Source organism: Lagopus muta, chromosome 3, assembly GCF_023343835.1.
Source record: "Lagopus muta isolate bLagMut1 chromosome 3, bLagMut1 primary, whole genome shotgun sequence".
Lineage (NCBI taxonomy): Eukaryota > Metazoa > Chordata > Aves > Galliformes > Phasianidae > Lagopus > Lagopus muta.
Genome location: NC_064435.1, coordinates 42,619,319 through 42,727,259, shown reverse-complemented (window position 1 = coordinate 42,727,259; position 107,941 = coordinate 42,619,319). Strand labels below are relative to the sequence as shown.

The following is a 107,941-nucleotide window of genomic DNA, read 5'->3' as shown; positions in this document are numbered from 1 at the left end:
GGCAGCACTTTATGGAGCTGGCAGTGAGTCCCAATGAGTTCTTGACCCCATCAGCCGCTGCTGCAGGTTTCCTGTCCCAGCAGCTGGGTGCCAGCCTGACCCAGTGTGGCACAACCAAGTACTGCATGAAGCAAGGATGGCTCCTCCCTGCCACCTCTGAACTTGGCACATTCTGTGTCCTGTCCTTCCTCCCTGTTTCCCTTTTCTTTTATTCTTCTTCCTTCCCCTCTTGCACTCCCTCTGAGGAATGGTTTTCATTTAATTCAAGTGTGTTTGGCAACAGATTTCTTTTGTCCCGCCCAGGAGTCAAGGGCATGTTGAGGTCTTGTTGAGCAATACATCAAGATTTGAAGCTTATTTCTGTTGATCTGATGTAGTGCCCTGACTGCCCAGCTTGAGCTTTCCACCTTTGGCATTTCATGGCAGGAATGAAGAGGAGACACCCCTCTGTTAAAGCCACTTCACTCCGATGAGTGGAAATGGGCTGCAGTGCTTTGTCCTGCTTCCAGGCAACCAAATAAAAATATAAATAGTTAAAAAAACAAAACCAAACAACAAAAAAACTCAACTTGCTTTGTTTGAGCATGACAACCACAGGCCAGGGATAAACAAGAAAGAAATGTATATGCAGAATACAGTTACCTTTGATTTTTTTTTTTCGGCAATCATTAGAGTTGGCATTCCAATGCCCACCATATGGGCAGAGTTAGCAAAGGACCCCAGGGCTCCCCTAAAAACGGGGGAAGCATTGGAATCCCCATCCCTGGAGGTGGTTAAGAGACATGTTGGCATGGCCCTAAGGGATTTGGCTGAGTGGCGGGTCTCAGTAGGTCAGCTTGATGGTTGAACTTCATGATCTTGAAGGTCTTTTCCAGCCCACATGGTTCAATGATTCTGTGATCTGCTCAGGCACGGAGCAAGCAGAGCAGAGCTTCACCCAGGTTGATAGATTTTGGTGGCATGGAGGAAGCAGTTGAGCACAATATATGCACCTGCCAATACCCAGCATACCTGTACCAGGGCAGCAGAGCACAACAAGTGTGCCTCAGGCTGCTGGTGACCTGGGTTGGCACAGCTGCAGCCAGCGCTCTGATAGTGAGTCATTGCATCTGTAGAACAGCTCAAGCCTGAATGCTGCAGCTACTGACCCCATGGAGGGAGCCCCAGTGAGGCAGAACAGGTATGTGCACACTTGGAAGATCCAGAGGAGGCTCAATTAGTGAGCTACGCAAGGAGGGCAGCATGAGGACAAGCAATGAGCTTGCACTTCTCAAAAAGAAGGGAGCTGCATTTTCAGGCTGCTCCTTTGCTGTAATCCTCATCCATATTTACATGTAGCCACAGTGACTACAGGCAGATGGGAGATGTGTTAGGTCTGAACCTAACACACATACATCAGAAGTGCCTTCTTAGCACAGCACTTTCCTGCTGGGGAGGCAGAGGCATTCTGCAGTGGGCAGAGTCTCTCCTTCCCCTTCATGCATTGAACACTTCCCATCAGAACCTTTCACCCAGCCTGGAGCAAACCAACTGCAACATTAAATAAATGGAATAATTTCCTTTCCTTTCTTCAAGGTGTCCTAGACCACTTTGCTGCTGAGCAGTGGGGTTTTTCTTGTCTTCCCACCCCAAGTGTCCCGCTGCTCACCTGCCCCAGATGGGAAAGCTGGAGGAAACCCCATCCACCTCACATCCAGTGGTACCTGCTGTGAGAAATTCCAACCCACTTAGTTTCTCACAAACACAGTCCCAACAGAAACCCTTCCACAACTCCCGCTGTGCTGGAGAGAACTTCCTTCTGGCCCAGCATCAGCGAGCAGAGCTTGTGCTGAAGGAGGCTTTGGCACAACAGCATCTTGTCTGCATGACACGTGGATGGTTGTAAAAGTGACTTTTTCCCCTATTGCTGACACTGGAGGAAACTTAGGCAGGCAGCCTCGCTGAGAAAATTGCTCCCTCTCATTTTCTGCCCTCTTCAGAGACTTCTTGTCAATCAGAAATACTTACGCGTGGTCTCGTGCTTAAAAATACACCCAAATGACCATTGAATGCATTTCTCTAAAATGGAGATAAGAGGCTGAGGGCTCAGGAAAATACTGTTTCTTTTTTTTCCTGCTGGAATCAGGAAAGCTGTCCGGCAACAAATCCTTTTGGGAACGTACAGCTCTTGCTAAGGGGCACCGGGTGAAATTGCAGGATGGAGAAATCCAGCGCTGTGTGGTGAGAGGTCAAAGGTAGAAGCCTGATGGCTCTTCTCATCTCTCCTCTTTTGGAGGTGGTTATTTCTGACTTACACTGAGATGAGCACGGGGTTAAGTCAATGAAATTACTGAATGAAAAGCCACAATTTTACAGAGCATGTGCAACCCAACCACTCTGGTACAACAAATCCCATAGACGCTGGAAGTATCATGAAAATAGTGTCTTTAATATACAGTTTATATACTTACAATACGCAGTTTAGATTTGTTCATATACATTAAAAGGAAATTTATTTGCACCTGGTTTAAATAACAATCCGCCTTCAGCCTTGTACACAAACGCCCAGAAGAGCACAGAGTTTCCACAAAACCATGCTTCGTTTCGTAACGGAAATGCATTAAGCTGAAGTTTGAGAGTTCTTTTTTCTTCTTCTTTTTTCTTTTCCCCAAATGTTACTTCTTTTGACCTACCCAAAGTGAATCTAAAGAGCTAAGAACTAACATTACTTTTAACATACTTCAGGAGATTGTCCAAGTCAAGAGAATCACTCTGTAGATTTTCGCTCTGAAAATTTGGTTATTATGCACAGAAATGGTAAAATCTGAGCAACTCCTGGATGAACAGGAGTTTAAGACATAACAAACAAAGAATCATTTATTGCTAGGTCTCAACAAGGAGCCTGAATTTCCATACTGCCCCGATGCCCCTAACAATGCGACTAAAAGCATCGCTTGGATTACCTTTTCATTCCTACCTTTCATTCTGCACACGGTTGCACTGCAGATTTTGGACATCGAGGAGACGAGGCAGGGGAGTGTGCTCAGCCCTCACCCTGACCTGGTTTGAGGCAGTCTGGCCCCTGGCCCCTGCACACAACTGCTTGGTGCCAGCACGCTTTATGGAGCAGGGAGGCAACTCCAGGAGTCAGTTCAAGAAGAAAACAGGAGAAAACACTTCAAGTATTTACAGACAGATTGGAAGTATGCTGTTTTTGAAACTGTATTGCTATTTACACTGTTTTTTTTCTTGAAGCTGTTGTGGAATGAAGTCAGCTAAAGTGGCAAATAAAACTGTTGTATTGGGAAAAAAAAAAAAAGCATGATGCAGATTTACTTCAAACCCATGCTTCTAGCGGCAAGAACACTTCAAAACACATTTTCCTTGTAAATTTGGACGGACCAAATGCTTTCTGTCTCCAAATTTCTAGCTGTGGGCAATTTTTACAATACAACAAGAAGGCAAATATGCATTTTCAGTTGATTTCAATACAACTTTGGTTAGCCAGCCAGGCAGCAATACAAAGCTGCAAAGAAGCCCTGTGGGGAAGGTCTCAGCCCTGCAGAGGGCTTGGGCATCCTGGTGGATGAAAAGCTGGACATGAGCTAGCAGTGAGCTCTTGCAGCCAAGAACAACGGTATCCTGGGCTCCATCAAAAGAGGGGTGGCAGCAGGGAGAGGAGGGGATTGTCTCCCTCTGTCTGCCCTTGTGAGGCCCCACCTGAAGTAGTATGTCCAGGCCCAGAGCCTCCAGCACAAGAAGAATGCAAAACTGTTGCAGTGGGTCCAGAGTATTGCCACAAGATGATCAGAGGGCTGAAGCAACTCTCCTATGAACAAAGGTTGAGAGAGTTGGGCTTGTTCAGCTTGGAGAAGAGAAGGCTCCAGGGAGACCTCATTGCAGCCTTCCAGTACCTGACAGGTGCTTACAAGCAGGAGGGGAACAAATTTTTACACGGTCTGACAGTGACAGGACAAAAGATAATGGCTTTAAACTAGAAGACAGGAGATTTAGGCTAGTTGATGGGAAGAATTCTTTACTCAGAGGGACACTGGAACATGTTGCCCATTGAAGTTGCAGATGCTCCATCCCTTGAGATGCTCAAGGCCAGGTTGGAAGGAGGACCCGGGCAGCTGAGCTGATGGGTGGCAGCCCTGCCCATGGCAGCGGGGTTGGAACTAGGTGATCTTTAAGGTTTCACTCCAACCTAATCCATTATATGATTCTACGATGAAGAATCTCAATCCTAGGCACAATGAGTGTTTAAAGGAAAACAGCATTTCCTCTCAAGCTTTCTCCAATCCCTCCTCTTGCCAATTCTGTTTCCATTCTGGAGAAGCACCTGTGCTAGACTGAAATTTTCACAGCTGAAGGCAGCATCAATGCTTTGCCACATGAATACTGCATAGAAAGGATGAATTTCCCAGTGCAGAGTCAAGAGACAATTCCCTACATAATGAGAAGCCAGAAGTTTTGCTGCCAAAATCCCTAGACGAACAAGATCCCCAATGGTAGCACAGTACTGCAGACTCCACTAGCTAAATAAGCATCAGAGGCCTTGAATTTAAATAACAGGAGAAAGGAAACCCAAAGTTAGAACTGGCCAATATTAGCAAAGCATCTCCAAAAAGTTTTACTTTAGGCCCCCTCTGACATGACATGCATTCTCTGCATTCAGTAGCTCCCTTGCTATTAGCAGATAGAATGGACCAGAACTCAATCTTGGATCCCAGCACACCTCACATCAGCCTGGTCACAGTCCAGACCAAGAGACCAACTCTGCTGCCCCCCAGATGATGGCTCGACTTCACCCACCTTGCTTCCTGGGAACAGTCACTGCTTCCTCAGAGCTAGGCCTGCACCAGAGCCATACATGTGCCCAGGCCAAGAGCACAGCTCAAGGGGCCCAGATTCCAGCACTGCTCAGGTTCCCAGTACAGATGTAAGCAAATGCACAGTTAGACCTTGGGGCCAGTTACAAAGCAGTGAGTGGTGAGGCAAGGAGCTAGTACCTCTTGCCAATGACAAACTGGAGTCTTTAATACCATCATGAAACTCAGTGGTATTCAACAAATCTGGCTAACACTAGTCTGCATCCTATTTAAGCTCAAAAACACATCAGCAACATGCACATGTGCATGAGTCATTAAATGTCTCCTAAATCATACCACACCTTTAAACACACAAAGCATACCTGCTACAAACAACACAAGGCGACCAACCAGCACAGGAGGAAATGAGATTCTGTGGGCATCAGCACTGCCCTATGCTGGCTGCTACATCTAAGTCCAAGCAAGTCATGACACCCCAGCTGTACAATTTGCAATTTGCTCTCCTGATTTCACCAGCACAGACGCTTCTACTCTGCTTGGGCATGCACACAGTGGCTCGATCCTGCAGTCCTCTTATTTACACAAAGGTTAGCAATGCATGAATCGCTATAAAAGGTTTGGAAAGTGAAGGTGATGGGCTGCTCTGGGCTACAGTAAAGGTCAAATGCTAACATATTATGCATAAAAATAAGTAAGCAGCGCTAAGCTAGAATAAGACAACTGGCAGGACATCAGTAGCAAGTTTGCAGTTAAGAGGTTTTAGCTGTACTTTTGTACATAAGATCTGCTTCTGAAATCACTGCACATTTCTGCACCTTTCTACAGGCCAGTTCTATTCTGGTCTATGCATACGTGATGTTAATGCAGCAAACTTATGAATGCAGACTCCATCACACTCATTTTGTAAGGAAAAAAAAAAAACCAAAAAACATTCCAAGCAGGTAAGCACGGAAACATGGTATATATATCCATCTGTAGTCAAAGAACACTATTTTCTCAGGGATGGCAACTTGCAGAAATATTTAACCTCAAGATTGCAGTTCCAGGGAGAGAGAGACCACGCACTTTTTCATCCACAATTAACAAGCCAAGCAATAACAAAGAGAGGTACTGGATATTTAAAATTTGCCCCTTTAACAAATGAATGTTCTTTTGAAATAATGAGGGTCAAAAACAGCTGATCTGAATTTGCTTGTGCCTACCAACAAGCACACGTATCTGACCTTTACTCTAATTTAATCCAGTCTTAACTGCAGTTAAAATATTTTAGGACACTAATTAAAATGCATTCAGAAGTTACCGATCTGTTCTAAAAGTCAATACATTAACACAGAAGAGTAAGATCACGAATTCTTGGGTTCTTCTATAGGGATATGTTTTGGCTCACTGCCTTCTGGTACCCACATTTAATTGGGCCTTACTCTCTGGTTAGAAACTGATGGTTTCTATTATTGCAGGACAAACAATGCGTCTTGGCTTCAGTATGGAAACATGACATAAAATTTGCCCAGGCAACAGAAAGCTTCCATTGCAAATATGTTTGTTTTAATGAGTCTGTTTTGTTGAGGAAAAAAAGGCAAAATGAGCCTCCCATTTTTGCTCTCAAGACGTGCCTTGAAAGATGCTCTTTGTCCTTCAGAAAGGACAGAGAGGCAGTTGTCAACCCTTTCAACTGCAGGACAAGGGGAAATTTTAAGGTTTTAAGAGGGAAGATTTAGGTTGGATGTCAGGGGGAAATTCTTTACAGAGAGAGTGGTGAGGTGCTGGAACAGGCTGCCCAGAGAGGTTGTGGATACCCCATCCTAGAGGTGTTCAAGGCCAGATTGGATGGGGCCCTGGGCAGCCTGGTCTGCTATTACATGGGGAGGTTGGTGGCCCTGCATGTGGCAGGGGGTTGGAGATTCATGATCCTTGAGGTCCCTTCCAACCCTGGCCATTCTGTGACAGTCACTTCAGGCAGCGCTCTGCTCTGTGGCTGGTGAAGCTGCTCCAGCATCTCTGGCTCTGACTGCCAGAAGGTACTGGACACGCAGCACTGGGGATGGGCTCTACAGGCTTTCCTGAGGACAAATCCTTCCTTCATGACTATGAAGGCAGGGGACCTCAGGACCTTGGAGTTATTTAGACATTTTTTAGAGCTCTGCCAATGACAAGAACTCAGCAATGGACTACCAATAATGAATCCTACTTCTGACTTCCCACACTTCAATTCAAAAGGTGCCCAGGGGCAGTCTTATGCCTCCTTCCCATCTCTGAGCTCACTTTTGGCTGCTACTTTTGCCTGGCATCTATTGCCACAAGCTTTTGTAACCAGGCAGTTGAGTTTGCACATCTCAATGAAGTTACTGTCCCTTCCACTTCGACATTCACATTTTCCTAGCCCACTGCAAATGAAACAGGTGAACTTAAGCATTGCAAGCATTTCCTGAGGCATGGCCCAAACTCTCACTGGGCCCCTTCTTATCTGCGTGGCAGGCACTGCTCCTGGTTCTTTGCACCTCACCAATGTTTTATTTCAAAGGCATCCTGCAGTACTATCACCTTCCCACACAGATCTGACTCCAAGAATAGCACAGCACATTTTCAGATGATGGTAACAACAACAGAGGAAATGTAATGGGTTTCCTCAGGGCAGAGCAAGGCAAATGGAAGGGCTGAGCTACCAGGCTGCTCAGACTGTCCTTGTGGCTGTGAGGGGCTGGAGCCACTGAGGACAGGGTTTGTGTAGGGAGCTGCATTTCACATAGGAAAGCTGCATGACCTGAAGTCGTGCCACTGACTGCAGCTATCTGACTACAAAAGCAACTTCTGAAATCTACAGGTCATAAACTTTTAGTTGGCCAGGTCAGAGTGGCTCAGTAGGAAAATCCCCCTTCTCCCTTCCCTTTGGGCACTAAGCTAAGCAAGCTCTTTTTTCTGAAAGTGAGGTGGAAAACATACCCACAATTATAGGTAGTCATGAAGACACTGTTAATAAAAACAAGCTGCAAGAGTAGTGTATTAGTGGCACTTCACAGCAATTCTTAACATTTTCAGATGTAGTGTCAAAACCATGTTTTTCTATTTCTGACCATGCTTACTGTTAGCAGAAAAGGAAAAAAAAATCACAGCATGTTGTCAAATATTATTTGAAGAAATACTCCCATAAGAAATACATTTTTTTGCAGTTAACTCAAAACTGTAAACTGGATTGGTGTGTGTGTGTGTCTTTCAGCATCAAATTGTTCAGTAATAAATATGACTAAGTCTTAATAGAGTACAGAGTGAAAGTTCCCTTAGTGTCCAGTTTTTAGCAGCTGTTGAACATTCAGGGATGCACAAGGCACACCTCTGCAGATTCTCTACCATTATTATTGACATACAAAAAAACACCCCACCGTTCACCACTCAAAAACTTCTATCTGCATAGTTAAGAATTTTTCTATTACTATTTACAGGAAGGGCTCTTAGTGCAAAAAACAGGAAGTGATGTATTAGCTGAAGTGCCTCTAGCACACCTCATACAGTTCCACTGAAAACTAGTCAGCATCACATCTTGGGCCGCCAGCCATTAATGAACTGTAGTATTTTCTTAACCTGCAATTTGCTTAGCTTAAAGTCTTCTGACAGGATTTCTTCCGTTAGCTGAACCAGTAAATTGCCATCAATCTTCTCTGTAACAAAAAATGAGATGACATCTTCAGACAGACCAATAAACCTCAGCGATTTAGACACTTCCTCTATCGAGAGTCCAGAAAGGTCTGTGGGTGGCTGCCAGGGAGAGCCATCCCCACAAGACCTTGGCGCTAACTGGAGGTGGAGGGGAGATGAGAAGGGATAAGACACAGAGAATGTATCCTGCATGCCCTTTTTAACCAGATATTGATCTTCCAGGAGGTCTGGAGAATCAGTTTTTGATTCTTCCTCGGCACCATCTATTTTTAGTGGCAAAGTACACATGTCTGTAACTTGTTTCTCTTCGCTTGACTTTGGTGCCCGAGGAGGTAAGGCAGGACATGAATGACTCTGCTTTGCATTGCTGTCTCCCAGAGTTTTCTCATCAGTGCTGCCTAGAGAGTAACTTGCTGACTTTGGGCAGCTGGAGATGTTGAACTCTGCTGGGGACAGCTGGGAGTACCCCACAGGGAGCTCGCACCCATCGAAGTCAAAAGTCAAAGGTGCTGGGCAGTTCCTCTTTGGCGTGCCTGGAGTCTTCTGTCTGGGATAACTGTAGCTCCTGCTTGGATCGAGCAGGAAATCACTCCTATTCTGGCCTTCCATAGCTCCTGAAAAATGGTTCGGCCAAGATAATCTGGAAGGCAGAGCTTCAATTGAGGGGCTTCCAAAAGGCATTGTGTTCTCAGGCTCTTTGGATTCGGTTTTCATCATGGTGCAAGGGTAGCATGAAACAGGTGTGCTGCTCTCAGCTGGGTTCGTGCTGTCACTCTCTGTGACGTTGCTTAAGGAACAAAGCAGAAAGGATTTGGTTAGCACCAAAGTAAAACGTGAATAAATACATAAATCATCATACAAAATCAGAAAGTTGTTGTCATAAGGAAACAATCTTTTTTTCTGCTGTCAGAATGTTTCAGATTTCAATTAACAGTACAAACGTTGATGGTTCTTTTCTACAAGCCAGATGAGATGCTGATATACCCCAAAGCCTCACAAGATAGATTCATGTTTTGCTTCTTTAAGCTCAGAAAAAAAAAAAAACAACAACAAACAGATGTCTCAATTCTGTTTTGTGTCATCTCCCAAATATTCAGATTTTCACTGTTAAATTCCTGAGGAACATCATCATGGTAAACGAATAGCTTCATGCATACTAGAGGATTTTCTAATCCTGTCTTTTATTTTTAAACACCACAGATGCGTTACAGTATGTAAAAACTTGTAACAGAGGCAGGTCACCATTGCAGTAGTTACAAGCTTGGTAGACATAAGAGATGATCAAAAGCCCTTTTGGGGCCAGTATTTTCATTTGCTATGGCACTGCACCAGCGTACAGTACAATAACACAGAACAAATTATTGCTTACTGCCAAAGGAAGATTTTTACCTGGAAGGGTAAGTAGAGAGAGCTGTATTCATTGAAATACCAGATTTTAAACTTAAGCCACAGTAAACTGCTTATTCATATCTTTAAAAAGTTCTGACATAAAGCCCTTGCTTTTCAAAGGCACCTAAAGAAAAGTTATCCTGACCTACTTCCAGGCAGTAAATCAAACTCAGCCTGTCCAAGGAAACTGACTGTTTATATCCAGGCCTTTCCAAAAGACTGAGATGCTAACAAATACATACAATCTGTTACCAGAAGTGAATGTTCTCTGCTTTTATGCCACTTTCTAAAAGAGAGTCTGAAGGATTTGGCTGATGTTCGGAATTCTGGCCAATTAAGCTAGAACACTGCAAAAACAATTAGCAGACTTATAAAATCCTTACCTAATACAGCAGAGGGAAACCAACAGTTGAAATAATTGTTTTAATTACTCACCTCTCTCTTAGAAACTAATTACTCAAGAAAGAAAATAGGCAGTAATTCTGTGGCAGCTCAATGAAAACTGTTTGAGGAGAGAGACAGCTTCTGAATAGGCCACAGTTTTGAATAGATTGCCACAAAAAAATTACTTCCCATGTACGTACAGCGAGTTAAAAAGGAAGCCAACCTAGACTTGCTTAGAAAAAAGTAGATGCATAAATGCAGTTCTAATCTACATCACTGAAAAATCACAGTTCCCTCAGTTTCCCTCTCTGACAACTTGCTCTCCCACTCAGCGATCTCCAAATATTTGCTTGTTTTTTTTTCCTGCACAAAGCTGCCAGTAAAAACAGTTGGATTATAACAATGCCACAATTAAAAAAAACAAAACAACAACAAAAACAAAAAATACCACTCTCATCAAGGATATGCCCTCAACTGGTCAATTTACTCAAAAACATTTTTCCAAAAATCAAGACACTGGGCTGTCTAATTCAGAGTAGACAGTCAACAAGCTGTTATGAACAACTGACCATACAGAGGAATTACACTGACTGATCCTGCTTCTGTTCTCTAATCCAATGTTAGAAATAGGACCATTTAAAAGATTAACATTTTAGAAGTTCAAAAGATAAACAGAATTAACAAAAACTGATAAAATATTCACAAACCATTTCCTTACTCATACTGCACTAAAATTAAACTGCTGAGGCTCAGAGCCAGAGGATGCGAGAAAAACCTCCAAATTACAGGGTTTAATAGGCCAAAAAGGAGAAATCATATTGTTCTTTTTTGTTGAAAAACTAGTTGCAACCCTTTATGATCCAGAAAATAAGATCAAAATGTCAAAACTTGAAAAGTAACTTCACCAGAAATCTGGTTACTCCACATGATGTCTACTTTCCACCTGCTTCCTCAGCAGCTCCAGATCAATGACACCAAATTGGAGATACCCGGTATGGACCCAAGATGTACATTAATTTCATGTGAATTTCCAGGCGAAAAAGTCACCTGCATGAGAAACTACTCATTGTTTTCTTGCTTTCTTGGGAGACAGATGCGTTGTTAGCTATCAAGAAAGAAAACAGCATTTGATGGGCCCCAAATTCTGGGAGGTATTGTGCTTAATTTCCTACAGAGTAGACTTTTACAGATCTATCCAATAGGCTTCCAGAAAAATAAATGACAAGCCTTGATCTAGAGCGATCATTGCCAGGTACACAACACTTAGTTGAAAATGTGCAGTATGGCTTAGAAAGGCAACTCCAGGAATTATTATACCACTGCACCTAGACAGAACCAATTTCAGCAGCATTTCTGATCAATCCATAATACTCAGGCAGTACCTTGGAACTTTCTTAGCAACAAAGCTGAAGAGGTACAAAAGAATCATGACATCCAAGTAAAAAAGGAGGTAAAATTTCAAATGACATACACAGTTTCTAAAGCCAAAGGAAGAAAATTGCATTGCAAAGAAAAGGTATGCAGCCAGGAAGTTCAAAATCCAATGTCAACTTCTGACTAGCCTAAACAGATTTTCCAGTCTGTGGTTTAAGTTTGTGCTGAAGTGGGTTTGATCCACAAGCTGCCTGGATCCATTTTGCCTTTTCCTCACTTCGTGCTCAGTGGTGTCTTCCAGCTTCACTGCTTTCCATCATACTCACCTGTAGGTTCACATTTGGTTGGCACAGAACATTTCCAGATTACCACACCCCTCTATGCCCCCAGTTATCAAGAGCAGGTAGCACTACATGCATGTGAGACTGAAATTCCACTTGAAAACTAGCTTTGAGATTATCTGGTTTGAAGATTCAAGCCATTAAAGAATTATACAGAACTGCACAGGATTTTCCAGTCAAACAGTCTCTGCCATCTTATGGTGAGATTACCTATAGCAGTAGGTATTTAATACAAATTGTTATGTCCTATATAATAACATACATGTTGTGCAGTCCTGAAGAATAGTAGGACAGAGTAGGGCTAGGAGAGCGCGTCTGCTGTCGTGCAGGTTTGACTGTGCGAGGAGGGATGGAAGGACTAGTGGAAGATGGTTTTGAACTCCGTGGTGGGACAGGGGGAGCGTTCAGGAGCCTGCATTCCTCTTTTACCTGTTAAAAAAAGGACATATAAGTAAGCAGCCAGAAAACTTGGGCAACAGTGCTCTCCAACAGATGAAACACATCTGCTTCAGGCTTATTCTGTGAAAGGAAATAATTAAAAAGGGAGGGGAAGAGAGAAATGATGCTAAGTATATACATTTGTAACAGTATGTGGCTGTCATAAGAAAGACAAAAGAATGCTTTACTACCAGTAGAGCTACTACCAATCTTTTAGGGGTGCTTTGCAGTAGTTTGAGATCCACTCATTTATAAGAAGGAACAATGAAACCATATAAAAGAACCTTCCTAACGAAAACAAAACCGGACAGACTGTTCCAGATATTTTATATTCTGTAAGAAGCAATTCATTAGAATCAAACTCCATTAGTGTTGTTTATTTAGATGTAATAAACCAAGCTTATGTAATGAAAAGATCTCAGCAGATCTCGATGTTTCCTGACTTACTTCACCAGTGATACTCACCATCCAGTTCCAGGATAATTCCCTGCTTCCTCCCTCAAGGAACAGTATACATGTTGTAGATTTACCAGATGCACCCAGGACACATCTATCTGCAGGAAAGCACTAAACAGAAATGACACTGGTGGCCACCGCTCCGTCTTTTCCTGTGTGCTACCCAGCAGAGGCCACAGCACCACTGGCCATGCTCCTTCTCCTCAGTATATTTCATGTATATACTTCTAATGCCAGACTTGATAAGGCAGATATGCGGAGTGTTTTTCAATAGATAAATTATAAACAAAAAATCCCCTTCCCTCCTTTTTTTCTCTCCATCCTGTGTGTATAAACTATGAATGGACCACAACCTGGGTTCAGACTGGGAGACTGGAATGCGCAAGCTATCTGAATGCTGGAATTAAAATATGGAGCTTCAGTCCTTATGTCAAAGTAGTCCAGGGTATGGTTAACTACAAAATGTATAAGGGAGAAAGTGCAGAGCAGAAAAAGCTGTTAAAATAATGCATCCATGTAAATGCCAAGCAGACCTCTTGTTACCAGCCACACAAATCTTGTTTCTAGGATCAGAGTAGCAGCAGAAAGGTAACGCAAATGAAATGGGTGGGGGACTACAAGGATAGATCTGGGCATAAAGCAAAAACCATTTATGAGTTGCGTTACAAAAATATAGCATGTCTTCTTTAGCCTACGTTTCCTCAGAGCTGACTTTGATATTAAACACTAACAACAAAGCCAACAGGTCTACTCACTGCAGTCAGCTAACTTTGCAGCTTAAAACACATGACTGTAGCACTGTTTACATTAATTTAGCTTGGTCCTGCCTAGGGAGGAACAAAGTACCAAGATAAAGCTCCATCAGAAAAATGATGGACTAAGACCTTAATCTCATCAAGACATACAAGGGAGAGCAACTTGGTGGGACTAGAGATGTGTGAGGCTGCTGAGAACAAGGCTGCCAGGCAAGCCTTTTGAGGACTCACCACTTCCCCAAGGCAGCAGCAGATCTCCATGTTGTCCTCATTTGAAATCATCTCAGATGCACCAGAATAGGAAAATTCTCTTTGTGTTTGAAACTTAGTTTATTTTTAAATTTACCAACACTGCAGAACTAAAAGTTATCTTAGCAGTTTTGCAACACATAATTAGCAATTAAAGTGATTTAATTTATTTAAAAACAAAATAAATGTGGAACCTTTTGCAATCCACTTCAGTGCATTCAGAATGCAACAACCCATTTAGTACTAAAGTAAAATGGAAAACTGGGGACTGGGACATTGTAGTACATTTTTCCCTAATTCAGAACAAGACAAAATTACAGGAAATGCCTGACAGCATAAAATACTGAAATAAATCTTGCTCTAAGGGTTCTTATTTGCTCTTTCAGAAAAAAAAAGGAATCAATTTTATTCATGTTTGTTATTGAATTCAGGCATAAAACTCTTCAACCATTTTAGTGCTGTGCCCCAAGGATGCATAAGGACTTCATTTTTTTTTTTTCCCCAAGTCAGAATAGGCAAAGTTAATACTGCATGCCATGGAACACACACCCATGGGGGTCAGAGACCATTCAGGGGAGCTCTTAGGGCACAGCAGACAGTCATGAGGTTAAAGAAATTCTTTCCTGGGAAGAATAACAGCATTCAAAGGTACTAGCAGAGCTAACTACACCCAGCTCCTCTGCTGACCTAGATTGCAGATCAGAAGTGGGCTGTAAATAATACCAGTTTGCAATCCCAGTTGGTCCCTGTCACAAGACTGCGATTACAGCTGCCAGGCACAGCTCTCGGGAAACACAGCAGAGGAACAAAAAGGAGATTTTGCACATTAAACTGACAGCAGCATGGGGAAACTTCACAGGAGATCTGTGCTTGTGGGGAGAACAGCAATGAAACAGTGTGGGAGAGGAGGGGAAGAGTGGCGGTGTGACACAGCGTCTGCCTTGGTGACTTGCTGCTGTTACACAGAAACACTTTTTCACCCAGCAGCGCTAGATGCCACATGCCTGCCAGGGAGAGATAAAGTGCACTTGCAATGAGAGCCCCGGGACATCTCCTCCCACGCTCAAACACTCCTTCCCATGGTAAGCCTGGTAACGGTGACCCCTTCCTTGCATGAGGCGCTGCAAGGATTTTAGGATGCGCTGCAACTCATCTCTCCTGGCGTGATACCACCCATGCAAGCACCCCTGGCCCTGGTGCCAACCCAACCCCCCTGCTACCAGCACTGCCACCAGTGTAACGCAGCCTGCAGGAGCACCAGCCTCCGGCACGCTCCATCTGGGCATGCTGTAAATCAATCAGGAAAACAGCCCCTGATATTATGCAAATTAGTGTTCTGGGACCAAAGCAATTTCTGTTTTACAGGCCTTAATTCAGAGGTCATTTTCTTTCTCTTTTCCCTTCATGCTACTTTGATTTTCTGAAAGGTATTTAGAAAATACACACTGCATCAGAACATTTTGCCCAGTGGGTGAGAAGAAAGACAGAAGAGCTTCTGAAACACCTGAACGTCCTTTTCTCCTACAACCAGCTCCTACACACACACTTTAAATTTAGTGCATGCAAAAACACAATTGCCTGCCAACCTTTATACAGAAACACTATGGAATATCATTCCAGGGGATGTGATGACTAAACCTCATGTTCACCAGCAGCTACTGAGATCCACTTATTCTATAAATACCCTACATGGAAAGCATGCAAGCATCTCGGCCAGCCCCAGCCCACTGATGAGCTCGGCCGGTCACTGAGACTCATTCCAAAGCTGTTCCAGGAAGCCACAAAACTGATTCTAAATCATTATCCCATCTACAGAGAGGCAATTTTTTATTTTTATTTTTCACGAGGTTACACCCTGCCCAACTCGAAATGCAATCTAATAGCTTTAGCAGAAATTAGTTCTCCTGCATGGTTAGGAAGCCACGCTGAAAATGCTGACAGCACATGGGTGCATTACCTCAGCCCTGCTATGACGGACATGACAAAAATGCACGCTTCTCAAGCTGATAATAAAAGGCAAAACACACATAGGTCCCCCAGAGGCCATGCTGCTGTCCCCAGAAGGGACTCTACTCCACGAAGGTCCTCGAGGCATGAGACAGTGGGCAGGTGTGCCCGTTCCTCTCAGCACCCAGGCCGAGTGGGCCTCAAGGACATGGCATTCCCTTCCCCCTTGGCCCACTGTGACAGCAGTCTTCCTCCTCGCCCTCCCCCTGCCTCGGCTCCAGCTCTGTGCTGAAGCGGTCTGGCTCACAGAAATCAGCAGGAAACTAATCGTTTTCCACATCCAGACCTGGCTCCCTGCCCAGGCACAGGAGTGCCAGAGCCAGCATAAAAGGAAAGCCAAGCCCACGTGGCTGGGAGAGGAGAAGGGTGGGAGCAGCCCCATGCCGGTTTACATTTGTGCAGCTCATCCCGATACAGTGCAGTGGGCACTTCTCCAACACACTTTGGACAAAGCGTCGGTGCAAACCTGACCCTGACAGCAAGGAAGTGCTCATGGGTTCCAGCACTCAGACATAACACGTAAACACTCCTTTTGCTAAGACGACGTAATGTCTTGACTTTCCTGTCTTTGCTGAAGCTGCTGTGGCTGCTTTTTGGGAAAGTTTTGAAGGGCTGCAGTTGTGCTTCTCACACCTGTGCCGGCTTACGCCTTCTCTCTCTCCTCACAGCACCTCCCTAGTGGCTGCATAGCAGCACATCAATCTACTGAAAGCTGACCCAGCTCAAAGAAATCAATCATAGTTGTCAACCAGGCTGTGATCTGATTCATGATGAAAAGGCTCCTGAAACACTGCTGAGACAGGAAGATGGCAATGGCAGAGAGATCACCACCATGTGCTGCAGTTTGGTCTCGGATGAGCCCCAGCTTGCTGTGCAGCCATGGTTTTGAAAACATTGCTCAATTTGCAAGGACGTTTTCCTTAATTAAACTTCATTTTAAAAAAACAGCAAAAATGATTAACTGATTTGTTAAATAATAACATAATCAACTACCTATCACTTAATCTTGCTAAAGTTCCCTAGCCACTCTTCCTTGGGCAAGTTTTCTTTTTTCCTGTTTTCAAAATAAGGTGTAGGACTACCTCAAGAGACCATGCAATGGGTGGACTTTCCATCCAACCCACATAAGCTCCTGTAGGAAAAATATGTTTGTAATTTTGTCGCTGAAGTCAATTCAAACAGTTCAGGTTTGGAAAAGTGATTTCTCCCAAGAGTTTTTAACCCTCAGACAGAATTCACTCTATTTAAAACCGAGTCTTCTAAAAGGCTCATTTCTAAACTCTGCTGCAGAGTATATATTTAAGCATAAATTCTTTCAATAAGCACTACCAAAACAGAGCTAAATAATCACTCCGTGAAGTCTGGTTGAAGGTGATGAACCTAATAATCTCCACTCTCACTGAAAATATGAGAAAACAGACCACACGTGGAGAGATGATGTCACCTGAAGTATCAGGATTAAGCTACTAGATCAGCTACATTAAATATACTTTGATGAATTTTAGGATGTGACTTACAGTTGCTATGAGGTTAGCTGAAGTTGCACACCTCTTCTCCCTATTTCCCTGCATGTGCTCTACCCCCTCCAAAGTCTTCCCCATAAAGAATTCCCAAGCAAACTTTTCATCTGCTGAAAAAGAAACAAACCAACAAAAGCAACCCTGACTTACTGCTTCTGATTTGGGAGGCACTGGAGGTGGAGGTAGGGAAACATCCGCAGACTTTGTTGCTGCATCGACTGTCCCAGGCACAGGAAGAGATGTACTACCACACTTTGATCGGAAGGATCCTCTGTAATTGTCACATTTGTTCTTCTCACTTAGCGAGCGAGTGAGAGGCTGCTCACCCGGCTTTCCAGACCCTTGGTCCAACCACAGCTCTTCGTAAGGAAGTTCTGGTTTCGTAGGCAGAAACATGGACTCTTCACCAACCTCTGGAAAAAGGTAATCACTGCTACTGTCACCAGAATCCTGGTACTGAAGCGCATCGTGAGAAAACAGTGCCCACTCGTTACACAGGTCCCTGCAGCCGTGGAGGTTCACTTCGCTATTGCCATGCAAATTGTTGCCATAAACACACACCGACAGCCGGTGGAAGGACTGCGTGAGTTCGTCCCGTGCATAGCTGAGGGAGTTGGGCACGTGAGTGTGCCCGCTGCACCGGCTCTTCTTTGGGCTCTTGCAGTCTTCATTCCAGTCTGTTTTCACATCGCGCACGGCCCGGGAATACTCATCTATGTCAAACTGTTCCTGGCATATATTAAACCAATGCTGGATGAGGGATTCGTGCCACAGCTCCCCCTTCACAAGACTGTCAGGTAGAGTAAATTTTGGAAGTGTCAAGTGCAAGGGAAAATGCATGGGAATAATTTTGTTGCCACGAAGCACGCAACAAACCACCACAGTTTTGGTCTGAATGTTGACAAACTTGTATCTGTGCCCTTCACGGATAAAATGCAGGTCGTAGGGGTTTCTCGGCGTAGGGCTTGGCACAGTCACATTAACAGGCAGCCGGGTTTTTTCTACTATATTACGAATTGTGTGCTCACCTTCTTGCATCTGCACCTCCAACGGGCTGCGGGTGCTAAACTTGCCCTTACACTGGAATGGGAGACTGATGCTTTCATTGGTCCTGTGGTTCATGCAGATGAGGCAGGGCATTTTGCCTCTGCCAAGTTTGCTAATTGAATTAAGTTTACCAATTTTTTTGAAGATGGTGTTGAGTCGTGACTTCTCCTTAGAAGATTTTGCATAAAGGATTTCTGCTTGTCCCATTAAAGTGAGTTCATCCCCAGTACTAAGGGTAATGTTGTAAACCTCAGTGTCTTCATTGCATTCACCTGAAGCTACCTGCAAAACAGTAATGAAATAAATTGTTTTTACCTCGCTGAAAACAACATCACAAATCATATCAAACCTAATGAGATTGGACTTGAAGGTGGTACTTTGGGAGAAAAACACTACTTTTATTTGAACAGCTGAGTAGTCAGACACACGTGAGGTTTAATGTAAAGCTCAGTCAAGTAATCTTCTTTTACTGTTCTGTGTATTGTCTCATCTTATTAGAGGGGAAGAGGCCACTTGGGAATGACAAAGAAGACACGAGAACAAATAAAACAAGCTTTAAAATAAAGGACAACTCCCAGCAATTCAAACAGCCAGCTGTGTCACACAGCTATGACAGAGTCTGTCTGGATTTGCTTGGATATCTTCTCTTCACTCCTTGTTTTTGCTGTAACTTATTTGTCAGGCTCTTAAAGGAAGCAAACATTCTTCTTCCAGCTTCATCTCCCTGAGGAGCTGAAAAGGTGATCTCATCACTATGAATGAAACATATCCCTTTGATATAACCTCTTCACAGCTAGGGTGAATGACAGATGACATCTATTCCCTGGAGGACAAGTCAAGAATATTGGTCTATCCCACATGCCCAACTCCCTCTCTGCCTTCAGACTTCCTTCCTCATTTTTTGATCATAATTGCAATTTAAGATATTAAACAACATATGCAAAGCCATGTGTGTGCTTTTCTACTATAGAAATTGTACTGGAATTTAAAAAAAAAAAAAAAAAAAAAAGAGAAAAAAAAAAGAAAAACAGATGTCCAAGGCTCATTTATTCCTGAAGTTATTTCCTTAAGACTGGAATAACTCTTTACGCACAAGACTGCTCTGCTTTCTATTTGAATGGCTTAATGTGAAAGGCCTTTTTCAGGGACCAACCAGAACTTAATGAGCTCTTCTTCGCAGTAGCAGATACTTATTCTTAAAGGAAGGTGCCTCAGCTAACCACGGCAGGCCTGCTACAGACCACTTTGTTCAGGAATACTGAACATATTAAAAAAAAAAAAAACCTGCTAAAAATAAGCAAGAATAATATATCCCTGCCCCATCTACATGACTCCTAAAGATTCCACCCAGCTATGTGAAGTTCACATTCCAGCCTTCAGACTTCGTCACAGGACAGCCACTGCATGAAATCAGAGCTGTAATTCCAATTAGTCAGTAATTGAGAAGTGCTGTAAATAATGCTTCCTCTTGTAAGATGTGATCTGCAATTCACTTGTGTTTGTAAAGTCATTATTATCTTCTGGAAACCTCTCTCAGCAAATGGCCAGGCAGCTCAGAAGAGGTGTGCCTTCGGAGTGTTTCAGCTCAGCACTTCCTGACAGGAAGCCATTCAAGCCCTGAATTATCCAAACAAACCCTAATTGGCCTAATCCAGGAAACCACTGGGATTTTATTGTACACAGTAGTCACAGTTTATGCTGCTGGCCAGACAATATAATGAAAAGCTGCAACATGAAAAGAAAGCACTCAGATTTTTCTGCCGATAACACCAAAATGATGCTTATTGCTATTTTCTCTTCAGAACCAATAAATGCTACGTTTGCATTGCTGCTGGTGAGGCCCTGACCTTAGAGGAGCTAAGGGGGCTGAAGACACAGGACTCTGTGCATGTCCCATGCAGTCCACCGCATCTCTTCTCGAAAGGGCACGTCCTATAAGAACGTGGGTTTCTAGTAAATGCAAATCCCCATAAAGGACTTCTTTGGGCAACACTGTCAGACATTTAAATGTGTGACAGCATTATTACAGCTTCTTCTTACCTCCTGCACAATGGGGACAGAAGCGAGGGAGCTGTTGTAATCCATGACTGCAGGAGCTGCTGCTTTGACAACCTGCAGCTTCTGAGCGATTTGTGAAAAGCCCATTCTGAAGGACAACATGGCCACTCAGACGTGCAACCACAGGAGGTACTGAGCAAGAACAGTGACACAGTGAGCCATGGTTATGAAAGCAGTTGCTGATTAGTGGCATCGAATTCAACCAATAGCACAAGGATTGTGACATCAGATAGTCATGTTTAAAGACAAAATTACTTTAAATTAAAAAAAATAAAATTGGAAAATGTTATTTTCTTTTCTTGGAATACAGTAGCAGTGTAATAATAGACAAAACATGGCTGAATCAAAAGAAAATCTATGCTACTATTCTATTTTGAAACTGAGAAAAATGATGTGTGTGCCTCCTTCTGAACAAATATCTGTAAGGTACCAGTTGCTGTCTAAAATGGTAACGAATTGAAATGGTGAAACCAAAAGTCTTAGGCTGCACAACTGATTTCATTTCTACTCACAAAATCTTACTCTGGGGACATTAAGGCTGCAGGTACACCTCAGCAGGTCAAGTATATTTTAAATTTTAAGTTCTTAAAATTCAGGTAGCTGACTCCTCTCTTGTATGAGATTAATTCTGTTATTTATTTACCTACTACTTAACATTCACAACAAGTGCATGGCAGGTAAATATTTGGGTGCAGAACATCAGCAACAAACACATACCTTGACCCACTGCCTCTACTCTTGCTACTACAGCCCCACATGCTGCTGTCTGCCCTTTCCACACCTCCAAGTCTTCCTGCCAGGTCTTTTCTGCAAGCTGTTTCCTGGACAGTCTGCCTGCTGCAGGGCTAATCCCACGGCAGGAACAGGGCTCTGTGCTCACTAATGAACCTCAGGGGGCTCCCACCAGTCTGGGAATCACAGAATATCCTGAGCTGGAAGAGACTGACAATGATCATCAAATCCAACTCCTGGCTCCACACAGGACTGCCCAAATTCAAACATTATGTCCGAGTGTGCTGTCCAAATGCTTCTTGAGCTGTGGCACTTGGGGCTGTGACCACAGCCACGGGCAGCCTGTTCCATGCCCACCACCCTCTGCTGAAGAGCCTTTTTGTAACATCTAATCTGATCCTCCTCCTCCTGAAGCAGCTCTATGCCGTTCCCTTGGGTTCTGTTGCTGTCACCAGAGAGCAGAGCTCAGTGCCATGAGGCCTCCCTCAGCCTCCTCTGCTCTGCAAGTGAAGCAGTCAGACACAGATGCCCGCTGGTTAAAAGTTCCTAGGAACAGATTTGATTCACGACAAAAAAGATGCTTAAAGACAAAATGATCTAAGAGAAATCACAAATTATTTCCAAAAGTATATCACAAATTATTTCCAAATGAAATGATGACAGTGACAGGGATAAGACCATGCCCTCTATCTTCCAAGCTTCCAGCACCAGCCCAACAGGATCCATACCTTCAAGCACCACGCCATGTCTTTACACTACCACAAGAAGCATGTAACATACACTGCCTGCTGTGAAATCACTGCAGGGATGTAACAGAACCCTGGACTATTTCAGACACTTTGCACATTTCACAACATACAATTCCTGTACAAGAGGGACAACAGTGCCCTATCTCAGAGTGGCAGTTAAGGTAGCCCAGACTATAGATGGATGCAGATAGATATATGGTCTGTTTTCCTGGCAAACTGCTGGAATCTCTTCATAACTCTGGAAAATATGTAGAGTTACAAAAGGCACCAAAAAGCCTTCATTCAGCTGTATAACACACCAGGAGGGCTGACAGATCCCAGTGTGACTCCAGCCTGCCCTGCGCTTTCCGCTCGTCTTCCCGTCCTGCTCTGCCCATATTGGAACCATGCTCTTCTCATCTCCTCAATGGCTTTACCAGGCCTGCTTTGAATCTTCAGCTATAAAAACAGGCAGTCTTGCAGCAGGACCGGAGAGCAGCTGAAGGAATGGGGAGAGGAGGAGGGAAGGAGGGAAGGTGAACACATTTTCTTCAAACCTTTCCTCACTGGGACAGTGCACTTGTTTTAATTATTTTGTGTATGCTCTCTCTTTACATCTTCAGTTTAAAACACAGGTTCCACACTGGGCAATTTTAGTGCAACAGCCTGCAGCAGTAACTGCCACACATCTCAATGCCATGATAAACACAAAGTCTTATCTAATTATTAGCCTTGGGAGCATCCTGAAGTAACTCCTTCCCCAAACACATTTCTCTTCTTGTTTGCTCTCTCTTAAAGTGCTGCTTTACACATTAAAACAATCAACTCTGTAGATTTATTCCACCCTCATCCTTTTGTCACTTTCTCATAATAGGTGAGAATAACCAGTGCTTCTAGCTCTGTGAAAGAAGCAGTGTTTGCCACACCATTCTGCAAAAAAAAAAAAACCTCACTAGATGTTCAAACTGAACATCTCCCAGTATGAGAGAAGATCCACACCACACAACCAGAAGCAGTCTGCTTCACACTTCACACATCTACTCCCCAACTTTACACATACCGATCCATACTAACAGCTCAGTACCGATGCCAGACTGCTGACCAGAAAGGCTGCTGGTTTGCAGACATCTTGTCAAACATGGGGGGGTTAAGGCATTCTCGTGTTTTCAGCTTGCAATTCAATAACCATTCAGAAGCCAGTTATATCTTCTGCAGAAGACAGGCATCAGGAAAGTGATGAATGATGATTTAGGCAACATGTTCTTTTGGGAAAATTCAAGCATATTGCAGCATATTGTTTCTTTTGCTTAAGGAAAGGCTAACTCAGAAAAATAGATTCTGATAACACCTGAGTCAATATCCTGTCTCGAGCTCCGATTGTTCTAATTTGTTACAGTTAAGAGGCAGAAGTCCTTAGTCACTTGGGCATGTAGGAACTCCTTATAGAAGTGATTTGTGGCTTCATACAACTTGTTATACCTGCTAGATCTTATTAGAGCAATGCAAGCATTGCATTGCCAGTACAAATTCATAGTTAGAACCTTTTTGAATTTTTTTTTTTAAACAGTGAGGCCTCTGATGCATAGTTACTGCATACAGATTCTATTATTAAAGCCAACAGACCAACCAGAACATATATATTTTTTTTCCACAAGGTATAGAAAGTGGATAAAGAGTTTTATTTAATATAAAATAGGGTATCCAGAAGAGTTGTAAGAAGAAAAAATCATGATTTTTTTTCAAGGAACTTAACTATTTTTTCTTTTAGCTTCCTTGTTTACATAGACTTCTACCTGTGTGGAACCTCAGCACCCAACTGCAGAAACCTATTGCTGCTTCAGCAAAAGCTAGGGCCCTGGAGCAGCAAAACTTTCTTAAGATTTTTCTTCTAAGCATAGAGAGCTAAGCTTATTCTCATCATTGCAATGTAATGCTGTTATATAAACAAAATTATCTGTCACTGTGCATTGAATAGTAACATGGAAAAGGCTGTAAGATATCTGTTCATTGAAGAATAGACAGAATGCCCACAATTTTCTGCTAGGAATAGATTAGATTTTGACTGTAGGCAATCAGCTTATCCTCAGATCACTCAGACTTACTGTGTCTGTAGATACTGCTGGCTACCAGGTACCGAGGCGACCAACAAGGAATACAAGCACAGATACATGCACAAATCAGAAGAAATTAACATAAGTAGTTCTAATCATTACAAAAATTTGGTTTAACCTCAAATTCCTGCTTGCTGTTCTGTGAAAAGTTCTCAGGACTCTACCTTCTAGTCCCAGCTCTGCTTTTGATGGCATGCCTTACAACACTCCTTCAAATACAGCACAGGCCCTAAATGTTCTGCCTCAGCACACTTCCCAGAAAAGCCACCTAACTGGGAAACAGTAAGGAGGGAAGGGAGATGTCTCCGTGGCCTACCTTAGGGTAAAATTTTACTAACAAGTGAAAGCACACAAAGTAAAATAAAACCTCCCTCTTAGAAAAGATGTCATGGCACTTCATTATGAGAAAGCAGCCGTTCTCTAAACTTCTCTAAGCTGCAAAATACTGCCTAAGCAGCAAAGGAATTAGTTGGAGGACAAGGTTTGCATGGAGTCAACCTCAGCAGTGGCACACAGCATGCTCAGACAGATCTCAACACAGACAAAATCATACAGGAACAGTCCAGTGAAATTCTGTAACGCTACCAGCTTTCTTCAAAACTTATCCACAGCAGTGGATTTTTTAGAGTAAGAAAAAAACCCAGACATCACAATTCCTCCTCATCTTAAGTGCTTTATTAGATATTTTAGACATGTCTTCTTTTTGTATCAGATTAACTAACTTCTGATAATCTTAATTTAAGCGAACACACTGCTTTGGATAGAAATCAACTGCATTCTTCCCTTTGCTCGAATCACTTCGACACCATCTCTCTTATAGAATCGTAGCATACGTCATTCCATTGTGTATAGTCATTAAACACTTTTAAAAGTCCTGCTAATTCATTTTTCAGAAGATGACAACTTTGGAATAGTCTTCTATGAAACTTGAGAAACAGCCAAGAGAAATACTGCCAAGATATGTTTAACTAGGTTAAACCTGGATTATTACTACTGTTATTTACATTAAAGAGTATGACTAAAATATCTTTTAAAATGTATCTGATATATATAATAGTAGGCTATGCTTAATTCTGAGTTTGCTAAATATGACAAAGAGATTGAGAATACTGGTGCTAAACTCAAGACATAATGTTCTATATTTTGAAAAGCCTTCTTCTTCCAAAAATTATAACTGCATGTTTCACTGTGCCATGCTCTTCATTTGGAGCACTGAGAAATAATGGCACAGCAGTTCTAAGATAATAATGATCTTCTTGGGTAGAAATGGAATTTTCTTGCTTCCTTCATTTGGCTAAATATATCCTAAAAATTCAAGCGTTTCATTTTTCTCTTGTAGTTATCATTCCTGAAAGGCTCTGTTGCATGGTTTCAGATTAATTAATTAATAGCACAAAAGCTAAAAAAACAAAACAAAAACAAAAACAAAAAAACAACTTACTGTCCTGAAAGGCAAAAGTCTGTGTATCTAAATGACTTAACTAATGAGCACTTATAGTAGTCTTCAGCAATCTTGTTTCATACCTATAAAAACTGAGTCTAGCTGATGTCTCCCAACTCTAGCAGTGCAAGAAAGAGAAGAAGCCATTAAAAGATACATGGGTTATAAAAAAAACCCCACACTATTACACCTGGGAATGTACTATACTGGTTTTGCACTAGCAGCATCAGCCAGTCTTTTCTGTACACAATGCAAATATACACCATTGCATCCCATCTCCAGGATGCTGCTGTGCTCATTCACCAGAACTGACCTATCATGCATAGGTGTCCTGCTATGGAAAGAAAGGAAATACAGGTAAGACAAGGGAAATGAACATGCTCTATTACCATTGCTTCATACCATAGAACTGCAGTTTGGTGATGCAAAGCCCTCTTTTGGCATTGTTGTCCCAAAGATGAGCCCAAGGTGTGTGTGCATAAATACACACACACAGAACAAGGCCATATTTTCTATTTTTGTCTTTTATTCACAATGACATTTTCTGTAGTAATTTTGAGAGAAGCAACACCATCATTTCACTCTGCACACTCTCTGAGAGTAAGGCTTTCTGGACAGGGATTTGAGCAGCTGCTGCTTACCAGAAAATAAAATTCAAACTGCTGGAAGTGGGAGGACAAAGGGGGCAACAAACAACATTTGTTTAAAGTCTGGCAGCAACATCCCAATTAAATGAATTATGGGATGCATCATCAGTACTGCTCCCTGAAGTGCCATAGGTTAGGACAGCCCTTCTAGGACGTGTTGATTTAGCACTGCAAAAACGATCCTGAAGAGCACCACCACAGAAGGCAGAACTAAAGACCCGTTTGTCTCAAAAATCACACTTCCCACACAGCACTGTTGCTCGCTTGCCATGTATATAAAGGTTGTAACAGTTAATCACTGAGACAGAGATAAATATTTATTCAGGGACTACCTTAACGTTGAATGTTATTTCCTCCATGACGTAAACTCGTTCAGGAAATGCTTTAGCCACCTCCTCCACACTGTTAAAATACTGCACTGGCTCCTTAATATCTCGGTCTTGTTCCAGCAGCTTAAACTGCCCTGAAAACAGATGATAAACAGAAGAGTTGTAAGATATTTACATTGGACAACTGTCACTGTGGCAACTGCTGGCTCAACTTCTTCACTGTTTTCCTCGGTCAATTTTTCCGGTTATTTAGCAGCCAAAATACAAAATGAAAGACTGCAAAGAGCCTTCTGAACCTGCCATGAAGGACACCCAGTTTCACTAGGGCAGAACAAAAAGAATGTGCAGGAGCTGCAAATTTTAAAAGATCCTTTTATCACATGCTGTCTGGAAACAGTAAATAACTACTGAGGCTTCTGTGTTTATGTACTTCACTTACTGTAATAGTATCTGCACAGATAACATGTTTGGCCCCTAATAATAGAAGTGTTACAGACAGAAAACACACCCAGTACTATAAAACCCCAAACAGTAAACACGTTTGTTTTTTTGAAGTATATATTTCAGCGTCATCAAAAGGCTATGCAAGTATGTGAGGCTACAATCCTTTTCCCCCAGGCTTTCCTAACAGCGGAACAGTGTGGAACAGCATCTAGTGCTTAATTACAAGCTAAGCCCTCTGAGAACTTCAACACTGCAAGAAACAAAACCATACACATATAAAATCCTTTTGAAGGTGGTCAGCCTCAGACAAGCATTAGGAAGAATCATCTGTTGCTTTCTCCCATGTTTTCAGTGTTGTGGGAAGCAAGGGCCAACACCAAGGAGCAATTGCTCTTGTGCGTAACAAACACCAAGTTTAGCAGTTTGTTGTATAAATGCAGGCATAATGAAAACTCAGTCAGATATGTTGCTGTTTGTGTGACAAATCAGCAGAGCAATCTCCCCAAATTTAGCAATGTTAACAACTAACATTAACTACTACCAGGCTAAAGGATGATCTCAGTGAGAGAACAGCATAGCAAGCCTCCTTGTAAGGAGCAACTCAAGAAAACGAGTAGAAATCCAATTAAAATCTGAGATTTGTGCATCTTCTGTAAAACATATTTTAAAATTAGCAATCCACTCAGGCACTGGCTTATTGCTCACAGCGCTCAACTTCATGAAAATTCATCCAGTACATGTCAGCCACCTACAGAAATATTCCCAGTCCTTCAGCATTTTTGTGCACCACACACAGTTTCTCCTACATACCCCCATCAGACAGTTCAGAAGATTCACCTGTACGGAATAGCTAAAGATGCTGTCATCTCCCACGTGCTGTTTTGCGACTGTTTAATAAATTACTGCACTTCAAAATTCAGTTCTCAGTGTTTTTCTAACTCTGTGTCTGCTTCAGGACACACCATCATTTGAAGTCCAGCCAAGTCAGCTCAAGTATTTCAAGATCAATGCTACTGTTCCTGTTGCAGGAATAGGCAAACCTTTGGTCTGACCTGGTGATGCTGTCCCTGTAGTGAATCACACTGCTGTCATAGACTGCAAGAGTGGTTTCACCACATCAGACCAAAGCTCTGCCTCAGAACCTGAGGCTCAAGGACGCCCAGAGCGGAGAAAAGGTTTTAGCTTACTAGCTCTAAATTTCTACCCTATAAATTTGTTTCCTCAAGGTATCTTAAAGTTTTAACATAAACAGACACCCAACCTGAAAAAATGTTGGCATTCTTCTTCCACAGGCTTTATAGTGCTTTCAACATTAAGAGGAGAAATTTCAGGAGTGACAAAGCTATGCCTGCCACTACAGGTAGCCATAAGAAATCTACAGCAGATGAGCATTTGAAAAGAACACCTTACATACGTAGTAGAAACATATCAGCACTGTGCAGCCCATTTTGACGCAAAGCAATCAAGGAGGAAGCATGCAACTCCATAAAACTTGCTCTGGCTAGAGAAGCTGGAAGTTGTGTTGTTGATAACGGACAGAGAGCGAGAGATGAAGGAAAAACAACTAGGCTTTTTAATCCCCCAGTTGCTACACACAGACAGTGTAGTTCTGGTTGTGAGACTTCCCTGTCAGCCACTTTCTAACTTGGAGAAAGATGCTCTTCCCAGATCCGCAGGTCCTCCTCCCTCCAGACACACAGATCTCCTATGAAGGAATTTCAGGAGTGCACGAACCAAGTGAAGGCAGACCTTTACCTATGTGTGCCAAGACATCATACAGCAGCAGAGGTTATGCACGGCACCAGGGAGTGATAGCCTGATAGCACAGAGAAACAACCACTCTGGAGCACAGAACCAATGACAGTATTCGACAGTATTCTGCATATAGTCACTGGAGATTAGATGTTTTTACATATGACAGAAGTTGTCACAGTGTTCCCCATGCGTTAACTACTGGATGTAGCTCACTCCTGCTTGCTTTGGAGTTGCTCTACAGGGAGCACAGTTGCCCCTCTTCAGCTAATGGCACAGCCACCTGGATGCAACCCTACTTGATTGCCCAATTTGGGATCTAGGGGTTTGATCTGTAAGATTCCCAGCTGCAGTCACCATTTGAGGCAAACTGTGATTACAATTTATAATAGCATTTCACACTTTAAGTCCCCAGAGGAATAAACAAACAAGATTACTGCAAGTTCTAGAAACCTCAGACAGATGTGCTAAACTTAGTGGGGTTTAACACCCTTACCTACAGAATGAAGCTGAATACAATATTGCGCAGAAGCTACATAATAGTTGAAAACGGTGATATATTGCGGAGATAACATTTTGCTAGTTCAGAAATAAATAGGGAAATCTTGCTCAAGAGTGGGAATTGAGTTAAGCACAATGACAGGGTATGAATTCATATGAATAACAGAGAAGAACATCATCTTCAACAATAACATTATCTAAACAAGACTCACCCAGCACTCTGAGTGAGGTCTTTAATTCTAGGTCCTTTAGTTACTCTGTCTGGAAGTGTACTAGTATTATTTTACTATGACTGTGATGTATTTAAAATATGTAGGTCTGGTGGCAACAAAAAGTCAGTCAATCCATTACAACTCAAATGTCTACAAAATAGTCCAAAATTCCTCACCACAGAATAAAAGCTTTAGGCTGTCAGCAACCAGAAGGATCTGCTAGCTACTGCCAGCTTGCACAAGTTCTTGTAAAAAAACCAAAAGCATCAGCTGGAGTATTGCTTCGGTACAAAGAGATGCTCAGAACCATCTATGTAGCTGTCTGTGTCATCCTCCCTTCAGCTAAGCTGCACAAACACAAAGCTGTCTGTGCCTTCACTGCTAATGTTCAGCAGTTCATGAGGAGGCTGACTACAGAGGAGTACATACAGATCCAAAAGCACATAATAGAAGGGCAGCATTAATCTTCTCCTGTTACGAAATCAAGTATTCTGTGCATGGAAGCTGTCAGGACTGTATGTTAAAATGCTTTTCCTTTGGAATATTCTCTGGATTTTCTATAGACTTTTTTGGAATTTATTTCTTCATTGAGAAAGGCAGACTTTTCTATTGGAAGGAGAGAAAAAGGGCAGAAGAGGGGCCTGCAAGACACTTACAAGCCAGATGTCAAGTAACTAACAGAGAGGAAGCAGACAATTACTTATTATGTTCCTCCCCAGTCTCTCAAATTGCCATAAAAAAAAGAGCATAGCTGAAACACAAGTCAAATGGACATAAGTCTTGACTACAAGCTGAAATGGAATTTATTATCATTCACAATAGACAAGATTCCATCAAGAGACTTTACAAAACTGACAGCAAGCTTCAATACATTACCGTACAATTTAACTGTGCTAATCAGAAATGTGACAAAAGAAATGAAGAAAACCTAAAGCTACGCCTTTATAGAACTATCCCCCTTTCTTGTGCTGCTACAGAAAGAATAATGAAATATTCCTCTAGTAAATCATGTTCAGAAAGATCAGAGATTCGTTATATTTGCATGGTCCACTGAGCAAGTGTGGTTACTCCTTTGCAGCCAAATGCAAGGGAGTAATGAACGACTACTGCAAGCCTTATATCTCTTTATCTCTCAGTCTGGCCTCTGGCAGACAGAGTATTGAAACAATTTCATTCTAGTATATATTATCTACACAGATTATGAAGCCTTATTTCCGTGTGAAAGTACTTACAGCAAAGACTGTAAATTCACTACTAAAGGAAATGAATCTGGAAAGATAAAATGCAGGGAAAGAATTAAACCAGGGCTTATCCCCCCAGTTTATGGAGGCATTTATTAAAAATGAGTAGAAAGATCAGTCCATTCTGCCTCTTGCAAGAAGCCAAACACTTATGAGCAGGATCTGCCCTAGGTCATTAACCAGACCTTTCTGTTCCAGCCTTTTGGCTGCTTCTGCCACTTCCACTGCTCAGGCTCTTGCAAGTTTATGGATGTACAGAACTGCAATGCATCTCATTAAAGTATTTCTGCAATGTAAGGTCTGCTGGTCTTAGCTGCAATCTCCCCTTCACACCCAAACACCTCAGCTGTTATAAATGTTCTGACTTATCTCCAAAACAACAACAACAAAAAAATCGGACTATTCTGTAAATAACAAGAGAAAAGTAGCTGTATGTCATCAATAGAAAACATGGAAGATCACCAAAACATCTGCTCAATTGCGTTCACTGCTAGACGTTTCCCTAAGGAGGCAGGAGTTGCATTGTCTTTCAGCAGCTTTGATTACTTAGCAAGTCTCACAAGGCAAAGTCTTGTGCTTCTTCAGAATATGCAGACAGCACAGCGGGGCAGCCAAAGTACTGCAGAGGTTTATGTTTCTTATTATTTGTTGACTGCTGACTGCACTTCAGTATTTCAAAGAATAACAGACTAGAATCAAAGAGAAAAGACTCACTGCTTCCAGATCACCACAACTTAGGAAAAAGACTATTTCTGTCTATGGTTTTCTATGCATCAAGATGATAGGAAACAACTTTGTCTTCCACTCCAAAAGGGTGATCCTTGATGTAACTGAGCAGAGTTGAGTAACAGAAACCTAAAGAGTAAATAAGAAACAGTAAAGAGGGCAAACACAGGTAGCTTGCTAGATGCTAGGGAGAATGTCAGTTTATTTCCTCACTTTTCAACTCCATCAACTACATCATATGCAAGAGTTGTTCTTCCCTTCCTAATTTTCAGATAATAAAGCCAGTCAAGAACAATCAGTTTTTAATCTGAATTGACATTGCCAAAATGTCACTGCATAGAGCCCACATGTGGCATTTTAGTGTTCCAAAGAGCGCTGGTGTGACACTGGTTGAAGATGCCTAGACCTGAAAGAACGGAGAAAGACCAAAGAACACTTTGAACATGAGAATGTATCACTAAATCAATAACAAATGGTTTGGCAGACATGCAGAAGTAACAGAGAGCAGAAAATTAATGTCTTCCTTTGCTTCTGTCATTTTCCAGCTTGCAGAAATCCAAAGCTTGTTCCCAGCTCTCTACAAGCTAGATGTTTACCCTGGAATTTAGGTGTTTAGTAGCAGAAGTGCTCCTGGGTCTCCACTATAGATAGGACAGTTGAGGCAGAAAAGACTTATAGAGGAAAATGGCAAATACAAATGGTACGCTGTTTTTAAGAACACTATTTTCAACAACTAAGGGAGACAGCAGAACTCAAGTCAACTTGTACAGACAAAAGAAAGGACAGGAAAGCCAGTTCCTTGCTCCATCTAGAAGGATTCCTCATCAAATAAGTTACTGGCTTCATCCTGGACTGGAACCTGCCAGTGAAATGACATGGGTATGATTCTTTGGAAAGTTAATCCCCTCATCAAATAAAGAGTAAGGAAAACCTTCCTGGTACAGATTCAACCTTATCTGTCACATCAACAGCTTCTGAGAGCTATATAAAAAAGGCAGAGAGGTAGGGTGCAAAGATGGAAGTTTTTCTGAGTTATTTGTAAGACTTTATTATGTATTGTACCCTGTTAAAAGCTACAGGAGGTTATAAAAGGGCAGAGAATACAGCAGGAAAATACAAGAGTCTCAGCTTCCAAAGGGTAAAGACTGCCCACAAAACTAGAAAAGCTACAATTGAATCTTACACTGTAATCACCATGAAATAGCTTTGAAATACTGTCTCTGTTTTTTAAGAGTCGCCTGTCTATACTTCTTCCTTGAGGGGAAAGGGATAGAAGAGTACTTCCCGTGTCCCCATCTGTCCCCAGTCATTTGGAAATGTTGGGAATGAATTAAAAAAAAAACAACAGATGAAAGATGAACTAGGGACATATCTAAGTAAACATAATACAATTAGAATTCATCAAGTGTACTGGAGCTAAACTTATGGCCCTGTGAAGCAGAGGGCAAGGCACAAAGGCACATTCAGTCAGAGATTGTGCAATGTTTCATGGGGAAGGAGCCCTTCAGATGAATAGCTTTACTTCTCAGAAGTATTATCTAGATTTTGAAGCCTTAAATGCCTTTATTTCTCTCCGTGTTATGTCTGCTATACAATACCCGTTCAACCACAGCAGAATGAGTCAAGCATCAGAACCCAGTGAGACATGTTGGAGCAGAGCATCAGCAGGCTGACGCATCACCTGCTCATATGCATACTGGTGGAGAGATCAAGGGAGGGAATGCAACCAAGTTTCCCCACGCAGCAACACAGTGATTGTGCTTCTCATCTAAACCTCTAATCCCGAGCTGCTAAAGCAATGGAGATGATACAGTCTAGCATTCTATTTTCCAAATCTTACTGTTATGACTCTTAAACAGAGTAAAAATGTATCTGATTCTACTGGCGGCATTAGGCAGACAAATCAGTTCAAATGGTGACTGATGATAGTTTGAAGCAGATTTAAGTAACCGATTATGTATGAGAGGGAAATTTAGGTTACTGATTATGTAAAATGACGGACAGGAAACAAGTCTAACCTCTACCCTTTGTTGCATAAGTTATTATCATCACAAATGCTAGATTACCACAATGAAAGGTTTCATTTCATGGGGTCACGTTGGAGTGTCTGGACTAGTAAGAAGTTGACCAGAGTCAACTTAGTCACTGGGTTAACATTCAATCTAACTCATAATTAACATCATTTCATTCCTTTCCCACATGCTACCAGCAGACACCATGAATGCTCCATATGCAGTTTTCTGTCAGCATTCAAGTTCATACACTTAAGAGGCCATGCAGAGCAGACTGGTGACTACTGCAGTCTGACTTTCCTAATTACTACCAAGAAAAGCCATTGCTGGTTTCCTGTTGAACAGTTAGATCATTAACACACATGAAGATGGCACGCTCTCCTAGTGAACAGCAGAGCTAATTCAGACTGCAGCACAAGGCAGCAAGAGCAAGAGTAAAGTTACAGTGAGCCCAGCTAAAACAATCCAGAACTTGCATGATAGTGTTGAGATGACTTTGTTTACAAGCAGATGTCAGATAAAAAGCTTTCCTTACACGCTTGCTATTCTTTTCAAGCTGCAGTGGAGTGCCACTTACCTCTCAGTTAACAAAATGCTAAGCCACTAAGAGCTAACAACTCTCATTACTGCAGTGGAAACCAGCATCCTTATGAGAACCCTCTGCTGGAAATGCTTGTCACCACTGATGATTTGAAATGAAGGTAAAGCCAATGTGTCCTCCGCCTAACAAATGCCTCCTCCAGAAACTGTCCTCCCTATGAAAGGCTAAAAAAAATATATAGAACCAAATGTGAAAAAGTATATGACTACAGTCCTTATTGTATTTAAAATCATTTGTCTTTCTGAGTAAATACATCACTTTCACTTATACTTCATACATCAAAGCTGAGTTAGAACTAAAAATCAGACCTGAAGAGTAGTGACTCAGTTTAGATATATGAAATCAAGTTCAGGATGAAACTTTGCCTTGAATGGCATTCAAGCCCCTTACCTTACTTAGCCCAGGAAATTGAATGTTGATTTCTAGTATTAATACTTATCAATAAGTGTATGCTTTTTGAAATTAAAATTCTAATTTAGTAATAAGTAAATTCTATTTTTTGGGAATTGTTCTAACCCAAGCAGATTTTCCTATTTTATCAAAAGGCATTAAATACATTGAAAGTTAAGAAGCAGTACAGGCTTAGTCGGTCTGTAAACTTATTCTTATCTACGTGATCTCCTCTCAGATCATCAGTATACATCAGTTTCAAGTCATTACAAGAACAGGGCTGTCTACAATAGATTAACATTTAATTAAGGCACAGAAGAAAGTTATGATGAGAGTAACAGAATAAACCCCTCGTTAACATCTGAAATTAATACTACTAGGTACAAGCAGGTTCAAACAGGCCATATTAGAATACCTGTTACAGATTAACTAGACAGCCTGGAGATTTTTTATCACAGCTGCATCAAAAAATTCTGCCTTCATCATGGATTTACTCATTAACATCTATTCAGGCTGATGTTGCCATCAGCAATGGTGCAGTTGTAGCTCATAACATGTGACTCCAAGTTCCAAACTCAGCCTAGTCCCTCACTCAAGAAGACACCTTCTCATGGGAAATCCACATAGGAAGAAGCATTTCTTCCTTTTCACTCTTGGTTGGTATAGCAGAGTTAAGTTTCTTGTGCAACTGAAGTATCAATGAAAAACTGAAGTGTTTTTTACGAGCAGCAGTATTCCACATTCCGAGCTCAGTTTGATTAGTCATCTTCCACTTTTGGTGTCTCACTATGTTCGAAAAGGTAAAGAGGGACTGTATACTGACAGTGAGTTAAAGTATATTAAACACAGATTGTACTTACAAACAGTAGTTCAATATACATCCTTATTACTAATGGCCACAAGAAAATGAGGATGTTTATTTGAGGTTAAATAAAAACCAAATGGCATTCAAGAAGAATTCTGTCTACCGATGGCGATGGAGAAATCTTATACAGACAGACAGAAGAGACATCATTCCTAGAAGAATAACTGAATGTGGAAAGAAGGTAATCACTTTAGCGGACCAAAAGTTTACTGCATTGAAGAAAGCAAACTTTTGCAATTTAGAAACCACCAGGTCCCAGTCTCAGTGCCAGGCCTGCTCTGAACCATATCACTTCATTTTGATTTGCAGAGAAGTGCCTCTACGGGAAGAAAATGAAGGTGTGCAGAAATGGAGAAGCACGTTTTTGGATTTCAGAGACTCTAAACAAGCAACTTCTGAATTTGTATCTTACACAAGTTGCTGGATTTGGAACCCATCTTTCAGAACAATCGTTTGATAGAACCGAAGTGACTTTTCTAAATGACATCATGCACATTCTTTTACATCTTGTTAAGCCAAAGCTTTTGCTAAAGTAACAGCAATGGCTGCTAAGCTTAATCATTAACTTTGTCTAACTCAGCAGCAGCTTTTACTTATTTCATAAACACATAATGCTCACCAAAACTCAAGCTATGAGTGTTCCTGCCCCACCGTAAAGACAGGCCTGCACTCAAAAACCCACCACCTCTTTCTGCACTTTTGCTGACAGAACCTTTTCATCTGACTACTCCCACACTAAAATCTCCATTTCTACAGCCTGACTTTAACTGCATTCATTGCTGTCATGCTGCTTGAGTAGCCTTTTGTGCCCTTCAGGTTCTGACCCTGCTCCCCGTTACGCAGGCCGTGGTACGAGTGTAGGCCGGTGTGCGGTAGAACAGCCCAGCTGACAAGGACTGCCATGCATGCAGCACTGCTGCTGGCAGGCACGTTTGGTGCAATAAACAAAGCTAAAGAAAAAAAGCATTCACAGAGCAGAAATCTTTAAAATGTATGCAGTCCAATACTGTATATAAAGTGCTTTTGTTTCATGCTCAGGAACAGGTTTTATAATTAACTGAAAGGGAAGAGTTTTAAAAACCAGGAACAATGACTGAGTCAGCAGTTCCAGCTTTTGGTAACTCACAGGGCTTTACATGAGGCAGAATGAAATGCATGTTTCATTCAGTTAGACATTTTTATCAATGCGGAGAGAGACTTCAGAGCCTGGGCTTGGTAGCCTGAAAGAATGTCTGTGCATTATATACTGTCTCATTGTTCCATAGCTTGTATCTCATTCACTCACTGAATACACATGGTTCACAGTCCCTAGTGCTGTATTTCCCCACCCTGCCTCTCAACTTAAATCTATTGAAATATTTCATGCAAATTATTAGAAGTCCTGCTGCTCTAATAGCTCCCAATACTTGCGTATCGACAATATAATGGAAAGGCTGTTGGTTTTTTTAAGCAACTGAGAAGTATTTTGTTAGGAAAAGCTCTTATTTTTTCCTCTCCCTCATTCCCCCTTCTCTCCCCCCCAAAAGCCTGGCACAGGCTGTATCTTAGCCTACGTATTTATAAAATGTTCAAATTGGGTGTGAATGCAATTTATTATAGCTCTGACCACCAGCAATTATGAGCAAATTCTGGAAAAAAAGTTCACTTTACTTCTGGAACAAATTAGACAACGTATTTCAAACTGAAATGAAGCCAATTTCCAAAAAAACTCCTTATTTACACAGTAGATCCAGCTTTGGCAAGAGACCTTAGCTGAATAAGTGTTAAATCTACTTAAGCTACAACTAAAACTATGTTATCAAAAACTCAAACAATTGTAATTGTTTAAGATAATTAAGTTAAATGATAGACAATCTGAAAAGTCACAAATTAAATACATGTAATAAGTTATGCCCTCAAACTTTTGTTGTCCATAATGCTGGAATATCCAATAAGTCCACAAAGTTATTTGCAGCAAACATTTCTAGCATTTATTTACAGCCAACAGTCATGTTTACATCATCACCTCAGCTGAGAAGGTGTTTTGTGACCTGTATTCTGCATGCAGTAAGCCATCTTTTCAATCACTGTGTATAAAGCCGTAAAGTCTGTCAGAATCATTTATCTGGTTTCAAGTACAACCCAACGCTGATTCAAGGTTGTGCAATTTATCTACTTAGTCAAGAAAGCTCTCAATAACAGTACAAAATGAATGAAAGCAGCTTTTAAGAATGAACAATTTGGCATACATTCACAGCATATGTGAAAGTGTCACAAAAAAAAAAAAAAAATCAGATGAGCTGAAAGATGAGTGAATAGAGTTAGTGGATAAGAGCATACTGCTTCAGCATCATCGCCTCATTTAATTTTCATTTCTCCTTAAAAAACCAACAAAGACAATAAATCTAAAATTCAGATCTAAGCAAGATAACATCTTCCTTAGCATTCAGTCACACACATTGTTTCATGATCCTGTTCAACAAAGTACCTTAAATAAGTTGGTTATCATCTAAAGCCCTCTTTGGCAGTTCAGATGGTTATAGTTGAATCCAAATGGTGAAAAGAAACAGAATACCCAGCCAATTTTTCCTGTTAAGTCTGTCAGCTTACCGAGAGTAAATGAAACCCATTAATAGAGTCTGCCTGGCCTAAAACTGCCTGACAGAAAGTAAACAATACAGACTACACATTTTGTGCTTTAATTTTTGTGTTTCTAGAAGACCACTCAGGTGATTTTGTTTTCTCCGTGTAAGTGATAATGAAAAGTTATACTGTGCATTGCTAATGCTTCCTGAAATTATAGTGAATACCTTAGTTGTGTTTATAGTGAAATCTTTTCTCTAAAACTGGCTTGGGGCATCTCCGGCTAAAAGCCATTTTTGTACCATTTTGCAGCCTTTCATGGAAAGGGCTGTGAAGTGGTAATTATCAAAGTGTCTGGTCTCCTATTCATCTTTGAATGCACGCATGTTTTCACAGATGCTAGACTCGATATGTTATTACACACTAATTTGTAAGTACAGAAGCTAACACTATCAGCGGCAAATGCTCTACAGAAATTCTCTGAAAGACATTCCCATGGAAAAACTTTTCCTCTAAAACAAAGCCATATCAATGCTACCTCTAAGCCTAAAATAATACTAACATCTCTGGATCAAAAAGAAAAGTTATTCATAGAATAATGAAACTAAATCAATACTAGGCAGTTTGTGTGAGCACAAAGATTTAAGGAGGTGAAGAAGCCATGGATGGGATGGGGAGGGACATCAACAAAAAAGACAGCATTTGAAACACTTAGAATTGGTGTACTAGAGAAGTTGTGTGAGAGAGAGACCAGATTATGCTTAGACACCAGAAAGACTGGTAAATCAAGCTGGAAGCAACTCAAAATACAGAATTGTCAAAAGATCAGTCTCTGGTAATGTTACTACGAAGTACTGCAATAGTTTCCTTACCAGCCTAATGTTACCTATCAGGAAAACAGCTATTTCAGTTGAGTTTTTTGAACACAGGGAGCAGAGCTGCAAAGCTGCAAAAAAGATACAACTTTCAGATGACACAAATTGCACTTCTTGAATCAGTAATTTCATAAAAAATGTCCTCTTCTTCCTTGTTCAACTACACTACTGCATACCCAGCAAGAGCAAAGCTCATCAGCATAAGTGGCCTCCCCCCAAATACGGAGCCTTCTCCACAGGTACAGGAAAGCATACTACCATGCTGCAGAACACTTGGAGAAGGGTCACTTGCTGGAAATACCCCAGCACTTTCCTCACACTTTCATGGAATCTCAGAATGGTCTGGGTGGGAAGGAATCTTTAATGGTCATCTAGTCCAACCCACCGCCCAGGGATGGGACACTTCTCACTGGGTTAGACTGCCCAAAGCTCCGTCCAACCTCACCTTGAACGCTTCCAAGAATGGGGCAGCCCCAGCTTTTCTGGCCAACGTATTCTCGTGCCTCATCACTCCCACAGTGAAGAACTTGTTCCTTAATCTAAACCTACCTCTTTTAGTTCAAACCTGTCACCCCTTGTCCTATTGCTACATGCTCTTGTAAAAGTCTCTCTGTCTTTCTTAACAGTCCCCTTTAAGTACTGAAAGGCTGCAATAAACTACCCCCCAAAGCCTTCTCTTCCCCAGGCTGAACAACTCCAACTCTCTCAGCCTGTCTTCATTGGACAAATACTACAATTCCCAGATTGCACTTGCAGCTGTCGTCTAGACCCAATCTATCAGGTCTGTGTATGTCATGTGCTGAGGGCCTCAGAACTGGACGCAGTCTACCACACTGTGTTGCCCTGAGGGGATCAGACCCTGCCACTGAAAGAGTCTCCCAGTAGAAAACTTGGTCAATGATACTTGTGTTCACACAAAGTAGTCATAGGCACAGCTTTCACAGCCTGGACACATGGAGCTACAGCTAATAGGCTTATCAACATACAGTTTCACTGGTCATTTAACTAAACTGATATACAACACATTTAGTTCAGTCCCTGAAAGATAGTGATCAGCTCAGCTAAGTCAGATACAGTCAGATCCCCATGTCACATTATCAGCAGGAGGCTCTCTGATGGATGTCAAAATCTTTAATTTCAGAGTCCTCACCTTTCTTCCTTGCAATTGTTTGTTCTCTGACACAAGCTTTCCCAACGACTCTCAATCCTGAATTATTCAAGTTGCTGAATACCTGAATGGTTATTCAGGAACTTGGGTTATTCTTCATCACACTCAAGGTGTGGTACTCCTGCTTGGCACTTCATGGCTGATCACACAGCTCAGCTGCCGGCTCCAAGAAGATGCAGCTGAGCCAACTTTCAAAAAACTGTATGCCAGCTGACCCAAGATTTTTCTTGGACAGGAGTCAGGAAACCACACTACACTTTCCATCCGATTCACATTAAATGAGCCTTACAATATCCCAACACCACAAAGCGACTAACATCTGCAATACGATAGGAAGGTGGCTACTTTCCACAGAAGAGAAGATGACTGGTGTATCCAAACAGATTGAAGGCGTACAAGCGTCACATACATTATCGCAGACATCTGCCTCCTTCAACCAACAAGCCTGACAGCAGCCATGCAGATAGAGCAGCACAGGGTTTAATCCTCAGCACTGCACTCTGCCTTACAGAGACTCCAGGCAGGCAAACCTTGGTTGCTGCCACACACTGAGCCACTGCTGCTTCCCTGTTATTGTCACAGCAAGTCAGTGCATGCTGTGAGCTTAAACATTCACAGTGCTGTGTGGGCAGACCTGAAGAGTCTCACTTTCAGGGCTTACCAGAGCGAAGTCTAAAGCCTATCAGAGAGCTGATGTGTGAAACCTACTCTCCTCTTTTCTCAGAGCTGAAGGTTTAGCGTTGCCCTTTATATTATTTCCGATGCACCAATACTACTGCTCACCCCCTCCCTCACAAAGAATTATATTACTCTGAAGAAAATGAAAAGCAACCAAACCAATGTGTTGAAAATACCACCTGTGACTCTCTAGAAATAGCACACCCGGAAATCAGTCTGACCAACATTTCCTAGTAGAGTATAAAATGCACAGGGAAGAAATCTATGCCACCAGAAATGATTTTTTTTTCTTCTAGCATTAAAAAAGCTTTATAAAAATTAACAGGCATTATACTGAGAGTAATAATAATAGAGGATAACTTTGTGACATAGTGCACACTTTGTGCACATAGCTCCATAATGATCAACAAAAGTAAACTGAACCAGACACTACCTTCAAAAACAGAAAAACTCTGTAATTAGCAGCTTACACATAACAGAAATAACAAGCCCGCACAATTAACGTCTCCACACAAGATTATAGCAGAAAGCATGAGGGCTAATCCAGGAAATCCAAATAATGTAATGACGCTTTCTACTGAAAAATTAAAGCATACATAGAGCTCACAATATCAAGCTTTCTAACATGTTTCCGCTTTACCCAAACTCTGTTTGAAAATGAAATCTTCACCTCCCTTTTGAAATCCGATTCCTCCTCCACAGCTGAACTCAAGCAGTGTTGATGGAAATTACATGAGGGAAACTAAGCAAGTACTGGGTTGCCTGATCCATCTTTACCTGAGAGTTCAATCTCTGCATAGTAGCAGCTTGTTAGAATGACAGCTCTTTCCATACAGATGAAGGGACTAGGGTGATAATCACAGAATCACAGAATCACCCGGGTTGGAAGGGACCCCAAGGATCACGTAGTTCCAACCCCCCTGCCTAGCAGGGCCACCAAACATACACATTCAGATCAGGTTGCCCAGGACCCCGTCCAGCCTGGCCTTAAACACGTCCAAGGACGGGGCATCCACAACCTCCCTGGGCAGCCCGTTCCAGGGCCTAACCACTCTCCTAGTAAAGAACTTCCCCCTAACATCCAACCTAAATCTTCCCTCCTTCAACTTAAAACCATTTCCCCTAGTCCATAATAATCCATTTCTTTTTACCCCCATTATTGTACTTCTTCAGCTTCTTCTTTAAGGTCCACAGTTGGGATCTCATTGCTCATTGAGCAATTCCTCCAAACCTATAGTATGAGCTCACCAGTTTTGGCTGTCTCCTTGAGAAAAACTTGTAGAAGTACTGCACAGATGCAACTTAAAGACATAGAACAGATGGTATTTCTGCTGGATCAGCTCACCCATCATCCTCAGGAGCTGCCCATCAGGAAGTTCTGGGCAAAGCACAGCACTCTAGCTGCCATCAGCTGAACAACAGCTACACTAAGGAGAACAACATGAGTAGGAATTTGATTAAAAAAAAATCCTTTTTTTTTCTTTTTTTTTTTTTTTACACACAAATTTCACCAACAGATTAATTTTCTGAAGAAGAACACAAGCCTGCACACTTCATCTGCTTTTCACTTTATGCTGGCAACTTTCTTGTCAGGTTTTTCTTTTTTTCAGCAGTCCCCTTCCAAAGGATCTTAAACTTCCTATGAAATCTATTTTGCTGAGTGCACAAACTAGTTCTGTGTTCAGCAATTTGATTAAACTTTTCTGCCCCTTGTGTAGATCTGAAGTGTGGGAGTTACTTCTTTTCTGCAGCAGAACTATTCTGACACCTTCCCAGTGATTTCTGCCCACCAAAAAGATGCATGGATACAGACCCAGGTCTGGATAAACTCACAAACTGGTAAGCAACTTGCATTCATACTACACATCTCTTTCATTCGATTCATTTTAGCTGATGATTTAAATCCAGTCTCTCCCAGCTACAGAATCAATCTTTTTGCCCCAGTCAAAATCATATGCACATAAAGAAAGAATTGCTCCAAGCAATCCTTGTAGCAGAGCAACTGATTGCACAATGTTATGGCCAGGGAACCATGAAGATGGGAAGCAAGATGGAAGTCCAAACTTCAAATCCAGCAGGGCAAGAGATACATGCTTGCAGTCACCATTTATTGGGTGGTACCATTTTCCATTTTTACTGTGGATTTGAGAAGTCTTTCAATTAAAAAAAAAAACAAAAAAAAACACACACACAAAAAAAAACCAACAAAAACAAATTAACCAAAAAATATCAACACCAAAAACCAACCAACCAAAAGCAAACCAAGAAAACTCTTCAAACTGAATTCTGTCAATGTAACACAGAAAAATTAACCTGCATCCCTCTGGTTAAAGAAATGTTTCATCAATACAAGTCAGGCAGCAGGATCTGGAGCTATGCATACGTTCTTTTAATGACTTCCAAGTAGTGTTTGCTCATTACAATAATTAAAATAATAGCTCAATTCTTTCAGGGTCGATAATTTTCTAAAAATTAAACTACTTTATTTCAGCATTCACCATGCAGAGTAGGAAATCATTCTTATACCAGAAGGGGGTTCCTTCTCACCAGGCAATTTAAAGGATAAGCCTTGATTTTGCAGTTATGGAGAAGGCAGCCAGCACAAGGGGGGGTATTGTTAGAACCCCCTGCCTTGCATGGGCATGCTGCCTGCCCCTAGGGCAAGGTTCAAAGCCTTACACAAAGCTGTGGAAGGGGCAAGCCACAATTCATTGTCTGCCCTGGTTTTCTCCTTGCCCTGGGTGCCAGAGCTGATGCCTTGGAGACAGGTCTCAAGGAGCTCGGTCTTGGCTTACTGGCTTTCTTGACAAAATCTCTGGTGAGATTTTGTCAAGGCTGGTGAGAGCTATGCTGCAACTTACCCCTGCAGGAGCAGAGACATGGTTATGCTGTTTATGTGCATGGGAGTTCTGTTTCATTTGGCATCAGGACTGATAAGAAGAATCAAACAGAGGATCGGAGTAAAAGATTTATTTGTATATCAAAAGCAAAAGCCAGAAGCCACTGAAATAGCTTAAAGAGGGCTGGAAGAGTAGTACGAAGATCAAGCATTACACTGACAGATATGCAGATGGCATTTGTAGGCAAACCTCAACAATTTTACCCCAGCTAAATTTCAGTAACATTTAGGTACCTCTTCATAATTTTACTTCAAATATTTAAGTACCACTAAATTAAGGAAGTTTTAGGGAAATGTGCATCACTGTGACTGACTGCCCCACTCCCTCCACATCAGCAATGTTTTACAAGAATTACATTGATTTACCACATTTTATTCTTTAAATGGTGAGGAAAAAAAAATGTTTGGGGAGCAAACCTACTGCAGTCACAACTGCAGGGGAAAAAACAGCAACTCAGGAATACAGACAGAGAGGAACAGAGTAGAAGGAAGACCTAAAGGATGCTGATGTGAATTCTTAAAGCTTCTGTGTTACATGGGGTCACTGCAGTTTCTCACTCTCAGGAACAGGTTATGTGAAATTCTGGAAAAGGCCAAGTGCAGACATAGCAGGGGAAAGCAAATCCATCCATGAAGACCACTGCCTTTTATACAGTCATTCAATTCTTCCCACATAAACTCACCCTTGCAATTTCCCTTGTCATTTGAGAGCCTCATGCCTAGAAGAATGACGACAAATGAGAGCAAAGCATGTAATCTTACCAGGTGCGAGAGCAAATCAGAAGGATGAGTAAAAGATTTTCAATAGTCTGTGGGCTCTCTCCTCAGTGGAAATCACAGCACAGCTATACAAACCTAAGACAAACAGCCATGCAAGCTTGAAATATCCATTCAGAATTTGTACAAATTAAGAGTTTACCAGGCAAACTCTTTCCACAGCCTCATTTTGTGGTTTTCTTCACTTCTGTACCACTGCATTACACACTACAACACTGGAAGGTTTTCTTAGGCACTAGGTATGGATAGCATACAAATACTTTTACATTTTTCCTATCCTTATTTATAGACACTTATTCATTTGCACTTGTCTAAGATCTATATACCAGATATGTTTGATGCTGTCATTTCTCCATAAATAAACAAATAAAAACAACAAAAATCACTGCAAAATGTTGAGGGGGTGACAGGGAGAAGAACAGGATGTTTTTTAGTCCAACTTTTTGGCTTTGAGTGTATTCCACATGTATTCCACAGACCTGAATCCCAGCAGGACAGTCTGCACATCCAAGAGTACCAGTGTGCATGTTAGCAGCAGCTTGAGACATCAAAGAAGGCTGCTGCCAATATGTGCATTAGAGCACTCAAACACCCCCTGCCAAAGCATGCAGAGCTGCAAACTGAATCTTCCTAGGCAAGAGGTAGGAAAGGATCAAGCAGCAGCACTGAATCCTTTGCTTTTGTGTAATGGCACTAAAGCTAAAAATAGATTTATACAACATTCATAATCCTTAATCTCCCTTCAAATCAAAATGATTGCTAGATTTATTAGTGATTACAGACCCCAAGAGATTTATTTGTAAATGGCTGGCTCAGACTGCTAAATCCTTCTTGCTTTTGTTTAGCCAGTTTGCTGACCTGGTAACTGTGCAAAGCATAAATTTTAATGAGAAAAATATCCAACCACCTCCTGCACATTAAACCTTTGTAAAGAAAACCAACCAAACAAAAAAACATCATGAAGAGGAAAAAAAAGGTGTGGGGTCACAAACAGTGGTGGGGGAAGGGAGACCTTTTCATAAGTAGATGAATGCAATGTTCAAATAAGGTCCAAATCTTCCATATAGACAACGTATTTAGTGGTTCCCTGCACAACTAATCTGTTGTTACTCATTCTTTTTTGCTCAGTATAGATGGACCCTGTGTAGCAGGGAACAGGCTTTGGAGAACAGCCCTCATTTTGTTCAGCACAATACAGCCTTCTAAAGCCTCTGCCGCCACTTGAACTATCAAGTTGTATACAGGCAATAGAAGGACAATTTTGAAATGAATAAAGCAAATAACTGGTTTTAGTCCCACTAGGATATAACACTGCATCCCTGCTAAGTGCCAGTGCAACTTTGTACGTGGTATTTTCCACTCTTGGGATATTTCTTAGCTTTTCAGGAGAGAGACAGTTAATAGCACAGGGAGCATACCTGCAGTTGGATGTTGGGTGAAGGTTGACGATAAAGGCACAAAGTAGGCTGCTCATCAGCACCCACAGCAGCTTAAGGGCCAGTTGCATTCATATCATCACAAGGTTTTAAGGTGCAGAGACATTTCAGATCACAGCCAATGAAAGCTTGCTGATCTGCCATGACTCACCCAGATTTATATTCCCCCTTACAAATTTGGTAATACAGAAAGAAATATAAAACACCTATGGTATTCCAGAAAAAAATTCCCACCAAAAACCATTTTTGTTGGACGACGGTATTTTCATATCACAACACCCAAGACTCCAATTCACATACTAAATGTATTCCACTAAAAGTTTTAACATACTTGTATTCATCAGGGCCAAGAGAAATGCAAGCACAATTCCCAGATGATGAAGGAATTCTCATTCTCAGAGTTAGAAGTGAAAGGAGTGGGCTGAAAAGGGAAGTGTCCATAGATACAATTGCCAAGGAGTCTCCAAGAATGAAAATGCGCTGCCTGACCTGAACCTATTCCAGTTTCAGATAGTTTGAGAACAGAACATTTGTTTTCAGGAGAAAAAAAAAAAAAAAAGAAAAAAAAAAAGTGTTTCCATGGCTTTTCTGGGTATTTGAATTTGTTTTCAGGGAATTTTTAGTAAAATGGTTCAGATAATATTAAATAGTTCAGAGTACTTCTATAGGTGGTGAATGATAAAGCTGTAAGATTTTTGGCTCACTAAAATAACACTTTTATTGTACAACAAATAGAAAAAAATCCCCTCTTAATTTCAATCAATCAATGACCATCATCAGCACGAGTTTTCCGACGATTAAACAGAATGGAGCTTATTGATCAGTTAAAAAAAATTCACAGTGTTGCATTTTTGCCACTTCTTACATTCCATGTAAGAAGTTTGCCTTCTCGAAGTGGTACTTGGGAGCTTCAGGCTGCAGAGTCCAAATGTGCCAGAGTACAGACTTGGCACTCCACAAACTCCTCCGAGGAGAACGTATGAGTGATCCCTCCCACAAGAACACCTGTGCTGAGCTATGGGACAGGGGTCAGGACTCCTGCAGAAAATTCTGCACTAACAGAGATTATTTTTAACATTTTTTTGGCAACTGTTATTACCAGCGCTATAACAAAAATTGCAGAAAGTAAAAAAGGGGAAAAAAAAAAAATCAAGATCAATCATATTGTTATATGTATCAAGGACTTAAATTCACAAACTACAATCCTTACTGTGAAGCTTAGAGATAGTAGTCCTTTAGCTAGAAAAAAGGCAAGTCTACACCACAGCAGCAGTGCATCCATCATATCCCAAGAAACAGGGCTAAAAGAGAGGTGAGGATTCAGAGGAAGCCATTTGGCATCTCTCCCAGACAGTCACTAAGTCTTCTCATTCCACTTCTGCCTGAAGCCCCAGTCCACCAACTTGCACGGGAGGGCTCCCGAAGAACTAAATTATGACCTGGCTTAAGGGAAATACAGAAGAGAACATACCGCAAAGGAAACGAGTAGCTCAAACTCAGAATTACTGCATCAGACCACAGGAATGATTGAAGGCACGGATATTTGGGGGGAGATATGAAAAATCTGCAAAAAATCTGTGATAATTCGTACAAAGTCTTAGACTACAGAGCTTAGTTTTTCCTTTTACCTCTTGAAAAACTGAGTGGATACTTGACTAAATTAAGAGGCAACCAGCAGGCAGGTGGCAAAAATTTCCTGTATGGGAGAAAACAAGAGGTTGAACGAGGAAGAAATTATGCACACCAGAACAACCACTCAGATGTGTGCGATTACTTCCAACTTGGGCGCCTGAGGACTTGAACCAGCAGGATCCAGTTTTCACAAGTTAACAGCCATGAGCACTGAGACCTTTGAGAGAAAAGGGAAAAGAGGGGGAGGAGAACAGGCAAGTTAGCCAAGGAAGGCCATCTGGTAAGTGAACTTAGGCTATGAACTCAAGACCTGCCCATACTAGGCTCAAACATCAATAGGATGCCCCGGAAACACCAACAGCTAATGGAGAAAAATTCCTTTACTTCATCAAAACTGACTAAAAATTGAAGTGTCTAATTTAAAATAATTTCACTATGTGCAATAGCCAATTAGTCACAAATTACATACAAAATAAACCTCACAACAAACTGCAAAATGAGAACATTCTTAGTATTTTTGAAAGCATATTCTCATCAGTTAGGAATAAGTGAACAGTAAAATCACATGGAAATGCCAAATTATCTTCTGGCAGCATTTGTAAACTTCAGAAAGCAAGGATGCAAGGAAGAAGAGGGAGGGGGAGAAAAAACTCCCACACAAATTCCCAGCTCCTAGCATAAATGGAGAACAAAACGAATTTGACAACAAGCCATGGCCCTGGAGACATTCAAGGCCAAACTGGACCAGGCTCTGAGCAACCTGATCTAGCAGTGGAGGTCCGTGTTCACTGCAGGGGAGTTGGACTAGATGACCTTTAAAGGCCTGTTCCATCTCCAAGGATTCTATGACTCTCATTCTATAATTCAGAAGGTAGGGAAACAGAAACATGAGAAACCTAATGACTTCTATCCTTAACATGACACCTTGAAGTATCTCATACAGCTTCCTTTTCAAGGAAAAGTAAAACAAAATAAAACTTCACCAGTGTATGGTAGACAATAAGAGAAGGTTCATTCCTTTTCTCATCTTGCTGTTTAATTCCTAATAGCTTCTTACAAAATAACTCTCACAAGAATTGGAATAAAACTTTCAATTTTAAAACTAAGGTTTCAGTAGTACAGGATCAGCTTTTAATCATAAGCAGAAGAGGAATTCTAACACTAAGAAGAAATTTTTCCATAGTCCTTAAAGAACTGTACAATTGGATTTGGAAGGGAGCTCTGGAAGTCATGATGTCTGAACTTTTGTTCAAAGCAGGACTAACCTCAAAGGTGGATTCCGCTACCTTGTTCCATCAATGTTTGAATGTGTCCAAGGATGGAGAACCCACTGTGTCTCTAGAAAAATCTGTCTCAGGGTTTAACCACCATCACGGCGATGCAGTTTTTCCTTACACCCAAGTAGAGTTTTCCCCATCAGATACTGCATGCTTTCCTTTCTGACTTGTCTTCCAGAGCCTGAGCTGCCTTTCCTATTACTCCATCTGGTTGGTGGAGGATCACTCCCCACCTTTTCCTTCTCCAGGCTGAATTTCCTCCAGCTTCCCTCATACATCATCAACTAAAGCCCCATAACCATTTCACCGACCTCTTGCTGGACTCAGGGGATCACCAATTACAGACATACTAAAATTTGCAGAGAACTTCAGGATCAAAGTTTATGAACAAAATCATCTTGAAGTCACTCTTTCATCACCACCTAGTTCCCTTTATGCAGTATATTGTTGCCACTTCACTCAATATCTAAGTATTAATAATTTCATGGTTTTCCCTATAAAGGGTTAACAAATACTGGAAATAAAAGCCAAGCCTCCCCTACTCCCAAAATAAGTCACAATATATGTAACATGAGAAATATCCATACCACCAATTGCTTGGTTCCAGTTTTTCTTCCTTAGTTCTTTTTTATTACTATTATTATTAAAGCTTTCAGGATGCATTCAAATAGTATCTTCTCACTTTTCTTTAATAAGAATGAAATAAAGTTGAATTGGCTCCAGAAACTGTAGTGTTAGGCAAAGTAATTAATTAAACAATTATCCAAACAAAATAATAATAGTAAGAGTTGATAGAAATTCCTGATGGTAACTTGCTACCCCCTCCTTGCTCCAAGAACAAAAGAGCTAAAAGATGTTCCTCTGACATCACAATCAATAATAAGATTAATTACCTTAAAGAACAGGCAGAAAGACCAAAACAGACACTTTCAAAGAGATATTACAAAATGCCAGTCATGGGAAAACCCTTATTTCACTCCCATGAGAGCTGCTAATCTCTCATTTAACTTCCCCAACATTTTGCAACATAAATCATGAAACCAGAAGGAGCCAACATAATCATCTAAGCCTAATCTCTTTGATAGTAGAAGCCATAAGACTGCAATGAACTATTTCTTTTGAGTTATGTTGCATTGCCTACTACAGAGTTAATGCTTATGGATTTGTGCTTTTTCCAAAAGGGAGAAAAATTTCCAACTTCAATCTTGATTGAAATATTCCCAGGGAAGAAAGTTCAACCCACAAATTCACTTTTTTTTTTTTCTCATATTCACTGCTAACTTTTTGTTTGCTTTCATTGCTGGCTCTGTCATGACCAGGTCTAGCAGGCATGCTCAGTTCACAGAATCACAGAATCACAGAATTGTAGGGGTTGGAAGGGACCTCCAGAGATCATCGAGTCCAACCCCCCTGCCAAAGCAGGTTCCCTACACCAGGTCGCACAGGTAGGCATCCAGGCAGGTCTTGAACATCTCCAGAGAAGGAGACTCCACCACCTCCCTGGGCAGCCTGTTCCAGTGCTCCGTCACCTCACTGTAAAGAAGTTCTTGTGCATGTTTGTGCGGAACTTCCTATGCTGCAGTTTCCAGCCGTTATTACGGCTAGTAAGTAGTAGTTAGCAGTTCTTACATTACATAGCTTAATTCCACAATTTTGATAAGGTAAAGCTCTTGGAGACCACAGATGAATAAAACTTCCCTCCCAAACCCCTGGAGTTTGCGAGCAACGCATTATTTTTGAGCCCATCATTTTTATGCTTATTCTAGAAACTCTGCTTTACCACCAACTGCTTTACTGAAAACCAACCATAAATTGTATGGTTGCTGTCGCATCAGTCACAAAGAGAAAAAGATTTGTACATGCTTCTGTTTTATACATCCATTGATTGCATTAGGACCACTTACCACAGAAATCAGACAATCTCACAGCGGGTAATCCAGACATTTTCAGAGCTAGTGTTTCTTAAAATAGCATTCTACTATAAGCATAACTTGTATTTCTCCGTTCCTGGACATGCAGTTTTTATTTTGGTCTGCTTTGAAGTAAATATCATTTTACAGCAGATCAATTTGTAGCCTGGTTTCATTTACTTCTCATGTTCTGTTTGCCAGACGTTTAATTCATTCATAAAAATACTAAAAACACAAAGATGAAAAAGAAGAGATATAAACTCATTTTATACAGCTTCAGTTCTTAAACAATAGAAACCAGATGTCCAGAGATCCTCTTTAAATCCCTTCTCTTCCCCCCCTTTTCTCACTTCCAGTAAAGAACTTACTGTCTTTGCACCAATTTTGGCAAATGTTGGACCTCCTCTAAAAAACATCCAAACCATCTGCCTAGGCAATTTTTGCCAGTACGTCACATCCTCATATTTGGTAAAGTTTCTGGAATAGTTGGAATAACTTGTTTCCATATGCCTTGCTAGAATTTAAGTCCTCTGTTTTGTCACAGCAGACTGAGGGGATAATTCATTTGTCACACTTGATGCCTCTGAACTACTTCTCCTTTTCTAGAAGGTGCAAACCAATGTTTCCTTCAAGTGTTGCATTACCTATGCTGTGATTATTTCTGCTGCTTTGATCTGGACGTTAAGACTCCATGCGGACAATGAAGATTCTACTGAGCTGACTGATGCCTTACGAAGTGCAAAGAGAGCAGAATGATATCATCCTACAAACCAAAAGCTTTCTCAGACACTTCACCCCTCCCCTTTCCTTGAGGCAACATCGTGACACTAATGACTCATGTTCAGATTTATAAACAGAAGTAAACTATTAGAGAACTTGTTTTCCATACTTAAATTTTCAGCTTAAAATAAGGTCTTTGATGTCTGTTGCCAGCAATGTGCTTGAAGCCTCCCTTTCAACCTTTTTTCACACTCTGGTTTTAAAGTGGATTCGCTTTCAGCTGTCAACAATTTTCCAACTGTAACCATCAGTGACTGGGATGGCTGATTTTCAGACATATCAGAAGGTCATTTTCTAAATAAATACAGACATAACATAGTGGTAGATATAGACCATAAATACTACTTGCATGAATGCCAATTCTCTGTGCGGGTGTAAGGAAAGGCTTTCATTTTGGTTATTGCCAACTACCTTCCAACATAGCAGTTCAGCATGGACAATGTCTCTGCTGTATTTTCAGGAAAATATACCATAAAAAAAACAATAACCAACAAAGACGGTATGAAAAAAGTGAATTTTTTTTTTCATAGATAAACTATGAAACTCTAGAACAAAAACAAAAAACACCGAAAGAAAACGTGCAACAGAAAAAGAAGCATGTTCTTTATTTACCCTGTTCTTTGAAGTTACAACGAGGTAGAACATCTTAGATAACTGGACCATAACTAGGAAAGAATCACTTGCAATAATCACTCAGTTAAAGAACCAGAAGGCTCAGTTTTACGCATTGATTTCTTTCTCTGTAGCAATACAAAAATAGTCTGGGAAAATCCCAGCAAGGAAACACTCAGACTGCAACTCTAAAACATCCCTGAGTTTAGACAGCTTCTTTATGTATAAAAACAACTGCCTTCATCTTCTCTGTTTTAAATGGTTACAAAATTTACTTCTGAACTGTGCTCAGTTTAGAGCATTTGATGGAATAGATGACATCCTTGATGAATACTGCTACAGTAGTTTTCCAAATGGACTGCTGAAATACAAATCAGCAAGGACAGTGCAAAATGTGCAGTGAGCTGAAGGGGAGTCAAAGTAAGAGGAGAGGGTAGAGAGGAGCCTCAGGAAGTCAGAGTCCTGAAACTGTGGAGGAGTAACCACAAGCTTCAGTACAAGTTAGGCACCGATCTGCTGAAAAGGAGCTCTGAGGAGAAGCACCTGGGTGTCCTGGTGGACAGCAGGTTGACCATGAGGCAGCAGTGTGCCCTTGTGACCAAGAAGGCCAATGGGGTACTGGGATGCACTAACAAGAGCGTGGCCAGCAGGTCGAAGGAGGTGATCTTCCCCTTTCTACACTGCTCTGGTGAGGCCACATTTAAACTACTGTGACCAGTTCTGGTCTCCTAAGTTCAAGAAAGGCAGGGAACCTCTAGAGAGAGTCCAGTGGAGGATCCCAAAGATAACGAGGGGTCTGGTCCCTTATGAAAAAAGGCTGAGGGAGCTGGGACAGTTCAGACTGGAGAAAGACAAAGGAGATCTTACTGATACTTAGAAATATCTAGAGGGTGCGTGTCACAAGGGTGTGACCAACCTCTTCTTGGTGGTACCCAGTGACAGGACAAGGGGCAATAGGTACAAACCGAAACACAGCCAATTCCATATGAACGTGATAAAAATGTCTTCACTGTGAGGATGACAGAGCACTGGAATAGGCTGCTCAGAGAGATTATGGATTCTCCTTCCCTGGGGGTATTCAAAACCCACCTGGATGCTTTCCTGTGTAACCTAGTGTAAGGAACCTAGATCGGATGGTCTCCAGAAATTCCTTCCAACCTTATAATTCTATGAGAAGTGTTTTAAATATGCAAAGCAATAGCCAGGAGAGATATTATGCACACTTAAATGGGAGAGTCTTAACTTTCTAATTTTTTTTTAATGCAATTGGACAGATGGCCAGGTAGTGAGTGACAATCTGCTGCTTGAGGATTTTACTCGCCCTTACTTTACTTCTACTAGTTATCTCCTAAGACAGCTTAAAGTTCTGATTCAGGCCTTGAATTCCTTAAGCTTAATTAATAGAAGAAACTAAGAAAACAAAGAAGCTTCTTTTAATATCCTCCTTCTGAAAGTTGTCAGGAAAACATGCTTTCCCATTCCTCCTAAGGAAGTCACAAGAAGCATTAATAATACATAAAAGTTTATAGAAATAAACACTGAAGTAATACTGTAAAAGGGAGATAAAACCTAGAAAATTAAGAACTACAAAACAGGACATCTCAGTGATAACTCCCAAACAACAGTTAGTATTTTCCCTTCCTTATTTATCTTACAAGTTCTGGAAGTTGCTCTATGCCAGGCCTTCTTTCTGGAAAGAAACAAAATCCTTGGCTTTCTCTTTTAAAAGCAGCAAGACACAGTAGCAGGAAGGAATTCAAGTAAGTTAATGTACTTTGTACGCTGAGTGCAGAGGCCATCCTTAGAACAGTTTGCATCTTGAAAGCTGCTTTCAAGTATTAGCAATCATAAAGAACTAGTTTCCTGGCCATAGAAAGGTAGATCACTTTAAGAAACAGCTTGGCTTGGATGAGGAAATTAGCCATTTCCTCAATGGCTAATTAGGACAAACTTTACTGAGTATCTCCAAGCAGAGTATTTCACAAGACATTTAAATCTAGCAGGGCAGAGAATTACTTTTAAAAGTAATGGTAATAAATACCACTAAAACCTTGCTCATTCATAATGAAAGATGCTACTGGCTTTCATGAGAGCAACAGACATGAGTTGTACTTTCTGTCAATGAACATTGCTTAGCCTTTCCTTCAGGTTTAGTTTCCCACATTCACCAAACAGAGTTTTCTACTTCAAACATCATTTTCCAATTTGCCTTTTGCGCTCCCATGCTCAGCTGGAGTAAAGAAATGACCTGGCCTTATTTAAGATTTCAGAGTCCTTCACAGAAGCAATGTTATTTTACTAAGTGTACCAAGAGAAACACTGAACCAATTTCAACAGCAAGCCTTGTCTGGCAACAAGGTATTTCTAAATCAAAGTATGTTATTATTTATAATGACAGCCAGTATTCTTGTAAATTAAGCAATTAGACCCCCTGTTCCCAACTTCTTTTGCCCCGAAATCCATCAACACCAAACATCTTTAGGAAGCTTTTGGCTCATCTGATGTTTCAGGATGCTGTCTAAAATTCAGTACAACTAAACCTACTACTTCCAGTGAAGATTAATGAAAGAAATCTAGAAAGGTCAAATACTTGCTTTACTGAAACAGACGCACTGCTGTGCTTTTCACTACATGGTTATTAAGCAGCTCTATATGCCTGCATGGCATCTATACACAATCCAACATACCATATTTGATTTTATTCTCTCCCAGCTGATGGTTATTGTGACTAGTGTTCAGCATCTGAATTAAACCAGAAGGAAAGCAGCAGTAAAGCATTATTTAGAGAGTTAAAATTTTCTTATAGTAGATTTGAGTTCAGATCTATTAGAAGACGCCCACAGGACTTTCAACATGGTTAAACTGCCTAAATTAAACTGTGGTCTGTAATTCAGATTAATCAACAAATGATTAACGTATGCAGTATAAGATCATGAGTTTGCTCTCTGAACCCTTCTTTTAGTGGCAGCTAGTAAGTGAATATTTTTGAGAAGTCCTTGCAGAACATAAGTCATCTTTCAGCCATTCTCAGTCAGAAAGTGCAAAACAACATTGAAAACAACCATCCTCAATCTTCTACAGGACAAGCTGAGATTAGTTTAATAAAGTACATCCAGTTTGATAGGCACAGATTGCAGTACAGAGATGCACTATTTCCTTCCCCACTGACCCCCCCCCCCAAAAAAAAACCACCCCACCACTGTTAGAATTAGTATTTCAAAAACACCTCTAACTGCAAAAAAGAATGTGGTTATTTCTAAGAAATCATTGCATTTTGCTGCCACAGCCACTGGTTCCAGACTGTACAACATCCTTCATTTTCTGCTGTACATCAAACTACGTTCTGACCTCTTACTTCACTACACACATCTTCCCATTTCTTCCTTTCATCAAGGACTCTGTGTGCCTCATCCCACCCATGTAGTGCAAAAATAGCTGCTCCTCCCTAATTACTGTAAGTCCAAAAGTCTGCCTGCCTTTTCCAACTATATCTGAAATTCCAACTGGTCTAACAAAAATATTATGCCTCACTATGTAAATTGTTGCAGAGAAACAACATGCATACAAACACTACAGCTACCAGCCCGCTGAACTTGAATTTTTCCTTATTTCTCACTTTTTCCATGGAGAAAGAAAAAATAAGTCATTCCCGGTTATCTACATTTTAAATTTATCACAGCTTTGGCTGCTATGCAAAGAGCTGTCAGTTATCTGACTTAGAGAGAAAGCACCCAAACTGCTGAGAGCACTACCCAAAGGCCTTGTACCTGCCGATACCTCAGGCACCCCCTGGCATTTGGCATCAGCTAGATGCAGCACCCGCAGAAATATAGGGCTCATAGGGCCACCTGAGCCATTAAGTTCAGATCACTGAAAGACCGCCAAGAGCAGTGCAGCATCAGCTCTGCAGTCCATTGTGATTTCCAAGATCTCCAGCCCGCACTGGTTTTCTCATTTTGAGCACAAGCACTGGAAGATACATCTCTCAGATGGCCTCAGTTGGGAAGTGGCTCAGGTTTCAGAAGTGTGTGCCCCAATGTTCTCCCAAGCACTGCCTTTGCTTTATAGAGAGGAACAGCATCCTCCCTGACTTCACAGCCTGCACAATGGACACCGATTTCTACAACACAAAAACCGTGTGACCCTTCAGAAGAGGGAGCTGGCCAGGTTTGAACACCCAATGCTCACAACAAAATGTTAATGTGCAATTGGCACTGCCTGGGCAGAAACTGGGACACAGGGAAGGTGCAGAGCAGTGCCAACTGAAGGTATTCTATGCATTTTAATACATTAGCTAAACACAGTCCTGCAAACAGAAAAATATTCCATTTGGATAAAGGAATTCGAGAATAGGTTTCAATATTTCAAAAAAAAAATATCATCCTTTCTTTTGGTTTGTGACTTCATTTTCAGCTGACATAAATAAAAACTGTGAAATTTCAAATGGAATGTACAGAGTTACAATCAGACACTCAACTCAAAAGTCTGACCATGTCTCTTTACCAGACTTCAATAAGCTCTCTCTTAGCAGAGAGAAACATCCCTTGCTTCACAACCAAGCCTTGTTCGTGACACTGTTTTTTGGCAAGTACGTACATTTGCAAACAATTGCTTTCAAGGATGAAGTACAGGAAGATTAAAAACACTTTGAGAACTCACTAAGAACTGCAGCCACTGCCACCAAACCAGAGCGATGTGTTTCACACAAGCTGAGCCATATACCCCACCTGTTTTACATTTGGTTGTTCTCTTCTTTTTATGCTTTAGTAGGGAAATATATGTTAAAGAAATAGTTCTGATTCATACATTTACTACATCATATATTTTGTATGTGTCCTGAGACAATTCCTCTTCACTCAATACAGCCCAGGCAAGCCAAAAGGTTGAACACCCATGAACTAGGTCAATTAACAGAAATCTGTCACCAACTGGAAGTAACAGTCCTACAAGTAAAGCCAGAGTCTCTCCTGTGATCACACAAGGCCACCTCATCTCTTCCAATGTGGTACTGGCACCCATTGAAAGCCAGTTTTCCTTTGAACAATATACCCTGTGGGCCATATTTCTTGATTTGGCTCACCTGGATGGGATTTCCAGCCTAAGTGCATGAACTGCTGCTTCACATGTAAGCCATGAGCTGCTCATTTCAGTTCAGACTGAGGACAATCTGTGAATTTTAGCTTATCTCAGATGCTCTAACAATGATACTAACATTTATGCACCCATGCAAAATTGTCAGGCATCTTTCTTAGTTGCGGCAAAACAATTGTAATTACCTCTAACCCTTAGGTCCTTAAAGAGAATTTAATTAAGCATGTTTATAAAATGATTTACAAGACTACAGACACCATCTGAATCTCCAGGAAAGCTCTTAGCAAGTATTTAGTGAAGTAAGAGAACTCAAAAACAAAATCACAACTGGAAAAAAAACAAACCAGAAAACAGTATTTTCACTGGCTTCCAACAATTATTTTCATTTCAACCAAGATTTACCACAGACTGCCTTTGAAGGTGATAAGGCCAATCCAGGAGTCAGAAGTAAAACTGAAATGAAGGTGAGATAGGAAATGTGCCTTTCTCCATTCTTGTTAAGCAAACACTAATACATGCTACAAAAAAAAAAAAAAAAATTATGCTGCAGAGCACTGATGACAAAAATCAAGCCCTTGGTAGTTAAAGGTATTCTCGATGACTGTGGAAGTAATACACAAATACTTAAATATGGTATAATGTCATCTCAATCAGCGAGCATAACTGAGTCAATATGCAATCAGGAACACTCATAAACAAAAGTTTCACGATCTGAGTCTAGTGTGCTCCTTTTCCTGATGTAAGCACATTTCAGTCTGCATAGTAGCTACAGTTTTTACATATGAAGCAACCTGAAAAAGAGTGAACTCTCTACATACTACTCATGCTGGAGAAGAATGAGACTAGGGAACTTGACAGCAAACAACATATTTAGTGACTGAAGCCTGGTTCCTTTCTCCTACTCTGCCAGGTTTTATATTTTGACGTGACAGACATCAGTATTTACTACTGTCAAGCATGCTCCATCTCCATCACTATTTCAACTTGATTTTCATTTGATTTCTTACTTCAGTATAACACCTTAGTAAAAATATAATCAACAGATGCATCTGGGGAAGATTTTCAGGCTGTCTAATGCTAAGCAGCTTACACATACAACAGGAAGAGAAGTACCCCATCCATGTCTTTTAACTAGCTGCCAGACAAATTGATCAGTACCACACCACTTAAAGTACTTGGTTCACGTAGACTTAATCGCTGCAGTGGTGACCCTTAATTTTTGCTTTGTATTTAATTTTCTACCAACTGCATTACATTTTCCTACAGAGGCTTAGAGAAGATACACCTGATGGGAGTTACGAACAGTTCAGTACACAAGCAAGTTCTAAAGGAAAGGGAAGATTTCCAAGTTTGCTCCATATGCAATCAAGGCTTTCAATAGTCCATGATTACATTTAAATTTTGAAGAACAGGTTTTTTGTGTGTCATTAGGGCCTATACTGGCCACAGAAATAGGAGGATCTTCACTGGAAAAAAAATATATCAGATGGGTCAACAAACATCAACCAACACGAATATGCTGTAGCCAGACAGCCTGCTGGGTAGCAGCAATAGGTGTGACGAAGGATGCCTTTCCTTAGCAGGGAAGAAAGGCCATCCAAAAAGGCATTACCACCAACAGGAATAAAATTATATACAAAAAAAACTCAAACAAATGATTAGCTAGATTGGGGAACAGTGTAAAAAGGTCTTAAAATAGTAAAACAGGCAATGCCACAGAACAGACAATTGCTGAATGAAGAAAATTACCACAGAATATTTTCATATCACTACTACATACGTAGGTCACTCCAAAAGTAATGCCTCCTATTTATTTCCACAGAAGCTACAACAGATGCAAAGAGCACAATAACACTACTTGATAGAGCAAATCCTCAGCTACAGAACACATTTTTCAACACAGGCACCGCTGTTAGTGCAGCGCAACTGCACCAGCCATGAACAAGAGTGTGCATGCTGTGATCATAAAAATCTGCATTACCATCTGAAATGTGGCTTGTTCTATACACTGCTGTTGCCACTGCTGAAACACATCACCCACCACCTCACTGTGCTCATGTCACAGCAACATGTAACAGAATACTAGCAGGAAGGTTCAATCTCTACTGCCATGCTGCCAATATGTGCCTCTGACATTGTGAGCCAATATAACAGGAAGCATTACTTTTGTGGTAGCCCCTGCAGAACACAGCAAGCACAGCTGCTACTTACAAGCAATGAGGTAACAGCTTTTACTTTTACTGTGGGAATGAGGAGTAGCACAGTGTCACTATGCTGATGGTTATACACAGACCAACAAGGGGTCCCATAGGCTGTAACTTAAAAGCTTTCTGCTTTGGAACTGATACCTCCCAGAGCCAGTTAACTTGGCAAGGTTTGTCAAGCGTAGCAATGAATCAGTGAAGTCTAAGACACCTAGTTCTCCACATAAGCATAATTAATGTGTCCAACTATCATGCTTACGACTGACGTTGTCTTGGAAAATCTCCAAGGGTCACAGGCATGGTACAGGAAAGGAAGCTACAGAAGGAGCTACTGTATTTCCCTAATAAATCTACTGCACAGACTGCTGTCAGTGGATTTTGTTCCAAGAAACTGTACAAACAAAACAGCCTTTACAGACAGAGGAGAAAGAAGGGGGTGGGAGAGAGGCAAGAAGGATCTGATCTCGTGATCTCTAACAAAGATGAACAGCTGAACCATTCACAGACAATGTCTGTGGAACTCATGAGTTTTCTGAATTACTGTGACAAACTTCAAGTTTATAATTTAGAGATGAAGGCAAAGCTAAGTTTTATCTCAACTTTTTTTCTCTTTAAAGAAGCCAAAGAAGTGCCACAGTTTGCCATATACAGTGTGAGACTGCCAATGAAGATATCACTTGTCTTTTATTAAGTCATTACATTCTTTGGTAACTTTTCCATCTTTCTTGGAGTTGGAAGACATTCACATACTGACCATCCATATTAGATTTTCTAATAAAAAAAAACAAATCACATTTTACACAGTCACCTTTTCACCAGAGAACCTCAAATATAAATTAACATTTGAGTTTTCACATAAATTTCTCAAATCAGCTTAATTTAACTAGTAGGCTTAAACTATGTCCTCTCTGCAAAGACAAGTAAATGCCAAGCATAAAAAAAGGTGTAACTTCATAACAAGTTTGCCTTAATTTAAAGCCACGCTTACCAGAAATGTAACGGTAACTACAGATTACAAGTAGTATTTTGTCATTCAACTGTAGGAATGGAAGAAGTGTTAAAGGGTAATCAGCTCAGCCATGCTGCCCTTCAGTTAGGTTTAGCTAGTACACCCAAAAGCTGCTACTTCCATATCAGACTGGAAAGTCTGCAGTCTCTGAAAGAGAACCTGAAACAGAGCCTTTAGCTAATTATGTACAAATAGGATAAGCACTAATAACTCTCCCAAAGTTGTTCTGTTTTAGATATAAGAATATTATAGACATACTCAGAAGTTCCAGCAGATGGAAGAATACTGTATACTGCCAATTATTAAATGAAGCTTACTTTAAGAAATAATCTTATATATGTGTCTTTTGTAACTTGCGACTTGCAACTAGGCTTTAGTGTGTTATTCTGGCAGTGAGTGCCTCCCAAACAAGTTTAATTCTGCAGAAATACTTCTTTCCTTCACTTGTTATTATCAAGAAAGCTTAGTACTGTAACACTTATTTTACAGCTCTCTGTAACAAAAATTTGGTCCTCAGTGGAAGCATCACACAACTTGCAACTGCTAAGAGTCACTAAAAGATGGCAGTTACTAGTAAACATAGTCGCAAATATAAAAATGCACAAACTTTTATATGTGTATATATATAAAATATAGAAATACGTATTTGCATGTTTAAGGAAAAAACAAAAACACAGACCTCACCTTTCAACCAAAAATCTCACTTCAAAAACTCCTTAATAGAAATCCCCCCGTTTTCCCATATCCACACCCACGGCAATACACTTAAAGCATGCCTAGATGTCAGAACAGCATATCCCTCCCTCCTTCAACACATATCCCTGACCCACTTCGCAGCAGAAAGCTAGTGAGACAGGCTCCAAGTATTTCGCTCTGCAGCTGGTCGTTAAGCCCTAATAACCGAGGGAGGTTGAAGTCACTCCCTAATCTCCTAATGTGTAAGAATCAACAGAGCTCCCCTTTGAGCACCCAGCCTACGCTGGAGCACAGAACAGATTGTGTCAAATGACAGCTGCTTTCTGGCAGAACACATGATTCCCTACCAAGAAAGGGAGGCAGGAAGCATCACTCAGTTGTTGAAAAGGTTGCCAGCTTAAAAAAAAAAAATCAAATCATATAGCCATTCAAATAAGATCTGTGCAGCATCCAGAGTATGTACTAAATTTAAACATTTGCTGCCATCTCCTCTCCCTCTCGCCTACCACGTGCCTGTGGGAGGGTAGAAGTTTCCCACCTCCAGGGCTGTTTGCCTCTGTATCAGAGTGGTGCTTTAGATAAGGGTCCTCTATAAGGATTATTTGCCTATGTAACCAAATGGCCCTTAAGATGCTAGAGCTGCCCAACAAAGCTACCCAATTTCAACAACTTAAACACAGTTTGAGATCAAGTATTTCATACAGGTGATCACTTTCTGTTAGAAAGGAGAGCTGATAGAATAGTGATCTGCAGCCTGCCAACTGATCACAGACAGCACTGAATGCAAGCGCACTACCATGTGTGAGCATATCTTGTAAACCTAGTAGGTCGTGTGTAACCTAGACTCTACCCATTGCAACAGAGGGCATACAAACAATTAAAAATGGTTTCATAGCTCTATCTCCTCCCCCACTTGTGCAAGTATTATTTTAATTCGGAAGTTGCCACTTAATACTTTAATTAAACTGCAACCGGTCTTAAGCCATAGGTGAGAAGTTTCTGAAGTTAGATAACCATTTTTTCCCCCAGGTGTTCTGAATCACCTTTAGCACAAGGCTAGAGTTTTTCATACACTGTTTCTGAAAACCAGTGTCTGGAATTGTTTTTTTAAAAAACTTCTGAGCATACTAGCTTGTAAGTTGAAAGGAATAAAATCTGGACCAACCACCCTTCCTGTTAAAGAAACCTTCTATTTTCTGTTGAAGAAAAAGAAGTAAAAAGCTCGCCAACAAAAACTTCCTAGCAAATCCACAACTGACTTTTTAAAAGGATCATTAAGATCATTAATCTTTTTATTTATTATATTTAAAAAAGGATAATTTTCAGGTGGCCAAGAAGGCCAATGACATTCTGGCTTGTATCAGGAATGGTGTAGTGAGCAGGACTAGGGAGGAAATCCTGCCCTTGTACTCAGCGCTGGTGAGGCCTCACCTTGAATACCGTGTTCAGTTTTGGGCACCTCAGTACAGAAAGGACATCGAGGTGCTGGAGCAGGTTCAAAGAAGGGCAACAAGGCTTGTGAAGGGCTTGAAAATGTGCCCTATGAGGAGTGACTGAAGGAACCGGGACTGTTTAGTCTGGGGAAGAGGCTGAGAGGAAACCTTATTGCTCTCTTCAAACACCTGAAAGGTATTTACAGAGAGAGCAAGGTTTTTCTCTTCTCACTGGTGACAGGATGAGGGGAAATGGCCTCAAGTTGCGCCAGGGTAAGTTTAGGTTGGATATCAGGAAACACTTCTTTACAGAAAGGGTTGTTAAGCACTGGAATAGGCTGCCCAGGGAGGTGGTTGAGTCACCATCCCTGGATGTGTTTAAAAACTGCTTGGATGCGGTGCTCATAGACATGATTTAGCAGAGGGTTGTTAGAGTTAGGGTGCTATCATCAGGTTGCGGTTCAACTTGATGATCTTTAAGGTCTTTTCCAACCTGAGAAATTCTATGATTCTAAGAAATTATGACTACAACTTAATAGACTTTGCTTTCATAAACTTCAGCTGTATTATTTAAGCTCTCATTAGCTAGATTTTAGTACTGCTTAAAATACCTTTGTCAATATGTTTGGCGTAAGACATGGCGTAACAAACTCCTATGTGAAATCTACATTTTGTGTAAGCAATAATATACAGATCAAAGGCTTCTCACTGGCCAGCCCCAGCAGAATGAAGAAAAGGGAAGGGTACAGAATTCAGTATTTTTAGAGGAAACTGATAATCCAGATGAAAGAAAAATGTCATAAACCAGACTCAAAGCAATTCTGATACAATACTGTCAGCAGACAATGTTAAAATGCAGACTGCAATCCTCCAAGAACTCAAAAAATGGCAAATGGGTGTAACTTAAACACACCAGACATTAACAGTTTAATTTGTGGATGAAAGAAAAGTTCCAGCCCTTACGAGTAAACACATCCACAAACAGATGCCGTAATAGGAACAGTTTTGCAACACAAGATAATACTAATAAAACAGGAAACACGGTTACAACATCCCCTCTTGTAAGCGTCTCGATTACATCATGAAGTTAGGATTATAAATTATTGCTTTTACTACTTCCTGCAGTGATTTACGTTCCGTTTACTGAACAGAAACGGCACATGAGGGCTCTGTGACAGGTGTCCTCCGCCCTCGCCCTCTGGCAGCTGTGTCCCTGTGCCAGCAGAAGGGCAGTGCCTTGCACCAGCTGCTCCAGCCCAGGATGGCTGTGCAGATGAAGCACAGCTGGGGCACAGGGCTGGAGCTCATATCCAGTGCTTCCAAAAGCCATGGCTACTTGCGAGATGACAGTGGCTGGACAATGTTTTCCACTGCAGCTACATGATGGTTTTGCATCTACATCCACTAACACTCTGCAACTCAGCACCAAATCTCACAAATATCGCCCTCTACCCAGATCACAGAATCATAGAAGCGCCTGCGTTGAAAAGGACCACAATGATCATTGAGTTTCAACCTCCTGCTATGTGCAGGGTCGCCAACTACCAGACCAGGCTGCCCAGAGCCACATCCAGCCTGGCCTTGAATGCCTCCAGGGATGGGGCATCCACAGCCTCTTTGGGTTAACCTGTTACAGCGTGCCACCACTCTCTGTGTGAAAGACTTCCTCCTAATATTTGATCTAAACCTCCCCTGTCTCAGCTTAATACCATTCCCCCTTGTTCTGTCACTATCCATCCTCATAAACAGTTGTTCCCCCTCCTGTTTATATGCTCCTTTCAATAATGGAAGGCCACACAATGAGGTCTCCCTGGAGCCTTCTCTTCTCCAAGCTAAACAAGACCAGTTCCCCCAACCTTTCTTCACACGAGAGGTGCTCCAGCCCTCTGATCATCTTAGTGGCCCTCCCCTGGACCTGTTCCAAGAGCTCTGCAACAAGAACAACACTCTGCCTTACCTTCACATGGCTGCAGCTACATATAGCACACATATAGCTTCTTCCTGGAAAGCTCCGCAGAGCTAACAAATCATAGGAAACCTGCCGACACTCTGGACATGAGCAGGCTTCATTCTAACTCAAAGCAGCCTTCAACGCTGTATCCCTGTAATTTTTTAGGGAAGTACTAATGACCTTAGCCTAAATAACATACAAGTCTTCTTAATTGTACAATGAAAGAGGGAAGCGTTGAAGCATTCAAAGTGGCCAAAAAAATATTCAGATTTAGCAGCTATTCAAAAAATCATTAAAAATTCTGCTAATTCAGAAAAGCATGAAGATATTTTTTTAAACTATTACTTTTCACAGTTTTCTTAAAAGGTAAACATTACAGTATTGAACTTGCAGGACAATCTGAGTAATTTCAAAACAAACAGGAGAGAACAATTTAAAAGTGACTTTGCTATATTTAGGAATAGCACAATCAATACAATACAGACATCAACTCCAAAAATATAACTCAGGTCAGTCGCCAATGCCTGAAGCAAAAACATACAGGAAAAAAAAAAAAAGAATTAAATCCGAAAGTATAAGTTGCAAAGCTTTTTTATTGTAATTTTTCCAAATGTTAAGTTCTTTCAGGGGATTTTACCCAATTTCTACACAACCATAGCAATCTCTTAGCAATTTTTCATGTGTTTGCTTTAGTTTTGTGTTAGATAACATGAGGCTGTTGTGCAGCTAAAACATTCAGGTGATACCACATGTGCTCACAATGACAGGAAAAAAATGAGTCTTCTGAGAACATAATCCTGACTCTGCAGCTCTAAGTGAGATGTTACATCACAACCCAGATGCAGTCAGATTTCTGATAGGTTTGTAAATCACTGTTGGTTGTTTACAATACTTAAAAGAATACTGGTATTGACACAGACATTTGGTTTCCACGTCACATCTGCAACTGTTTGCAGACAAAATTTTGTTATCTGTATTAGTTGGGCATTCTGGAATAGTCAAGTACCGTATTTGTTAAGTATCCTCAAGCTGCAATTCTGAAAAATAACTCCAATGTAGAAAAGTTCGTGAATGAAACAAAAAAATACCAAAATCTCCATGGAAAGATCTACCACCAGACTGAAAGAAGTCTACTGAAGCCCTTCAGTGAGACTTCACATTTACTGTCTCAAGGACTTACATATCAAATACATTCCAGTCATGATGAAAAATTCTATGAATTTACATGGCCATCAAAGCAAACTACCTATGTAAAGCAAAAATTCAGGTGTAGTTTTGTGGGTTTTTTTCCCTGAAGTAAAAAGATATACAGAATTCATCTTTACCAACTAGCTTTTATATCTGCAATTGCATCCACTGGAATGGAAGAATAGAGAAACAACAGGCGAGTGCATCTGTTTCTAAATATTTGATTGGATATGGTTTACTCTGCAGCCCAATCCTTACAAGATGAAGTACTACTAGTAAATAATAGAAGTCATTTGTACTTGCTGTTGCACCTCTTCTTTTTAGTAGAAAACACATTTATATTGTTCTTTACTCCTATGTTTCCTAAACATGGGAGCTGTGAGTAAGGAATCTAGATGCAGTGCTCCCATGGCTGTGGGTGGTGGGGAACAAGTAATTTGGTATATTTTAAATGCCCTGAGTTTGTAGGTAGGCATTTTTTATTGTGTTGCCATTCTATTCTAACTATATTTACCATGAAATCAGCTGAACAAACGCATGCATACTTTCTTACCTGCATTAACTACATGCTCCCTTATGTACTAGATTGATTTACATGACATCTATATGACATTTACTTCTGCATGGATAGATATTCTTTTGTAGCCTTCAGATCAGTTTTAGTTGCACAGTTCAAGGCAGTACCTTCTTAACTCTTACTGAGAAAGATTCACACTTCAGTAACTTCTACCTGCTCTCATGGCAACAAGCCTCTAGGTCCATGGCAGTTCAAATAGCTACAAGGCATCCATTCTCATCACTTACCTACATTTCTCAGGTTTTGAGCCACAGTAGTAGCAGCAGAATGGCAGAGAATACAAGTATCTTTAAATAATTAAAAGTAAACTCTTCTGAAGAGCCCTTAACAGTAATCTAACTCTGCTCCCAGGGAGTTCAGTAGTACTTCTATCACACTTACGAAAAAATCCATGGCTGAGCTCAGGAAACATTACATACTTCTGCGAAACTACTTATGAGAGAGAGAGAAGAGAGAGAGCTTTCTTCTAACCCAAAATGCCAGTTAAAAGCTTGGTCTAATCACTCCCTGATGCTGCTTGTTTCCTCACTTACTTCAATATTACCCAGAAGTTCTGACGTGAAGGATGAGGCGTAACCGTTCTCCTACGGAAGGAAAAGAATCTCTTCCAGTGAGGAATTACCAAGATGAAAGACTAATGAGCTTTTGACACGAAAACTATGGTTGGTGAAGGACTCCCCAGTGAGAGCTAGAAAGTCCTGAAACTACAAAAGTGATTATTCAAGACAAATTTCTGAATTGCAGCATTTGTTAACCATAAGCAAAATTCATTTGTGAGACTTGTCTGGCCTAGAAGCTGTGACATGGTACAGCATGTGCAATCATGCAGTGCAGGGCTGTAGCTACATACAGGGAACAGACCTCAAATATAAGAAATTGCCACACAAGGTTATTTATATCAATTTCAGAAAGAAAATGTTTGAAGATGTAAGTACACGTTTATATTCTTTTAATGATTCCTCACATAAAAGGAAACATCTTTACAAACATTTTTGTTTATTTAGTACAAAGAATTCCTGGATGGGAGACCAACATTTATAGCAACACTAGTCAAAGTGTTCTTAGTTCCCAAGATCAACCCTCCAACCAAGGAGAACAACAAACAAAACACTCATCTGCCAAAACCAGCCAAAGTCATTTCTATTGTTGATTTCTTTTGAAGTCAATGATACTGCAGCCTAGGGCAAACATTAGCCAATCAGATTCCACCCTGTAGTTTTCCAAATAGCTATCCATGCGCAATTTTGAGCTTTTTAGCCATCTAAATCAGCCTTTAAAAAGAGTTTGCTTTTAACTGATCCAACTGAGCTATGAGTGTGATCGAGTGTTACTCAAGGGCTGCCTTTCCAAATGCAGCAGTTGAAACTTTGAATTCAGATTTTGAAGAGCCAGAATTACAGCTGTTCAAGATAAGACTGCAATCAATAACCTCTCCATTCTCCTCCGCATTATTTTATAAATGTGACTAAAGATTGCTGTGACCGGACCATTAAATTGAAGTATTAAAAAAATAAAAATAAAAATCAGTGCTACCCATCAATATACACAACACTGACCATGGGTTTCTATGATGCCAACCTCCCAAAAACATAGCTGTTAACTTATTTCTAAGAACTTAGAATAAAAAACTTAGAATATTTTGCTATTAATGCATTTCAGGATTGCATTGAACTCCAAAAGTCCAAAGAACTGTAGTTGGTTTTTTTTTGAAAGCTGCATATAAAAGAACCTTCTTTTGTCTGAGTAACCACAGACACCAAAAATTTAAAAGCCTGTTTTTACGTTGCGTTACATTTATCCTACCCTTTTACGGATGAATTTAGAACAGTGCAAATAAACTAGATTCCTGAATAGCTTATTCCCAGAAAGAAAAGTATCAGTCACTATTTTTACTTTCTACTGCTTGATATACAGCCAATAGGATGCATCAACTGCTTATTCAACTTACCTTTCTATCAAAGTGTGCCTTCCCTTTACAGTGGAATAACAAACTTTTTTTTTTAATAATAATTAAAAAAAAATAGTAATCCCTGCACACATCCCAGCAAAGAGCACTGCTCAGCTCAGCTACACTGGCAAAATCAGTATTGCTTTTTCAGTTACTTGTCCATGAAGGAAGAGTGAAACTTCCTTAAGAACAGATTTACCTATGTTTCCCTCTCCCCTCTCCCCAAAATATATATAGTGGCTATTACTCACACCTTACTACAGTAACATGACTTGGCAAACAGAGTGCCAAATGCCATCTCTCCCCTCACCCCATGCTGCAGGGCTATAATTGGGCACCAGCCATTGAAACAAAAAGGGCTGCGTGCATACACACAGCTGGCCCATGCCCAGGCCAGGTTGGGGAGGGAGAGCTGGGCAGCATGCAATAGTCACGGCGCTGAGAAGGCCTGCAGGGCTGCAGATTAACAGCTCCAGAAAGAACAAAAACAAAAAACAACATTCAAACATTGCTGGCCAGCTGAAATCTTGTACTCAGATTTCAGCCTGGTCTGCCAGCCACCAGACCTGGCAGCATCCAAGCAGAGCTGTGCCACTCCTCTTCCACTCCTCTTCCACTCTGCTTAGATAAGAATGGGCTCAAAGAGGTTATTTTAAGCTGCAATAGCTAGTTCATATCTTATCAGAAGGGCATGATGTGCACAATCGTTGCTGTTAATTGCTTCCCATCCTCTTCTGAAAGAGCAAAAAGAATTTTATTCATGGCACCAGGAGATAGAGCAAACAGCACCGAGGTAAAGCACTATATGTGCTCTGTTGCTGCACTGTGACAGTGAACTCCAGCACTTCTCATTCCTCTTGCAAGAAGTCCTGCTGAGATATGTCTGATGGTTTGAACCATGCTTCTCTTTTTCTTGCAGAAACGTTTAACCTGGCCCTTGCTTATTGTGACACAGGGCTCAGCTGCGCTCAGTGTGGCAGCACTGCTTAAAGCCGCAGCCTGCAGAAGCAGCAGTCTCTCTGCAGCTATGAGTTGGGTATTTGCACACAGGAGGTAGCGAAGCACTTCACTTTCTGAACACAGACCCTAAACAGCAGGAAGAAATCCTAGGAACCACAGCAGGAAAAAAATGGCACAGCTGTACCTGGGATGAGCAGCACAGTGGCAGAGGGTACTTCTCACTTGCTACATACAAATTGCACTTTGAGAACAAACCTCAGATCCAGTACCAAATGCGATTGCCACAGCACTGAGTAATCCTCACTGGGCAAGGTTAAGCGTTGAAGGACAGCCTGACCTTGCCACAAGTTCATCTAAGAAGGAAGTTGGGCATAAATAACTGGATATGTTGTCATTCACATGACTCCTTGTGCAGCTACACCTTGGCACTGGACTGTTCTTGGATCAGTCAGACAGCTGTCACCAGCAGCACAGACTGGTCACAGTAAATCTCATGCTCCCAGACTAGTGGTACCTACGGCTTAGGAACAATGCTCCCCCCCTCAATCCTCCACACCCACTACTGTCCACTGAAAACAGTATTTTCCATTGAATGTGCCATGAATTAATTTTAACATGATTTTATACACCAGCTCCAATCACACTCTGGCCTTTGGACTGATGTGACATTCAGAAGTCAGACATTATGTCACTTATTTATCATTAGAAAACTCTGGATGCTGTGAAAAGGCACACATGGTAACAATCACCAGCAAGAGGTAAAAGAACAGGTGCATTCCCGCTCCCTAAACTACATTCTGGAACATTTCCTTATAGTTTGGGTAAGAAAGTGTGGAGAAAGGTAATGCAAAGCTTTGTTTTCCTGCAACACTTCATTATGACCTGTCCCCCCATTTCTCCAAAGAAAACCTACCAAAAGGTTGCAGGATTTTTTTTTTCCTGGCAGTAAGATGTTGCTCTAACACTGTGCCACACACAAACTGGATGAGCAGCCAACTGCTGAGTGGGAGGCTCATTAAAAAGGGCCATTTGCTTGCCATATGTCTCTTTCTTCTGGACGAGACTAATTCTAGTCATTAGACTTTCAACCAGAAATACAAATCAGCAAAGCCACTCCTTTGCTAAAATGGTACCAAGAAAGAACCCTCAGACCCATCACCTCCTCCTGTTCTCCCCACCCAGAATGCTGCTGTTGCCTCCTGCCTCACCCTGCATCATCACCTCCTTTTCATCCTTCTCCCTCCCCAGCACCACCATAGCATTTCTCCTGCTCGTTCCCACAATCAGTGCAACGACTGCAGGAGGGCAAGCTGACTGAGATGCCTGCTTGCTACTCCAGCCTGAGAAAGCAACACAAACATGTCTGCTCCTGACCCTACACCCAGGGCAGCCCTGTTGACCTCCAGCCCCACAACAGCATCTTCAGCAGTATAGACACCACATCAATAGAGAAACACAGGTAACATACAGGCAGCCACAGGGCCCGTGGCCAGAATGGACACACAACCACCACCATCAAAAAACGCATCTTAGGATTTCAGGTGCAGCTCTAAGCCTCTTTTTTGGAATAAGGTAGTTTTTCAGATAGGAACATACGCACACAAGATCTTATTATAAATGTCAGCCTCTTCTATTTACAACCTGTTTTAAGACAGTGACAGTCTAAAGTCAAATTCAGGTTCTCCATCAGTTCTTAGTTGGCAAGTTTGTCTCAATTCATGCTGTTTCTATAGCAACAGTCCTCCTGAAGATCTGAAAGCGTTTCACAGAAAGACTGGATACCACCACCAGTCACAAGAAATGGCCATCTCACCCACCTACCACATCAGTGCTTGAGAGGGGGTGTGAGAGCAATAGGATAATAAATCAAACTCAAGAGTTTCTCATTGCACAGCAGTCACACCACAGTCCTTGCCCTCTGCTGTGTTTGAAACACACCCCTCACAGCAGCTGGTTCTGGGTTTCCAAGTCACCCTCATGAGAATCAATCAACTCAGACACTCAGGTCAAACACAGCACTACTTTATTTTGGTCAATGCCATGTGTATAGCAAGTGTCATAATATCTCCCCTTTAAGCCCTAGTAATCAACAGGAACGTAGCAATTACAAAACTGGATTACACAAGCCATCCTTTGCACCATCTTGCCATTTTCCCTATCAACTTCAAAGGAGTCCCCCTTGCCCTACACAGCCCTTATTTACACTGCAGAGGCCCATGACGTATTTTATCAGATGGCTTTTCCCAGTTGCTACTTCCTCCTGCACTCCCTTTTCTCTATAGATACACATCTCACACTTGTGTTTTACAAGTTTATTAATGAAAAAAAAACAAAAAAAAAAGATCCACCACAAACAACAAACAAACAAAACCACCAACTATTATTTTTCTTCTGGCAGAAGATGACAAATGCGGTTTCCATCATTTTGATGAAGACCTTCAAAAACCTTCAGGTGTGATCATGCATCCTAACTGCTCATTCTCTTCTTCCTTTCTCCTGCACACATGCAGTCACTGTGACAAAAATGGGACCTTGCACATGAAGAACTGGTCCCCAGACACACTAGGAGAGGGATCAGGTGAGCACCAAAGCTACAACGAATGGACACAGCCAGTGTGAGCTGTTCCAGATACCCATACACAGCCACCCCAGCTAACTATTCTTAGTCTAGCACAACATGGAATCTGTGTGAGGTGAACCAGAATTAGTTGAACCAGCAACAAATATTTAAAGAGTGCTGTGAAGGTAACTCCTCTGAAAAACCTTCTTAGCAGCTAGATTTAAAAGGTCTTGCTCTACATAGGGCATGGCAGCTCACCAGGCAGCCATTCCTCATTTGGGGACACTCATGAGCACTATGAGCGTATTCACATATGCTCTGTATCTTTGTCCCAGCTTTGTCTGTCTTCAGGAATAACCCAGGCACTCTGCTTCACAGGGAAAGCTGGGTCTCAGCTGCAGCATAGAGAATGGATAGGAGAAACAGAACTTCATGGCTGCACCTGATGCAAATAAGGCACAGGCTTCTGTTTCCATCTATTCTAATTCTGAAGGACCTAAAGCAAAATACCCAAGTTTCTTCTAGCCAGGTAAAAGTAGCCACATTACCATTAAATAGCTTCCACTCCTTCTCACACACACTGAAATGAATTAAACCCTTCCACCTGAGAATGGAGTCTCTGCACAGTCATTCAGAAAAAAAAAAAAGCCATTTCTTCCACTCTGAAGTTTCAAAGCCCACAGAAGTACCATCCCCAGACTGACACAGCAAAATTATCATATTGGATCACAGGCTAAATTAAATGCACAAATTACATTCCCTATATAAACAGACTTATGCATGGCTTAAATAGCAGGGTTTTATTTTCCTGTTGGCACCAATGGGTACAGTAGCTCAGCTGAAGCTTAAGATGTCTGTGATGTCAGTCGCTTTAATAGGCAGCACTGACGTGACTGGCTTTCGTTCCCAGACGTGAAGTGTGCTGGTTTCCATGGGGAGGATGCTGCCTGAAGAAATTCCTACCACACTTCCCATCAGTTGCTTTGCGCACCAAATACCAGCTCCAGGGAAAAAATGTCTGCTCGGGCATCCGAAAACTCACAATATGACATCATCCCATGCAGCACACTTCCTCACGGCTATCCCCACAGAGAAACACAACCTATATGGAACCCTGCTGCAGACTCCTGTCAGCTGGGCTTGTGTATTTAGGGAAGTGAAAGACACTGGAAATTTCTGCCTTACTTGTTTGCCACTAAGCTAATACAACAGACACCCTTCCAACTCTGAGGAGCAAAAGGACACTCAGTCTGAGAGATTTCTGAGACTAATCAAAAAGCCTCATAGCAATTTCTTCCCCTCCCAAATTCCCATGCAGATTTAGAGGCGGCTGAATAAAGTTGGTTTGTTGTTTTTTTTTTTTTTTTTTTTTTTTTAAGGGTATGCAGTAAGCCGTATCAAAATCCCCTAAACACTAAGAGCTGCAACTTTTCTCTGAAAATCTTCATCTGCTATTAGCACACGCTACAATCCATGTAAGATCACGAGTCACGAGACAGTCAAAGTGGGGACTACACCATTCTTTGCAAGAGTTTTATAGCAGTCACTTGTGCTCCCTTTTTTCATTCTGCATCTATTACTGTTCATACAAAAACACAAGACCCTACTTCACACACCAGAGTTCAGGCTAGCAAAGAAAATCATTACCATTATCAACTATCAACTTGAAACACACCAGTTTCCAGCCAGAGCAGTCTTATAAAAGTTCAAGTTTTGCAGAGAAGAGAAGGCATATAAGTTTTGCCGTGCCCTTCCAACTGACTTCTCTTCATTCTCTTCTCCCATCAAGAGTCAACTCTGAGGCCAAATGGATCATAGAATGAATCACAGAATGGCCTGGGTTGAAAAGAACCACAATGATCATTGAGTTTCAACCCCTCTGCTATGTGCAGGGTTGCCAGCCACCAGACCAGGCTACCTAGAGCCACATTCAGCCTGGCTTTGAATGCATCCAGAGGCATCCAACAGCCTCCTTGGGCAACCTGTTCCAGTGTGTCACCACCCTCTGAGTGGAAAACTTCCTCCTATCATCTAACCTAAACCTCCCCTGTCTCAGCTTAAAACCATTTCCCCCTTTTCCTATCAAATGATTATATTAGACCTGTTACAATTAGGTGAGTATATATATATGCGCATGCACACACACCCTTATAAAAACAGATAAAGAGTTCCAGTCTTGCAATTACAGACTACAGGCTAATAGATCCTCTCTGAGCTCCTAATTACCCATCAAGCTTTTTAACAGTATTGTTTTCTACCTCCTTACAAATCTACTTTAGGGCATGAAAAGATGAAGCAGCTTTACAATTAATTCATACCTTATTCCACGACAATGCCTGAAACCAGACTGTTCTTCCACCTATCCCACTTCCAGGATACAGAAGGGAGGTACTCAAGCAAAAAACATAAGGTCCTGCTTTACAGGTGTGTCTTCATCTCCAGTTGTCCTGTCTAGAAGCTTCTGCAAGTACAGAAGTGCCCATTCCTGCCCTAGCTTCACTGGCACAAGCTTTCAGTGCCGTACCGTTCAGGTACATCCTCCCTTATAATGCCTTAGGTTGCATCTCATGGAAGAAGAGAATATCATCCTCTTGGAAACACAGGAGCCATATTCCCCACTTCCTCATAGATAGGACATTCTCAAGTGGTCAGAAACGTGGGAGCAGACCGGAACCTCAAAAGAAGCCCTAAATAGACGTGCAGCTCCCAGGGTGACTCAGACTTATCCCTAGAGCTTCCTAGCAGTTATGTCAGGCAGCTTTTAAGAGCCTTCTCCCAAGCACTTCACCCCAGTGCTCCATCATACCAGCCAAGAGCTAAGGCAAAACAATTCAAGCAACAGTGAGCAAATCCTGCATAATTTAGCCCATCTCTTCTGAGAAAGCGTTTTCTGGCTGCTATTCAACCTTCCTTCAATTACAATCTTTTTGAAAGTCTTCCTCATCAGTTAATTTCTTTTGTATGAGCCTCTAGAGCTTATCTTAATTGATGCAACTGCTATCAGCTTCTTTGCAAACAGAAAAAAAACCACCTTACAGTGAATGCATATAAGGTCACAGCTGAATTTCAGCAGGCTGCGTATTTGCAGACTTGGTGTAAGAGCCAAGAACCATGGAAGTCTGAGAAGAACGTGATACTTCAAATCAGCAGCTATAAAACTGCTAATTTTCCTCTCTCCTACTTGCTGTCCTTTCTCACCAATAAAACAAAGTTCTGTGCTGAAGCAAATCTTAAGTTTTTTAACAAGGGTAAGGTTGCAGTGACGTGGAAGTCAAAACAGAGAAAAGTAACTGTGTCTAAAGTCATACATTTTTCTGCCAAGTACATCACTGAGATAGCACTGAAAGATACCAGGCAGCAAGACTGAATGCAGAGGGGAGCTTGAATGGTTGAATGGAGCATCACCAGAACACTGAATACAAAATCTGATACCTCCACCGGCCTCTGAAAGTTGAGCAAAATCTGCAAATTCCATAGATAGGAGACCCCCAAAAATCTCTCCTAGACTTAAGGCCATAAAATACACAAATGAAGAAGTCTGTTTTTCAGTTTGCTGATTTTCCTTTATGAGGATGATAACTTTAAGAAAACTGGACACCACAAAAACAGGCTGACTCAAGAGCTGTGAAGCTGTAAATACTTGAGAAGACCCTCAGAGGCTCAACTTGATAAGAGCTGCACATTTATTTTTTGCCAGAATCTAGCTAGACTTCAGCCACCTCCCCATACAGAAAGGTATTCCTGATCCATAGTCTGCATCCTAGGAAGCTACTGGCAGACAATCCTAGAAAGTAAGTCCTATACATACTCAGAACAAACCCCCTGAGCTCAGAACATACTACTGGTGCTAGGAGAAAATCTGGTCAGCAAGCAAGCAACAATAATTGGAACACATGCACATACTCCGTAATAGGTTAAAAAATAGTACAAGAGATTCTCCAATACAGATGAATTTACAAAAGGGGAATATTTAATAGAACTTATGTAAAATGCTGCTACATCATCTGACTCAGCAATGGTGGGCAGGGGAAAAATGAAGGAACAGGAAGAATATGATCCCGAAGGTGCAAGAGAAATAAGCAATTTTTGCCAGCATTTCCAGTGCCTGCATTTTTATCTTATGATTTGATATTGAGCTGTAGGCCAGCAGAGATGCATCTGCCAAAGTTTAAACAGACACGGGAACTGAAATAACAGATAGGGCCATGGGGAATCATGGGAAGTCTGACATCAGCTAATCTTGGTGGTAAGTTTATGGAAGGAAAAAGCACCACACAAATTAAGAATACAGAGATTTGTTCATGTATGGAAGAGTAGTCCATCCACTGTTTTCAGGTTTTAAAAATCCAGGAATATGAAGACAGTTGCCAGACAAAGCCTTGATTCCTGCAAACAGAAAAACAGCTGGTGGTAGCAGATGAAAAAAAGGAGTATCACAGAATAGCTTGGGTTAGATGAGACCTTAAAGCACACTCAGTTCCAACTCCCCTGCTGTAAGCAGGGTTGCAAAGCACCGAATCAGCTGCTCTGTGCCTCAATCAACATGGCCTTGAATGTCTCTAAGGATGAGACATCACCAACTTCCCCGGGGAGCCTGTGCCAGTGCCCCACTGCCCCCTGAGAGAATTTCTTCCTAACATCTATTTTAGATCTCCCCTCTTTTAGTTTTAAACCATTCCCCTTTGTTCTCCTACTATGATACCATGTAAAAATTAGTCTCTCTCTTGCTTATTAGCTCCCTTAAAGTACTGGAAGGCTGCAAAGAGGTTGTCCCAGAGCCTCCTCTTCTCTATGCTGAACAAGCCCAGCTCCCTCAACCTTTCTTCATAGGAGAGGTGCTTCAGCCCTTTGATCATCTTCATGATCCTCCTCCTTTCACCAGCAATCACCTCCCTCTCCCTGCTGGCTACTTCTCTTTTCATGCAGTCCAGGATATAGCTGGAGTTAACAAAACATGAGTAGATAAATAGAGATTAAGATGTGGTCACGTCCCCAACAGAGAAAGCAGGGAATGACAATCCATGGACAATTAAAACTGGTTCGGACATTACTATTCTTAAGATTTCTGAACTATGGAGGGAACCTGTAACACCCAGGCACTGTTCCATGACAACACCTCTAAACTGATACTGAAGATACATTTTTTAATGGGGAGAAAAGTCTTGCAATTCTCAGGAAACTTGACAGAATCAAGTGTTCAGTGTTATAAACGTAGTACTACATGAAAACTATGAAGGCCATATGCTAGTGGCAGCGCTCTTATTAGCAGTACACATGAGGTAAAGCTTTCACTCCTCTGACTGCTTTTAAGATTAAAAAAAAACCTTTTAAAGAAAGCACAACAAAAACAAAATTAAGAGTACCAGGGGCTAAATATGGGGGCTGTTTTCTGTCTTGGGTTTCTTTTGAGGAGATATATTCATTAATCATTTACCAGCCCCTACACATGACAGCCCGCAGTCTTTCAGAAACACTGAATTCAGGCTGTTTTGTGCAGTCATACAGCACAAAAGCCCTAGGAGAACTATGTGATAGTTGGGTGCCAGGTAAAGTTAAAAGCAAAACACAAATTAAAATGCAAAACACATTTCATATCAGGGAGTGGTGTACCTGTTTGCTCGAGAGGACTCACCTAAATAAGCTCTCTGCTCCAAAGCAGCGTCCCTCCCTGCTTCAGATCTCACCCACTTCTTTGAACTTTAAAGTTCCTCCACCAGAGCTGTGCTCCTTCACATACACAAAAGAGCAAACTTAGCTCTTCACAAAACCATAGTTAATTTGTAGTGAGGTAAAACTCAGCAAAAGGGCTCTTCATCTACCTCTACCCTCCCTAACTAGCAGACGGTACTGAGCTATCCCCACAGAAATGAAAATACTAAGCTGAACAGAAGAAAGTAAAGTACCCCATCTCCAAAGTAATATAAGTTGGCAACAGCTACTATAAAGTCACCGAGAACGAGCATTTGTTTGCCCATATAACGTCTGCTCCTCTCTCCAAGGCCACAAGGTAAGCATACTCTGAAAAAAGCTAACATACTGCTAAACATCTAACAGTGTTCTGCACTGCCACTCTCCTACACATCTCGGATGGAAGAGATACAAGGGTGATCAACAGCTGCTGTTGCCAACATCTGAAGACAGATGGGAGATGCCATACTCGCACCATACTTCAGCACCCTCCTCCGTGTGTCCAACTTGTGAGTAACCCCAGAGCAGGCAACAGTGGGACTGCTAGCACTGCATAGTTGTATTAGAGACAGGAGATGGAAACTGCTGCTGCTGCATGCTATTAATGCCTCCTGCTCCTCAGCTGCACAGGCAAGTTCTCTCTTGAGAAGACCCGTAGAGTGTCTTCCTCCTTGTTAACAGGATGCAGCGAGGAACAGGCCTATCAGGCACTGCTCTGTGATTAACAAATCCAACTAGTAGAAACAGGTTTCAGTAGGATGTTCATTTACTGGTTCTAAAAAGCAGAGACAAGATTTCTGACTCATTCTCACCAGCTGCCCCACCTGGGGAGGGCTCACATGACAAGGTCTTATATTTCTTCATTTTAAAGACATTAAGAAAGCTATTGGTATACTTAGGTAAGCAACCAGACAGGGCACAAGTGATTGCTCTGTATTAGTAATCAAACACCTTCACTTTGTGGCTGGGAGGCATGAGGTCACAGGAAGAGTATTTCCAACACCCCGGATATGTTACAACAGGGTACACCCTGCAATAGGGTGTTACTTTCTAGTGTCTTAATAGAAGTATTTTCTTTACTAGTTGATTTTCTTTACTAGTTGCTTCACATAAACATACCAACAGTAGCACTGATGCAAGAGCTGTTTCCCTCCAAACCCTGGACAAAGCTGATTAGAAAAAAAAAAAGTAGAGAGAGTGTCAATTTTATTTAGACAATACTAACAAGCAACAATACTAATAACAATCATTTAGAGGGAACAGCTTTGCTCTTAGGAGGGAAAAAGCCTCCAACAGACACCACAAGAGTGGAAATAAACTATGAGTCGCAAAACAGAGATGAAGTGCTAAAAGCAATAGTAAGATCCTGTTGGGAAGCGATTAAAAACTGGAGCAAATATCTGGGGCAAAGGAACTCCAATGCTGCCAACTCATCCCAAAGCATTTTTTCTGTCACTGCATCTGCTCTGCTCACAAACAACAGTACAGCCTTTGGAAGAAAACGCTGTGCTACACAGGCAACATTGAAAGCACACTGGCTTGCTGCACAGCCCTTTGAGCTGCTTTTCCTGTACTGCAAGTTTCAGAAACCACAGCCAGCTCCATCCCACTGCAAAGCATTGATCTGCCCCCAGAACAAGCTGCAGTCAGTCACATAGCGCAAGCATACACAACTGCCAGAACTCAGCCTCTTCGGTCAGAGCAGAAGATCTCTGTGGCTTGTGCTGATAAAACCTCCCAAACACTTTTCTCAGTTTCAAACTCTGTAACTCTGGAATGTAACACAAGGGTTAGACAACACCTGAGGGGCATGGTGTTCAAGCCCTGTGCTGAAGGCAGCTTCAATCACTTTCAGTTATGGTAGCATACATGTGAAAAGCGGTCACGAATGCCTGCATCTTTCCACACAGCTACAGAAGAACATGAGACATCACCTCCACAAGAAGCAGCACAGTGAAGCTTAATTCTGCAAGATATCAAATTCAGATCATACCATATTTTCCAGAGGTTACTGAAGGAGACACTCATCAAGATATTGTTCACAGTATGGCCTAAATCAAAACCAATGGCAGCATTTGAAGAGTGTAGATGATGCTCACTCTTTTCTAGAACAGAAATTTGGTACTAGGAATATAGTACCAGAAACACAAAGCTAGCTCAAACTGAGAGCAGGTAAGATGTATTTGTTAGATGTATCAAATGTCAATAAATAGGCCTTGACAAAAGGAAAGGACACTTGAGCCTGTAAGCAGCAATGGTTTGCTTGGGAGGCCTTTGACATCTGCGTTCTTATCACAGAATCATTAAGGTTGGAAAAGACCTCTAAGATCATCTAATCTCTTACACCAAGACAGGACTCTATCAGGACAATAACTTTGATCTACTCTTCATCCTAAGTACAAGATGACCTCTTCTGCTGTAGGAACCAGAAATACATTAACCACTTGTTTTTAATTACATGAAAATTTAACTCAATGCTACATTAACTTTAGCTAAAGAGAAACAGACTGGAAAGAATATTCAAGAGAGAATACTCTAAGACTAACAGCTGTCATATATGAGTGTTGTCTGACAGGAATAGCAAAAATTAACCATGTCAGACATTGCACTGAACAGCAACAAACAGGGTAGTAGCTTCCTGCTAGCAGTACTACAGAACAGAGGTTGCAGTAATGAGATTTCACATAAATGTAAAATACAGCCTTTTCCTTCTTTAACTAGGCTTTATTGCATTTAGGCTTAATAAGTGTATCAAAATCTGATTTTATTAAGTAGCAAAATCAGATTTATGCTATTCTAGTATTCATATATGTGAGTGATGACTTTGCAGTATGTAAACACAAACCTCAGAAGAATAAAATCAGTTTCAAATTCCCTTTCTATTCAACATGAGCAATCAAAATCATGCTGAAATCTGCTACTTTAAAACTTCACTGTGGGGGGAAAAGAAAAAATTTATTTCATTAAAACTGAAAAAATCATTTTCATGTTCAAACTCCACAGACCTTTCTGGATGGCAGTATAAGAAGCAATGCCAATTACATGTTCACAAAATTGTCTTACTTGACCGAAGTTTAAAGTTACTACCTGGAAAAGAAGCAGCAGCAATACAATCCAAAACTTGTCAGTAAATAAGTAAATATGTCCTCAGACAGCAATGAAGTTTACAAATAAAATCCTACCTGTAAAACCAAAAACTTAGGGCTGACCTCCATAAATACAGTCTGTCAGTTGTTCTACTTGTGTGTTCTACAAAGATGGAAAGTTCTTGGATGCAAATGGAGAGCTGTGCCAGCAAGTTCCTAGGGCCCTGGCCAGCTGAACAGCCTACCTTTTGGCAGCAGCACATCCTCCTCTGAGAAGCTAATGATTCTGGAGTGCTCCCATCGCCCAGACTTCTGAACTGCTTACAGCACAGCAGATGCCCAAGGTAGTTCCTGAGCAGGAAGTATAACTGCATCAGGGAGTACAAGTCTAACACTGAAGACTGTCACCTTCACGTGGGGTTCTGAGTTACAAAAGCATGCCATGAGGCACAATGCAGCGCTGCGCCGCCTCACACAGCTGTATCAGGCATCATGTCAGCATAAATTTGTTTTTTGGTACACAGAAGATCTCCCAAAATGCTTTTAGATGTTAGCATCCAAGCACTAGTTTGAAGTACTTTTCTAGCTAAGCCTTCACATCCTTATGTAAGTCTCTCCTTTCTCACAGCTAACCTATTTCACGAGCTCTGACACTGCAAGTTAGCACCCATCAGGCTTGTGAAGTTCCCTTGGCAGCAGAGTCCATCAGATATTTACTAAGTATCTTCACTAAACAGCAATTTGTGAACTTGCCTGTATTTTCATCTCATTAGTGAGGTGTTTAACGCCACAGAACCTTCTAGAGATGATTGTTTGACAGCAAAATGTGTTCTGTCAACTAAATACACACCCTCGTCCTGTGTTAACAAAAGTCAAGAAGAAAAGTACATCAAGGCACTTGCAGTATCGTAGGGGACAGGTTTTGAATTCATATAGATATCTTTAAAAATTAATAACAAAGCTTAAGAAACCTTTTAAGAGTCCAATCTTCCTCCATGCCAACAACCAGGTTATTTGCTGCTCTCCTTCCACAGGCCAATGAGGATTTTATAAAGCACCATTCAGTCTGAAGGAAGTGAAGTGTTTATCTGGCCATGGCACTGAAGTTTATGGAGTCAGGAGATGTAAAAAATGCTGTTACTACGAACAAGCTCTAGAAACTACTTATACTGAAGAAGTTAAATGTTAATGTCACTGGTCTGAAATTTTCAGACATCTTAGAATTAAGCTTCCAGAAGTCAGCTCAAAAAAGGAACAACGTTAAGTTCCATCACTGCAATATGGTGCTGTTGTAGCAGCACTGTGATTAAAACATCTCAGTCAACTCTTGTACAATTCAGCCCAACCTCTTTACAGCAAGATTTAAAATGAGACAGTAACAGAGCTATGTAGATTACTCAACTGACAAGTGGCTATTCAGAAGACAAAGTGAAAGCAGAGTACTAAGCCCACATATTTCCTTTATAGCCAGCTCTTTTACTTACAAAAATTTTAAAAGCTCAAGTGTGCATTGTAACTGCAGCAGGGTAGGTACTTCCCATTCATTTAGTACTGTTCTATTTTTTTAAGTCACAAAATAAACACTGATGAGCTATATATCTGCCATATATCTAACCATACCTGCCTACTTTGAACAACAGTACTACTGCATCATCCAAAAAGGCAGACAGCAACAAAGAACTACTGAAAAGCACCAATGTAATACTGCAGTGTTGTTCTGAAAGCTCTTGGGCTTTCAACACAGAAACATTAAAACCTCCCTCCAGCTTGAGTATGTAATTAAGTGCAAACTTCATTCCATCTCTGATTGATCATTTCAAAGCATTTTCAAACTTCCCCTACCATGTTCACAGATGACAAAGGCTAGCAATTTGTTATACTCAAAACTGAGATTCTTCTACATTGCTGTGCATTCTGTCAACATGCTGCCCAATGAAACATCTGTTTAATAGCCCTGGGTGTATATCACTATCCCGAGCTCTGCAGTGTTACTAAAAAGATAATTCACAGTCACTGATACTGAAGATTTAGTTTCACTCTACCCACTAAAGTGATTAACTTAAGTGGTAGGCAATTCATTCTCTTGAAATTTGTTTTTCAGGTTAACAGCAGCTTTACCTGCATAATGTACAGGGATTTCTATCTTTGGCCCTATGACGTAGTGGCCCTCCTCCAGACTGTGAGCTGTAATTGTTGTCCACTGCCGACACGAATGAATCAGGAGGTAATCACTCTCTCGAAGGCCTTCTACAGTTTCTCCTGAAAAACAGACATATGATTTTAAAATTACACTTATTGTCTACAGAATTAGGAAGACTTCACAATAAGCATTGTGTTCTTACTACTATTTACTTTTCAGAAATCCGGTTTAAATAAGTTAAGAAATCCAGTTAACTAAGTTGCAATTCTAAACAGTATTCATTTTGCAAGGTAAGCACTTCTTTATCTTAAAGAACACAAACATAAACCAACCCAGTGTCTGAATACAAAGTACCAGAGATGTGCTGTTGATCATTCAGCAGTGGCTTTCAACTTGCTTTTTCAGATTTCTGCTTAAACAGATTTTTCACATTCCTGTTTATGTCTGCCTATCTTACTTAATACACATACTTGAGAGCTCTTAATCTTTAAATAAAGGAAATCCACACAAACCAGTTATTAGACTTTGGAGGTATCAGGAGAAAAGCACATTTCCATACATTAAAGGACCAGCACTTCACTAACCTAAAGCCACCTAAGGCCAAATTCTGCTTGTCACTATTAAGCACCTGAGTACTTCACCTGCAAATAGAGATTTCAGCTCTTTTTATCCCTTTGCAAGCTACTAGGTAAATAGCTATTCCTGTACAAATAAACTTAATCCTATTGCTTGTGAAGAAAAAAGAAAAGTTAATACACTACAATCATCACTCACAGCAGGCTGCTCTTACATTCATACAGTCCTGTTTGTACACACAGAGAAAACAGCCTTCCTCAAGGTGTCTTGAAAGCAGTCAAATGAACTATCAGCAACACCTAGCAGACATCAAACACAAGTCAGAATGACCAGAGAGGTTGTGGAGTCTCCTCTGAAGATATTTAAAACCTACCTGTACACTTTCCTATGTCACCTACAGCAGGGAACCTGCTTTAGCAAGGGGTTGGGCTTGATTATCTCCAGAGGTCCCTTCCAACCCCCTGTGATGAACCCAAGAGATGGACCTCACGTGGTCTACTGCCCCATGAGCTGTTAAATCCATTTTAGAAAAAGTATTTTGACAGCAAGCAGGCACACTTTCAAGTAGGCACAGCATTTCAAGAACTGGTTTCCAAGTCCCAAGGCAGTCCAGCCAGGCAGGCAGTCTGCTAAGCACCAGCTCCTACTCACTGACTTTAAGCATCTTCTGTTCTCTGCTCAAAAGGCAACTCACAATAGGCACAAAAATTCTCTTCAGCTTACTCCAGTGAACAGTTATAATTCTGGAGGGAAACATAATGATAATATATGGTCTATTTGAAACTCAAGTTTCAGTTCAGAGTCTTAAACTCATGCTTTCTATAGCCCACGGCAACAAGCAATTATTCCATCCCACAGCAAAATAAAAACAATGACACCTAAGGGAAGAACTAGTATTTTACTAGTTTCATTGACAATAGCAAACAGATTTTGAAGAAAAGCCAAAGCACCGCTGATATGTTCTACTGTGCCTTACAATTTGTAGTTATAATTTCAGACCATTACCTAAAGAAAGCCCGAATTCTACATCCAGGATTTGCAGGGAAATAATTACAGTATAGATCGTTCTTGAGGAGTCTGAGAAAGATGTTCTCAGTAAAAATAAATAACATACACACGTAACAAAAAGGAGCTTCCAGTCATGGCTCACAAGCCACGATCTGTTAAACAGGTTACTCCTAAAACTGGGTGGGACAGGTGAGTGTAAAAAGGTATTATGAAGGCAGGCCCAATAGTGACTACCTAATTAACTCTGCAGCTGGAAGTAGTAATTTTTAAGCAGAGTCTTGGAAACCACAACTCTTGTTACAACAACCATTCCCTGGAAGAGATTAAATTGGAAACAAATTCCGTATTTCTCTCTGGAAGCTGGAGCAGAGCAGAAAGGTGGACGTACACAACAGGCAGGCCTGGCACCTGCACGTCCTTTGCTTCTGTAGCCTAGGGTGAATAGAGTTCCTGGGGTTGCTTTAGACGAAGCTGCTCCTTGTAGGGATTAATGGATTAGCAAAAAACCTGGCTAACAACAGCCTCCACACTATGGGGAAATACCAGGAAGCATCAAATATGAATGAGAACAGCACGTGGTGATACACGTTCTTTCTAATTCCTTCCACTGACTTGTCCAGTGCCTTTAGACCAGCCTCCTCTCTTCAGGCTGGGGACACGTTCAAACCAGGCTATGCTTCTCAGGATCTGGCCCAAGCACACCCAGATGTAGCCCTTCATACTTTTCCCAGCAACCCATACCTTGCAACACAGCCACATGCATCCAATCTGATTTTCCCCCATCTCAGTAACACAGGTTATGCAAGCCTTTCATTAATCACATTTTAGCTATGTGGGAGAGAAGTCAGCAGCCTTCACATCCACAAACTATGCATCTTGGCTCTCACCTATTCAACATACTCCTACACTACTGCTTACATAAAATCAAACTCCATGAGAAAACAGAATACAGGTCACTCGTCTTTACTAACAATTTTGTCTCTTGTGATCAAATATGGATTAGCTGTATCTCGCCCTCTCCTCCCCACCCCAAATGCCTGCAATGTAATTATACCACTACAAAGAATCTACAGGTAAATACTTGAGTTCATTCTTTCCCCTAAATAAAAGTCAGAAGCAAGGAATTATCACGTTTCCTCACACCTCCCTAAGTCCATTACACTTTTCCAAAGCATGAGTCAACTTTATTCATAATAATGCCCAAGACTAAGAAGCCCATGCTTTGCTAACAGCACGTAAATCCTAATAAAGCACTGACACCCCTCCTTACCTTACAATAAAAGCCTCACACCTCTAAACGGTGAAGAAAGCCGGCGTATTCCTAAGCAAGCTGTCATCCTGTGAGCACTGTGACCAAGACACAGGCTACTTCACCACCCATCACTGAAGCAGTGCTTTAACAGCTACTCATGTGTTCTTTCTCAATCAGATATCATCATTTTTCAGTTACATGATTGGCAAAACTTCATATCCATGCAACTCTTAAGAACTACAAACAAAATCCCGCTGTTGTTCAAAAGCAATTGCAGAGAGAATGATGACAACGAAAGGAAAATTCTTCAAATGTTGGTAGTTAAAAAACAAGAAAAAGATAATTGCCTAATCAAGATTCTTATGCTTATTAAATGCCACCTACATTAAATGCCGATACTCCTTTCACAATTCTTTCTAGTCCTAGAACTTGTAATCCAATCTTGGCTCAGTCACTGTGCACATTCCAATTTCAGATGAACAGTTAAAAACTGCAGCAAGGCCAGGAGCAGCATACCTCAATTTACAAGCTCAGAGATGAATTTCTGTTCTCACTTGCTGTGTTCCAGAACCAGATGAGAAAATAGTGGCTGGCTATGCGCCAGGACAGAGCTTATCCATGGCAAAGCCATGGCACACAGGCACACTTCTCTTGAAGCAAGGACTGACATCCCCATGAGCTGTCACTACCACTTCCTGAGAAAGTGTACTTGCATTTCTCAATTCTCAAACATCGAAGGTAAAGACCCCATTATAACTATAGACCTTCCAGTTCTGAAGGCACTGAGCTCTCCCATCTCCTGTTCACCTCCTAGATCAACAATTAAAGCTTGGCCCATTCATTCCCATACAAGAGAATTCAAGATGGTTCCACATATTCTCATTTGCCAAAGATAGAAGTGACTTTTCAACACCAACCGCTAAAGAAAAATAATGAAACAAATGGAAAAAAAAACAAACAAGACAAACTTTCAGGATTCTCATTCTAGTTTTGAGAAGCTGATGTTCAAGTTACTGCAAAACATGTAGACCAACATGACTCATTCACTCACAGAAACTACACTGCTAAAAATAAGCAGCCATCTACAGGAATATAAACATTTTAAAATGCCACACACTTTGTCATCCTGGTTAAGAGTTTGTATCACTCCCTTAAAGCCTAAGCTTTGTGTCTAGGGAGATAAGAATAGAAAGAGGAAGTCCACACAAGGTTCCAGCAACGTAACAGATACCATTCGCACATTCTAGATGAACTGGATACCATCTCCTCCTGCCAGGAGGATGGTTAGGGAGACATTCCTCTTATCCCATTCATTACAGAAGACTGTAAAGAGAACTAAATGCTGTCCCTTGCACGTTAGATCAAGCAAGCAGAATTTGTTCTTCCTGGAACAAAAAGAAAATACAGAAAACTAAACTCATGTCAAAAGTAAGATTGCTGCTGTGAAATAGCTGGTGAAGAAGATGTCTGCTGAACCCCAGAGACAATTCATCAAGAGTTCATACCATGTGTTTTCATCAAGTCTGAACTGTCTGCAGCCAGGTAACAGCTGCAGTACAATTAAGTGCATCACCCAGGCTTCCTTGATGAGTTAAGCAGGTGGTGGGCTTTAATTATCCCACCTAATGTTCTAAGTCACATAACAAATCATTACAGAGGAAAACCTCAGCAACATGAGAAATCCTTTCAGTGGACGCTCAGACAGGTAATTACAAAAGCCCCACACAAATGAGTAACTTCAACTTTCCTCCCACTCAAGCTTGTACTAATGCTTGCTAAGAATGAAGGGTTAATTCGAGGAGCAGCAGAGGCAGCTGCCCAGGCAGGTGAGCTCTGTGGAAGGAGCAGGAAGACCTGTCAACACGTGGCTGGTCTCAAAAGGGAAGACAAGGGAAGACTAGCAGACAAGGTTTGCTTTGCAATGACCAGAAGCTAACAGAAAGCAGAGTGATGAGAAAAACTGGAGAAGAGAGAATTGAGGTTCTCATTTATTCAACATGATATCACAGCACTGGGGAGCCTTCCTTACTTATGTGGTATCTGCTGCACAAGCAGCAGATTCTTTTCCCGGCTGAGGGCCAAACAAGCCATGAATTAAGACACACCTCAACATCATCCTACAGTAAGCACAGCTCCAGCCAGGATGAAATGAAATTATAATCCATTCTTAATAAAGACAGTATTATGTGTTATGGCCTTCATGGCTCTGTGCAGGGAGACATTTCAGGTCAGAGGGAGGTCACACTGCTAACACAAATAAATGCCAACACTGCTCTTCCACATTAAAAGAAAGAATCTGTAACACTGTACACTAGTCAATTAGTAAGAGTTGTCTTGTTTTTGAGAAAGTCAACTTATGTCTCTACAAACATTTGCTAGTCATAGTTCCTATAGGGGTAGCATCCTAGGATGAAGTACTTTTTTAACTTGCTGGAAGATTCACATTAGGTATAAGCTGGAGCTCCTCTTGTAACACAAGCACAAAGGTTCATGTATAAAAATGGGAAGTAGAGGGGCCCAGCATGGATGAGACAGCACACCTGAAGAGACAAGGGCAGGTCAGAAACACCCAACTGTCCCCAGCACACCCATTAACTTTGGCACTATGCACACAGACTTCAGCTTGCCTGGCAAAGAGGACCTGTGAGCATCACAGGTGGCTGCAGCCTTCCCAATGCAGCCTCTGAAGTATCAGCAGCTCTTAGGGCCAGGTGATGAGCACAGCATCCTTTTGCCTTTAAGACGACAATCATTAAACTATGAAACTCCAGGTAGTTTATTTTCTAGTACCTCCAATGCTTAGCACCTGGAGTCTAAACTGGAGTTTAAATTAAGAGCAGTATGAATTACTTCACTCAGGAAACAAGGCTGCACTCCTAAACAATCTTCCCTGGTTTTAATATGTGCAATGGAGGAGAAGCAAAGGAAGTGAGTATGTGACAACTCAAACTCAATTACATTCTACTAGTTAATCAAATACCTGCAGTGCTTTTACACATGACCGTCCAAAGACAGTTGTCATCAAGGCCAGGAAGGGAGCACATGGGCAATTTTTTTTTTCCATCAGAAGTATCAGCTTCACCTAAAATCACCTCATGGTTACTCTGTTTCAGACAGACTGAAGCTGCACCAGCGCATAGGACAGGTGCACCAGAACCACGACCTGCCCCAATGCTAACACCATCTGGTCTTTCATCTCCAACTTGCAGTTGTGTTACCCTAGCAGAACAGCTGCCTCTTCTCCCACAGGTTAAAGCTTTCTTCTAACACTGAGTCTGGAATTTACATTTCAGGAAATAAAACACAAATTTCTTGTTAACTCTGAATACGAACTTTATTTTTTATTTTTATATATCAGATCATGCAAGCCAGCCCAAAGTCCTCCTCATGGCAAGTAACTTGCATATGAACTCTGAAGGAGGGTAAAGGAAGAAATTAAACCTTTTTCTTTTCCCCTGCATGCTACATCATACTCCAGAGTATCTGTTGGGTACACACCTACAGAGATATCTCAGCAAATGTCAAAAACTAAGTGTTGCTAGGGTCATTTGCTTGCTTATCCTTTTGTGGTGTGTTTGGTTACTGAGTCAAATCTCAATGAGCTGTTCAGCCTGCTAGTGCTATTGCTTCAGCAAAAATAAGAATTGCCCTGGTCTAAATGTAGGTCAGAGAGAAGTTCAACAGGATGAGAACAACATCCAAATTTTCCATTGTGAAGCTGCAAAGGTTTTGTATGAAAAAAAGATCACTGTAATTTTTCTTAACCAATGAATGAAAGAAAACCTCGCAAGTAATTTGACATGTGAAGTATCCCACTTACAGTAACAAAACAGATATACAATAATTGAAAATGTTGGTCTTTTGTCACTAAGACTGAACAGATGTTTGGAAGAGTTACTGTTGCATAAAATGTGCAATGGAAGAGAAGTAAAAAGAGCACTGAATTGTAGAAAATACTGCTGCTGCCAGAAAAGCACACAAAAGCCCTTCCTTGAAGGTATCCCCACGTTATCAGTCTCACTATGTCATTCCATACAGACATTAAAAAATAGCATAAGAATTATCTAGCTGATCAGAAACATTTCTTTGATTAAAGAAAAGCAAAACAATTTGCACAGGGGTGGATCACACGAAACCTAAATGCAGGCAGCCAGTGACTTAGAAGGGTCAATACTGTAATCTCTAGGAGCAATGTGGGGGAAAAAAAAAGCATTAACATTTAATCATCTCTGGGCTATACAGAACAGTATACTAAATTTTTAATTTAAAGTGAGCCCACTCATTCTGAAAGCCTAACGGTGGTCTTATCTGTATCTGAGCACAGCGGATGGAAGTAGAAGACTTTGTCCACAGCTACACAACTTTATGGATAGACACAAAGATTGGGAATAAAAATCACAGTTACAGTTGAGACTACTGATAACACATCTCACTTTCTAGTTTTACTTCTCCATTTGCTGAGTAGTTTTAAATATGTTTCTAACTGTTTAATTCCAGCAGCACATTCATTGGTGCTGGTTCCCATCACCCGGGTGAGCCAGTATTTGGCATGAGTGAAACTCCCCAATGATCCTTTTTTGGAAGAAATACAATGTGACATTGATTTGAAGCACCATCAATGGAATAGACTCCACATCTTCCAGTAGATGAAAGGCTTACCAGACAGTACAAAAGTTTTGATTTTTAAAACAAATTCATTTCTTTGCCAAAATTAAGGTAAAAATAGCAACTCAAGCAGGGGAAAGCAGATAAAATTAGTACAAGTGTGCTGTCTCCAAGCTAAGATTCAGCCTGTTGTCCTCCAGAGGCCATGGGCAATGGGATCAGCCCAGCTCACAACGTTGGGTCACCAGTCCTGCCCTTCTACAGCACAGCCCTTACCAGCTCCCTCAAAGTTTTCTCCAGATGAAACAACTGTTGCTGTCTAAAATGACCACACTGGAACAGTTTTCAGTGGTGACTGAATAGCAGGACTTCCATTTTGCTTAACTGACCACATCTGCAAACAAGGGGCAACGACAGCCTTACCCACAGACTAGAATCACTACTTGCAGTGCTTTCTTCATCTCTGCAATCCTTCAGCCTCACAGCACTGTGATCAAACACCGCTTTGGGTGACCACTAAATATTTCACAATCAGGAGAAAGTAGACAAGCCTTTGCTTCTGCAATTTCAATCCTTCTGCAAAAGCCAGATACAATCAAATTGCTTCAATACATCTGATGCTGAACTCCAGCTACCATCCACTAATGCCCAGCAAGAGAAACAACTCCCATCCCCCTATTCTTTCTACGCTTGCCAGGAAGAAGACAGATTTATTTCTTTAGGATTAAGATTTTGCCATTGGAACAACTGGATATACCAGTACTGTTGCAACAAATCAGCATAAACCCTAATCTTGTTATAAGGCTATGGGACAGATTAATCCACTGAAAAATCCGGTTTGTTCCAATACAAGCTTTTTTCTAGCTGCCAATGCACAGACATCACCTCAGCAGTCTCAGAAAACCTGTTCAACCCACTGCAGGAAGGAGGAGCACAAATATTTTACGTCAGTGTCGAATGGTGCCACTGCCTTCAATGGGGAATGCTCCACTGACTTCAGCAACTTTGGCATCTTGATGCGTGTTCATATGAAAGTTGGTGGGGAAAAAAAGAATAAGGCTAACAACTCAGATTTCACTGAGCTTTGTTTGCGTTCATTTCAGGCCTTCAAAACAAACAACCCAGAACGAGAAACCTTACTTTTTATGATCTCAAGCCAAGCAAGTCAAAGCACATCTTTCAACACAGCCTGCTCTCCACTCCTACACAGAGGAAAAACACAACAGTACCTTCACATTTGCATCCCAAAACACAGCGATTTTCTGTCACTGTTATAGTTATTCTTATTAATGCTGAACATTATCAGATGTAACTACAGATTTATCCACTTTATAGATTTAGCTGTAAGATTAGTCCAACAAGACAATCCATTAACCCAGTTACTTACAAACCACTGCAGAAAGACCCAACAATTCTTTAAACTACTCCAGTACCCTACAGCATGTGAACCAGTGCCCATTATCATTTTTCATTTATCATGGCATCTTAAAGGAGAAAAAAGGATACTTGATCAGAAAATCATAATTAAAAAAAAAAAAAAAAAACAAAAAAAAAACAACTGAGATTCTCATGGAAAAGAAATCCATTCTGAAGTGACCTAAGAACACAGATCTGAAGCTCTAAGAATCTCACATTAATGACACTTAGAATGATTACAAATCCGGAGTACCACGAATGAGAAAGCTTAACTTTTCACTGCAGGCAACACAGGTTCCAATCTACTTTAGTGCTACTGTAGAGAGACAGGAAATAATGCGTAGATTCAGTTTGTTTTCCATTTTGAATTCTCATTGCCAAAGTCATGGAAAAGAAGGTTCAAGCATTTATTTGTCCTTGGCAACCAGAGCACCAAGCCTAGAAATTAAGACCAATAACTGCTTGGTAGTGATAAAGGGAATAACAGAACTACTTGACCAAAAGAAAACCATAGCATTAATGGGGTTTCTGAGCAGCATGCTGCCATCCAAATCAGCTCCTTTATATACCTCAGTAAGAGAGCTGAGGCTTTCCCATACCAGAGGCAAGCATTCCTTATGCTAGAAAGCTCCTTCTCAGAAGCATCTGTAAATACTATGAGGGCCACCAGAGGATACATTTCCAAGAACCTGTTTAACATCAGCTGCCTAGCTGGACAAGCTTAATACTTAAAAGGTAGGAAGTCAGCAGTTAGCATTGCACTGTGCGCTTCTATTGGCCTCCTGTTTATTTCCAAGCACAGCAGCAAAATGGTTGCTTTAACTGACAAGCCAAATTTTAGCTGCACCAAGGAGCCCCTCTTCCAAGGTGCGTCGTTTGGAGTCTGGTCAGGAAGGTCTGGCTGCTGCTCCCTAGATTCAAGATGCCCACAGAAAAACCTTTGACCCTGCCAACCCCATAGCTGTGAGATCCAGAACGTGATTCTAGATTGCCCTGGCAGACAGAAAAGCAGCCTATTCATTCAGACTTTTCCTGGGCACAGCATGAGAGCTGGGGAGCTGTCTATTGTCAATGATTTATAATTAGATGATTTTTTTAAACAGTAGCCAAGCAAGCATGCTCAGCCTTCTCATTATACTGCCCAAGTCCTAAAGAGACACTGTACTCCTTTGTGCTGCATGGCAGTGATCCCTGTCTGAACTTAGGGCATCCTGGACAAACTCCCAATTAAAAATAAAGTAGCCAAAAATGCAGGAGCTCCTCAAGGATAGTTTTCTTTGGCTTTGCAAGAGCTCATCATTGCACTTTAATTTGCCTGCGATTTCTGCAGCATGGTAGGGACGTAATAAAAACAGCTGGGAGCAAGCAGAAGTTCAGCTCTGCTCTCCAGCCAGGATGCCCGCTGGCTGCTCTCCGAGCTGCCTGGCTCGGCTCCCCACGCTGTCAGATGCAGAGCAGGCGCTAATTGATGCGCACTAATTGATGCTGGGGGGCTGCTCTCTGGATGGCAGCTCCAGCAGTGCCACCTCTCCAGTTCCACCTTGTAAAATCCAAGCGCCACTAATGACAGGGTAAGGCCTCTTCAAACACAGGCTGACCACATACACGCACAGAAATTGTAGGTGTTCAAGGGTAATTAGGCACATGCTTGATTTGGTTACGTTCTGTACAGCAAGAGAATCTGAGCAGTATGGGAATATCAACATGAGAAATGCAAGCAGGACTGCACCTTGTTTCTTCCTGACCAAGAACAATCCTAATCCTGAGTGCAATTAATTCTCATTGTTTCAGGGAAATCTGCACAAACTGAAAGGTACAAAAAGAACACCTTTGTTTTAAAAGAAAAAACAACACATAAGGGATAAGAGGGTAATGTCCCTTTGATAATAGCTTTTATCGTCTTAGGAATGCACGAAAAGAAGAAAGCACCTCCCGCAAAGAGGGAAAGCTGCTTTCAGTGAGCAGCATACAGAAATGACAGTGAAGGAAAACCCATCATGCTTCACTTTCCCCTTGAGGAACAATTTATCTTTGCCCACAGGCTATTCAGTCTCAAGATATTTTGTTCCATATTGACAGGAACACAAATGATATTTGACAATACAACCCATAAAGCGCACAACAGGGATGATCCGATCTCTGGACTGCCCTACATTCAGTTACAATGGTATATCAGCTTTGCTACTCATCTCCAGCCACATCCTGGGTTCAGCGATTGCAATAACATACATGTACAAAGTCACATTTTGTTTATTCATATAGAACCCTAATATCTCCCTGATTCACATGCACACCAATGCTTTCTATATTCTTCTCCTATGAATATAATGTAGAGTCATATCTGGAGACCAGGGTAGAAAAAAAGCTTGCCATAACAAAATGATAAATATCTCAGACATGATCACATAAATTAGCCAATACACATTTTTATAGCTTCCTTTAGAGAGAAAAAGGGGTATTTTGACTTCTTACTAAATAGAAGCCTGAACAGGACTGTTAAGATAGAAAAAGAAATAATCTAATGTTCTAGTAACTAATCTCTCAGCTAAGACAGAAATCAGTTTACACACACTGAATTCTTCTCCCAGCTAGTCACATCCCATAACAAGTGGGATGCCTTTGGGACAACCTCCCAAACAAGGATTACTACCAGCTCACTCACCCTCTGTAAGTCAAGCAAGAATCTGGCGCCAGTTAAGAGGAAGCATTAGAGGAAAAACCTACCAAATCATGTTCAAGTCCTGCCAGCAAAACCCACTTCAACAAAGCTAAACCAACAGCATGTCAACATAAGAAAAAGAGTACAGGATGAGAGAGATCCCATGCTACCTGCATGGATACATGCCTCCTCTCTGCATCAGGGTCCAAAAACACCTGCTTACATTGCACAGCAACTAGCTGTGTGTTGAATTTCTGGTCTCAGTGTCCAACACGGCTGTCCCTGCCTGCTTCCTCACCTTTGGTGGCAAATTCAGCTATCACTCCTGGTACGCATACTGCCAAAGACCACATGCTGTCCGGTCTAAGAAACAAGTTCTTGATTCCCATCCCCAATTTCCTCATAGCCAGAGGTTCTTTTCACTTAGAGCAGAAAGAAGAATCATTCGTCTGGGAGCAACAGGACAGAAACAACAGCAGTGCACCAGAAACACTGGAAGAGGCAGAAGGGAGGACTGTACTATTTCCAAACAAGGGAGGATAAAAGAAAACCTGGAGATAGCACCATCTGCTATTGCTAGGCGGTCCTGGGTGTTTTACCTTCGAACACCCCTGGAAATACCTCCAGATAACCAGTGTTCTGTTCAGGTCCAACAGCACAATGGAAGGCTCAACAGCTGAGCAAAGGGCACAGACTCCCAGTAAGGCCAGCAGGAACAGCTTGGAAGTGACTGCCTAAGATACACACAGCTACCTTTCTCTGCTTGTACTTTCAGGTCAATCTTGGACATGCAGTCTCTTTTCAGGAAAGAGGCAATAAAGTTCTAAAGCAAACATTTTTAAAAGGCAAATTCATGTTGCGAGAAGATTCTCTGAGTCTGAGAAGCTGATCATTTCTTCAGTCTCTTTCTAGTGAGCTCTGGAGAAATCATCCTGTAAAAAGGCCAGCAGCACGCAACACTACAGCACCTCCACAAACACCTGACCCAAGACCGCAATAGCGCACAACATGAATAGTTTAATTTACTGCTCTTATAATCCAGAGGAGCTATTCACTCTCCACCTGCAAGAGTTGAGAATATGTTCTTGAACTGCCCTTGAGAATGAGAGCTATTACACAGTTATGGGTCACTCCTTGTGGTTAATAGTACTTGCCCAGAAGATAGCAGGCAACTCTTTCAACCACTCTGGTTGATGACCCTTCAAATATCCTGTCCCTGAGAGGCACCTATTATGCACTGCTCAAACAGCAACCGAAAACCCAAGAAAAGAAACAAAAACAAGAGTGAGAGAACACATTATTTTATCTTCTCTGGATTCTCAAGGCCTCACAACAAATCCCTACGCTATCCTTCAGAAGAAAATCGCTTATTCCTTTTTTTTTTTTCCCATATCAGCAGTGCAAAAAACATCTTGTGAATAAACAGGGTAGGGCCATTGCTCCCTAGGCTCTCCAGTCAGTTACATACTCCTTCAACTGCCCCAGGTGCTCTAGGATACAGAGAGGAGCCAAGGCCTCGCACAACATGCCCTTCCACAGCACCACACATGGGCCACTGCTGCTCATGCCACAGACTCAGGTCATCTTTGTTAAAACTGCTGCCCAGCAAGTTACCTTCTCTCCCACAACACACGGGAGTTTTGTCATGATCACAAAGACACAAAGCAGAGCAGAGCATGATGCATACAGCCCTGTCAGAGGGGCTTTTCAGTCCCTCGCTTCACCAAAAGCCACTCAATGCCCTGCTCTAGGCAGGGACATCTCCCACCAGCTCAGGCTGCCCAGAGCCAATCCAACCTGGCCATGGACACCTCCAGGGATGGAGCATCCACAGATTCTCCGGGTAGCCTGTGCCAGTTTGGGAGCAGGGGATGAAAACAGGGAGACAATGCCAGAAGGGGAATTGACTCACATCCTCCCATACTACAAAGCCTGGAGAGCAGAAAGCACAGGTCTTTGCTTACTCTTGTCTACAGCAAAACTCCTGACAGCGATTTGTGCACCATCTCACCTGCCACAATGAGGCTTGCTGTTTTTCACAGGCAAGTCACCACGGGTTCCTTTGCTGAGATCTCCCAAACCCACAACCCCAGCAGGTCCCAGGGCTCAGTGCAGGCCTGTGCCGTGGCTCAAACCAGGGGCTGCTTGCATTTCACAAGGCTCAGACTCACTGCTCTCCACACGAGGGACCTGGTCTGGGAACCAGATGTCAGCCTTCTCATTCCTCCTTCAAACAAACCAAACACCAAGGCAGAGCACAGGAGATGGCAGGCCTCCACACTCAGCCCTCCCCAGCAGGGGCCCTCAGCCCCAGTCCCAATGGGGCCATGCCGGAGGCACTGGGGCAGGGCAGCTCTGCTGGCTGGTGCTAGGGCTGAGCCTCCTATGCCAGTGCACCAGCAAGGCCACAGTGTTAGGAATTTTACGTTGATGTACACCAACACGAAGACCCCAAGGCAGACATGGTCCCGTTCTCAGCAGATGCACTCTTTAATGTGCTCACACAGAACAGAAATATAAAGTTGAGCTACGTCTTTAAGTTATGGTGTCAGTTGCTCAAATCAGCAGATGTGCCTCACAGATGAAGGCACGGTGAAGTGAGCTCCACAGACTTCTCATTCTACAAATGACATGAAGAAAACTGACCGCAAACGTTACATGAAATTCATTCCAAAGGAGAAAACCACTCAGAGCACAAATTTCAGATTCAAAGTATTGACTCACTGAGTTTTAGGCAGGTTGCTCTTTGAGTCATACGCAATGCACACTAATATGATGCATACTTTCCTATAGGGGAGGAACTTAAGCTTCCCTAAACCAGCCGACTTGTTACTCCTAATGCCAAGAGGAAACACAGCAACACCCATGCCCTGTGCTGCTGACAAACCACTGCAGGAACGATGGGAACAAACTGCTCACGACATGCACAGAATCCTGGGGCATCACACCACGTTGTCCAACTCCTCCTGCGCTGCTTCCTGGCAAGCTCCCTTGGGTTGCCTTCACAGTGCTGTTACAGAGAGCATCAACCCATGCAGTCATTGCAGCAGGAACACCTAGTCCCAGAACAGCACCTACAAAACTTAAGAAACAAAGCCCTTCTTTCTTACACATGTATCACTCATTCCTCAATACCACATTTTGCAACAAGAGCATGTGATTCACTGCACCTCTCTTCTAAGATCAAGAGTTTCATTGTTTAGGACACCTTAATTCTTTGGATTTTTATCTACATCTTGTGCCATATCTAAAAGCTACACATAATTGAAGCTTAAAAAGCCAAGACACTAAGATTCCCTTAGGATTCTGCCTCTGTGGTTAAAATTGCAGCTCTTGAATTCCAGTTATAAAAAGACAGATGTTGTTTCATCACCTAATACCTGAACTACAGAACTGCACAGGAAGTTTGCTCTGCTACATACATAGAAGCTTTGCCTAACAGAGTCAGAAATTTAGAAGCAGGAACCACAATCTAGAATTTCTACATCATGCACAGTAGCAAGAAATCTGAACATTTATTAAGCGTGCAATAAATGAGGGGATGGTAATTACCTGCATATACCTGCCCTATAGCAGCACTACCACGGCTCTAGTGTAGTGCAAACAGCACACAGGTCACAGAACACACAATATACACAAAACCACTGCAAAATATGAAAGTAGCTAAAAAAACCCAAAAAATTGGATTTTAGGTGTAAAGCAGGTACGCTGCTGAACTGGTATTTGTCTCATTTGAAGCCAGTGGTACTCCTGGGAGCAGGTGTTGCCAAGCTACTGGACTACATCTCCAGCAGGGCACTGTAATCTTCACAGACACCGTTTGGTAGCTGCAGATTTTAAATGAATTAAAAGCTTTTTCACTAAAACGTTCCTGGAACACACCTCTGCCAACAGGGGAAAAAGAAAAACAATGACAAAAGACAACAACCAGTACCAGTGGTTAGCAACCTGTCAATTGTATCTTCATTTGATTATCTTGGTGGAAATACAGCAGACCATAAGGCAAAGGAGGAAACAAGAGAAAGCAAGATGCTTCTGATATTTTACTACGGTGGCAGAACATACAGAACAAGCAACTGGAATTTCAAAGTTGCTCAGCACCTAAGGAAGAAATCAAGCCATGTGGCTATAACATATTTCAGGATAGATAGGTTATAAAAAAAAAAAAAATTTAGTCTACTTGCACAGCGCACAACAACTGTAACCTACCAACACAGCACACAGCAGCCAGCCATACCATGAGTGGGAGGTCAGATCACAGCATCTGCTCAAAGCCTCAGCACATCTGAAGTCCCTTTTCTGGTCTACTTGAAAGCCACGTCCCACCCCCACATGATTCACACCCCCTCACACCAACAGCAGGCTACCAAGGAGCTCTGCAGCAGTTTCTTGAGAGGAAGAGGTCATTCAGGACAATCAAAGCAGGGGCAGCAGCACCCAGAATAAAAAGAACAAGATTCTTTGTAGTTTCCAAGCATTGTCTGGCCACACAGACAACCCGCATTTGTGGACTGACGCAATATGGAATTGTCATTATGTACATGGCCAAGATGTTCTCTCCAGTATGATCGTCTTTGATAAGCTGCAAGGGCGCTCGGTTTCAACTTATTTACAACTGGAATAAGCCCCACAATAACGTGCTGCAGGAAACAACAGGCCACCGAGACTGCTGGAGCAGAAGGATGTCAAAGGGAAAGGCTGTAAAAAGGAGAGAGAAAAAGAGTACCTGAATACTTACAATAAATAAAATCTTTGTCCCCAGGAGCAGTAGCAGCACAAACTCACTGTTCACCCCACCACTGCTCTTCACTAGAGTTCTGCCAGGACTAAGGAATCACTTTTATAAAAAGATTGCTGCCTATTACATAGATCTTTCCTTCTTTCTGGCCACTATTTCTGTCATTTCACTTTAAAGTAACCACACATTTACAGAAAAGAATACCCTTCTGAGTCTTAATGGCTTGTAATGATCCTCCAGAAAAAGATCACTGTTGTTTTTACATAGCACACAGCAGGGAATCACTTCTCCACCAGCTGAGGGCTTCCCCCAACCCAGCCAAGTGCCACATCTGATCTCTACAGCATATTTCCCTAAAACATTATTAGAGCACGCACAAATGTGCTCATTCCTTGTGGAAAAAAAAAAAAGAAGTTGCACCAGAGGATCACATGCCCTCTTAATCCCAGAAACTTCAGTCTTCATACACGAGGCCTGGATTTCTGTGAACTCTTTGCAGCCAAACTGTGGGTCACAGCTCTCTGCTGGCAGCCTGCTTCTTGGCTGCACAGCAGTAGCAGCAGGGTGAAAGGGAGTCCCACCAAGCACAAGAGCAAGCAGTGAGCTTACACAGGAATGCTCAGCCTGAAGGTCAGCTCTATGCAAAACAGCATTTTCCAGATCTTAACCTGGATAGCACTTCTCTTTTACCCTCCAAAGTTATCCTAGAAAAACAATCACCAGGAAAGCAAAGTGTCGAAATAATCACACTCAGCATCACTGCATCTGAACAAATTAGGAGAAAACAGTCATGTTTTCACGGAGCACTGGAACAGGCTGCCTAGGGAGGTGGTGGAGTCTCCTTCTCTGGAGATGTTCAAGACCTGCCTGGATGCCAACCTCTGCGACCTGCTGTAGGGAACCTGCTTTGGCAGGGGGGTTGGACTCGATGATCTCTGGAGGTCCCTTCCAACCCCTACAATTCTGTGATTCTGTGATTCAGTTTTTGCCTTCACTACTCTTTATCCAAAAACAGCCACCCCGAGCCTCCTTGTGCATCCGCCTGCATGTTCTCAGTCCAACTATGCACACCTCTAGCCATAAGGCTACAGCCAGGCTCAGACATGAGCCCTTTCTGCTGCAGGTTCCCAGTGCTAAGTACTCTTTCAGTAGCTTTGTATTTGAGTTGCCCTCTGGAAACATTTAGGCTGGAAAAGCATTCCTCTCGGAGCAACACCATTTGCTCTACTTGTTCAGTCAACGTTAACAATATTCACCAGGAAAATATTAAAACACAAAGCTGACTAAAGCAAACACACAGGCATTAGCCATCTTCAAAATGGCCATCTCAAAAACTTAACTTGGCATACAAAAGGATAACTGGAACCCAACCAAACAGTCCTAGAATTTCACCTGAGAACTAGATACTAACAAAGTTATCATTTAAGGATAGATAAGGTAGGCACTGCTGCTTAACTGTTCCACCTTGATGCAGCGAGAGACTACCTCCTTCCAACCCTCCTTTATCCCATGCCATCCAGAAAAATCCTCCCTTCTTGCAGAGGACCGAATTTAGTGCACATCAATATTTCATAACTTCATCCTGTCAAGAAATCAAACAGAAATACTTAAGGGCACTCTTCCAGGAGATGCACATCTTAACTCCAAGCATGAAACCACATTCATCATAGCCCTTCTCCCCCTTCCAAATGCAAGGCCTGAAGGTGAGGCAGCAGTGAAAAACATGAGATCTTGTATGCATATAATGTAAGAGCATTACCCATGGTGCACTACCTCCATTAAAAAAATGCAGAAACAATGCAGCAAAGCTGGTCTCCTGCGAAGAAAATATACCTCCAGCATTTCAGCCCCCCTTTACCTCCCGGTGCTACACAAGAAATGAACTCCATCCCAGCACCTCACGATGATCAGATACCCAGCCTGAAAAACAATCAGCTGCTAGGACAGAGCAGCCAGCCATGAAGACACAGGATCACTGAATGCCTTGGTTTGGAAGAGACCTCAAAGATCATACTGGTCTAACCCCCTTTGCTATAGGCAGGGCTGTCCCCCACCAGCTCAAGCTGCCCATGGCCCCATCCAATCTGACCCGAACAACTCCAAGGATGGGGCATGCACAGTTTCTCTGGACATCCAGTGCCAGTACCTCACCCACTTCTGAGAAAAGAATTTCCTCCTAACATCTAATCTAACTCTCCCCTCTTTTAGTTCAAAACTGCCTCCTCTTTTCCTATCAAAGTCAGAAGGTGCCTGAAGACAGATGTCCAGTGCATGCAGCTCCCACCAACCTCAACAGGAGCTCAGCTCTTCAGGAACAGAACAGGCCACTTCCACACCATTACTGCTTCAATGTGCTGGTGACTACCTGCAAGCTGTACCTTCAGAGACGTGGAGATGAGAGCTCTACCCTAACCTGCCTTAGGCAGTGGCATAGGATTACACACATTTGGAACATTTTGCACTTCCTTCAGAACCACATCAAGAAATTCTGACAGAGCTCTACTTGGCAGCTTTGCAGGACAAAGACAGGCACACAAGGCAAGCTCCCAGGACAAGAGTTGCTCAAGTTACCTGTCAACACACTGCATGTTCCCTGCTTATCTCCTCAGGACACCATGCACTGATTCATGACTCTTGTTCCTCTTGATGCAAGACAGCTTCCCTTGAAGATAGGAAAAGCATCCTCTTCGTACCACTGAGACCGGCGTCTGAGTTCTTTATAAAATATTGATCTGTCTGCCATCTGCAGTCCCTTAAGTTAAAAGGTACATCTGCACGATGAGGGAAGGCAGGCCTGAGAGCCTTTGTCTGCTCCCTGCACAGCTGCCTCTGTCTGGGCATCCCAGGACATGGTCACACAGAGCCCAGGACTGCCCACGTCCACCTACGTAGTGATGTGCTTCAGGTGTGAGCAGGCGACAAGCAGCCCTTGCAAAAAGCCAGCAGTACTTCTGTCTCTGCAATGTTCTTCTCATCTGGCACAAGACACCCCCCAGAAAACACACCCAAAGAAGGGGAGGAGGGGAAAAGATTGCTCACCTCTGAACATCCACAGAGCACTCTCATCTCCCTCCAGAGGGAGCAATTCTAGAGGGAGCAGAGAGGCTGAGAAGGAGCCTGACATACAGAGAAGGAAATCAGTAAGTCATCAATACATGTGCCCTGTTAGAGCCTGAACCGCTGCCAGGAATTGCAAGTGAATTGATAGCCTTAAGTGCAGTGACTGGAGGCCATCTTGGCTGCTTCAGGGACAGGAGGTACTACCACAGGAGGAACTCCTTCACACAGCAGCTTTACCATTATTGCAGGACAACATCGGTTTGGCAGCATGAAGAACAGCCAGCTGCAGCTAAAATGGCAGAGCAGCTTTCACCAGCCTGCTCCAGCATGGCAGCTCTGGGCAAAGGCTGGGAAGCGTGCCGCACAACCAAGGGACAAAGTCAAAAAGCCCTGGCTGGGATTGCTGCAGGGTTATGGGAACTGCAGTTAAGCAATAACCCAGTCCTGCCTAGCACACGGGGAGTCACAGCACACAGCACTCACGCTCCTTTCTCACTTTTCAAACCAACGGAAAACTTTGTGAGAGCTCCGATCTGTTCCAGCAAGCAACTACAAGGCCACTTCATATACTAACAAACCGCACAGCTCAGACACGTTTCCAGATTTTGAGTTATCCTCTGCATTCTGTCAGGGATGGGAAAGCAGGACGGTTTCAGGGAGCCACGATGCAACGCCATCGCGAAGCAGCACTGCGAGCCTCCGGAGAAACCCCTGAGCTGCCCAAGCACCGAGCGCTGCCTTCTCAGCGGGCACCGCCGCCACCCAGGCTGGCTCCTCATCCCCTGGGCTGGAGGCACACGCACACCGATTGGTGCAGGTGGGCGCCCAACGGAACAGCAGTACGAAGTTGTCCGGGAGCCGTGCAGGCACCTCGCGTCACCCCTGGTTCTCACAGCTCCGCCGCTTTCCTAGCAAGCTGTGACAGGCGACGTGCCCGGCTCCGCCGTGCGATATTCCCCCTCCTCGGCCCTGCTGCAGCATCGCGCCACCGCACCGGCTCTCCTCTCACACAGCTCTAACCTGGGCTGGCGGCGAGCAGCCTCCCGCACCCCGTCACGCTTCGCTCAGTCGCGAGCCAGAGCCCCGCGGCACTGCCGACACCGGAGCCCCGGGGCCTCGCGGCCGCCCCCTGCACGGCTGAGAGCGGCCCGACCCCCGCGCGGCCCCGCCGCCCGCCCCACGCACCGCTGTCCAGCCGGGCGATCTGCGGGAGGCGGTAGGTGCTGACGAGCAGGTCCAGAGGGACGGCCACCGCGCTCCACTTCACGTCCTTCAGGTTGAAGCCCAGCGAGGAGCCGGGGTCCATCTTCCCGCCTGGCCCGGGCAGGGCAGCGGCGCGGAGGGGAGGGAACCGGGCGGGCAGCGCAGGCGGGGGTCGCTCCCACCCGGCGGGACGGCGGCTTAAGGGAGGGAGAGGGAGAGGGAGGGAGGGAAGCGGGGAGGCAGCTCGCCGCGCTCAGCGCCGGCTACCGCCGCGGGACATGCTGGGCTAAGCAGAGGGGGAGGCCCGCCGAGCGGCCGACGCTGCTCCCGCCGCCCCACGGCACCGGCTGGGGCCGCCCGCCGCCGCGCCTGGCCCAGGAAGCGCCATCCCAGCACTGACTAATCAACAGGGTGCGAGCAACGCCTGCGCAGCTGCCGCTCCTCCCCGCTCCGAAAAGGAAAGTGCCGGGCTGCCCGCCCGGCGGGGCGCGCCGCCGCCCGGCCCGGCCCTCTCACTCCACCCTCCGACCGCTCTCCCGACGTGCAGGGGCGGGGCGGCCGCCGCGGGCTGCAGGTGGGCGCGGGCGCTGGGCGACCCCGCACCTGGAACTGCCGCCCAGAGCCGTGGGGCGCTAAGGCTGCGGGTTCGGGGCTCGCGTCAGGCACGGAGCTAACACCAGACCGCGGGGCTCTGCGTGTGCGTTTATGCTTCGTTATCAGTCCGCCTGTTTAGCGTAGCGAAGTTCCATCCTACATTAAAAAGCAAACAAACAAAATTATGTACTAACTTTATTATTTTATTTTTCGCTCATCAACCACAAATGGAGTTTCATGAGTGGAGAGCAGTACACAGGCACTGGAAGAAGATCTCTGGTGTATTTATACCACTGTCACTGCAGGCATAGGTATTGTGTACCCTATTCAGTTCTCGTAACAAAACTGAAAATCAGCTGCTCGTTCCCCTTTCTCAATGCTCTCTGTGATTGGGCCCCTCATAAGAAAGACACCGAGGCCCCAGAGTGCATCCAGAGAAGGGCATTGAATCTGTGAGGGGTCTGGAGCACAAGTGTATGGGGAGCGGCTGAGAGAACCGGGACTGCTCAGTCAGGAGGAGGCTCAGAGGAAACCTTATTGCTCTTTATAGCCCCCTGAAAAGAGGTTGCGGGAACTGGGAGTCAGCCTCTTCTCCCAGGTTAACAGTGATAGGACAAGAGGTGATGGCCTTAAGTTGCACAAGGGGAGGTTCAAGTTGGATATCAGGAAAAATTTCTTCTCCAAAAGAGTGCTGAAGCAGTGGCATAGGATCCCCAGGCAGGTGGTGCAGTCACTGTCCCTGCAGGTGTTCACAAACTGTGTGGACGTGGCACTGAGGGCCGTGGTTAGTGGGCATGGTGGGAATGACGGTTGGTCTAGGTGATATTAGTGGTCTTTTCCAACATTAATGATTCTGTGATGTAGTGAAGTCTTGCGTGATCTCCACAAGGTCAAACTGGGCATTAGGAAAAGGTTTTTCACCAGAGAGTGGTCAGGCAGTGGAACAGGCTCCCCAGGGCTACGGCACCGAGCTGCCAGAGTTCAAAGAGTGCTGCACAACACACTCAAAGGGTTTGGATTTGGGTGGTTCTGCGTGGAACCAGGGGTTGGACTTAGTGATCCATGTGGATCCCTCCCAACTCTGGATACTTTTTGATAAAAGAAAATGTTTTTCTACCCCCCATAGCTCCTTATCTGCCTGCAGCCCCCCCACCCCTCGCTCTTCCTGTCCTGTATCAGGCCCAGCCATAGCTGCGTGCTATGTGGCTGCTGCCAGCAGTACTACAAGAACAAGGAGAGCTGAGACAGATCCGCTCTTGTTCTGCTTGGCTGCAGACAGACTTGTCCACGCTCTAAGATGAAATGACCACTATGGAAGCCAGAGGGAGTGACACAAACTTAAGTTAACTTGCTGTAAAAGGGTCTGGGTAGGGGTTTCCCTCCACTATGAAAGTCCTTCATTCTCTGAACTCGGTCCTGGTGATGTTAGATTCCACTTACTGGAATTGCTAGATTCACAAATATGAGACAATGGATTTTATTTTTTTTTCAAAGTTGCTTCCTTTTTATGAAGTTTGCAGAACGCTTTGAACTACTTCAGTGAATTAAGCTATTGAAGTGCAAAGTGATATAATAGCTAAAAGCACTGCTGTCAAAATATGGAAAGCCAAAGTATGGTTTTAACTTGCTTAGGTTTGCCAAGGTTTTTATGCGTGAGGCGAAGCAGATCAGGTCAGACTGGGATTCACTGAGACCAGGAGCACGGGTATGTCAAGAAGTGGCTTTAAAAGCAACCTACGTTAATTTCAGGACAGACACAGCCTCACCTCACAGGCTTCTCTCAGACATCACACAGCACTGCTGCTTGGGCAGAAACATTTCTCCCACAGAATCACAGAACCGTAGAGACCTCTGGGGATTACGAAGTCCAACCTCCTGCTAAAGCAGGTTCCCTACAATAGGTTGCCCCTTGGTTACTGCTAATTTTTCTTTACAGATTACTTTCTCCTTCAGTTTTAGGTGTGTCATACATCTATTAACCCTGTGTTCATATATAGCCATGCCAGTGTCATCTTCCATCAGTAGAAACCCAACTTCTTCTTACCCATTCCATTGGAACAGGATGCATATTTTTAAATGCAACTTAGAGATACCATTTAAATTTCATTTAGTTATTTACAAGCAAAAATAAATTGTAAAGCCTATTATTATTTAACTGTTCTACTGGAGCTCTTAAATTGACTTTGTAACGTGTCCTACCTGTACTGCAGCTGAACCTTCTTGAAGTATGTTTTACTACTGCATACAAAGTATTCAAATCACTAGAACATAGAATCTCACAACTCTTTCTTGTGTTAACTGTACCTTATGCATAATTAACACTTCAGATATAACCATTTCTCTGATGTTTAGCAATGCCTCAGTCATTCAGTGATCTCTTACCCAAGTCTCCTGCTGGTGCTGCAAAATACTAACAAAGCCGCCAGATCTTTAGAGAAATGAATGTTGTCACATCTGCTCCAGGACTGGGGCCTCAGTTATGCTGTATCACAGTTTTTGTGCACGTACCTTTCAGGCAGCAGAGACTTTTTTTTTTTCTATGTATGCATGGGAAATTGTAGCCACAAAGCCACATGGAGTGGCAAAGGGACTCAAAAACTCCAAAACCTATTCTTCAAAGCATTCTGAACTGACTGGATCTCATGTTGATTTCTTAACATATTCATGTACCAGGAAGAAAAAAAAAAAAACAACACAGTATTTATTCAATTGCCAATAAAATGGTTTTTAAAGCATTTAGGGTGATCATCAGTTCATATCTACACAAACGATGGAAATGGAGCTGTATTAAACAAACTAAGTTTAGCGTGAATCTTCTAGCTTGCTTTATACTGTAGAAAGCATACACTAAATAGATTTCCAAGCCTCATTCTGTAAGATTCGTGTGAAGCCATTTATGTCAGCATTTCTTTCATCACCTATGAAATGGCATTCCTTCTTCCCTCATGACTTTCCCCTTTATCAAAGGCCTGATTAGCTGAATTTACAAGTATGGTGGAAAACAATAGGAGATGCTTTGGTCATTTCAGAATCAGATCCTAAATGCCAACCTTTGAGGTGAGCGGGGAGCTCAAAGAGAACAATATTTGATATAGTTGACAACTGTGAATCTCTTGTTTTGAAAGAGAATGCTATTCCTGCTCTACTGATAAAAATCTTTCCTCATGCAAAGTATTCTGAAGAGATTTGAGCAACCTGATACATTTGTTGTTGTTTGGGAACGTAAATATTTCACCTCCCTAAGATGAGCCAGTGACCGGATAGTACCTAAGCCAATGTAACAGAAAACCCAGTAAAATTAAATGACGTATGGAAGGAATTCCTATTATACAGAGAAACAACAAAACCCCTACTGCCCAACCTGACCCTCTTTTATTGATTTATATTCATTGTGGGGAAGAGGATGAAGAACCAAATAGAGACACAAACTCCAAGAACCAGTAGCAAAACTTGTGTGAGTTCAGGTCAGCTTAAAGTTCAGAAGTGCTGAAGGCAGAACTGCAGAATTTGGTCAGTACAGAAGATGGCAAGGAAGTGAACTAACTCAGCTGGATCATGAGATTTTTCAATGACATGAAAGAAAACAGAAAGCAGGTCAAATTACTGAATTATGAATAAACATGTTAAACAACTGGAATTAAAAGATAACAAGGAAGCTGGAAGAAAAAGTGCAGTGAGAAGACCAAGGAAATAACTGGTCTGTTATTCTACAGAGGGAGAAATCTATTTAATTATCACATAATCACTGATGACTGAGACACCCTAATGTCTTAAACCTTTGTCTTCAGTTAAAGGCAGATGTGATTTTACTACTAGCACCACTGACAAAGGACTAACAGCTTAAGCAGAAGAATGAAGAAATATCATGGAAAATACTTGTATAAATAAAAGATTTTTGGTAGAGTGGATATGATGAAATTCCCAGAGGGTACAAGCCGTGTTAGAGCTGCAAATGATTAACACCAAGAATAAATACTGAATGAGTGAGATTCCACAAAACTGGAAAAGGAAAAAATGTGGAAAGGAAAAAGCACTACAAGCTGATTCTCTTTATTTCTACTCTTAAAAAAATCCTGGTTTCATAGAATCATAGAATTGCTCAGGTCGGAAAAGACCTTAAAGATCATCAAGTCCAACCACAACCTAACCAGAACTACCCTAACTCTAATAACCCTCTGCTAAATCATGTCCCTGAGCCACATCCAAACGGTTTTTAAACATACCCAGGGATGGTGACTCAACCACCTCCCTGAGCAGCCTATTCCAGTGCTTAACAACCCTTTCTGTAAAGAAGTGTTTCCTGATATCCAACCTAAACTTTCCCTGGTGGAACTTAACGCCATTTCCCCTCATCCTGTCACCTGCCACCAGTGAGAAGAGACCAGCCCTGCTCTTGCTGTAAGCACCTTTCAGATATTGGAAGAGAGCAATAAGGTCTCCCCTCAGCCTCCTTTTCCCCAAAAAATGTGAAAAAAATTGAA

The 107,941-nt window shown here is 42.1% G+C and overlaps 1 protein-coding gene across 2 annotated transcripts; it reads right to left on the bottom strand.

The window, feature by feature from the left end:
• Nucleotides 1-3,282: 3,282 nt before the first annotated feature.
• Nucleotides 3,283-103,623, bottom strand: GAREM1 (GRB2 associated regulator of MAPK1 subtype 1). Of its 2 annotated transcripts, XM_048939427.1 has the most exons (6): nt 102,849-103,623; nt 82,328-82,468; nt 26,472-26,602; nt 17,526-18,704; nt 12,213-12,379; nt 3,283-9,249 (listed from the first exon to the last, which is right to left on the bottom strand). In XM_048939427.1, exons 1-6 carry the CDS (start codon nt 102,967-102,969, stop codon nt 8,340-8,342), a joined length of 2,649 nt encoding a protein of 882 aa, XP_048795384.1. In that variant the 5' UTR covers nt 102,970-103,623; the 3' UTR covers nt 3,283-8,339. The 2 variants fall into 2 exon arrangements, with proteins under 2 accessions (XP_048795384.1, XP_048795385.1); XM_048939428.1 differs by lacking the exons at nt 26,472-26,602; nt 102,849-103,623 and adding an exon at nt 101,175-101,294.
• Between the last annotated feature and the right edge of the window lie 4,318 nt (nt 103,624-107,941).

What these genes read in the sequence shown, in the direction of transcription:
- GAREM1 (XM_048939427.1), bottom strand. Translation starts at nt 102,969, where the DNA reads ATGGACCCCGGCTCCTCGCTGGGCTTCAACCTGAAGGACGTGAAGTGG. An exon ending in GATCGCCCGGCTGGACAGCG is followed by an intron (nt 82,469 to 102,848) that starts GTGCGTGGGGCG and finishes TCTGTTTTTCAG; the next exon opens with GAGAAACTGTAGAAGGCCTT. An exon ending in AAATAACATTCAACGTTAAG is followed by an intron (nt 18,705 to 26,471) that starts GTAGTCCCTGAA and finishes ACTGTTTTGCAG; the next exon opens with GTAGCTTCAGGTGAATGCAA.